The sequence below is a fragment of the Panthera tigris genome, chromosome B1 (genome assembly GCF_018350195.1).
Source record: "Panthera tigris isolate Pti1 chromosome B1, P.tigris_Pti1_mat1.1, whole genome shotgun sequence".
Taxonomy (NCBI): Eukaryota; Metazoa; Chordata; class Mammalia; order Carnivora; family Felidae; genus Panthera; species Panthera tigris.
This window is the reverse complement of record NC_056663.1, coordinates 153607700-153751878: the sequence shown is the minus strand read 5'-3', so window position 1 is coordinate 153751878 and position 144179 is coordinate 153607700. Positions and strand designations below refer to the sequence as shown.

The 144179-nt window shown below is 35.4% G+C and overlaps 2 long non-coding RNA genes across 7 annotated transcripts; one reads left to right on the top strand and one right to left on the bottom strand.

Moving 5' to 3' along the window:
• Nucleotides 1-34694: 34694 nt before the first annotated feature.
• LOC122238029 lies at nt 34695-38718 on the bottom strand. 3 transcript variants are annotated; one of them, XR_006216988.1, is made up of 5 exons: nt 38340-38718; nt 37784-38015; nt 36809-36961; nt 35882-35940; nt 34695-34883 (listed from the first exon to the last, which is right to left on the bottom strand). It is a non-coding gene; the product is annotated as an uncharacterized LOC122238029 (long non-coding RNA). The 3 variants fall into 3 exon arrangements; XR_006216986.1 differs by having other exon boundaries at nt 36809-36933; nt 38340-38703; XR_006216987.1 differs by lacking the exon at nt 35882-35940 and having other exon boundaries at nt 36777-36933; nt 38340-38699.
• Nucleotides 38719-39897: 1179 nt separating this feature from the next.
• LOC122238030 lies at nt 39898-113852 on the top strand. Of its 4 annotated transcripts, XR_006216991.1 has the most exons (6): nt 39984-40264; nt 74039-74156; nt 78939-79011; nt 80181-80234; nt 100371-100447; nt 113403-113852. It is a non-coding gene; the product is annotated as an uncharacterized LOC122238030 (long non-coding RNA). The 4 variants fall into 4 exon arrangements; XR_006216992.1 differs by lacking the exons at nt 39984-40264; nt 100371-100447 and adding an exon at nt 39898-39977; XR_006216989.1 differs by lacking the exon at nt 100371-100447.
• The last annotated feature ends 30327 nt before the right edge of the window (nt 113853-144179 follow it).

The window sequence follows — 144179 nt, the reverse complement described above, 5'->3', positions numbered from 1 at the left end:
TCTCGCTTTCCTTTCTGATAGTTTGATCTCATATATAGTTTTTTAAAGGAGTCTGCCAGTTTCACTGACATAAAATTAAATGCATATGATAATGACTATAAGAGCATCAATATATTCTTTCTTAAGCAGGGAATTTTCAGAAACAGAAAGCTTCTTTCCTAATTTCCACCTATGTTTTACTGGAGTATATATGAACATCAAATGGAAAATTACAAGCAGCTAAAGAATTTGGAATCTTATTGAATATAACCCCAAAATAAGATATATGCTCAAATCACTTAAACAGTTATTAACAACTGTAATCAAGGTTACCATTTATTGAGTACCTACTATGTGGTTGGCAATGTTCTAAGCACTTTATGTGTATTAAGTTGCTTAAATCCATTATATTACTGTTACTCCTATTTTATGGAAAAGAAAACTGGGGCACATAGAAGTTTATTAATTTGCTTAAGGGTACCCAGCTACTAAGTGGCAGATCTGAGATGTGACTGGAATATGATTGAGGAACTCAGCTATAGACGCCATGCTCTTAACTCTCACACATTACTTGGAGGAGGTCAGATTTACATTAGTAATCATTAGTGAGGGCTAATGTTCAGTTCTTAAATGCTTAGGGATTCTGACAAATAAAAAAATCAATAAGGCTTTGAATAAATTTTGGTGGTTCCTGGTAGGAAGAAAGATCTTCCTAGGAACCTGAATACAAGTTACGCTTTGGATGGGCAGTGCATAAAGGAGGGTGTGCCTTTGGGCAGGACAGAAAAGCATGAGTCAAGACACAAGTGCAGGAGTGAGCTGGTAACATATATGAGACATAAAGGACATGGAAAAAGTAGTCTCAGAAAAAATTATTTTTGTATCTGTCTGTTGTCTTTTCCTCCTTTGCTGTGTCCATATTTTTCTATTCCCTTCAGAGCCTCCTCTTACTTGCATGATGTGACAACCTCAGTAATGACTCCCGCTAAATCTCCACACCCTAATTCCCAGAACCGTTGAATAGGTTATGCTGCATGGTAAAAGGGACTTTGCAGGTGTAACTTGGAATATGAATGTCAAAACAGGCAGATCATCCTGGTTCATCTGGGTGGGCCCAGTCTTATCCCAGGAGCCCTTAGAAGCAGAAAACTTTCTCAGGTTGGAATCAGGAAGATGCAGCAACAGCAGAAGGGAAACCAGAGTTGATCCTAAGCCTGCAGGGGCCTCAGGATTCTGTTTCTGCTCTGAGATACGAAAGTCCTGCGTGAGGACTGGAGAGTGGCTTCTAGAATTTACGGTGTCCCTAGCTGACAGCAAGTAAAGGAGGGGAACTAATCCTATGACTTTATCAAACTGGATCTGCCAACAATGTGGAAGTGCTTGGACTGGATTCTTCCCCAGAGGCTGGGGTAAGGGGCACAGCCCTGCTGACAGCTTGGTTTTCATCCATTGAGATCTTCCTCAGGTTTCTTTCTTTTCTTTTTAAATATTTATTTATTTTTGCAGGAGAGAGAGACAGCGTGTGAGCAGGGGAGGGACAGAGGGAGAGGGAGACACAGAATCCGAAGCAGGCTGTCAGCACAGAGCCCGCTGCGCAGCTTGAACTCACGAACCGAACCGTGAGATCATGACCTGAGCCAAAGTAAGAGCGTTAACCCACTGAGCCACCCAGGGACCCCAAGACCTTCGTTAGGTTTCTGACCTCCAGAAACTGTCAGATAATTGTTGTGTACTGTTATAAGGCACCAAGCTTTGTTGTAATCTGTTGTAGCAGTAGTGGAAAATTAATACAGACAATGTACAAAAGACTATAAGGGTGGGGGGGGGCGGCACGTGAGCAAGTAATGTAAAATTTCTATCACTTTTCTTTACTCCCTACTTCAAATCCAGGTAATAATGGGGATATGTACGCATGTGTGTACCTACACGCATGCATACATATACTCCCCAAATCTTTTTCTCAGATTACTCAGCAGTCTGGTGTTAAAAATTATCCACTTCTACTCTTTTTCTGTCTAGATTTTTAACTAAAAGAGTCATTATTCCTCAAAGTGCTTTAAAAATGGTAAATTGAATACTCAGTTTTTCCCCTCTTCACAGCAGGAGTTTTCACTTCACTGGGATATTTTCATCTGAGTCAATACTTAAAGGAAAACAGTACATCGGGACTTTGTTATTGAGAGTTCTATGAGATGGGATTCTTTATGGGCTTTTATATGGAGGGAATAGAGAGAAAACTGTTTTTTCTGCTAGTATTTTGGAATATAACAAGAAAAATTTAGTCATGAGAAAGATGCTGGTAACTCAGGTTGGTTGTAGTTTCCAAAACATGAAGTGTATGCCTTTTGCCCAAGGGAAGGATTCCAGAATTGAATCTGTTTTTTCTCTTGGTGTATCTTTGCATTACTTTTCATATTCTAGGCTTTACCATGGTCTGCTGCCCTCATGTGGATCTATTTGTGAAGATTAAAAACAACTGTGTAATTAAAGTTAATAACTTCACCTTTTCTCTTTCAAACATTAATTTGTTCCATTTTGTGTTTATGAACATAATAACACTTAATTTTTGAATAATTATTTTTTAACATCAAAGATACAGAGAATATCTGAAAAGATTATTTTATCCCAGACAAATTGTCATCAAAAATATAGAAAAATAACCACCAAACCTCCTAAGCTTGGGGTAGAGGCTTTATTTTCTTTCACTGATTGAATTTAAATTGAATTTAAATACTTTATGTTGATTAGCTATTTTGTTGTTGTTATCCAAATAATTAAAGCTATGTTGAATAGAAATGTCTTTTTTGGGGGACCAAACTTCTAAAATGACTTGACACTAAGAGGAATGTAGAATCTGAAGTGCTACATGCTTAACCTTAAGTCAAAATAGAATTACAGAGATTGCTAGATTGGGCTGAATTCTAATGATTTAGGTTATATTTATTTAATCATTTTTGAGAATAGCTTTAAAAAGTGTGCTTTATTTCATGTTGATTCCAGAATTTAGACCATTGATTACCTCAGTGTTTAAAGAAAAAAAATAGCTTAAATAATTATTCTTTATAATTGTTCTATTATCAAGATAAGTTATTTAGAATCTCCCCATGTTAATTGGAGCTGGCACTTAACTTGTGACTCCATGGTTCAGGCCAGTAGAAACCAAGCCCTTTGCACCACACAGGTATAATAAATAGTTAGGGGTAAAATTTTTAGATTTTATAAAGTATTTCTTAATGTTTTAAGCTGGTTATAATACATCATCATTCTACGATGTTTGGGGAAATTTTATGAAGCAATTAAAATCGCCTATGACTATACCATCAAAATAGTGTTAGTATTAATATTAGTTTTAAGACTTTTTATGCATATGTAATGGGATAACATTTTGAGAGAAAATAAATATGATTTTTTATGCCTTTCTTATCACAAAATCTTCCTTTTATTTGACTCAAGGTATTTTATCTGGAGGAAATTGTTATATAAGATATATAAAAAAGAAAGAACGATAATAAATTTTTGACATTCGGAATAAGATTGTCTAGGAAGTCTTCAAAGCCAGTCTTCATAAAATAGAATGATTTTTCTAAATTTATTGTAGCACACATTTAACCTTCATAGGGCAGATTAGAGTTTTTAATAATTTAGAGAAAATATGCTGTCTTCCACTGACACTTAAGATGTTAGAATTGGGAAGAAGTTGGAAATGTGACCAAGGAAATGTGGGAACATAAGAAGGAAAAAAGAGGGGTACCTGGATGGCTCAGTTGGTTAAGCAGCCGACTTCGGACTACGGCTCAGGTCATATCGCAGTCCGTGAGCTTGAGGCCTGAGACATGCTCTGTGTTGACAGCTCAGAACCTGGAGCCTGCTTCGGATTCTGTCTCTCTCTCTCTCTCTCTCTCTCTCTCTCTCTCTGACCCTTCCCCGCTCATGCTCTGTCTCCCTGTGTCTCTCAAAAAATAAATCAACATTAAAAAATATTGAAGAAAAAGGAGATTGAGTCAGTCAAGATCTAGGGCTAATTGTGTCCTTTATTTTTCTATCTCCAATCCAAGGATCTTATCCAATTTAAACTTAAATTGGGTGAGATTGGGGATGGTAGTGAGGGCAGCAATTTAGAAATCAGGGTCAAGAAAGCCCTGAGGACAGAATGGAATTGAACTAAAATGAAGTGGTCATTCCAGGAGACAGAGCTGTGAGACTAGGCACAGTGAAGGAGAGAGTGTGCATGTAGTTTATAAGCAAGATTCATTTGTTTGCTATATGGTGCCATGTTGAAATGAGTGCCAGCATGCCAACAGGGCCAGGCCATTGGAGGGACATAGCGGACTCACGGCAGATGCTACAGATAGATCAGGAGGTGAATGGAAAATACAGTAAAGCTTCAAAAATGATTTTAACCAGTGAGAGTTATGTGGAAGTCACGTCAACAGGAAGCGCTACTGAGAAAGGGCTGAAGGGGAAAACAGAATGAGTTGTGTCATCTGTTGACATCAAGCTTAAATGTTAACACAGGAGTCAGGCAGACAAGAGGTATTGCCACTGAGCCCACAGTAGCCAATGAGCAGCTTGCTGATGCAGTGATCTGCTTCTATTCAGCAAAGTCACATGAGCTTTTTTGCCTTCATTCATCTGGACATCATCTTGAAAAGGAGCAGGAATTTGATGAGCAACAAAATTAAAAGGAAGCTCAATCACTATCGGAAAAGACTAATTATATTTTTAAAATGGTTTGACTAAAGATTAAGTCAGCGTTAAGTAAATACAGGTTCCCCTGCTACCCAAAGGTGGGGGGATTTGAGAGGAGGACCACATTAGTTTTTAAAGATCATCTAATTTTAGTGTAAGTGAATTTTAAAAACCTTACATCGCAAAGATTAAAATATGTACATAAATATTTATGCATCTATGGAAATATTATTATGTAAGTATATGGTTGACCTTTGAACAACACAGGTTTGAACTGCATGGGTCCACTTATACATGGATTTTTTTCTCAATACAATCCTATAAATACATTTTTATGTTTGTTATAGTTTTCTTAATATTTTCTTTGCTCTAGCTTACTTTATTGTAAGAATATAGTATATAATGCATATGACATACAAAATATGTGTTAATTGTTTATGTTATTGGAAAGGCTTATGGTCAACATAGAAAATTAGTAACTAAGTTTTTGGGAAGTCAAGTCATACGTGGATTTTCAATGGTGAGGGGGCAGGGGAGGGTGTTGGGGCACATAACCCCTTGTTGTCTAAGGGTCAGTTGTGTATGTGAACACAGGCACACATGCACACACATACTAAGGAAATCCTGCCATTCTATCTGATATTATATAACATAATTATTTTCTCCTTTCAAAAATTAAGTTTGAAGTCATATGTTTAAAACCATTGTTATTCTGCACAGTGAAGGTAACCATCAACAAAACTTAAAGGCAGCCTACAGAATGGAAGAAGATATTTGCAAATGACATATCTGATAAAGGGTTAGTATTCAATATTTATAATAAACTTATCAAACTCAACACCTGAAATACAAATAACTCAGTTAAGAAATGGGTAGAAGAGATGAATAGACACTTTTCCAAAGAAGAGAACCAGATGGCTAACAGACACATGAGAAGATGCTCAACTTCATTTGTCAGGGAAGTACAAGTCAAAACCATGATGAGTACCACCTCACACCTGTCAGAATGGCTAAAATTAACAACACAAGAAACAACAGGTATTGATGAAGATGCAGACAAAGGGAACCCTCTTGCACTGTTGGCAGGAATGCAAACTGGTGTAACTACTCTGGAGAACAGTATAGAGGTTCCTCAAGAAACTAGAGATAAACTACCTTACGATCCAGCACTACTAGGTATTTACCCAAAGGATATAAAAATACATATTTGAATGGGTACATACAGTCTGATGTTTATGGCTGCATTATCAACAATAGCCATATGGAGAGAGCGGAAATGTCCATTGACTGATGAATGGATAAAGATGTGGTATATAGACAATGGAATGTTAATCAGCCATCAGAAGGAATGAAATCTTGCCATTTTCTGTGGCATGGAGGGAGCTAGAATGGATTATGCTAAGTGAAATGAGTCAGAGAAAGGCAGATACCATATGATTTCACTCATAAGTGGAATTTAAGAAATTCCCATAAGATGAACATATGGGAAAGGGGGGAAAAAGAGAAGAGAGAAACCACAAAAGACTTAAATGATAGAGAACAAACTATGGGTTGATGGAGGGACATGGGTGGGAGAAGGGCTAGATGGGTGATGGGTATTAAGGAAGGCACTTATTGTGATGAGCACTGGGTGTTGTACGTAAGTGACGAATCATGGTATTCTCCTGAAACCAATATTGTACTATATATTTAAAAATTATTTTATTAACTTTTTTTAAAATTTTTGAGAGACAGGCAGGCATGAGCAGGGGAGGGGGAGAAAGAGAGGGAGACATAGAATCTGAAGCAGGCTCCAGGTTCTTTTCAACGTTTTTTATTTATTTATTTATTTATTTATTTATTTATTTATTTATTTATTTATTTATTTATTTTTGGGACAGAGAGAGACAGAGCATGAACGGGGGAGGGGCAGAGAGAGAGGGAGACACAGAATCGGAAACAGGCTCCAGGCTCCGAGCCATCAGCCCAGTGCAGGCTCCAGGTTCTGAGCCGTTTGTTAGCACAGCGCCTGACGGGTGGCTTGAACTCACGAACTGTGAGACCATGACCTGAGCTAAGCTGGATGCTCAACATACTGAACCACCTAGGCACCCCTGCACGGCATATTAACTAAAATTTAAATTAAAAAAAATAAAAACGTTATTTATATTGTGAAATATAATTTATAAATAATTATAAAACATACATTTATGGAATAAATTTACACATCAGAATCTTACTATATATTCCTTCTTAGTCATAATCATTTCCCTACTCCAAGAAGTATTCACTAACATGCCTTTATAAAAGTTCTCTTATTTTTATGTAGACTTTATCACCTATACATATTTCTCTAAATAATGTTGTATATTTTGCTTTTCTTCTTTATTTAATGAAATTATATTGTGTATAATTATGAATGAAATTGCAGGTACATAGTATTACATCATATGACTAGGTAACACATTTTTATTTATCCTATTATAAAAACATGAATTTTCACTACTTTGCTATAACAAACCCACTGCTCTGATCATTATTTTTTATAAAGAATATATTTTTTAAGCTTTTTAAATGTTTTTATTTTTGAGAGAGAGACAGAGTGTGAGCAGGGGAAGGGCAGAGAGAGAGAGAGACACAGAATCCGAAGAAGGCTCCAGGCTCCAGAGCTGACAGCAAAGAGCCCAACGTGGGGCTTGAAGTCACAAACCATGAGATCATGACCTGAGCTGAAGTCGATGCTTAACCAACTGAGACACCCAGGCGCCCCTAAAATATATTTTTTAATATTTTTTTTTTTGAGAGATAGAGATAGACCATGAGTGTGGGAGGAGCAGAGAGAGAGGGAGACCCAGAATCTGAACTAGGCTCCAGGCTCTGAGCTGTCAGCACAGAGCCCAACTTGGGACTCATACCCACCAACCGCGAGATCTTGACCTGAGCCAAAGTCGGAAGCTTAACAGACCGAGCTACCTAAGCGCCCCTGCTCTGAACATTCTTGTACATGTATATCCTATGGAAAACAGTATGAATGTCTCTAGGGTATATAATACGGGCAAAATTGCTGTAGCACAGGGTATATATATTTTCCACTTTATTTGGAATGCCAAGCTATTTTTCAAATAGACTAGACCAACTACATCATGCTAAGTAGTCCTTGAAACATTTTTACTTGAATAGTAAAATGTTTACTTGGTTGTTGGAATATAGGTTGTTTTCCTTTATTTATGATTATATATTATGCTACAATCAATATCTTTGTGCAATTTATACATTGGGTCAAAGTTCCTATTTTTCAGTCATCAATTTTCAGATTTTAAAATTATTTTGATTAAGAGCTTCATCAGTTTTGTGGTTCTGTTCCCCTCCCACGTGTTTCTGTTTTTATGGCAAGAGGTAAGCAAAACAATAAAGGTAAAATGTGTTTACATAAATAATCACATTTCTAGGAGAGATTTTAGGGCTGCCAGTATTGAAGTATACCTGGGGAAAAAAGTTAAAGTTTAAATAATTCTTAAAAAGGTCCTCCAGTATATATCAAATCTGTAATTGTTTTATATTAACTTAAAATGGCATTGGCTATTCATAAACATATTTTTAAAGTTTTTTTATAGCCATATATTTTCTATGAAATTCCCTGAGATTTTATTTCAAAATGTATTTCCTTTTGGATACACAGTCATTTTTAAAGGGTTAACCTTGCAGAAAAGTAAGTTGTGAATCGAGAATGGCCATTCTGGGTATTAACCTCTAAGGGAAAGGTAAATCTACTGAGACTGTAGAAGAAGGAACTGAACTGATGCCAGTCCATTTTATTTGGATTGAATTGCCTACAACTAGAGGTGAGTTAACCAGAGCCCTCAATTTCTTTCTTTCTTTCTTTTTTTTTTTTTTTTTCTTTTCCCTTTAGTAGTGGCCTGACTGATTTGATTTCAAGTCGCCTGGGGTTTTAAGAAACAAAATCCTCCTCCATTAAAACTGTATAGTGTTTATGACCACCACAGGGATGGTTTAAAAAACAATGAAAAAAGTTGACTTATGAAAAATAAAGCTGGCTAATTACAGCAAATGGGCTTAATTTAAAAACCACAGGTGCCTCTTTTATAAGCTTTTCTTGAGCTCTTGCCCATAGCTTGTTTATATGACATGGATCAAGCTGAAATCTTTGCTGTGGCCAGCTTTAAATGGGAAACATTTGGTTCACCTCTATTTACAGTTCAGACCACATATGATGTCATAGAAATGATAAAACCTATAAAAGCTTATTTCTGCCTTGAAGAATATTGCATCTGCTTCATTATTTATGGAATTTAAGTAAAATGGTATCAGTTAATGCGCTGAGAAGTCATTTGCTATGTATTTTAAGTAAAAATAAAGAGTTAACTCTATAGTTCATATTATTTTACATTTAGAAATCTGCAGTTCGAGAGTATTAAGATATATTTAGTGAAAGCTAAAATAACTTTGGTCACAGTGGATATCCATATGCTTATAAGTAAGATGTATGTGATTTTATATTCTAGGGTCTAAAATGTTTCCTCAGATATATGTATATATATTTCACACTTAATGTTTTATTTGCAAGTTTATTTCAATTAATTTGGTTATTTAGTGATATTAAACTCTTACAAATGAAATGTATTCTATGCAGAAGACTCTACAACCACAGAAGGAATGAGAATATCTGTTTTTTTCTTTGCCTAACTCCTGACACATATATTTTCTTGATATATTTTTTTCATGGATGTGATAAGTTTCCAAATCTCCTTACTCTAGGTGCTTAGAGTTCAGGTTAGTTCCTTGGGGTCCTTGTATTTCTAAATCAAGCAGGCATCTAATCTTCCTGCCCTTGAGTAGTTAGAACTTCTGGGCTATAATCAGAGATTTAGAACAGAATCACAAAAGAGAACCAAGGAGGAAGCCAATGAGTCTCACAGATTACGCTATTGAAATTAACCTAGAAAAGTATAGAGCACAGCAAAACATACCCATTAAATGTTGCCAATTACTTTTCAATACAAACACTCTGTCATAAACAAATCACCTAAAATCCACTAAATAACATCATTTCAGGTACCATATTGAATCTGTGCATAGATTAAAATGAGCTATGAAATCCCATATATAATTAGGTGTACATCTATTCACTTTTCATATTTATCAGGGAAAAATCCATGCAAGCTATTTTGGTTTGATTATCTTCTATATTAGTTTTACCATTATGTTTGGACAGCATGTGTTATATTGCAGAATGAGACCCTCAGGTTCTTCATCTGTTTAAATCAAGCTGACACGTCCTCTCTTGTAAAGTTCTTGGTGGAATTGCAGGGACCCAGTAAATGGTACAATTATGTTGTTGTTATTGCATTAATCCATAAATTTATAGCATTTCTTGTCTGAAAAAAATCACTGTTTTGCAAAAATATTTTTTTCTCAAGAATTACTAATTACATGAGGTTTGGCACTCGAGCAAGTCAAATATGTGTATATATCAATAGCAACTGTATACAAAGATTTTACTACATATTCAGGAAAACTTCATGTAACATGATTTCTATCAAAAGATAATTCCATCTTCATGATTTTATGTTTCCAAAAAGGAAATAATCCCGATTACTGAGGAAAGATAAATAGGAGATTTTCCCATGGCCATGATTACTCACTATCTGAATAATAGCAGACAGAGTTTAGTACCCACTGCATTGCAAGTACTGTGCTATTGCATAATAAACACATTATTTCTAACCCTTACAACACAAGTATTATCCTCATTTTTGATATGATAAAAATGAGAGGTGAGGAAGTTATATAACTTGTCCAAAGTGATCAAAATGTGAACTGAATGCAAGTTTGTCTGACTTCTGCTTTCCCAAGTTTTCTAGAAATGCTGTCATCATCTTTCATTGAGGTTGGCTCAACTAGCCAACTGATGCGTATAGACTTCTAAGCCTAGAGCTACTTTACCTGCATTTGGAAAGTTTAGGAATACCTTAATATTGTTTAATCTGTTCTGTGTTACCTTTGCTATAAGAATATTCAGTTGACTCATTTTTTCTTTTCTTAGGATATTGCTGACAACAGTAGAGCTTAAATGCTTTGCTCAGCAACAACAAATTTTTCCAGCCATAGCTATATAAGATACATTGCTATTGCAGTGTTCTCCTTTAAAGAGTGAGTCTGTAGAAAATTGAACCTCACAAACTCTGCAGCATAGCTAAGACTTTAAATATATATAATGGGAATGACATTTGATATTTCATTTGCTACTGAATTATAGAACTTTAGAAGTTGAACGGTCATCATAAACTGGTTCAAACTCAAGACAGACGCAGAGGATTTTCAAAGAACTGGAACTAGAATATAGGTTTTAGACACATAAGTGGCATCTGCCTAGAAGATTGAGATAAATGTCTTAATGCATTAAAATTTGGGCTGAATGTAAGTTTCATGCGTTCTCTCAGCAATCACTAAATGCCTCCTGTGTCTCAGATACTCTTCTTTCAGGCCTTGGAAACCCAGTGGTTAAGGAAATAGATAAGGTTCCTTAGTCTGTAGTGAAAGAAAAAATAATTTCACAAGCCAGAGAACAAATAAATGAAAATGCATTTCAGATTTTGACAAATGTAATAATGAACAACGTACTTTGAGGTTGAGGTGTGTGTGTGTGTGTGTGTGTGTGTGTGTGTGTGTGTATGAAGGTGTGTATGGAATACTTTAGGGATAACCCACCTGGAGGATATGACTTTTAAGCTGAGACCTCTTTGGAAAGGTAATATTTGAGACCTAAATTATAAGAACAAGCAGACTGTGTGCAAACCTGGCATCAGAGTGTTTCAGAAAATGTAAAGGCCCTGAGGTCTATAAATCAAGGTTTGGAAAATTTAAGTCAATAGAATTAAGGCCAATATGGTTAAGAGATAGGGCATAGGAAGCTTAAATTTTCTACATTGAAAGGGCCTGAGGAATAAATCTGGAAGTAGAGTTAGGGGATTATCTTGACACTTATAAACACACTATTTTTAGTTTGACTGCAGATTCATTTGGGACAACTATGGGAAGGCAGACAAAATTTACAGGGATCTTAAAGGCCTTCCTTTGGCAATCAGAAGCTACCCCATGCCATGTGTTGGGTGAGTTATGGGTAGAGGTCAGATCGTGTATGTCTGACTAAATCATGTAGTCCATGTTAGGCGGGTTGCATTAAGTGTGATGTTAAGTAATATTACATATTTTATAATTTTCAAGGATCGGTATGACTGCCATATAAAGAATGGGAGGAGAAATCTTTCTGTTAAGAGATTAATGCTTTCTGATTTGTTCAATCATATATTTAATCATCTATTTTTACAGCAGTCATGTATTTAATATTAAGTTCCTACCGTCAGCTAAGCACTGAGGAAATAGCAGAAACGAGGGCAGAAATATAAAAATAAATAACACAAATATCAGATGGTGATAAGTGCTTCATTCCAAACATAAAACAGGATAATAGGATAGAAAGTGAAGTGGTTCTAGTGTGTCTTGCTAATTTATGCAAGTGTTTGGGGAAGACATCTCTGTTTATGACATTTGAGCACAAACCAGAAGCCGATAAAATAGTAAATAAGGTAGATATTTATCAGAAGGACATTCTACTGTCAGTACAGAGGCATTGGGAATAATTTTTTAAAATATTTTTTCCTTCATTTTTCCAAAAAAATGCAAAAGAAGATTCAGAATTGTGTCCTTCTATACCTGGCATATCTGTTGATTAAATATATAAATATAAATATAATTATAAATTCAATATATATTGCAACATCTTTAGTCACTATGTATTACAGCATCTAGTAGCCTTCAAAAAGGATATTACCATGTAGAAAGGGAAACAATGAGAGACCTACAGTAATAATTCCCCAATCCTGCTGGGTAAATATTGTCTTGTACCTCTCTGACCTTGAGATAGGAAATATTCCTTGTTTAGGACACAGTCCTGCCTCTACTCTAGCTCTTCAGACCCTTGTTTTTCATGGTTCTTGGCTTCTTTTTCTAAAAATTCCTTCCTTTTCTCTTATGCCCATGGCTTTATCTAAGGAATTTAATGAAGAAATATGCTCTCTTTTATTTATTTTTTTTTAGAAATTTTTAATGTTTGTTTATTTTGGAGAAAGTGGGGAGAGAGAGAGAGAGGGAGAGAGAGATTGAGAGCAGGGGAGGGGCAGAGAGAGAGGGAGACACAAAATCCGAAGCAGGCTTCAGGCTCTGAGCTGTCAGCACAGAGCTGGACATGGGGCTCGAACTCACGAACTGTGAGATCATGACCTGAGCTGAAGTCAGACACTTAACCAATTGAGCCAGCAGGAACCCTAGATTATGTTCTCTTTTAAGGGCTGAATAATATCCTACCCATAAATACTGGGAATCTGGAAATCCCTCTTTGAAGATTGAATATTTGTCAATAATTTAGTTTTACCATACTGGATCTTAACATTCTGGTTTTTATTAGTCATGTATTGATCTGTGATTAATTGGATATTTCTATTTTTATTATAGATGAAAATATTTTTTTCTTCATAAATATTTAAGATTAAACTACTAGGCATAGTGAACCCAAAGAATCAGACACATTCCATGTCCTCCCAAAATTCCACTAAGGGCATTGGTAAGAATATCAAAAGTTGGGGTGCCAGGGTGGCTCATTCGGTTAAGTGTCAGACTCTTGATTTCGGCTCAGGTCATTTCTCATGGTTGGTGAGATTGAACCCAGTGCTGATCTCTCTACTGAGAGTGTGGAGCCTGCTCTCAGAGGGAGAGAGGGTGAGATACTCTCTCCCTCTCTCCTGCCCCTCCCTTGCTCTAAACAAACAAACAAACAAACAAACAAACATTAAAAACAATGTCAAAAGTCTTAATCTTGTTTCAAGTGCTGACTGTATAATAATGGTTGTGTTTATTATGCTCTCGCAGCAGGGAAGATTACCAATCTAGCACTGTAGATAAGAGATGGATTTCTACATATGCTGTTTTTTTCCCCCTGAGCTCAAATACTAGGGAGTCATTAGCCAAAGGAAGAATGGTGTTCCAAAAGAGAATGTGTCAAAGCAGAGAGCTCCAAGCAATTGACATTCATCTGGGAAAAGGCAAATGACCTTTCATGGCTGGGATACAGCCTGTCTACTGGTAATTGAGAGGGGAGTTCAGTTGACATAGTTATGTTAAGCAATTTGGATTTTATCTTGAGGATAAGAGGGGAAACAATGATGTGTTAAAAATAGGGATCAAGTTTAGGAATCAGTAAAGGATTTGCAGGTACTAAAGAAAGGAAGGACTAGTGTGATATTGGAAGCTGAAAGAAAAGACAAAAATCTAGAAATGTTAATGGGCTGAATTTAAGTGCTGACAGTAGGGCTGATGGAAAGAGATTGAGAAGGTTGAGCTGAGAGAACCATTTGACAGGGCTAGGGAAGGAGGCCTGGAGAACAGTTCTTAGTTCTGTCTTCCTTCCTTCCTTCCTTCCTTCCTTCCTTCCTTCCTTCCTTCCTTCCTTCCTTCCTTTTTCTTTCTTTCTTTCTTTCTTTCTTTCTTTCTTTCTTTCTTTCTTTCTCTTTTTCTCTTTCTCTCTCTCTTTCTCTCTCTCTCTCTCTCTCTCTCTCTCTTCCTTTCTTTTTCTTTTTCTTTTTCTTTTTCTTTTTCTTTTTCTTTTTCTTTTTCTTTTTCTTTTTCTTTTTCTTTTTCTTTTTCTCTTTCTCTTTCTCTTTCTCTTTTTTAGCAGGAGCCAGCGAGAGGGGCAGAGGGACAGATTCATGGGGAGAGAGAGAATCTCGGAGCAGAGCCTGACATGGGCCTTGATCCCACAACCCTGGGATCATGACCTGAGCTGAAATCATGAATCAGATGCTCAACTGACTGAGTCACCCAGGTGCCCCTGTTCTTATTTTACAAAGGATATTTGCAGAGGAGGAAGGGATTTTGTATATGTGATAAGATTATCTATGCTGAGCCAGTGGTCTGTTTTATTCAAATGGATAGTTAAGTGTAAACATGGATATGTTTGGGGCTCAAAAGAAAGAAAACAACCTATATATAGGTGATGTGAACCCAGGGGTATAGTTAGTGAAAAAGGACCAGGTAGAGAAGGAGGAAGTGGTAAAGAGTGAAAGTAGGAAAAGCTTTTTCATGGACGTGAAGAGAAGAGGTATTATCAATGGAGAAGGTTGTGAACAGTCGTGAGTTTCAAGGAAAAGTCAACCAATGAAAAGGATGTAGTGACCTTGGTCACGAGGAAAGAATTGATGATCTTAGGGGGAACCATTGCATCATAATGCATTGATACAGATTTCTGAGGATTGAGATGCAAATGTAAGACAAGAAAGTAAAAGTAATGAACTTGGGTCTAATATTTATTAAAGTTGATAATGAAAGAAAAAGGGCGTTAGGGCAATGCTGAGATTGTTTATTTTCTTAATGTCCAGAGAGACTCTAGCATTCTGTTTGGCAAGTGTTGAGAGGTGGCGGGGTGGTGGACGGAAAGATGATAAATTGAGAAGTGATACTCGTCTGAGCAAAGTCCCTAAAGGGGTGCCATGGATTGAACAAGGGAGAAATTGGAATCAAGTGAAGAAGCAAAACTGATTCATCTTTTAAAAAGGAAGTAGAGATATTTATGAAAATACACTTAGGGGTTATTTCTAAGTTTTTAGGTGGTAAAATTAAAGTTTTGTAGCTGTTTATCTAAACATTTTGCTTTTTGTTGGGTATGCAAAGATTTGCACTGAAGAGCTAAACAGTGATCTGAATTCTCTGAAGAAACCCACAATCAGAAATAGCAGAAACAAATAAGTATTGGTTGGATGTATTAAATCAATTATCCTGTCTCAGAAAAGGACTAGAAAATAATTACTTTGAGGAGTTCCACTCTGACCTCCTAGAGCACAATGTGATTGCCACATTTAGCCTGTATTTTATGTATTGTCAGGCTGATCTCCTTGAGGTTATAACTTTTCAGTTGTGATTTATGAAGAATAATAATTTGATCTGTTTTAATAACTTATCTCTAGGAAGTACAAAGTGACAGTTCAGCACAAATTAGAAATTTTACTTGTTGCTCTGTATCAAAATATACATCCAGCAAATAAGGTGCAATTTAATTTTTAAAATGATTATTCTTAGAAGCAGCATTGCTTAGTAGATTACACGCAATAATGGCGCTATTAATAAAGACCAGGTATCTGTGTATGCTACTTCCAAATTGATTCACTCTAATGCTCATAGCCAGATCGAAATAAATGGAAAAGACAGACATCAATCGTATATTATAAACGGTAACATTTAAAAAAATATTATCATATGAACCAAAGAGCTTAATCGACAAATACAGATTTCTTGGTACCTAAAGATGCATGGGTGGGTTAAGGGGAAGAGAGAGGAAGGCTGGAGGGAAGGCACAGGAGCCCCAGCCGTGCAGTTTAGTCTCTGGGTGCAGGAGGGAAAGGGTTCGACTACCCTTGAAGGCTTCTGAGATTAGGACTCTAGATAATGTATGTGCGTCACTCCTCAGGGTAGGCCTTTTGTATGGCTATAAACAGGAGTCTTATTCTAAAATGACTAACTGCACAAGTTGCATGGGCTAGTCTTCTCTCTGAAATATGTCCTCTTTCTTTATGATGTCAAAAATTCCTTTAGCAGAAGAAAAGTTAAGTCTTTTGTGGTAGATGAGAATTAACAGACTTAATGTGCAATTATGCCCAGGAAAGACAGCATTTCGAATATGACGTAATTTTATTAGAGACAATAGCCACAAGTACTAATTGGTATTAGCTTTGTTTTCTTTAGAAGCTTAAAAGAAATGGGTGCGAAGGGCAGACATATGTTTATTGGATCCATGAAATGAGGGATAACTGCATAAAGGAAGAGTTTAGGCTTATAAAAGACACCACTCACACTCAATTGCACCTGGCTTGCTGTACAAATTCAACAGGTGGAGAAAAAGCCAAATTTGAAAATATTTTTTCCTTGTAGGAGCACAAATACATTAAAAATAATCTTCATCAGATGTAAATTTTTTTGCCTGTTTTTTAACTAGTCTCACTTCATGTAAAGACATTTTGATACTAGTGATTTGTCAGTGTATGAAAGAATTTGTTGTAAAAAAACCTCATTTAAAACCAGGTTTCATTTTGCATATCTAATGAAATGAAAGTAAGTCATAAATACATTGGAACTTTAGTCTCTCTCAGCATTGATAGGCCTTTTCATAGTTTCTGATCCTTCACACATTGACTATTAATAGTTATTTGCAAGTGATAAACATACTATTTCAAACGACCACAATTTGAAATGCAAATATATTTCCCTAAAGTATAATCACAGACATTTTAGTTTTAGGGCCATCTCTGACTTCTGTTTTCTTGTTTCGCTAGTTGTGAGACCTCGATTTCTAAGCCTCAGTAAGTAACTAAGTAAGATCAGGTCTTTGCCATAAAACTATTTTTTTTTTTTCACAGTGTTGTATTTTCTAATAAGTAGTGATAGATTGTTGGAAAGAGTTCACAGACCCAGGCTTCTGAAACTTAGTAAAGTTGGTGACAAAGGCCCTTGAGAGTATGAATTAGATGGTATTTGGATTGGGCGGACAGGGATTTGGGGAGTAAATGTGCCTGACATCCTCTGTGTCTAGGGTTGGGCAGCTCTCAGCCCTGATTTGTATCCAGTAAACTGATAATACGACTTTGTAGATAGAGGAAGTGAAAAGATTTCAAGAGATTATCGGTTCCCACTTTCATAGGATCTATCCACTCGGACATAAAAACCAGACCAATATTATCTCAGAGAAATGAAAACATATTGTTTTGCAATACCTTTAGAAAATGAATAAAAAAAAACACTGTTGCAAGAAAAAGTCTTCTTATATAATCAGTGTACTTCATAATCAGATATTTATGATTTATTATCTACTATGCATTCTTATACCATGATTTCACTAGATACTTTACAGTATCCATGTGAGAGCAAATTTCTTACTCTTATTTTAGTGATAAAGACTTTGAGGTTCATCCAGTTTAACAGTTTTGGCGAAGGATGAACCACAGGTAGATGTCAGTGCAGTTACACTGCTAATGAGTTACCAAGATCTTATGTTCTTGTTCTGTTTTCAGTGACAATAGGTAATTGGTTGTATGAAACCATCAATTAGTCTTCTTAGATGTACTATGTTCCCAGCCATTCCCCCCCCCCCCCAATAAAGGAAAAGGTTACAATACAAATAAGTATGTGTGTGTACTTGTTTTTTAATAAGAAAGTTTCTATGGACTCCTTCTCAGTTGGGACGTTCAGTTTGAGATTTATTTCCTAATATTGGTAATGTATATTGATGAGTCACTTCACTGCTCAGGACCAGAAGTACAGCAGTTTATCATAGTGGGACTCTGGAATTGAACAGACTTGAAATCAAGTATTAGTCGTGTGACCTCCTAAGTAAATTACTAGGTAAATTTTGCTAAGTTCCCTAATCTGTATAAACCATACTTTTCTCACATGTAAGAGAAGTAAAATAATACTTGGGTTATTAGTAAAGGATATACTGTATGCAAAGCAATTGAATAAATGATACCATTAGTGTTATTTTTAAAATTTTCAAAAGTGTTGGTTTAGTCAAAGGCCAAACCACATCTGCTTTTTTCTTATACATCTCATTTTCTTACAATAAAATAAAATACATCACATTTTTCCAAACTCACCACCTCTTTCTTTCCAGACTGTCCCAATGCTCAGATCTAACAGCTGGTGTATTATGGTATTTGTCTAATTCAGAGATCAGCAGACTTTTTCTGTAAGGTCCAGAGGTAAATATTTTAGGCTTTCTTGGCCATGTGGTCTGTTGCAACTACTCAGCTCTGTCACAGTAGCAAAAAAGTAGCTATAGACAATATATAAACAAACAGTGTAACTATGTTCCAATGAAACTTTACTTTGAGAAACAGACTGTGACTGTGGATACATTTGGCCTGTGGGTGATAGTTGGGTATCCTTGATATAAATTACTGGTAAATAATCATTGACTACTGTTACTCAGTGCTCATACACACAAACACAAATAATCACAGTATTTATGCACAATTAAACATTTAAAATAGTACACATAGTATTTATTTAAAGAGAATTACCGTTTTACCAATTGGCATTGTTGCATATATTAGTGTCTCTCCCTCTTTTACTGTTAATTCTGAAATTGAAATAAAATAAGGAGACCATCTGCAAAATTTAGGAAAAACATAATTATCTCGGTAAGGTAGATTTCAAAATTTGTCACTGGACCCACAGTAAGAAATGCCTTTACAGCATGACCCAGTATTCTTTTACACACACACACGCACATTCACACTTGCCAGTGTTTTACCCTGATTAATTCTACACTATGCTATTCTGTTTTATTCTATTTTATTCTGTTTCAAGAAAAAAAATGTAAAACTAGACTCATTAAAATGATCTAATAATGATCTACCGATCATTCATAATCTATTAATGAATTATAAACTGTTTAGAGAATGCTGGCATAGGTGTCTAGAAACTCAGGGACTGACTTCTAACAGATTCCTCTTCCACAAACATCTCTCATAATATCTAAGTAATACCATCTATCATAAAATTAGAAATGAACTCAGATCAAAACCACTCACTAAAAATCAAAGTAATATATTCACCTGGAAGAAATATTAAAAAATAAAATTTTAGTATGAAAAATTTTCCTCTTATTCTCTCGTTCTCATATCCATGTTTCCACTTTGTGGAGGCAATCACTTTAAACTGTTTTTGCTTTTGGTTATTGTTTCCATATCTCTAGGTTTATACTGCTATTTATTTTTTTTTAATTGAGGCATAATTGACATATAACATCGTATTACTTTTACAGTGTACAACTTAATGATTCAATATTTGCACTGAAAAATGATTACCATAATAAAGCTGGTTCACATCTGTCATCATATTCATCATCATGCATAGTTACCAAATTTATTTTCTTGTGATGAGAACTTTTAAGTTTTATTCTCTTAGCAACTTTCAAATATACAATACAGCATTATTAACTATAGACACTATGCCATATATTATCCTCAGAACTTAGGTATTTTATAACCAGAACTTTGTGGCTTTTGACCTCTTAGCCCATTTTTCCCATTTCCATCCCCTGCCTCTCTCTTTGGCAACAACCAGTCTCTCCTTTGTACCTATGAGTACAGTGTTTTTGTTTGTTTGTTTTAGATTCTACATATAAGTGAGATCATATGGTATTTGTCTTTCTCTGTGTAACTTGTTTCATTTAGCATAATGCCCTGAAGGGGTTCATTCCTGTTGTGACGATGGCCAGATTTCCCTCTTTATTCCATTGAATGTATGTACCACATTTTCTTTATTCATTCATCCACAGGTGGACACTTAGCTTGTTCCCATGTTCTGATTCTTATAAATAATGCTGCAGTGAATCTGGAGGTACATATGTTATTTCGAGTTAGTGTTTTCATTTTCTTTGGATAAATATCCAGAAATGAAATTGCTGGATCGTATGGTAGTTCTGTTTTTAAAAATTTTTTGAGGAATCTCCATACTGTTTTCTATGCCAATTGGACCAGTTTACATCCCCACCAGTGGTACACAAGAGTTCTCTTTTGTTCATATCCTCATCAGCATTTCTGGATTTTGTGTATTTTTTGATAGTGGCCGTTCTAATATTCTATGGATAACTGATATCTCTGTTTTGCTATTTCCTGATGCTATTTTTGATTGGTATTTTTTGATAATGCTGATCCTAACCTCTCTAGAGTAGTGATATCTCCATATTGCTAATTCTTGATATGTTAAGTTTAGACATTATCTAACTATTTCTTGTATGGAAATCACCATTACTATCTTCCCTGACTCCTTCTTTTCTACAGCGTTAATATGGATGAAGGTAAGAATGGATATTGGGAAACAGATAGGGTTTTATATTCTCCTGAGATTTGCAATTTTTTTTTTCTTTTCTTATTTTCTAATAATCTTTACTTCTGGGTGTGTTTGTTAGTGTGTGTTTGCTTGTGTGTGTAAGCATATATTTGTTAGTCTTAAGCATATTGTATCAAATATTTGAAGGGTTTTTTTTCCCTAAAGTCCTAACTGGAATGTCCATCCTCTGAGTCATCTGCATGTACTTTAAGCAGTTTCTTTGATTGTTCTTGAGTTCCTGTCCATTCTCTCCTGAGAAACAAATACTGTTTTCTTTTTTTTTTTTTTTTCAACGTTTACTTTTGAGAGAGCATGCACAAGCGGGGGAGGGTCAGAGAAAGGGTAACAGAGGATCTGAAGCTGGCTCTGCACTGAGAGCAGTGAGCCTGATGTGGGGCTCAAACTCAATGACTGCAAGATCATGACCTGAGCCGAAGTTGGCTACTCAACAACTGAGCCACCCAGGTCCTCCAACAAATACTGTTTTGATTGCACATCCTTCCTTTCTTTCATACTTTCTCATTTGCTGCAACACAGAGTAGGTGAGAGATACTTGCATATTGAAAAGGATTCATTCCATCCTTACTTCTTGTTTAAAACTTTTGAAACATGTTATAAAACAATGATAAGCTTACCCAAAAAGTAAGTATGGTATAAACAGGTACAGTACAAATAACTTTATACTTCTAACAAGGAAGAAGTGTAAATATTTTTTTTCCTCTCTCCCTCTCTGTCTTCTTCCTCCTTTTACTCTCCATTTCCTCCCTCCCTTCCTTCCTTCCCTGACTTTCTACCTCTGTCCCTTCCTCTCTTTCCCCAGATAACTTTCCTGAAAACCTTCATTGTAACCTGCTAACATTGCTACTTTACTCCTAAATACTTAATGTGCACTTTCTACAAACCAGTTCATTCTCCTAATAGCCAGGTGGATTTATGATGATCAGGAAATTACAATCACGTAATCTTTAGATCTCAAGTTGCCTCAGACAAGTTTCAGAGACTCTTTCAAAATTTACTTTGTAGCAAAAAGATCTAGTCCAGAATTTTGTGTTGCTGTTAGCTACAATGTCTTATACTCCTGTCTGAAGGATTCCTCAGTCTCTTCTTGCCTTTGATGGACTTGAACCTTTGAAGTACCGTAACCAGGAATACAGGCTAGTTATTTTTTAGAATTCCCTGGGTTTATCTGATGTTTTCTCATGTTTACATTTAATTGTACATCTTTGGCAGCAAAATCACACATGCAATGTTGTGTTCTCAGTGTGTTGTTCTGGGTGACACACACTTTTGATTTATGCTATTTGTTGTGACGTTCACTTTGGTAACTTGATTGACGTGGTGTCTGCCAACCTCCTGTTGTAAGTTAGTCGTTTCCCCCTTTGTAATTAATAAATATTCTGTTGGGAAATATTTTCATGCCTGTTTCATTCAGTGGGTTATAATTTATTACTGCCGCTAGTTAATTAAATACTTCTTTGTCCTATATTTGGCCTGTAGAAGCCCCTTCAATTTGAAATTCTTTTCGATGTCTTTGTAATTCCTTGAGCAATTACTTACCCTATGGCCTAAGATATTACAAGATCATCTTGGGTTTTTTCCCCTAATCTATAGGGGAATCAATAATTTATTCAAGAATCTCCGCATCATTTTAGTGGAGAATTCCACTTAGAAATAAAAATCTGGATGTTAAGTTTGCTCATTGATAGTGGGGTGTTACTACTTGCTGGCCATCTCAGTTATCAGAGTTAAGGAACTTAGAAGAGTGTGTGTGTGTGTGTGTGTGTGTGTGTGTGTGTGTATGTATACACATATTGAGGGCTGAGACTATTGCATCAACATGATTTACTTGTTAAAACAATTTTTTTTCTAGAAAAGATAATTTTTTTAAATTATGAAATAACTTTGTTTTGAGAAATTCCATCATTTGAGGAAATTTCTAAAAATTAATCTGAGAATATACCTGAGCAAAGACCTAACTAATGAATCAACAGTTCAGTTAATAGGACTTGCTTTAAGACTCTTGCCTTGTTTTGCCACAATCCTAAGTGATTTAAACTAAACTACTAAATTTCATTAAATTATTAAAAACTATTTTAAACTAAAATTTGAAATTTCCCCCATTCAATCAAATCCCTCCCTTGAAAGCCATTCTTTAAAGCACCTGAGTGCAGATCACAAAACCCAAATAAATAGCTTACTTCCTCTAAGAACCTGTCAAGGTGATGTTCTCCTAAATTTCATAAATTAAAATAAACTTAATTTTAATTTATTAACAAATTGCTGATATTTTGTCATGCACACACACCATACCCATATTTACATCTGCATTAATGTATCTATTTCTGTTTAATTATCTATATCCTTATATATCTGCATAGCTATATATTTACATCTATATCTAAATCTCTATGTGTATACATATATACACGTATATATATGTAAAGGTGTGCTATGCATGTGCGCAAGTGTGTATAATCATAATAACACATGAGAGTTCCTCAGGAGGTAGAAATAGAAGTATTCTAACCAAATTGCTGGGATCGAAGTAACTCCTGTGTGAGACTTCTATATCTTCATTAAGTACTGGGACAGTGAGGCACAGATGACATATTCCTGCAAGTTCATCCCATACCAATACACCAGAAACACTTTGTCAAGCAAAATAGATCAAGATAATAACATACATCCCATTGTTTTCAGTTTTCACGTTGAATTATTAAATGGGAATTTCAAAGAACATATGAAGTGTATATAACTACACACTCATTTAAAAATGGTATATACATTATATAAAATACATAAAATTACATAATTATTCATTTATTCAATGTGTACTAGTATATTCATTTATTCTTCCTACTTGGCTCTTCTTAGGACAAATCATGTCTCTATTCTACAGATAAGAAATCTAGGCTCTTGAATGCTAATTGACTCATACCTAGGAAGTGATGTAATTGGTAAATTATCCGGATCAAATGAGTTCTTTTTAGTCAAGCTGTACTTTTCTATAACACTGGGTTGCATAATTTGATTATGCTTTTATGATTGGGCACTCAAAATTTATACTGTTTGGTTTGTTTTTGTTTGTTTAGATTCTAAGAATTATAAATGCCTAATCAAAATTTAGGAGCATTTAAATTTTAATAAATTTTACTGATGTATTTATACAACACTTATTTTAAATGTTTTCTCATAACCTAAGTCATCAATATGCAGAAAATGATGACACCTCCAAGTTCTTCAAAATGCTCACTGCATATTTTACACTTGTGTTATTGTGTTATGGGGGTATAAAACAATAAAATTCAAGAACTCAGTTCTCTAGAAAATTGCCTGTGAAATAAAGATGTAATATTTGCAAACATACATTTAATTCATATTACAACTCTACAAATAATGAGTAAAAATGTAGGATAACAGTGAATTTCAAGAAGGCGACTCGGCCAAGAGTTTTTGAAGGAGATGAGTTTTCAGCTGCTTTTAGCAGAAGAGGATAAAGTAGTGTTGGAAATCAGTCATATGAAGATATTTTCTTGTTATCTGCCAACTAAGGGTACAAAATCCCACCAACTCTTAAGCATACCTTCCGTATACACATTTTCTCAACACATATGAAAATTTAATTTTCAAAAGTTATTATTTATTACCATGGATCATTTCCTGCATGATTTTTGAGCAATGCTTTCATGGATAAATTTAATCATAGTTACAGTAGTTCTTTGTCCTAGGCTATATTTGGAGCTTCCACTCATTTGAAGAACATAATTTTTTATAAAAGATTGCAGCTATGAAATAGCCTCCTGTTATAAGCAAATCATAATGATGAAAAATATCACCTCTATTTTGGTACCTGTATGAAATTACCAGCAGTATTTCATGTAGATGAAAAAGTATACATTGACATTTAAATCTATTACATATTATGCCTCTTTCTGTATTTTTGATTTAGTGATGTAAATCTTCATATAACTTTGTTTTTTACTCTCCATATTATAATTATAGAGAATAAATTTTGTAGAATAAATTGAATGCTTAGGGAAATTTTATTACTGGAAACATCTTCTTCTGGGGGAGAATAAAGATTATATATTCTCATAACCACATAGAAAGATTCAAATTTTCAGTTGCTCTCAGTTTTTTTATAGACAAGCCTCTCCAAAAAATAAAGAATAATACATGCCCTTTAGGCCAAACTAGCTATACTCTCAGAGGCTGTGGTTAAATTCAGGCTCTGAATGTCATCTGTAGTTAACAATCCCAGCAAGGCTTGGACTGCTGTTCTGTAAAGTGTCCAGGTGAAAGAACTTACTGGTTCTCTACAGTTCTCATGGTAAAGAGGTCAACTTCACCTTTAGGTCTAACCTTCTGTTAGGCAGTACGTGTTATGTAGGCTTTGGGAATAGATTGGTTTCTCTGTAGGATATTTGGGGTCTTCCATTGAACAAAAGAAACAAATATGATCTTCAATAGAAGCTGTGCTTGTGTGTAGAATAAGATAGGAGTTGGCCTTCTTTGTGGTTTATTTCTTCAAGGCTTGTTTTAAAAAACCTGAATCCCTTTCTGCTTTTTGAGGTAGCCCTGTGAAAGTTTAATAAGCCGTTTGTGGAATCCTTAAGGAATGTGAGCCTTTTTGTGTGCTGCTGTTGAATTATAGAACTGATTCTCACTTGATGTCAGAAGTGCTACCTCTATTAATAAGTTGACAACTGTTCCAACTACATCTTTGAACATTTTTGAATTGGAGAAATAGACCAGAAATAGATACATAAACAAAACAAAAAGTAGGACATTAGCCATTTTTTATTTTTCTACTTTTTGCCTGGTGGCAATATGACACTAGGCAGCATTTTTTTTTTTAAATAGCCTTCTCCAAATTCTTACTTTCTTTTTTTTTTCATAAAGTTTATTTCTCAGGGAAGTTTTGGATTTACAGAAAAAATTAATAGTAAGTACAGAGTTTTCATACATACCCTCCTCTCTCCTGCCTATTGCCTCTCCTTAACCGTTTTTTTTTCTTTTATTAACATCTTACATTGATGTGATACATTTACAATTGATGAACTGATATGATGCATTGTATTTTGCTAAAGTTGTAGTTTACATTAGGGTTCACACTTTGTGTTGTAATTTTCAGTAAGTTTTTGACAAAAATGTAATGGCCCGTATTCACAGTAAAATATTGTACAGAGTCATTTGTCCCAAACATGATATGTGCTTCACTTATACATTCTTTCTTCTCTTTCCTTCCCAACTCCTGGCAACTACTAATTTGTTTTTACTGTCTCTATAGTTTTTCCCTTTCCAATATGTCATATAGTTGGCATCATATTGAATGAAGCTTTTTCAGACTGGCTTCCTTCACTGAGCAATATACATTTAAGTTTACTCCATGTCTTTTCGTGGCTTGATAGGTCATTTGCTTTTATCACAGAATAATATTTCATTGTATGGATGTACCACAGTTTATCCATTCACTTATTGAAAGACATCTTCGTTGCATATAATTTTGCATAAAATTTGCATAAAATTTGTGGATACAACCATTTATGTACAGTTCTTTATGTAGATGTAAGTTTTCAACTTGGGCAAGTATTTATGAATGTGATTGCTGGAATATATGGTAAAACCACGTTTAGCTTTGTAAAACGAACAAAGAAACCAACACACCTCCAAACAGTCTTCCAAGGCAGCAGTACCATTTTGTATTACCACCAGCAATGAATGAGACTTCCTGCTGGTCCATGTCCTTGTCGTCATTTGGTGTTGTCAGGGATTGGGGTTTTAGCCATTCTAATAGGTATGTGCTGCCATCTTCTTTTAATTTGCAATTCCCTGTTGATATATATGAGGTTGCACATCTTTTTACATGCTCATTTGCCACCTATATCTTCTTTAGTGAATTATTTGTTCAGATTTTCTGCCTACCTTGTTTTTTTATACTGGGTTCTTTGAAAACTCTTATTATTGAGTTCCAGGAGTTCTTGAATGTTTGGGGGATACAGGTTCTTTACAGCTGTTTTGCAAATATTTTTGTTTCTAATCTGTGATTTGTCTTTTCATGTTCCTATCAGTGTTCTTTGCAGAGTAGGTTTAAATTTTAATGAAATATACCTTATTAAATTTTTCCTTCATATATCATGCTTTTGGTGGTGGTATCTAAAAGTTGCTAAACTTAATACCACTTTGATTTTTTCTTCTACAGGTTTTTTTGTGTTTTCTACATAAATAATGATGTCACCTGTGAACAAAGACAGTATTTTTTCTCCAATATGTATGTTTTTTAATGTTTTTATTTATTTTTGAAGGGGGGGGGAGAGAGAGAGAGAGAGCAAGTGCATGAGTGGGGGAGGGGCAGAGAGAGAGGGAGACACGGAAGCTGAAGCAGGTTCCAGGCTCTAAGCTGGCAGCACAGAGCCCGATGCAGGGCTCAAACTCACTAACTGTGAGATCATGACCTGAGCTGAAATTGGACGCTCAACCGACTGAGCCACCCAGATGCCCCCTTAATATGTATGTTTTAAAATTTCCTTTTCTTGTCTTATTGCATTAGCTAAGGCGTCCAGTATGTAAACAGAAGATATAAAAATATGTAAGAAATATGTTTGCTTTATTCCTGATCTTAGGGGAAAACATCTAATTTCTCACCATTAAGTGGCTATAGGGTATGTATGTATGTATCTGTATGTATGGATGCTCTTTATCAAGTTGAAGAAGTTCCCTTCTATGCCTTCTGCAAATGGGGATATATTTCCTTGCTTTTTGCAGCTTCTAGAGGCCTTTTGCATTTCTTGGATTTCCTCCATGTTTAAATTCTATCACTCAAAACCTCTACATTCATTGTTGCATCTACTTTTTCTGAATCTGACCTTGCCTCTCTCTTAATAAGGTCCTTGTGGTTACATTGGGGCCATGTAGATAACCTAGGTTAATCTACCTATCTCAAGATTCTTTAACTTAGTCACACCTACCAACCCCCTTTTGCCATGGAAGGTAACATGTTTACTACTTTGGAAGATTAGAGCCTAAACATCTTTGGAGACCTTTATTCTGTCTACCATAGTAACATTCCTTGATTTTATCTTTGCTGTTTAAACATTTCACATTCCTTTAAATTCAACTGGAATATCACTTCCATGTTGAATTTTTTCTTTAACTATTTTTGGGATTTATTTGCTTTTTATTTTCTTTACATATAGAGTGTATTACCCCCCTCCACCCTGGACTTATTTATGATTTATGTTTGCTTGGAATCACTAAAAAGTCTCTTAACTGTTTTTGTTGTCTTTAGTATCACTTCTTGTTAATCAGATTTCTTCTTTATCATTACTATAAGACTTTGAAAATACTTATTCATTCAACAAATATTTATTGTGCCCTTATTAAATGTCAAGTACTGTGATAGACATTAGAAATAATGTAAGCAAAGGAAACACTTTTCTTAATAAGTTTACACATCACAAAAGTATTTAATTATAATATGGGATAGATTTAATGGAAATAAGATTATATAGTGGAACTGAGCTGGTCTGGTGGAGGCAGGAGTACTGGTGGTGATATTGATAGTGGAGGTTAAGGAGAATTTAGACTTTTGCCAGGATATTAAGTGATATGTGAAGTTTGGGGGATATTCCAAGCAGAGAGAAGAGCAGATGCAGAGACTTTGGGACAGAACAAATACTGAAGGAACTGAAAGAAAATTGGAGTGACCAGCTATGGAGAAAGAGAGAATGACATGGAATGGGGCTTTATATGTGGGCAAGGGCTGGATCTCAAAGGGCTTTCTGAGCCACGTTACCAGTTCTCACTAGTAACTGTGGGTTTTAAGCAGTGAATCCCCACGATTATATCTGAGTTCTAAAGGGATTTCTGTGATAATTACATTTATTTTTAAAAAAATATTTGATAGTTTCTTAGAGTCTGATTATATCTTAAAATAATTTTTCATACTACCTTCTATGCATACCTACTGGTTAAGTAGATTCTGTCAAGATTTTCTTCTTACAGTTTTTATTTTAGGGAAAATAGCGTATGTATAATAAATATACTTTCTCGTGCTTTGACGAGCTCCTAAATCAGGAATATGACCATAAACTTCCCTTCTCTTGTTCTACACGTGTACAGAGAGCCTCAATTTCTCTCTCTCACACACGCACGTCCACACACAATTGAGAGTCATTAGACTATGTACTAAAGTCTGAACTCATTAGGATTCCATATCTGTAGACTTTGCTTTATCGCTACTCACTTCACTGCACTATTTGCCATTTTCTTATACATCATAAACCTCAGAATAAGTATTCATGAGTTTTCAACCACATTATGCTATCAGCCTACATTAAAGGTTAAATAACCTTACTAAATTCACTATTGTAAAAATACCTCTTTCCTTTGCATTGTCTTTATACTGAGAGTATATAAGAAACATTTGTCTCATGATCTTCTGCTAAATAACTAGTTGTCTTTATCTCAGAGACTTTGTATATATCATTACAGACTGTTCTTTCCTTTTTAACTTTGTCCTTATGAAGCTTTTACCTGTATAGTTCAAGGGGACCTCAGTGGCTTAGTTGGTTGAGTGTCCAACTTCAGCTCAGGTCATGATCTTGCGGTTCATGAGTTTGAGCCCCACATCAGGTGCGCTGCTATCAGCCTGTCAGCACAGAGCCTGCTTGAGATCCTCTGTCCCCCTCTCTCCGCCCTTCTCCCGCTTGTGCTTTCTCACAAATAAATTTAAAAAATTTTAAAAATAAAATAAAACCCAGTTCAACTACACTGATCCATCCACTAGGGAATATTATGTGAGCTCTACTTACCACTGAAATTATTTTCATATCCATTTTTTATTTTTCTAGGATTACATGAGCCTTTATTTTAATCATCTTATACTTCATACATATTTATGTTAATTTTTATTGTGAAGTGTATTATAATGAGGAGTACACAAAACAGCCATATCAACAAATTATTAAATGAACACCAATATAACGACCTTATGAGAACAAAAATTACATTATTAGACCACCAGCATCCCTTTGCATGACATTTCTTAGTGACAACTGTTCCTTTCCACCTGAAGATAAACCAGTATTCTCATATTTAAGCATTATTCTCATTTGATGGTAATCATTCCATTACTTTTATTTATATTGGATCAAAAGTATATTTTGTGATTTATCCATATTATTTAATATTTCTATAGTTTCTATAACAGTTTTCATTGCTAGTGTGTTTTCTATAACTTTCAATTTTATTGCAAAAGATTCTTATATGTTCTTATATTTTAAATTTCTTTAGGATATATATTCATATTAACTTTCCTAATACTGATCTGATCTGTTCCTAATACTGATTTTATATTTTACTTTCTTCTTTAGATAATCATTGTGCTAGAAATTTATCAATTTCATTTTTTCAAGGAAGTTGTAGGCCTTTCTGTTGAATGTTTACATTCCACTACAACAATTTTCATTCATATTTTTTATTTCTTCTTTCTGTTTTATAGTTCCTTTTTTAGTAATTTTAGATTAATCCTTAGCTTATTATTTTTCTGCCATTTCAGTTTTCTCAATTGTTGCATTTAGGCTATAAAGTTTCATATAAGCACTGTTCAATTTCTACTGTAATTTCTTCTTCACCACATGGATTACTGAGGAGTGTTTTTTAAATTTCCAAGTATGTGAAGTTTGTTAACTTCTAGCTTTATTGTCCAGTAAAATACATTCATTGGCTGCATTATTTCAGTTTTATAAAACTTTTTTTTGACATTTGCACCAGTATATTATCAAATTTGCCAATAATTCTTATACAATAGAAAACAGTGTAAATTCTGCAACACTGGCAATATCCTATGCAAGCGCATTTGGTTAAGTTTGTTCAGTGTTTTGCAAAATCTCCTAAATCATTATTTATTTTCTGTGAATATTGTATTAAAGTTCTCTCATTGTAACTAATCATTTGTCTGTTTCTCCTCATAGCTCTGCCAATTCTTGCTTTTTGTATTTTGAGGACATGATTAGGTGAAAATTTATTTATCAAATGTTTTGAGAATTTTAAACCTTCAACTCCATGGTAAAGATTCTCAAAATGTCTTGGAATGCTTCTGGACTTGAAATTTATTTTCTCTACTACTTTATTATATTTTTATGCATTTCTTTTAGTAGTTGCATGGTATATCTTCCTCCACATTCTACCTTCAACTTTTCTGTATCATTAGTCTTTCAAAGTATGTTTTATAAACAGCACACTTTTGTTTTATTCAGCAAAACAATCTTGTCTTTTAATTGAGCATTTGTTCCATTTAATGTAATTAATTATATGTTGAGTTTAAATCTACCACCTTAATATTTTCCTCCATTATCTTTCCATTCTTGCCTTATTTATGAATAATTATTTGTTATTATTTTAATTCTGTCGAATGGAATTATATTAAGAAGTGGGATTTCTGGATCATATTGTAGTTCTATTTTACTTCTGAATAAACTTCATACTATTTCTCCATAGTAGCTGTACCAGTTTACATTCCCGTACATCAGTGGTATACAAAGGTTTCCTTTTCTGCACATCTTTTGTCTTTCTGATAATAGCTATACTAACAATATGTAAAGTGACATCTCATTGTGCCTTTGATTTGCTTTTCTCTGTTGATTTGTGAGGTGGAGTGTCTTTTCATATACCTGTTGGCCATTTGTGTGTCTTCTTTGGAAAAAATGTCTATTCAGTTCTTTTGCCCATTGTCTATCTATCTGTCTGTTTATTTTTGCTATTGGCTTATCTGAGTTACGTAATTTTATGTTAATATAATTTTGGATATTAGCCCCTTATCAGATATGTAGTTTTCAAAGATTTTTTCCCATTCTGTAGGTTGCCTTTTCATTATGTTAATAGTTTCCTTTCATGCAGAAGCTTTTTGTTTATTATGGTCCCACTTGTTTACATTGCTTTTGGTACCCTTGCTTTAATATCAAACCAAAAAAATAATTGCCGACAGTGATGTCCAGGAGCCTAGTCTCCATGTTTTCTTCTAGGCATTTTATGGTTTCAAATCCTAGGTTCAAGTTTCTAATCCATTTTGAGTAGATTTTGTGTATGGTATAAGACAGAGGTCCAGTTTCGCTTTTGTATGTGGATATCTGGTTTTCTCAACACCATTTACTGAAGAAACTATCCTTTTCCCATTGTATATTCTTGAGTCCTTTGTCAAGAATTAATTGGTCATATGTACATGGATTTAGTTCTGGGCTCTCTGTTTTGTTCTGTTGACCTGTGTCTGTTTTTTGCTAATGCCATAGTGTTTTGTTTACTATAGCTTCATAGTATAGTTTGAAATTAGGAAGTGTGATGTGTCTACCTTTGTGCTTCTTTCTCAAGATTACTTTGACTATTTAGGACCTTTTGCAGTTTTATATAAATTTTAAGATTGTCCTATTTCTGTGAGAAATGACACTGGAATTGTAATAGAAACTGCATGGAATCTATAGGTAATTTTGAGTAATACAGGCATTTTAACAATATTAATTGTAATCTATGAACACAGAATTTATTTCCGTTTTTTCATCTGTATCTTATAGGACTATGGAACCAAGAAGCTCAGGCTCAGATCCTGTTTTTATCATTCACAGATGGTGTGACATTGGGCATATTATTTGAATTTGGGGTACTTCCTAATCTATAAAATAGGGATGGTAATAAATAAATCAATTTCATAGAACATTATGAATTACACTTATAGAGAACTTAGTGCCTAGCACAGTAGATGAAAAATATATGTAATATGTCAAAATGTTTGCTAAAAATCTTGAAGTTAGTGATAGTTAATTTTTATGTGTCTACTTAGTTGGGCCATGTTGCTCAGATATTTGTTCAAACATTATTACTCAAACATTACTCAAACATTATTCTGAGTGTTTCTGTGAGGGTGTCTGGATAGGATTTACTAACACGTTATTAAAATAAGATTACAAAAAAATCAGTGGACTTTGAGTAAAGCAGATAGCTCTCATAATGTGAATGGGCCTTATCCAATTCATTGAAGATCTGAATAGAGCAAAAGCTGACCACCTCCAAGCAAGAATGGATTCTGATGTGACACTGCCTTAAAACTTCAACTGAAACCTCTGCTCTTCCCTTGGTCTTTAGTCTGCAGGACCAGCCTATGGATTTTGAATTTGCAGGCCCCAATAATCTTGTAATCCAATTCTTTAATGCTTTCTTTTCTTTTTAAAAAAATGTTTATTTATTTATTAGAGAGAGAGAGAGAGAGAGAGAGAGAGCGCGCAAACTGGAGGGGAAGAGAGAGAGGGAGAGAATCCCAAGCAGACTCCACTGTCAGTGCACAGCCTGATATGGGGCTCAATATCATGAGCTGTGAGATCATGACCTGAGCTGAAATCAAGAGTTGGATGCTTAGCTGACTGAGCTACCCAGGGGCCCATGTGATCCAGCTCTTAAAAATTAATTCCTCTCTCTCTGTATGTGCACATGTGTCTGTGTATGCATTCGGACACATCCTATTACAATAGACCCTTGAATAACACAGATTTGAAATGTGCAAATATACATGGATATTTTTTGATAAATGTAGTATTGTAAATGTACTTCAGTTTTCCTTATGACTTTTTAAATATTTTCTCTAGCTTTATTGTAAGAAGATAGTATATAGTACATAATATACAAAATACACGTTAGTCAACTACTTATGTTATTGGTAAGGCCTCTGGTAAAAAGTAGGCTATTAGTAGTTAAGTTTTGGGAGAGCCAAAAGTTATACATAGAATTTCGACTGTGGGGAGGGGTCAGTACTCTTAATCCCCACATTGTTCAAGGGTCAACTGTAGTTCTGTATCTCTGGAGAACTGTAATAGAGATGTCTAATATTTCCATGTATTTTGTCATTTTTCTAACAAAAATGACATAGCTGAGGGTATAAAATTTAGCACTACGAAATACAGTACAGCATCTTAATTTTTATTAGTTTAGACAGTGGCCCCCAATTATTTTGATAGGGCTCATCTCATATATTTTCTATTGATAATAACTGTAGCATAATAAACTCTTTAGGTGGACCTATGATTGCTCTTGTGTAAATATACTCTCTGAATGTGAGTGACGCCTATGACATTAACTTGTAACCAACTGGATAGAGAAAAGGTGATAGGATGTATGTGTTTATGTGCATGTGGTTATGTTACCTAGGTTGAAGTGCCCGCCTCCTGTACTCTTTCCTTTCCTTGCTGGCTATGAGGAAGGGAAAGGCCATGTTGGGGAATCCCACCTGGCAAAGAACTAAGTGTAGGCGGCTTCTAGGAGGTGAGAGCTGCCCTTGTCAATAGCCTGCAAGAACGGAAACTCTCAGTCCTACAACTGCGTGGAACTGACTGCTGCTAACAGCCACACAAAGGGGCAAGCACAGATTTTTCCCACTCCGCACAACGGATGAGCATCAGTTCTGGCTGACAATTTGCAGCATGGTGGAGCAGCCCACTAAAGCATGTCTGGACTCCAAACCCACAGAAACTGTGACAATTAATGTGTTGTCTTAAGCTCCTACGTTAGTGAGGATCCTTTTATACAGCAATAAGTGATTAATAAAGTAACATTTTTATCACAAGGTCTCTAAGAAAGATTATGCAAGATTGGAATTAGGACATGTTTACTTTGTTTTACATAATTCTAGTTCTCTGTGTTTCTCTGTGTTCTCCAGTTACATTCTCGGGAGCTTTAAATCCTGGATTCCTTCTTTGCCCTCTTTCTCTAATATATTTCCCTCACTACTTGCGAAAAATAATGGAATGAGAAGAAGGAGAAAAAGAAGAGAAGTAGGAGGGGAAACAGGAGAAGAGCAGGAGAAGAGGGGAGGGAGAGGAAGGAGGAGGGGAAGAATGGTGTTAGATGCCTAGCTTCTTGTGCAAACCTCTGTTACACACTAGTTGCTTTGTGTTGAGTTTATTAGTTCTTTAGTTTTCCCAAATAGTCTGCAGGGAGGTCAGAAAGGTACTTTAGTTATGTTTGTATACCATGCCAGGAACATGATAGATATTCAATACATGTAAATTCAATGGAAATATTTAATTTAAAATGTTACATGAAGAATATTTGCTTACATCTAATGCAGAGAACTGTAAAATTTTACCCAGAGAGATGGAATTTTACCAAAAAATATGTGGACATTGGTTCTCTTTTTTATTGCCATAGTAACGATGCACTATTCAGTGTGTCCTTATAATATTCATCAGCTTTCCACTTTGCTGTCTTTAAATATAGGAAGAAAGCACACTATCCATCTGGAAAGAAAAGAAAATAATAAATACATAATTAAATATATAAAATAACATGTGCAATTATTTATACTGGGGGTCACCATGTCCAGAAATAGGAAAAGATGTATTTTATGGTATAATACCCTTAGTCTGAACAGTCATGGGAAAATTTGTGACCTCTCACATGTATTAACCACTCAACATGATGATTTTGAGGTTTAATGGCTCTATTTTTATAAGAAACAGAGGGACTTAGATACTGAACTTTGTTTTTACAATCTCACAAACTACAGGTTATCTGTAGATTTTCAGTATCCGTTTTGTAATGTTCTCCCTCACTAGTTTTATCAGACCAATACAGCTATTCTCTTCAAGACACCTTCACCAAAATTTATATCACTTAATGTTAATATGTTTGTTGCATCTAATTTGTATATTTCTGATTTGCAAGACTACTTCTTATTTTAGTAACCTAAAATCAAAGACAGTTTTAGTTTATATAAGACTTATTTGGCAGTATATTTCACAAAGAGAAAAAAATGCAAGTGTCCATGGGGATAGTGAATGAAAGGAATGAAAATTTGTCAAGTGTGTGTAAATATGTGTGTGCATGCATACATGTATATGTTTATACATACATGTATATGTTGTGCTACGTCTACCTATATATATACACACAAACTAATAAGCATTGATATTAATAGTATGAGACTAATTAATAGTATGAGACTTGTGAGTAATAATCCACATAAATAATTCTCTATATTGCCCTAGAGCAAATGTTGTCCTATTTCAGCAAAGGCAAAAAAAAAAAAAAAATACTGTAGGTTAATTTATACTCTAATGAAGAGTATCTCCTTTCAATGACTTTATCTCAGATTCATTGACTAAGTTCAAGAAGAGAGAGGTATCAGCATATGTTAGAAAGCCCCCAAGATAAGGGAGCCAGACATAGTACATTTGACCTTGTGCAGATTTCATAATAGTTTCATATATCAAGTGTGAATTATGATGGTTACTACCTTGTAGCCTTATTTCTTAGGATCATCTGGGAAAATATTTATATAGTGATCAGAAGATGCTGTGAGATTAAGGAACAAAGAGATTAAGTGATTTGAGAAAAAATAATCTCCAATATTGCTGTATCTTTAATGCCATTTTAATATAGACATAAAAGGGAGTTGCCTATAAAACATCATTTGAAAGATGCCAAAAATGTTTGTCCATGCTTTACAAGATGTTATCCCACAAAAGAGGTGATAATGTGAAATTTTCATACATACCATTTAATTTCTTGGTTTCAAGGCCTCGAAGGCCCAAGTAAATTGATAATTCCTTACATTTGTGTCATGTCTTAAAATTTGCAAGACGTTTCTGCTTATTATCTATTTTAATCTTCCCTCTGCCCTGTGATTTAGGCACTTTAAAAATAATCATTTCACAGGGTGCCTGGCTGGTTCAGTCAGTAGAGCATGTGACTCTTAATCTCAGGGTTGTGAGTTCAAGCCTCACGTTGGGCGTGGAGCCTACTTAAAATTAAAAAAATAATAACAATTATTATTTCACAGTTGTAGGCCTGATTCACATCAGGCCTAAGAGATGAACTCAGTGCTTTTGACTCCACTGAGTGTTGGCAGTGGTCTCTTCACATTGCCATAGTTGACTGAAAATGGTATCTGGAAAGGTTTCCTCCCATGCAAAATTTAAGGCAAGTTAAATTAGTTCCTATCAGCAAAAATAAATCCCCAGGTAAATGGACATAGGGAGATTATGATGGGAAATTCTATCAAGACAGTTCCACATTATAAGAACGAGGTCTAGAGGACGAGTGTGATAGGAGTCGGATACTGAGAAGGAGCCCCGTGTTATCACTAGGTATCCCAGAGCTGGGAGGGCCTAAGTGAAAAGAAGTCGTACAAACAGGGTCACGAAGGAACACTTAAGGATACTGTGTGATCCGGTTCCACTCCAAACTCCTGTTGCTCTGTTCCTTGACTTGCATTTTATAATTTAATCATCCATTCAACCAACAGTTATCTGGTATCAGGTGCTGTTCTAGATCCTGGGAACGGGACTGTGAACAAAAAAGATGAAAAGTTCTCCTGTGAAGTGAAGATTAAATTGTAGTCAGAAATATTAAAATGCTTAATGATCTGGCATAACCATTTTTTTCACATACACACCCTCTATCTGCAATGCTCTTTCCATCCCTTCTTGAATCTTCAATATTCTGCTTGGTTTTCACATGTTTCAGGAAGATTTTCTGAATTTTACAATAGGGACAATATTCCTTTATCTTATGTGCCTTTAATATTACACATGACACATATTTTTCACTGTTATCAGTATTTTTTTAACTTAAAGTCAGAGCCCCGGTCGTCTTTGTATGTGTATCACCCTTGCAAAACCCAACACCTTACACAGCTGCACTAAACAGATTTGTTCAGTGGAAGAATAACCTTCTTTTGCAGATACGTCCAAAAATGATCCTTGCTTTTTTTCTGTTTTGCTGACTGCATTTTGACAAATGTTTAGCTGCATTTTCCAGGATAGTGTTCTTCATTGATCAAATGATTAGATATCTGCTAAATTTTGACACCAACCTGGACCCATGTAGACACGTTTTCCCCTGTCCTTAAAGATCCTTGAAATAAATAATGAAATATATAAAATATACTAACAGAACCCGAAGAAAGCATGCCATTCACAGTTAATATAACTGTTCTGTCTATACCTTTAAGTCCCCTGTGTAGTAATAGCAAGGTGATAGTTTGTGAATTAAGTACACCTTCCACCCTCCTCTCCCCCTACTCAGAGCTAATGACTGACATTCTTCCTAGAATTTTCAAAGGTTTTGAGCAGCACATTAGCCCAAAGATAATAAAAAAAGAACAAATTCCAAACCCATTAGGGAGAAAAATTACCTATGGAGCTGGAGTTGATCTGATATATCCAGCAAAATTGGGGATAGCAACTTGAATAATGATCCGGAAGACTGACAGAGTGATGGATAGACTTCTGTAAACCCATGGGGCTCGTAGAGGATTTCTCCGTTCTCTGTCTGCGGTAGCAGCAACTGGCATGGTTCCTTTAATCTGCAGCTGAAGTGTATTAGAATATATGATGAATTAACATGGACTTTTCTTCCTTTTCTCGCTGTCAGTTTTATAAAAAGAGAAAAAATATACTGTTATATATATACACTAAAGACATGCCGTATTTAATAATTATCCCTTTCCTATGATTTGTTCACTTCGATTATATTTTATATTATATCATATTATATATTATATTATATCATATCATATTTATTATATATTATATTATATTATATTATATTATATTATATTATATTATATGTATTATATATGATCCCTCATCGGCTTAATGAGATGCTCATAGCGTCTATTAGCCTGCTCTTCACCTTTCCCTTCCTAACCCTGGCTTAAATATCAATAGTCCCTTTCTCTCACTAACAACCTTGGTGCTTCAGAAGTCCTGTGTAGAGTGGCTAGGTGAGGACACCTGCACTCACTCTGCTGCTCTGTGACTTAACAGTTGGGCGGCCTTAGCCACGTTACTTACCTTTTCAGGGTTTTCTCACTTGTGAAATAACTCATCACAGTATTGTAATGAAGTTGAGATGATACTGCAGACAAATCAGCTAGAACCCTGTACACACCCAGAAGTGCTAATTGCTTCCCTGTCTATGAGTAAAGCTTTTTTGTGGCTGTGATTTTATATTGTTTATTTTATTACAACAAGCAGAGAAGAGGCAAAGCATATATATTAACCATAGTTTAACTCATTAATAAGCATAGTTACTAGCGCAAGTTCACTTCAGAAGAAAGACCTAGAGACAATAATCTTTAAATTATAACCTGGGTAATCTGGCTTCTACAATTCATAGAATTTTAAGGTAATAAAGGAATAGGAGGAAATAATATATTTTGGTGTCTACTATGTGCCAAGTTCTGTGCCAAGTGCTTATTTCCATTGTTTATAATTCCCACAACAATCCTGATGGTACTTATTCCGAGAGTAAATTTAGACTCGTGAAGGTTAATTCATTTGCCACTGCTCACGCAACCAATATGTGATGAATTTTAGATTAAAATCCAGGCAATAATGACCCTAAAATCTGTACCCTTTCTATCTTATCATGATTCCTTCCTTATTCAGAGAGATTTTAGACATAATTTATGCCAACTTTTTTTTTTTTTTTTGATGAGTTTGGTCTAAGGAAATTGACTTGTTAAAGGCAAGTCAAACCTTGTCTTCTCAAACTTTGTCTCATATGTGTTCATTAAGTTATTTAAAACCTTTATTTGACCTATTGCTTTCTTATAACTGCATTTACATATCTCAATAGCTTTTCTTTGTCCCTGAAATCTTTCATTATTGAGACTATGTGTCATCAGATTTTATAAGAAAAAGAAAAACCCTGGGTTTCTCACCCTCCTCATCTGACCTCCCATGTGATATTTGGTAACAAACAAGTAAGTCTGTGTCTTTATCTCTTTGTTGTACATGCTTATATGGTGATGACTGTAAAGCATTCTGCTAAGTATTAAGTGGCAAAAGTGGTCATAACTGTATATATCTAATAAGACCCTTGACAGAATCACTTAAAGCAGAGTCTATATTTCTCAGTCTATATTTTTTCGTAGTTGCCCCTAAAAAGCACACCCCCTTTTTTCCTTCTATGTTTTTTAGTTTTCTTCTTCTTCTTCTTCTTCTTCTTCTTCTTCTTCTTCTTCTTCTCCTTCTCCTCCTCCTCCTCCTCCTCCTCCTCCTCCTCCTCCTCCTCCTTCTCCTTCTTCTTCTTCTTCTTCGTCTTCTTCTTTTTTTTTAGTTCCCAAAGTGTCCACCTTTTCAGATCATGTACCCATTAGGCTGACTGCCTTAGGAATCCTCTAGTTCTTGAAAATAAGAGCTAAGAAGTTTTCATATCCCCCTCTTCTCAGATTTGTGAAATATATTTGTCATAATGGCTGACTTTTGACACAGATGACATCATTTTACCATCATAATAGAATTTAGAATTCTGTCAATATAGAAGAGATGCTAGAAGTTTCATTATTTATAAGAGGCTCCAAATGGATAAAACCAAACACGGTAAAACCTTACAAAAGATCTTAGAAAGTATTGACACAATGACATTTTTGGCAATTTCTTTATGATGATACCTTGTAGAAATATATCTAGCCATGAGTACCAAGAAAGTTTTGCTTAGGAATCGTCCGCCATTGAGGTTGGAAGCTATCAGCACTAATCCTTTATATGTAGCAACCCAATACTTGCCGCGCTGACCCTGCTGTAAAGACATCTTTGGCTGCATTCTTACTCCTTCCTCCTATTCATTTCTGAGCCAAATGATCCTGCCATAAATGCCACCAGATAAAGTAAGGTATCTCACTCAATATAACTTTTGAAATTAATGCTATAACATAAATTGAAATGCTGACAACTCAGTACATGCTGTTCTTTTCTCTGCCTTCTATAAATTTCAGTGCAATGAATTTTTTAGGAACATGTAGCGATGCCCGAGCACACAGTGAGGGTCTCTACCTTGACTAATGCTCAAGGTATGAGTTCAGTACATGCTGACTGAATCAATCCGTGTATAGTTATACCACTTTATTCATACATATGCAGCTATATAAAGATTTAGGTATGATTACATGTTCATTATACTTAAAGTCCTTGTCTATACACTCTTTAACACATATGTAAACTTATTCAAATAAATAAATTATGGATTAGTTAGGATAATCACTTTTATTTTCAACTATGATATTTTATTTGAACAGAGGTCTGTGTCAAAATTTTATACTTAACTGCTTTCAGGTTTCGAATTTCACAAACATTTTTTCATTTGATCTTTACATCTTCAGAAAGGAAAAGTAGATATTAGTATTCCTAGTTTACAAAAGAAGATTGAAGTTAATTTGAATCAACCAGTTTATTGATGTTGAAGTGGTGAATAGTTATTTTTGCAACAAAATTAACTTGCCAAATATTGATGTTTAGAAAAATCATCAAAGCATTTTTATAGGTAAACCCCTATGCTTATTCGACATAACATTGGGTATGTGTCATGAGAGGTGAATTTTGGATCTTTCCAGAAGGTTCTTCTCTAAATGGATGTGCAATATCATTATTGTTGTAATCAGCAATAATTTTCCTGTCCTGTGGTATCAGTCTCCTTCCTTCAGATTATTTGTGCTGTTGAGATAACACGGCACCCCTCTTGAGTAAGGATGCAGTGATTGCATATTCTATGGAGAAGATGTAAGCCATGGACAAATGAAAATCACTGCTGTGTTTTATCTGGCTTCTTAGAGATAAGCACTCTCAGGTCAAGATAAATTTTTATGCTCCTGTGCTCTTTATTAATTGCTTTAAATTATAATAAGAGGTCAAAACACAGGGGTCCTTCTAATTTATTTCCTAATTATTATGTATGTGTGTCTCTGTGTATATTTGTGTATGTGGATACACAAATAATGTCTCCAAGGAAAAAGGGGAAAAAGTAATGTCTAATGGATTTAGAGACAAGAGATATGAAAGGAGACATGATACTATGACAGCCAGAAAAACATGTATTAAAATATGGTTTGTAGCCATGTTGGAGAAGGTGTCGGTTTAAAGAACAAAAATCCAAAATCCATGAAACTATTTTGTTCACAGCCTTAAACAAACCTGAAATGTAAGATTAATTTTTATTTGCATAGAAATCCCATTGCTCATACAGTTAATGCTAATTATGTCCTCTAAGGTTATACATGTCCTTTTAAGGACCACATTGGTTTGTTTGTCTGCAAATAACTAGCTAATAGGATACAGTTTGTCTCACCTAATATATTTTCATGCCATTTTCATGCTACTGTTAACATTATTAAATTTGTAATTTTGTTTTTTATGCTTGTGCTGCATTATATCTTCAGTTCTCAAAAAATGGACCCATGACTAAAATGTGGTTTACTGAAGCATAAAAAGTGATGAAAAGAGTAACAAATAGTACAGCCCAAAATAACATCATAAACAGAGTGAAGTGGTCTCTAGTGGTGAATATGGAATGCAAATCTGTATATGCTGGGACACATAAATCTTCGAGTGTCATGATTTCACATATGCGACAGGAAAAGAAAAGTGCAAATAGGAAGTACATTTATGAATATCTTAAAAAATTGAATTATATTTGACTGGAGATTAATTTGCCACAATTCCCCAGTTCATTTTCCATTATAAAGCCTTGTCAAACAGGGGCATAAATGTCTGGCAAGGCTATTTCTTGAAGGATTAATTGATGTGTTCCCTCTGCTTCCTTGTGAAGTTTCCAGCTTGTACCCTGAGAAATATTCCACTTTCCTGGACCACGTGAGTTAGGGAAATCACCCATTTAAAGAAAAAAAAAGCCTAAATCATAACGGAAGAGAAGAAAAGAGAAAATAAGGAAGAGAAGAAATCAAGAGGGGGCATAAGAGAAAGAAAAGGAGAAGACAGAGAAAAGAGGAAGGCCTTAAAAGCCCCCAATCTTGTTTGAAGAGTAGGCAGAAAATATACCTTCACTTAACCAGCAGAAATGCATGGATTCTGGCTAACTGTGTAGCTGTTGTTTTTGTTTTCCATGGAGATGTCCACCAACAGATAAATTGCAGCCCTTTGATTTGAACATCCAGTTGCAGTGAAACTGTCCTATAACCTAAGGACTCTAACTTAGTTTTACCCACTTTTAAATGTCTCATTATCTGTGACTGATCCGCCACTCTATAGTTTGGGGCACATTCTGCATTCCCTCAGTGAGGGCAACTTAGACACCAACCGTATGATGGAGTGGTAGTGGTGATGGCGATACTCCTGTTGCAAGGTGGGAGTTGGGGGAGCTGGAAAGAAGAAGCTAGAATACTTGACCAGTGGAATCTATTCAAAGCCATTGATTTTTCTATTTTTGATTCAGTAAGCTGAGGGAGATTTTTAAATATAACATGCATAAAATAATTTTCATGCAATAACACTGATTTTGTTGTTAGACTTACAGAAGAGACCAAAAGTTGGGAAGCATTTATGGCTCTACTCTTTATAGCAGAAGCAACTTAGAAACAATAGCCAACTGCAATGTTAATGACAAATTTTACACTCAAAGAGAAAGCATAAGAAGTTATTGTTGAAAAATCTTTGTCAAATGATATTTTAGGATGATGCATAATGTTAATTATGTATTAAAGGAAGGAGAATAATTATGTGGTAACTGCCTGCAGATATTTTGCTAAACAATAGAATGAAACAATTTGTGCAGACTGAATAATAACTTGGCTTACACACTGTACAGATATTAGAGAATTATACTTGATGGCTCTTTATCAATGAAAACCTCATGCCGTAGGATAAGAGATTTTTTATTTGATTACCACTTATTTTATGAACTTGGCATTTCTGACTGTGGCCTTGCAAGGAGAGTTGGGAATAAGAAGAGGGGTTATCAGGGTACCTGGGTGGTTCAGCCTGGTGGTTAAGCATCCTACTTCAGCTCAGGTCATGATCTTATGGTCTGTGGGTTCAAGCCCCGTGTTGGGCTCTGTACCAAGAGCTTGGAGCTTAGAACCTGCTTCGGATTCTGTGTCTCCCTCTCTCTCTGCCCCCCCCACCCCGCCTCATGCTCTCTCTCTCTCTGTCTCTCTTTCTCAAAAATAAACATTGCAATTTTTTTTTAAAGAGGAGGGGTGATATTGTGAGCCAGTTTGGGTGTACTTTAATACTAATGCACATATGATTTCATTCAAGGTGAGTGGTGAATAGCGATATGCTTCCTGACTTTATGTATCAAAAAGTACTAGAAATAGCAAAAATAGTAAGAATGAAATAGCAAGATAAAACCTCAGGAAAAAAAATTATGAAATGGAGATAAGTAGTTTACTTGACACACAATTCAAATTAATGGTCAAAAGGCTGGTCACCGAACTGGGGAGGAGTGAGAACTTCAACAAGGAGATGGAAAAATAAAAAAGTACCAAATAAATGTCACAGAGTAGAAGTATAATGATTGAACTGAAAAATATACTAAAGGAATTTAATAGCCAAGTAGATGAGACAGAAGAAAAGTTCAGTCAACTTGAAGACAAGGCAGTGGAACTCACCCAGTCAGAGCAGCAGAAAGAAAAAAAGAATGAAAAAAAGCGAAAATAGTTTAAGGGAGTTACAGGACAATATCAAAAGAACTAACATTCGTATTATAGGATTCACATTATGGAGAGAGAGGAACAGATAATTTAGTTAAGGAAATAATCAATGAAAGCTCCCCTAACCTAGGAAAGGAACAGACATGTAGACCCAGGAATCCCAGAGAGTTCCAAATACAGTGAACCAAAAGACATTATAGTTAAAGGAAGCCAAAATCATTATAATTAAAAAGTCAGAATTTAAGTCACAGAAGGAATCTTAAAAGCCACAAGAGAATAACAACTTGTTAGGAACAGGGGAACAAGACTATCAGCAGATTTTTCAGCAGAAACTTTGTATGCCAGAGGGAGTGTCGTGATATATTCAAGTGCTGAAAGAAAAACCCTTCCAACCATGAATAGCCTACATGTCCAAATTTTTCAGAATTGAAGGACAGATAAAGAGTTTTCAGGACAAATAAAAGCTAAAGTAGTTCATCACCATTCAGATTGGAAAGAAAGAGGTAAAATTGTCACTATTTGCAGATGACGTGATAATACACACAAAATTCTAAAGACTCCATTGAAAAACTGTTAGAACTAATAAATTTCATAAAATTGCAGGATACATAATCACTATGCAAAAATCTGCATTTCTATACACTAATAATTAACTATTAGAGAAATTAAGAAAACTATCCATTTATAATTGCATCAAAAAGAGCAAAATACCTAAGAATAAATAACCCCAGAGATAAAAGACATGTACACTGGAAACTGTAAGACATTAATGAAAGAAAGTAAGGAAGACACAAATAAAAGGAAAAATATTCTGTATTCCTGGATTGAAAGGCCAGTAGGACTGGCCTGTAATGTATTTGTTACTGGTACGTGAACAGAGAAATACTAAAATTGAGAAGAAGAGGTTAGAATCCTTTTTAGTAAATTTATGCTTATTTGACAACATACTGTGTATGAGCATGAGATCATTTCATTGAGCAGGTTTGTACCAGTTTTGGTGAAGTTCATCTTGTGAATTAAGTTGATGTAGACTGAAATGCTTATGTGTACTAGGATCACGATACATGTGGTACTTCAGAGTTAGTCTGTAAAGTAAGACTCAAAATGATACATAAATCAGGGACAACATATCATTTTTTAAATGACTTACTATTTTGAGGTCATTTTATTTTGTGTTTTAATTAACATTGGCTTTAAACTTACAGTTGAGCAGTATTGGATAAAATGCAGAAGTGACATTTACATTATTTTCACTCCTAATGAAGTGATGATGAAACATTCTTTACCAAACTACTTTTGAAGACAATACAAAACTTTTTCTAAATGTCACAGAATGGTAGTGTAAAAACAAATCTGAGCTGAGGTAAAGAGCTTTATTCAAAAGGACAATTGCAATAGAAAGAAGGGTGCTGTTGCAATAGGGCGAGGGAGACTTTGACCATAAGATCTACAAGTTGCTAACATCAGGAAGAAAGGAATTTTCCCACAAGGCTAGAAAGAACTAAGTGAGGAGGAGGGGAATGAATAGGTGGTGGGATGAAACAGTTTGATCAGAAAACATCTTCCCTTGAGGTCAACTTGGTCCTCCAGAATTCTGTATGGAAACATTGGTTCACATTCTGATGATGGCTCAGGCTGGGCATGATTAAAAGTTTGGTTCAGTATGTTCTGAAGAGGGGAGAGAAATTTAAGTGTACCCACAAGTTAAGTTAGCAGATGTGTGGTCCAGGTTGGTCAGTGAATACAAATGGTTCAGCTAATCATGGATGAGACAAAGAATGGGAGTGTGGTCTGTGTCTATCCTTGTCATAGGTAAACAAATCAGGGGGCCTCCTTGACTCTTATCTGAGTCATATGAGGAAGAATGGTGCTGTGCAGTAAGTTGTTTTATAGAACACAAAAGAATCAGCGGTAATTTCTTAACCATCATTGATTTTTCCAGGAGCACGGGGCTCAAGTAGGGTTTAACATTGTCAGTCCCTCCATTTGCTTAAGCCAAATGAATATCATTCATCTCTGAACAATTCAGAGGTGAGCAAAAAACCAGAGCAGAGCAAAGCAGGTTCTAAGAAATCAGCTCCTGACGACTCTTGCTGGCATTGTTTGTAAAATCAGCTAAACCATTCTTTGAGAGGTAGTGGCAAAGGCCAGTTGTGTTAAGTTTACGTGTCTTTAAATAGGGATGTCTAAAATAAAAAAGATTAATGTAAAACATTGATTAAAATAAAGAGGCAAAGTTGAACACTGAAAGGTAACCAGTCCAGTGAGTTCCAAGAATGTGATGGATACAAATCTTTCTGCGAGGCAGTCCTGCTTGTTGAATTTCTCAAGGCCAGGAAGATGCTGATAGTCCTGGAGATGTACATTATCTCTCCTCTAAGAGCCTGCATGACCTACACATTTTATCAGACTTCCTTGATGACCTAGACAGCAGACTGTACAGGGAGAAATCTTTCCTCTGTTTTGTCTACTACAGTGATGAGCCCTTCAAGTGTACCAAGTCTTCAGAATTTAGCTCCCAGTACTTCTTCAGATGTTGAGAGTAAACTCCGCTATAAGACAACCTGGGGTTCAAATAAGAATCTGGTTAGGCAAGTTTTAGCTCTTGGTGATAGCAAGTTAGGAAGGGGAGCAGCTGAAAACGTTAGTTGGGGATATGCCCAGACACTGAAGGAAACTGGAAGAGTCAAAAATATTGTAAGGTTGAACAATGCATACCAGATGAAAGAATTTAGTCCAATTTACGTGTAGGTAATAAAATTGGAAACCCATCATATCCAACAGTTACTTAGAATTTGTAAAGAGGTGCAAAATAGCACAAAGACTGTTAACAGGGCCAGATAATGATAACCTGCATGGATGTACTGTGGTTTCTCACTGAAACACAGAATTTCTCTCTGTAGTCCTTCTTTTGATCAAAGATGTCAAATACAGATTATAGATCACAAATTAAAGCTCCTCTCATTAGACTTGGCTTTATTAATTGCATGCTTGTAGTAAGAATGGTGATTTACCTTACAGGGAGGAATTTTAAAATATTTACTTTGCTGAAAATTTTTGTAAGGAATCTTAGATCAACGTTTTAAAATTCTCTTATGGCTAGAAGCCAAGCCAAAGACTCTCCATCATATTTCACCTGTAATATCTATAGGTTTGGGCGAATTTCCATCTTGTAGAGGTCTCCCAAATATTCTAAGTTTTCCTTGCCTGCAAAGAAAGTCTCTTTCTTACTCACCTATAGGGTTGGGATCTCCATATGCTAGTCATTACCTCACCAGTTTTCCTAGTAGGCTTGTGAACATTGGCTCCATAAAGTTAACTTTAACCCCTTAAATAAAAGTGTCTAGTCATGGGGCTCCTGGGTGACTCATGATCAGGTCATGATCTCAATGTTCATGGGCCCAAGCCCCATGTTGGGCTCTATGCTGGCAATGCAGTGCCTGCTTGGGATTCTCTCCCTCCCTCTCTCTCTCCCTCTCCCCCCACTCACTCTCTCAAAATAAATAACCTTAAAACTTGTTTTTAAAAAAATTTCCTAGTCATATATGACTGAAAAGCATCATTTTCCAATATGACATTTCAGTCAAAGCTTTGGTTTATTACCAATGTTTCCAATTATGTCCTGTTAACAAAGGAAGACAGATTCTTATCAAACAAGCAAAAATTATATTGCCATGAAATAATATTTAATCAATAAGTGTTTCAAAAATCTGGAGGGATGAGGTAGACAGAGGTTTCATTTCTGTTTATGAAAGTACAGCCTACTAAATTTTTAGGAGTTACAAAGAGCAAAAGAGAAAAGAGAAAGGGGTTCATTGTATCTAGAAAACAGGGTTATTATCAGCAGTATTCCAAGGAAAACCCATAGTCATCCTTCATCAGTTCATTCAGTCCTATATAGTTAATTTTGTTCTCATCAATTTAGGGTTAACAGTCTTATGAACCCATCTGCTTCTACACTACCATTTAAGAAATCCTGACTCAACCTAATAGTATAATTTCAAAGTTATTTAGGACTTGAGCATCTTAAACCTATGCTAGAGAGTACCTGGCATAATCATTTTCTAAGGGTCTCAGAGAGTCTTTTTTTGGAGAAAAATCTTTCTGGCCTGTAGTTGATTTGCAAGTGCTTTTAGGGAAGGACAAGAGATAAAACTATGTGTAAAGGATGCAAGACTTCAAAATAGTTGTGATTAACCTACTTTTCATAATTTTCTAAAGTGGAAATCTGATAAAAGCACATTTGAAAATAATGCAACTGACAAGGAAATTTGTTTTGTGGCATGCAAAACAAAGTTGATTGAAAATCAAAGTGAGAGGCACCTGGGTGGCTCAGTCAGTTAAGAATCAGACTTCAGCTCAGGTCATGCACTCACAGCTCGTGGGTTCGAGCCCCACATCAGGCTCTGTGCTGACAGCTCAGAGCCTGGAGCCTGCTTTGGATTCTTTGTGTCCCTCTCTCTCTGCCTCTTCCCTGCTTGCACTCTGTCTCTCTCACTCTCATGAAATGAATAAACATTTAAAAAAATTAAAAAAAAATCAAAGTGAAAAAATTTTAAAAGTATACATAAAATGTAACATGATTGAATCTTAGTACAAAAGTGAGAAAACTTATTTTCTTAAGTAATTAAGACCATGATAAAGTCAAAAGAAAACACAAACAATTCTTTTTTTAGATTATTTAATGTTTATTTACTTTTGAGAGAGAGAGAGAGAGAGAGAGAGAGAGAGAGAGCGCGCGCGCGCATGCTAGAGCGAGACTCAGCGTGGGGAGGGGCAGAGAGTGAGGGAGACACAGAATCTGAAGCAGGCTCCAGGCTTTGGGCTGTCAGCACAGAGCCCGACATGGGACTCAGACTCATGAATCATGAGATTATGACCGGAGCCAAAGTTGGCCACTTAACTGACTGAGCCACTCAGGAGCCCCAAGAAACAATTCTGATATGACACAGAACTTTTGGCTTCTAGGCAGACTATACAGAAGGTAAAGATACACCTTTTCTAACCTCTTCTTAAGAGCAGACCAATAATTCAAGAATTTTGTTATTTTAACAGAGAAAACCAGATTCTAGTTTTGCATCAATATACAGTTGACCCTGATCACTGACCTACAATGCAATCCACAATCCATGTAAAACTTTCAACTCCCCCAAAACTTAACCACTCATACTCTGCTGTTGACTAGAAGCCCTACTGATAACATATTTTGTATGTTCTGAGTATTATGTACTCTACTCTTACAATGAGGTAAGCTAGAGAAAAGAAAATGTAAGAAAATCATAAGGAAGAGAAAATACATTTATGGTACTCCACTGTATTTACTGAAAAAATTTGCATATAAGTGGATCCCTGCAGTTCAAACTCATGTTGTTCAAGGGTCAACTGCAACATTTTATACAAAAATCCTTTACAAAAATTTCTTATAAATAAACCCATCAGAGCTTTGATAGCTTTGAGTACAAAAAGTAAAATTATTTTTCTGTGGAACTTTATAATTTTCTATACTCATGCAAGTTTTGTCCTACACTCTCCCCTTTCTCATATGGAATAATGAATTATTTTACATTGGACAAAACAACTCCCTCTTCCTTTAACAAAAACACTTCCTGCATACCTTGTATGGAAAACTGTTTTTCTGTGCCACTGTTTCTCCTGGTAGAACCTCATTAGCATTTAGTGATTATAAATTTTAAATACATTAACTTCTATTTCACAGAGAAATGTATAAAGAATATAATTGCGAATGTCTTCCATCAGGGTTTTGCTGTAGAGCTTAGGAATATACCTTTTATCACTTTTATAACCATATATGTCCTTGTAATACAATTTGTCAGTGTGGCCACAAATGAATACATTTTTTTTAAGTGAATATGTTTTTGTTTTAAGTTTATTTACTATGAGAGGGAGAGAGAGTGCAAATTAGCATGAGTGGGGGAGGGGTGGAGAGGGAGAGGGAGAGAGAGAATCCCAAGCAGGCTCCACACTGTCAGCACAGGGGCAACATGGGGCTCAAATTCACGACACATGAGATCATGACCTGAACTGAAATCACGAGTTGGACACTTAACCGACTGAGCCACTCAGGCACCCCTGAATACATTCATTAACAGACCCAAATACATACAGCCTTAAGGTTAGGTTTAGTAATTTACATTTCAGTATTTTATTTTAGAAATGTGTTAGGTATTTAAAGAATAGTCATTAATTAACCTAATGTTGTATCTAAGATTTTAAGTTACCAAAAGAACTTGGAGATTATATCTTCATATGGACATATGAAAAAAAACAGAATTATTGTTGAAATAAAGTTTGTTAGAATTATTCAATTTGATTAATCACAAATTTACATTTTCATCATCTTAAATGTCTAGTAGATATAATGCAAATTTATTTAGTAACATAAGTTTCGGAAGAATATACAAATAGGAAAAAAAAGATTGTATTATCCTCAATTTCTGACTATTTTAAGAATATTCCATTTATATAAGTACTATTGATCTCTGAGCCAATTAGAATAAAGCTCCTTGAAGGCATTTTATAACTTAATTTGGTAATCATCTAGAGGTAGGGAAATAGTACACATATATAACTCATAAATACTACCATGTCAGTCAGCTTGGGCAGGCAGAACAAAGTATTCTTTGTGGCTCTTTGTAGTGGCCCTGACCAATGGCTCTCTGTAGGGGCCCCTCTCCTGTAGCTCTTTAGAAGGGCAGCCTGGCCTGCTGTAACCAAAGGGGCAATTCCACCCTCTGAAATCAACGAGGAGTCAGCCTTACCCTCTGGGTCTGTGGTGGGAGTGGCAGCCCTGATGATCTCTGAATTGCCTTTTGAGTCATTTCCCCCTATTCTTGAAGAAGGACACATGCCTCTTCACCACTGGATACATTTATGGTCCTATGCTCTAGAACCCCAGAAATCTGATAGCATTCTCTGTCCCTTTTAGTTCTAGCTAACATTGTTTCTGCTTATGTGATCCCATTTCTATCCCTGGTTTCTGCTGAGATGGCTGAAACCAGTTAAATCCATGAACTGGATCCATGATTTCTTTACCAAATGGTTGTACAGCCGCACTCTTAGTGTTCTTGTCAGAACATGTTTCCTTGTTTTTTATAATATGGTTAGGCTGAGAATTTCCCAAATCTTCAAGTTCTGGTTCATTTCTGCTTAACAATTCCTTCAAACTGTCTTTTCTCTTGTAATGTATGTAAAAAGTAAGGAAAAACCAAACTTCTCCTTCAGTACTTTGCAAAGAAATTTCCTTAGCCAAATATCCAAATGTATTCCTCTCCAGTTCTACCTTCTACCAAACCCTACAACACAATTCCACAAAACACTTGAACAGTGCCAGGTTCTTTGCCACTTTATAACAAGGATAACCTTTCCTCCAGTTGCCAATAAGCTACACCTCATTTCCATCTGAAACCTCACAAACTTACCTTTAACATCCATGTTTCTATCAACAGTTTCTTCAAGAGGATCTAGGCTATTTCTAGGATGCACCTCAAAACTCTTCTGGCCTCTGCATCACTCAGTTCTGCAGCTGTTTCCACCTATATAGGTATTCATTATAGCAGTGCCTCACTTCACAGAACCAAAATTTGTATACTGGTCTGAAAGGGGTAGCATAACAAAATACCACAGACTGATTGGCTTAAAGAACAAATATGTTTTTTCACAGTTCTGCATGCTAGAAGTTTAAGATCAAGGTGCCAGCATGTTCAGGTTCTGGTGAAAACTCTCTTTCTGGCTTGCAAATTACTGCTTTGCACATGGCCTCTCTTCTGTGTGTGTAGGGGGGTAGTGGTAGAGAGAGGGAAATCATTTCAGTGTCTCTTTCTCTTCTTAGAAGGATGCCAGCCTTATGAGACTCCCCCTGCCTTATGACTTCATTTAATCATAATTACCTCTCTAAAGGCCCTGTCTTCAAATACAGTCACACTGGGGACCAGAACTTTAATACTTTAATATATGAATTGGTGGGGGTGAGTGGGTAAGGGGGGGGCACAATTATATATATATATATATACACACACACACACACAAACATATATATATATATATACACACACATGTGTGATAATATATATATTACAAACACACCCAAATACAGAGAGTATGGGTTCAATTCTAAAATTTCAGCTATGAGTCAGACATAAACACAGAAATACAAAACTCACAGGTTTATAGGAAAGGACTGGCTCTCATCTTTGCTCCTCTTGTATATCATCAGAACTGTGCTTCAGGCTTATGGGACAATTTGAAGTCACTTGCTCAATATAAGATTTAAAGAATACCCACAAACATTTGTGAGAGAGACTTTTAATTTTTTAGAGTAATCTCTAAGTCCAATGTGGGGCTCTAACTCACAGCCCGCAAATCCAGAGTTACATGCTCTGCTGACTGAACCATCCAGGTGCCCCCTTTTATTTATTTTTTTAATCTGGTGAATGATTTTATTTAGTCTGCAGGTTAAATTTTGGACAAGGGACCAAGGAGAGAGCAAGTGGCCATTGTGCTTCCAAAGCTCTGTTATGAGTGACATTATATCCAGCCTGCTTCTAATTAGCTTTTTCAGTCTTAAGTAGTTGCTTTTGGGGTTTCTGACCCTCTCCAGAGTCCCCAGTAAAGGGGAGGGTCACCTAAAACTGGAGTGTGGAGTGGCTATAGGAAGTTGAAGGGCCAGAGTGGGAAGGGAAAGGTCTGGCAGAAGTGGATAGAGGACTGGAGAAGTTGGAGATGTTGAGCTTAAAGGAAGATCAAAGTCAGTAAAAAAGAAAAAAGAGAAGGGGTGGGTCATGGGAATGGGAAATTATAAGCAGTTTGAGACAGTCCCAAATTTCCAAAACATGTAGAATGTTGAAGTTTTATTTTTTTTTAAATTTTTTTTAGTGTCTTTATTTATTTTTGCGACAGAGAGAGACAGAGCATGAGCAGGGGAGGGGCAGAGAGAGAGGGAGACACAGAATCGGAAGCAGGCTCCAGGCTCTGAGCTGTCAGCACAGAGCCCGATGCGGGGCTCGAACCCACAGACCGTGAGATCATGACCTGAGCTGAAGTCGGACGCTTAACTGACTGAGCCACCCAGGCGCCCCTAGAATGTTGAAGTTTTAAATGGTTCTATAGTGATATTTTGCTTTTTCTCAAGATATTGAACTGAATTAGTGCCTGTATGAATTAAATGTTTGTGTATCTCCCGAATTCATATGTTGAAGCCATAACTTCCAAGGCAATGGTATTTGAAGATAGGGCTTTAGGATGGAGTGAAGGTGCCCTATAGGAAAATATACCAGAGAGCTTTTCTCTCTGAGAAAAGCCATGTGAATACATAGCCAGAAGACAGCCATCTGCAAGCAAGGAAGAGAATTCTCACTAGAACCTGACCTTGTTGATACCATGATTTCAGACTTCCAGCTTCCAGAACTGTGATAAAGTAAATTTCTGTTGTTTAAGCCCCCTGATGTGTGGTATTTTGTTATAGCAGCCAGAGCAGACTACATCAGTGACATAATGGGAAAACACATAGTCAATGGAAGTAGAGGAGGCAGGGATCCTAACAGAGTGAGAATTACCCATAGGAATAGATAATTAAATCAAAGATACAACCTTAAATGAGCTGGGAAAGAGGTCCACTTGATGATTTTCTTCACACAATCCTCAAAGAACCAAGGGAATTCTTCCAAGCATGACCCAGTCAAGGAGCTAAGGAAATTCCCTCACATAATCCCTCACTCCACAGAAGGTCAAAAACATTCCTTATGCATGAAATAATCAAAGTAACTCCTTACCATGTTACAACAGACAAATGTCCAGAACAAGAGATGAGGAGTCAAGACTCACCACTGTGGTGAGTTCCCCAGCTGGGAAAGGACACAAAGGACCAGAGAAGTTGGAATGAATTCAGATGAAGATAGCAGGTTCTTGTAGTCGTCAGCACTCCATCTGAGTCTCAGTACCCCAAAGCTTTCAAATAAAAACAAATTAGGACCTAGACAAGGAAGGATTTTATTTGAAAAGACTATTGCAATATGAAGGGGTAGACTGTTGTGTTAGGAAGAGCTTTTCAACAATAAGATCTGCAAATGTCTCAAAGTTCAGGCAAAAAGGAATTTTGTTTTGTAGGGAAAGGTAAACAAGGCTAGATAGAATTGGGTATGGGGATATGGGTTGAACAGGTGGTATGATCAGACATTTGATCAGAGAACTAATTTTCCTATGTTCCACTGATAATTCGGAGGGTCTTTTGTGGTGGTGGTTTCACATTTTGCAGATGGCCCAGTCTAAAAGTGGGTAAATTTCAGGGTCCTGGAAGTAGGAGAGAAATCTAACTAAAGTTTGTCATGTTGGCCGGTATTTTGTCCAGATTGGTCACTGGTTACAAACAGTTCTAACACACTGACCAATCTGGACAAAGAATGAAAATTTGGAGGCTCTGTGTCTGGCCTTGAGATAGGTAAACCAGGGCATTCTTGAGCCTTTTCTGAGTCCTATGATAATAGGTCGTTCTTTGCAGTAAGCAACGTGTGTGAGTGTGTGTGTGTGTATGTGTGTGTGTACACGTACGTGTGTGTGTTGAGGGCCAGTTCTTAGCTGTTGCTGTTTCCAGGAGCACTGGGCCTATGTAAGGATCCACTTTGTCAGTCATAAACCAAATTATGGCAATGACACTAACTCTGAAGAAATCCTAAAAGTTACCACCTACTAATTTTACTGAGAAATATGATATCTTGTGTACCAAGTTTGAGCTTATAGCCATAATTGATGGAGAATGCTAAAATGAGTATCTTACTGATAGGGTCAGGATGTGACTAAGGAAGCAATAAAACCATCGAAATCTTAGAAGTAATTATGAACAAATCATAAATAAATAATTTCAAAACTCCCAAAAATTATTTGAAGGAAAATGTAAGTGTATTGAATTCAAAGCAGATAGATGTTTCATAGTTTACCTATGAACATTACTGCTAAGCATTCTAATAAAGTAGCAATTAACGAAGGCTAAAAATATACAATTACCATGTTGTTATATTTGGTGAGAAATACTAGGTGAATTTGTAGTAGAGAAGGCAATGAAAATACCACTTTACACCAATATACAATGACGTATTGTGGAACAGGCTGATCATAGGAGGGCATCTTAGAGCACCAACTAACTATTAAAGTATCTTTCATTGCAACTTGGCAAATTTCCAGATATGGCTAACATGACAATTAAAAAAAGAATACACACACACACACACACACACACACACATATATACACACACACACATAGTTTTGAACATAGTAGTGATGGGAAGGAAGAATATGTTTTTTTCAGCTTAATTTCTGGAAACACAACTAACTTTTGAAAGAGCTCATAAAAGTATAAAATGTTACATTGTTTCAAAATTAAGTTTCTACAGGAATGGGTTCTGGAGAAACAGTTGTGATATCAGAAAAACCTTCTGAAGTAGTTATATAGATGAAAGAGTGAGCTTATGCCAGATTGAAAATTGATACCCTGCTTCCTTCATGGAGAAAGATTTGCTGTGGAACAAAAAGTGTCTCAAAACTTAGTAATATTTATTAGTTACAACAAAAGGCTAAAATATTAAAGTTGAGATTATTAAGTGATAATATGGAAGCTAATCATAAATAGCAATTTGCATATTAGAAATCAAACGTTCTTTTCAAAATGTTTGAATTACTGAACATTTAGTATTTCTACAAAAGTCAGTTTTGTCCCAAACTTTTAAAGTTAGAAATTGGACATTTAGTTTTCATATTGCATATATTCAGCATTTGTAATCTTTTGATTTTCTGCATACAAAGGATGAATACAATATAGTTTTCAAAGGCAGAGAAGACCAAAGAGCAGAAATGAAAGGTAGAAGTCTAGAAGAACCATTTCCACAGATTCTGTAACGTGTTTCTTAATTTAAGGATTCTCGAAGGATGTTGATTTTGCATATCTGATAAAAGTTATCATTGCAAAACTTAAGAATTATACAGAAAATTTTCATTTGAATTTTCCAACAGAAAATCCTAGTCACAAATAGGATGTCTATGAATCTGGAATTCTTTTCTTTAATTATAGAATAATTTAATGTTTATTTATTTTGAGAGAAAGAGAGAGAATGAGTGGGCAGGGACAGAGAGAGGGGGAGAGAGAGATTTCCAAGCAGGCTCCGTGCTGTCAGGGTAGAGCCTTATGCATAGGTCAATCACACAACCATGAGATCTTGACCTGAGCTAAGATCAAGGGGCAGACACTTAACCGACTGAGCCACCCAGGTGCCCCAATCATAGAGTGATTTAAATTTAATCATAATTTGATAGAATAAATTGTTGGAATTGCTACTTATATTTAATTGAAGAGGAATTTTGAAAATCATCATAACTTTCTTGATTTGGATAAAAGTTAAAAATAAACATACAGAGACTGACTAAAATGATTTATATTTCATCTTGCATTCAATTCAAAACACCTTTGGAGAATTTCTACCCATGTTATTAAAACGAAATATAAATACCATGTAAATATACATTATCCCAAGCAAGCACCACTGCCATCAATCTCACCTAGATTAGATAAGCTAACAAGCAAGAAGCAAACTCATTCATCCTATTAAATGTATTGATACACATGTAATTCATCAAAGTTTTTGTAAAAAGGTTTAACACAAAAACCAGCCAGTTTGCTCATAACTTTTCGCTAAGGTACTGTTTGAAATGATAGGTACGAATTTGTCATTTTCTACACTAGCACTTTTGAACAGTCAGTGGACAACGTGTGTGTGTGTTTTTCTTTTTCCTTATATGTATAGAATTTGGTCTTTCATCCTTATATTTTTATTTTATTTTTCCTAGTAATTTATTGTTGTATTTTACAAAGCTCTCTAAACATGACTGATTATTAATTTAAGCTAATGAAAGTAGTCCTTCGCTAAATATAGCTTACAAGTCACTGTTCTGAAGCATTCTCTGATACTCTATTCCAATTCTGGATCCTGCTCCCCCTTTACCACTGCTCCCATCAACTTTTATTAATTAACAGCTAATGTCTCATGTTGCAACTCAGCTTGCTTTAGCCTCTTTTAGTGAACTAAAAACCACTATTCCCAACTTAAATTCACTTCTGATAACTTGCCCGTCCCCTTCATTATATTTAGATATGACATGGCTTTACCTACTTTTTTTTTCCTCAGAGATGAGCTTCAAAAGGTAGGCAGAAGTCTAAAAGTTTGAAAGTGACAAGGAACACAAGTTTCATAAAATATACCTTAAAATGTTTATTTTTGCCATTTGGAAATATTTTCAAGCTTCAAAATATAGAAATCATAGTAGTCAAAAAATATCCACTTTCTATTATATGCCAGGCATGTATGTTTTCTTCAATGCACTCACAGAGAATATGGCCAACATGGACAGTAAATATTAAACAAATTATAATAAATGATTTTGATTATGCAAAGAATTAAAAGATGTTTTTGGATTTAAAAATAATTACAGGGTATCTTGTGGAGCATATAATGGGAGGCAATGATAGGATGAATAATGGCCTCCCAAAGATGTCTACATCCTAACTCCCAGAATCTATGAGTATTACATTTTTTTTTGGTAAGCTTGACTTTGTAGATGTGATTAATTTAAGAATCTTGAATTGGCTCCCTATTCATTATCCTGGATTATCCTAGTAGGTTCTAAGGGTTCTAAGAGCCCTTAGAAGAGCAGATCAGAGTTACTCATAGGAGACTTGACTATGGAAATAAGAGACTGAAATGAAGGAAGAAAGAAACCATTAACCAGGGAATTCAGAAGGCCTATAGAATCCAGAACAAAACAAAACAAAACAAAAAAAACAAGAAAATAAGATCCTTCTCTAAAGTCTCCAGCAGGAATCAGCCCTGCCAGTGCCTTGATTTTAGCCTTTTCAAAATGATTTTGGACTTCTGATTTCCAGAACTGTAAGGTCATGAGTGTGTGTTGTTTTAAGCCACTAAGTGAATGATAAGTAGGAAACTGATTCAGGGACCTAATATTATAGGAGAGAGGCAGAGAAGTTTTCTATATGAAATGATATTTAGTCTGATGCATAAGAAAAAGCAAAAATTAGCTGGGTAAAGAGGAGCAAAAATACCCAGGTAAGGTGCATATAGTGCAGGTAAAGTTTTGAGGTAAGAAAGAAAGTGAAGAGTTACCTGTTGTATCTGTCACAGATTTCACATAGTCAGTGACTTAAGACAACACAAATTTATTATATAACAGTTCTGAAGGTCGGAAGTGCAAAATCAGTCTCACTAGGCTAAAATCAAGGTGTTGACAAGACTGTGTTCCTTCTGGAGAATTAAGAGGAAAATCTGTTTCAGTGCCTTTTTGGCTTCTAGGTGTTGCCTGTATTATTTCTTGGCTTGTGACCCCCTCCTAACCAGTGATAATATTGTCTCAAAGTCTTCTCTGCCTCCCCTGCCTCCCCTGTTTTACTTATAAGGACCCTTGTGCTTACATTGGGTCCACTGGGATAATGCAGGATTGCCCCCCCCCCCAATCTCAAAATCCTTAACTTAGTCACATTTTTAAAGTCCTTTTTATCATGTAGGATAATACATTCACAGGTTTCAGGGTTTAGAAAGTGGACACTTTAGGTGTGTGTGTGTGTGTGTGTGTGTGTGTGTGTGTGTGTGTGTGTGTGTGTGGTGAAGGGGTTATTCTGCCTACCACAGTGCGATTAAGAAATGGAAATAATAGTAATGTCTAGAGAACAAGTGTTAAGAAGAAAGAATGGTATAATTCTTCTTAAAAGACTCTTAAAAGATAGACAGCAATGAAGAGCATCTTACACTATGTTTAAGGTTTCAAATTTTACCCAAATGAAGTCATTGTAATCTACCCTAGAGCACTTAGAAGACTTCCTAGAAATTTATTTTCCCTTCCCTTTCTCTCTCTCTCTCTCTCTCTCTCTCTCTCTCTCTCTCTCTCTCTCTCTCTCAAGCATAAGGGTAATGGTGGCCTCCATGTGAGGAACTGACAGGGAGTAAGTGAATAGGACATCAGTGCAGAGCCTAGGAGAAATGGTGGGCTCAAGGTGGTAGAATAAAGATGAAAATGAATGGATAGGTTTAAGAAAACTTTTGGAGGGAAAAAGGAATATTGCTGGTGAATGACTGGAATGATAGATGACCAAGCTTGGGTATCATGATTCCTCGAAAGCCATGTAAACCATAAACTGAGAGGACAAATTGGATAAGGGACAAATTAGGAGTGGGGAAATCATGTATTTAATTTTACAAATACTGTGTTTTGTATCACAGATACTTTCAGGTGAAGATCACTGTTTTCACAGTTTAAGAGCACAGATAGGAGTACTAGACTGGGGATGATATATTTGTGATTCCTAGACATCGACACATTGTAATTCAAACCAATGGAGTGGAGGACATTGCTCAATGTAGACCGGGCAAAGAATTGAACAATTCTGATACTTAATGCAGTAGGAGAAGGTAGTACAAAGGTGATAAAACATTGTCTTAGGGAAAGGTAGCAAGAAGCCTGAAGAGTGACATGTCATGGAAACCAAGAGATGAAAGGATTTTAAAAATGATGTTTTCAGCTGAGATGAAAGTTGATAAGAGTTTAATGAGTAAAGACCCAAAATATCCACTGGATTTTTTAATGGCAAATTTCTTGGCAAATTTAAAAATTGTGACTTCTGTGGAGTTATTTAGGGCAAAAGTTGTCAGATTTTTCTGGATTGAGGAAGTGAAATCCCCAACTGTTGACAAGTCTGTTCTGAAGTGTGACTGCGAAGAGGGGTAGAGAGATGGTGGAGAACATTGGAATTTGGTGTGTAGTCTGGAGACTTTTTTTCTTTTTTAATGGTAGAAGAAACTAAATCATATTTCAATGCAGATACAAAGTGCAGGATGGAGATACAGAAGTGTGGAAAGGCACCTTAGTTTAATATTCCTGAGACCTCGCTCACAAAGTGCTGCCCAACTTCAAGGAAAGACTTTTGACTGATGATAGTACAGGATTTAACCACAATTTATTTTGAAATTTTTTCATTTTAGAGTTCTATTTCTTGCCTAACCTCCAACCAAGACATTTATTTTCTTTTGAAAATAATTTCTGCAATTTCTTTTCTTTTCTTTTCTTTTTATTTTTAAAAGGTATCCTTTTTCTTTTAGTTTCATGTTGTTAGGCTTCGATCACATGATTACATTTGTGCCTTGATTGTATTTTATATTTATAAATTCCCATTTATTTAATCTATCTTAACCGTCAACTCTTTTACTTTTACAAAGTTACCTTGTGCTTCCCATCTTTATTTTTTCCTAGATTTTTAGTTTGCTGTTGTTGTTGTTTTACTTCTACCTTGTGTCTACCTTTGTTGGAATTTTAATTTTCTTTCAATTTTTACTGTATTCTTTTTTTTCAATATAATTTTTTTCTTATTCTTAGTTTCAGTATATCACCCCTTTTTGTTCTTTTCATCTTAATCTTAAAGCAAAATTAAACATTCTGAATTACAGTTTTTAAGTAATCCACTTCTCTATTTCAGTTTTTAATGTATTTTTTTTGGTATTTTTTAATGATTATTAATAAATACGAAAGAGCTCCTTTTCTATAGTCTCCAAATGAGACTTTGTTGGGTTTTTTTTCCCATTGCTTACACTGCTGCAAACCACATCTATTTTTTCCAGTGGATCTCTTCATCTAATAATGACTCTTATTAACAGTAAAAAACAAAACCTATAATTAAGATTAATGGATTCATTCCTATCTAAAAATTCTTTATTGGCAGGTTAGATATTTGATATACTGAAATGATTTTTCCCAGATATTCACACTATGTAGCAGTTAAAATAGAGATACGTGTTTTAAAACGCATCGTCTCTGACATATTAAAGCACTGGATTTAAAGCAAACTGACATAGCACATCGTAAGAGCACTGATCATTGTGATAGATACTTGCACAAATAGGTATCGTAAAACTCAATGCTACTACATAAATAATATTCCTTTCCGGTGCTTTAAACTTCTGTATTATGATGTTCTTAAAAAAGGATTAGGCTCATACCCCATAGCCCCAAAGGCTATTTTGCCTTTGTCTTGCTTTTTTCATTTAATATTGTTCTGTGAGCATTTTGGCATTTAAAATATTTTTAAATGAATGATATTACATCGTGGGTGATGTGTGGTTTAAACATTTCTGTATTATAGGACTGTTACATTGCTTCAAAATCTTGCATATAATCAAGTTTTCCTGATTACTATCTTCAGATACATACCAAACAGTGACGTTATCGGATGAAATGATGTGACCATTTTTAAAGCTCTTGCTCCTTATTGTCAAAATGCATTACCACACCAAGCAATAAACACAGGGCTGTTTTGTTTCAACTATATCACTATCAATTAGTTCTGGTTCTGGTCCTTTATTGGCTTCCTAGTCCATTGTGCAAGAAAAGGACTGCAGGGTGGAGGCAGATTTACCTTATATATAAGGCTCCCATGTATTCTACATAGTTACTCCAGCTCACGGGTGATGTGTCACCCTTTAAAATTAGGTTTATCTTACTACCTGGTAACCTCAACTCCTTGATGAGTTAAATAAAATATGATGTTACAGATGAATTGGACTTTTCTCATTTTTCAGTTTTGAATGGCATTCTGCTGCAGATTTACACATCGTAAGTGTTAGGAGAACTCGATCTAATGATGCCTTGAGTTATTCTTCCATCCAATATTTCTGGTACATTCTTCAGAAATACCTATACTTTTTATATCAGATTTCCATTTTCTGTCTTTCATAGTTCTTATATTTTCAAGTTCTTTTCCTTATTTATTTCCTCTGTGTTATCTATACTAGATCCCTCATGATGATTTCCTATCAAATTTTCTTACTTCCTTAATGGGTATTTTAAAATTTAATTATAATCCTCCCTCAAGACAGTTAGCTAGGTTTTTAGTCCAGAGAATCTCACATGCTTTTTTATTATATGTGTGTGTGTGTGTGTGTGTGTGCGCGCGTGTACACACACATTACATATATATGTATATATACACATATATATACACATATATATTGTATTTCATATTATATATGTATATATTGTGTCTTACTCTACTTACTGCTCTTCTTTCATAAAAGTCAGATCTTGTAACCTGTTGGGAGACAATGAAGAAGGTTTTCTAACGTTTTTTTAAGGTTACGCTATATTTTCCTAATATAAATATTTTTGATTTGAGTTTCAGGATGTTGTTCTTTTTATTTTGTTATATAAAGAACTTTTTTTCAGTGTCCTCAAATTTTGTTTATTTTCAGAATATTCTTTGTTTAGAACTAACGTTTGCACCCAGGAAGCATGTATATGGTCTAGAGTGTTGCTAAGCATTCTTTGCAATCATGGTAGATTTGTAATCTCCTTGATGTGACTAGAAGGCACAATGCATAATATAAATCCCTTCATAATTTCTAGCAAGATCCTGATAGTAGTTAGGAAATGGGTGTGAAGTATTCTATCCAATACCAAAAAATCAGCCACTTTGAGGAGTACAAGTCTGTTGCCTTCTGATCAAGAAATTGATCGTGAACTGGAGCCACTTTCTACCTACTTCCAAGAACAGCGAGTTTGCTTTGTTTCACTGATGCAAACATGGTTTCATTAATTGGTTTTCCAGTATAACTCCATGGCCTTTGTTACTTAAAGTTCCTCTTTATTTTCAGCAGTAAGTTGAGTGCCTCATAAATTTTTTAAGTTTTTAAAATTTATTTTTAGAGAGGAATAGTGAGTGACAGAGGCAGAGAGAGAGGGAGACAGAATCCTAAGGAGGCTCCACGATGTCAGAACATAGCCTGATGCAGGGCTTGAACTCATGAACCATGAGGTCATGACCTGAACTGAAATCAAGAGTCAGACACTTAACCGCCTGAGCCACCCAGGCACCCCGAGTCACTTGGTTTAAACATTATTATATAAACCGATATTCTCCTCTCCACTTATGGGTATCTAGGGGAAAGCTGAAAAGGTTGAAAAGGAGACTACCAGTCAGAACATTTTTAAACTAAAACCTAACATAAAGTTCTCAGACAATGACACATACCCTATGGTCATCATTTTAATGCTAAAGTTGGTAATTTTTGATAAAGCACATAAACAGCTGTTTGTTACTGATATGGCATAAGGGATATGTGGTGCTTAATCATTAAACTGCATCTGTGGCTTAATCAATTGTTGTCATATTTATTGAGGGCCTAGCAGGCAGTCTGAGCTATCAAAGCTCCACAATGGCATCACTCTATGAATATCAGAGCTTTGAAAGTTGGCGGAGCATTGTTAGAGCAGCCCTGTTTAAATTTATTTCAGGCTATTACCTAGTTAGATAAAATATAACTTTTGTCAATTTTAATCTATATGAGGAAAGAACATCTAAATTAAAATCAAACAAAAATGGTATGTTCATATCCCTTTGGGTTTTTCTCCCAATTTAACAGATACTTTACCCTCTAAGTCTGGGAGATACATAGCATAGTTCTGTGCTGTGATACGTAAGTTCTCTGTTCCTCATTTCTAGGGACAGTCCAATTGAATCTGAATTCTTTGATTTCTGGTTGGAATTTGCTGGAGATAGCAATGGGGTACTGAAATCCTGGTAAAAAGAAGTGCTGGAAAAATGATGAACAATTTAGGCTCTTAATCATAAACTAGAGCAGCTTCATAGATATGGGGGCTCCCAGAATGAACCAGACCTCTCATGTGAAAAACTTCATCCATTTTAGAGTTTGAGGCAAGTGAAGTGGGATTGGTAGCTAAGAGCTATTAAGCAAATGCCTTGTCCTAAATTTATAAGGTATTAGTACCTGTACATCTCCTCTCCCCATTTTCCACCCTTTCAAGTATGATGAATCTGGGATTTGGAGATTTTTAATAACTTGCATTACTGTGTAACTCGTATAGCTGTCAGAGATGGTAGACTTGTATTTTGCACTTAGGTCTTTATGAGTACAAATCATGCAAGCTCTCTCCTCTGATAGTCTGCCTATAATATGTAGGATACCATTTAGGTTTTGGAGTTACCAATGACAAGTTTGACTCTTTAAGTTTTAATGTCTAGCTAGGGGATTCAGATTTGTCAGTTTAAGCAGGAGATTTGTTTAAAAGAGCCTTGTGAAAGGAATCATTTCAATAAGGGTGAAAACATCACAGGACAGAATATTCATGTCTGGGGCAGTTGGATATATCTTTGTGATTTTGCAGAAAACAGTTAAGGTATGTAGTATCAGGCCATCCTGAGAATCACAAGAGTCGGTTCAAACACTAAGAAACAAGAACAAAAAGATATGTAATTATTGTTATCATCGAAAACAGAAGCAAATAATATCATCGTAACTTATTAGGACTGAGGGAAAGTGAACATTTTGTATCTTCTGTCTTATTTCTGTTTTCACTTGAGATGCATAGTCATGTGATTACTTTTTAAACATACAGGTGACATGCTCAACATAGTTATGACAATGGTGACCATCTGGAGCAGCCCTAAAGCACTGTGTGTGGGAGTTACTTAAACTATAATAAAAGGTCACTCAGCATCTGTGGCTTATAGGATTTCAGGAGTGACCAGCAAGGGGTACCACCTCCACTTGGCATTTATATGGACATCAGCAGTCTAATCCTTCTACAAGGCCACAAAATACCTTTGATGTTGTGCATAAGAAGCAACTATCTAGAAATATTTTAATACTTTCAGGTATTTATTGCTTGCGAGAGGACAAGAAAGAAAGGAGATGAGTACCGAGCTATAGAGTAAGCAAGGAGATCGGTAACAAATGCTTTTGGGGAAACAAATCCATCAGTGTGCTAGAATGAATAGGTTCATTGTTAGGTGCATTTAAGGTATGACAGGAAAGGCAAGTAGTAGCCAGGTTGTGAACGATCAGGTTAAAACGTTTGGATTTTTCATTAGGTGATTGGGAACAATAAAACATTTAAGCAGTAGACAGGAGAGTTCCAGTTGTATTATAGGAGGGTAACACTGGCAGAGGTACATTCTATCAAACAGAGAAAAGAGTGCCTAAAGGCAGAGTATTAGTAATTGTTATACAGCAAAGAGGCTGAAAATATCAGTGACTCACACCAATAAACGTTTGTAGCTTCTTTTTCATAGTTTTGCAGGTCAGCCGATGCACTTGGGCTTCGGGCTGCAAATTGTCTAGGTTTGCTACAGACTGCAGGTTGGGTTCAGGTGTACCCCATAAATGTCTCAACCTGGTTTTAGGGTCGATCAGGGACACTTCTTTTCTCTTCACAATAACACAGGCACGAGCAGAAACACCTTCTGACTCTTAAAGCCTCAGCTCAGAACTAGTTACCATCAGTTCCTTACTCGTTCCATCGATCAAAGTGAGTAAATGGCCATGCTTATCCTCAATGGGCAGGAAAATATAGTTTGCCAATTCTAGTAGTACCACATTGTCACATGGCAAAGGGTGTGGCATTGTAATTGTGATTCAGGGAATTGAAGAACTTGGTCCAAGGACCGCGTCTCTACGTACAGAGACTGGTTGGGGAACCTAGTACAGTAAACTAGACTTATTTTGACAAGAACCCTGATTGGTAACAGAAGAAACTTATAATTATAGAAAGGAAATAATTCAAGAGACATTCCTAATGAAAAAGGAAGAGCATTTACTGACTGACCTGATGTCAGGAATCCTGGGAAAAGATTCAAGTGCAGGGGATTGAGTGGATGACACAGAATAAGTAATCTGGCTTAAAGACAAGAAATTTGAAAGTTGTGATGACTCTGAAAATCAGGTGTGGCCAACTTGAAATTTTTTTTTTTTTTATCTCAACCACCATGCTGTATTGTTATCAGTCATATTATTTCCAGAAATAAAGCCCCATATAACTGGATCCATTGGTTCCATCCCTCCCTATACCTGTTGGGATCTAAACAGGTCAATATAAATTTTTATGAGTCAAATTCACACATTCTTTTCAGAAATGACTGGAGTCAGAGATGCTGCAAAATGACTAGAGGTTATGAGAACTTCCCCAAGAAAATTTTAGCTTGCTCTATTTTGGCTCATTTCAATGGATTCATTTAGAATTGGACAGTTTAACTCATTTATCAGTGGTGTGGATTGTTCTTTTTTTATGGTTCTTTTATTTTTTTTAATTTATGTTTTTAATATTTATTTATTTTTGAGACAGAGACAGAGCATGAACGAGGGAGGGTCAGAGAGAGAGGGAGACACAGAATCCGAAGCAGGCTCCAGTCTCTGAGCTGTCAGCACAGAGCCCGATGTGGGGCTTGAACTCACGGACTGTGAGATCTTGACCTGAGCCGAAGTCGGCCGCTCAACCAACTGAGCCACCCAGGCGACCCTTTATGGTTCTTTTAAATTGTGACTTCTACTTGTATCATTTTTTTCATGATTCCAAGCTAATTTCTTGATGTGTATACATGGGGAAAAATTAAGGAAGGTGACCATACATGGTTTGAAAACTTGTGGAAAGGATTAATGCAAACATGAGAATAATTATCTTTTATTTAAAATGATCTTAGACTATGACCATGATGTATATATGAAATAATCTCTATAAATTAAAATAAATGTTAGATGTATCTTTAGTCTTTGTAATGTTTGATAAATTTTTAAAGAAAAATGAAATAGATTTGATTGAACTTTCATTATGTTTAGACATAATTATTAATGGTTAAGTAAACTTATAACAGTTCTTTATAACATAAAAGCTACTATGCCTATGAACCAGAAACCAGATAATTTAGTGGAAAAAAATCCATCAATATCATGATTTGACATCATGTGGAGAGATCAATAGGTTTCTTCAATGTGTTTGTCAATACTTATTTTGGTTTTGTATTCCTATAGTTTAGCAATTTAGCAAAAACTTTTTCTGTATTTCTTTCAGGCTAGCAAACATCCATTGATCTATTTTCCAATTATTAAAATATAATAAAATAGAAAAGGGAGAACATCGTAGCATTTTCCCAGAGTATCATATCTGTGACCTCTTTATATTTTACCTTTTATATTTCACATAAGGGAAGACTGTATATGTGATAAGCATGAATAAACCATCAAAAAAGGTAAAATCATATATTAGAATAAAGGAGTAGTTAAAAATACTTTGCTTAGACAATATAATTAAATACATTTACCACTATTTCTATTATTGTTATTATGTCAAAATGTAGAAGAATGAAACACAATGAAATTATAACTGGAAATCTAAATATTTTCCCACCATGGAGATCTTAATATATCTTAGAGATATTAATTTATGTCTACTCAAACATAAATACTAGGAGGGGGGGAGCAGTACTTGTGGCCTTACTAGCCACCCATATCTGTGCTGTTGTCCAAGTCATGGCTGCCCTGAGTTTCAAAGAGTTTGTCCCACCTGACATCAGCGGGCTCTGCCTTAGCTTTCACCCACACTCCCACACCAACTGACACATTCATTTCAGAAACTGCACTTCTGGACTTTTTGGACTTTTGATCCTTCGGCCTTTTGACTGCTCCATAGGTTTGGTTGACAAAGTATGGTGTCTTCTCCTCCCCGAGGGACCCAGATAACGCGCTCTGGTCAGTTCTCTCAGTGTGAGCATTTTGATCCTCGAGGAGGCAACAGGGTAGCCCAAGCTGCCCTCATAGCACAGGACCTAGGGGCAGCTAGTAGGGGAGAGACCTTGCTGTATCAGCCTGCCTTCACCTCTGCACCCACCTTCCTCAGAAGGCTTTAAGCCAAACCAACAGACTCTGTGTGAATCATCTTCACAGATGGAAAAGGGCCTCCTCTGCCTTTGCTAGCAATAACTGACCTTCACTTTACCCTTCTGAAGGAGCAGGGACTTGGCCCAGAATTCACTTTAAACGGGACTGAGGGAGCATCTCTCCTCTGTGTGAAAAGAAATTTGTTTTATTCTCCTTCCGACTTTTAACTGTTTGGCTGACTTACAGTTAATTGGAATGAAAGTAATAATTTTCTACGTAGAGTCAAGGAGGGCAGGACGTCAGTTTTCATTGGCAAGATGCCTGTTCTGCCTGTCCTCTGATTGGACATCATTACAATGAAGTTTCTTCTGGGCTTCATGGAAACTCTCTTGTTATGTTCAATAATACCCAGACTTCAGAAGCCAACGTGACCATGCAGCAAAATCTCCTTTAAGTTTTATGCTTAAGGGCAGTGGGTTGATCATTAAGGTTGTATTCCTTCACACTAAATTAAATTGGGAAAAAATGTTATTCAGAAACTGTAAACTAGGAAAAGGTTGAGAAGAAAAAAAAATCATTTTCCCTTTTCATTGTATATAGTTCAAATCTTCCTTTGTCACATTTAAACTATATCTGTGTACATCAGCCTGTTTAAATTTTTAACCCTTCAGAGCTGTTGAAGAGCAATGAGAGTTGCTAAGTGGCTTAGATTTAAATTCACAAGTCAAATTCAGGTTTGAACCCTTCGTATTGAAGGTGAATTAATAGCTTAACCTTTGATCTTCACTTATAAGGAGGGTTGAATGCAAAAGGGTTGAAGCAGAAGAGGAGAAATTGTCATCAAAATGTCAGTAAGCATTATGTTTATACAACATACAAATAGGCCTATATGTTCTTAAAACTCACCATGGATCAAAATATGAAGTTGGGTGTTAGGAAAAAAGAAATAAAAAGGAATACTGCATTTTAAAAACAGCTATATATTGGGACGCCTGGGTGGCTCAGCTGGTTAACTGCCCAACACTTGGTTTCAGCTCAGGTTATGATCTCATGGTTCATGAGTTCGAGCCCCACATTTGGTCACATATTGGGCTTTATGCTGATGGTGCAGATCCTGCTTGGGCTCGCTCTCTCTCTCTCTCTCTCTCTCTCTCCCCCCTTCTCTCTCTGCCCTTCCCCTGCTTATGTGCTCTCTCTTTCTCTCTCAAAAGTAAATACATAAATTAAAAAATATAAAAACAGATATATATATTTTTTATTCCCTGGCAACTCCAGTGGTCACCAATGGAAAGAACAATAGATATACTCTCAGAACCTGCAAAGCCACTGTACTTTAAGGTGGTCAGACACTGAATTCTTTAAAAGAATGTGAAAACTGTAGATGTTTTGTTTTACATAGTTTTTATTTATTCATTTAAATTCCTCCTATTCATATAAACGAATACAACAGAAACTAACCCAGCTTGGTGTAGTGGTTGAGTATCAAACATGTCACTTTTGTGCCAACCATAAATTGCTTGTCCTATTTCACAGCACTGTATTTCTCTTCATATTTTATAATTTCTACCATTGTTAAATGCTCCGGTTTACCAGATATAATGGTATATTTTATGCTTGAAGCAATTAAAGAGAAATGCAATATAATGTCAGAGAAAAATAATAGTGTTTTTATTATTTGTTGTCTGTAAACTGCCTATATATTCTTTTCAAACTTCCCAAAATGTATTGTTTCAAAATTAAAAGCAAAACAGTAAGGAGAGTCAAATTCCAGAATGATGAATCAATTGTGAGAAAATGAAAATTCAGCAGTCTTTGAGCAGTCTATAGGGTAAAAAATATTTTAAAATATCTTTTCAACGTTTTGTTATATTAACATCCAATATATGAAATTTATGGAGTAAAAAACCAATGTACTGAAAGAGGTAATAGGAAAACCATTTTTGATAGGAACATATGAAAACTTTCATGAGTAAAGACCATCATAATTTAGCTGGAGTCACATGGAATTAAGCCAAAACTGAGTGAGTTTTTTGCCAGTCACTGCTTACATGGCTATGCGTTGGTTATAATCCTCTCTTAGACTTAATTTCCACATCTCTTAAGTGAGGGAGCTTAAAAACAAAGAAACTTCAGTTTTAGATGATAATTATGACTGCGTTGATAAATATAATGCAATAGAAAGGTTGCTGATGCAATTAGATCACACATATATTGTAATGAGGCAGTATAGCATAAGTACTTGACACGTAAACTAAATGACTTCTGTTCTTATTATTGTTATATTATTCTCGTGGCAGAAATATGTTGAGTACCAGTGCCTGATAACTTGAGTCCTGATAATTTGAGGACCATAACGTTGATGATTTACAACAATTTTTCTGTGTAACTTTTTTGGCTGCTTTTAAAAAGTCAACTTATCTACACTATGTCTATGTGATTTTATTTATAATCTATGCTAATGCTTTTATATTGATATTTGAACTAAAGGTTTCCCTTAATTTCCTAACTTACAGCCTACTTCATATGTGACATACCAACTTGCACATCTATCAGGTACATGATCAAAATTGATCAGATGCATCGATTGCCTTCCCCCCAAAGTGCATGCGCGCGCACTCACACACACACACACACACACACACACACACACACACACACACACACACACACAATGGTAACAAAAACATTAACCAACCAAATGTTCAATTTACTATGGATGCATAACAACTCCAAAACTCGATGGATTGAAGCACGATGACATTTATTTTGCTCACAAGTCTGCCATTTGGACTGGGTTTGGTAGTGATATGTTGTGTGTGCTGCACTTTGTGTCAGCTGGGATCACTCCGAAGGCTGGGATCTGGAATCATCTGAAGTCCCGTTCACTCTATCGCAGGTGGTTGATGCTGGCTTTTAGCTGAGACCTTAACTAAGGCTATTGATTTGTGCACTTCCACAGTCCTTCCATGTAACCTTAGCTTCCTTACAACCTGATGGCTCAGTGACCTTTCCATTGCATTCTATTTATCAATGTAGTCATAATGATCCAACCAGGTACAAAAGAGGGAAAAAGTATCTGCCTCTAGCTGGGGAGTTGCAAGTCTCTAGGCATGTGGGATCAAAAATGTTGCTATGGCCAGTTTTAGAGAATACAATCTGCCACACCAACCAAGAAAACAAAATCCAATTCCTTATAATCTCTAATAAATGTCACCATCATTTTCCTGTTTGCTCAGATCAAAATCTAGGAATCAGCCTTAATTTTTTCTTTGTGTTAATTCCTCACATTAGTAAATCCAGCTGGTATTATCACTGATATTACATATCTTGAATCCTTTCCCAGAATATTGTCATCTTAGTGTTCTTATACAGAAGTATTATAAGGGTATATGAAACATACTAGTGGTGAGAGTTGTGTAGAATGGAAAACCATAACAAAATTATCAAGCACCTTTGGTTTAAAGATCAGCAGAGTTGCATTCAGTTTTTGCCTTGAAATGATATTAAAAATGAAAACATTAGATGTGATTTTTTAAACACCCAGAATGTCATGTTTTATTGTGATTTCTCAAAATGTCTATTATTTTCTTCTATAAGTAAGTGTAAAGGTCTTAAACATCTTTTTCTGCTCTAACCACACACACACACACACATATATATATATATATATATATATATATACACACACATATATATACACACATATATATATGTATGTATATATATATATATGCTACCTAATATGTGTTTATATATATATTAGACAACAAACTTTATATTTTATTTTCTATATATATAGTTACAAATATTTTTATGTAATGCACTTTATACACATTTTTATTTTTTGTTTAATTTTCTCAGTATAGGAGGGTTCCAGGATATCATGAATGTTATGTTTTTGCAGTTGTAAAGGAAGAGAATCCCTAAAATTTGGAGAATGGTTGCAGAAATACGAAGAGTGTAGTATCTACAATCAATTAAAGCTACTTTCTTGTTTGGCATCGTAATTTGGTAGTAAATATAAACTTGGATATGTTTGTTGAACTAAAAATAAACTTTCAACAAAGTCTCTTAAAAATAAATGTAACCCATTAGTTTAAGTAGTTGGAAGATGACATAAGACATTGAATAATTTGAGTTAGAGATTAGAGCTGAAAGGAAATGTGAATTACGGTACTATTTCAGAAATAGTCAAAAACACACTCCACTTATGAACTAGGGAAAGGCAATCTATTCTAAGAAGATGAAGATAAATGATCTCACTGAGCAGTTTTACTTTGCAGATAGGCATGTATGAACTATTATATAGTTGTAATGGTAGCTAGTTCTAGAAAATAAAGGGTAAATAAATACCAGCCAGGAATCATTTCACATCACTACCATTCCTAGAATTGAGTATGCCTTACAACTTTCAATTTTAATTAACACAATTTATGTAAAAATATTCTGAAACACTTCTAATGTACATGAAATAAAAACCTGGAACTAAGAACTAAATAATAATACTATACTGAAAAATACATGGCCACCATATATATATTTTGGTAGACAAGCTCAGACCACTTCCTTATTAGACAGCAAACTTTATATTTTGTTTTCAAACTGCCAGGTATTTTTTAAGCATTTTATTTTATTTTATTTTAGATTATATTTTTAATCTCTACACCCAACGTGGGGCCTGAACTCACAACCCCAAGATCAAGTCATATGCTCTACCAACTGAGCCAGCCAATCGTCACCTAAGCATTTCAAATATATTATCTTGGTATAATACAGTAACCTACAAATTCTAACTACATTGTGGATTGGGTCCTAGAGCTGTACTTTTTTCTCTATTAAATGTTTCCAGCATATAATTGAATAAGGCAGACGGCCATCTTGAAAAGACACAGACTGTTTATATATTATTTACTTTTGCTTTTGCGCTGCTTCATGTTCATATAAAATACATTTATTTTTATGTCAACTGAGAAAAAGTTATAAGACTTTAGGTAAATCAAAAACATTTCTCAATATCCTCTGTATTTTATCTGCTTTCCATGCTTGATTTTCCTTATGCTGAATACTACATTTACACAATAAAAAATGATCTCTTCAAATATAATCTCTAATCTGTAATCTATAATACATAATATATAACATATTTATAAATACGTATTTATCCACACAGTCCTTCGGCAAGAATTTTAAATTGTTACATTTACTTTTCTTTAGCCATTCCATATTTTATGTAATGTAACTCACATAAGAAGCTTGAAAACTGTGTCTAATTTATATTTTATAAAGGCATATTTTTCTTTTATTTTTTCCTTTGCTAGTGGCAGTCTTCATAGTGACAGTTTTTATTTTTCTTTCAAACTGTGAAATAGCATGTATTGTGTATGCCTGGGGCATGCATGTTTGCCTCTAAGCAATGTGTGGACTGCTCTGGCTTCATCAAAAACTGGACAGATGTGCTAAATTTACTAGTAGGATTTTACTATTTCAATTCATAATCTTCTAATGATTCTTTAGCTACTTTATGAATTTGTGTATTATTTTCATTTAATAGAGGGCATTTTACATTTAAGTTATTGACATGCTAATCAAGTTTTGGGGGAGTATTCTTATTTCAATAAATTTGTGATATATTACAAAAATTTTGAGTTAAAAAATGAGATGTGTTTCATCCAATGATTTTCTTTAAAAAAAACTTTTTTAAATTAAGTATATTTTTGAGAGAGAGAGAGAGAGAGAGAGATGGAATGTGAGCAGGGGAGGGGCAGAGAGAGAGAGGGAGACACAGAATCTGAAGCAGTCTCCAGGCTCTGAACTGTCAGCACAGAGCCTGACGAAGGGCTTGAGCTCACGATCCACGAGGTCATGACCTGAGGTGAAGTCAAACACTTAACCAACTGAGCCACCCAAGTGCCCCTATCTAGTGTTTTCCAATTTTTTTTTTCTAATGACCTCAACCTTAAAACATTACTTTTCAAATGTGTTTGCATTTACAGATAATCTTAGCAAAACTTTACATTTCATAGAAACATTGTTTTAAGTGACAAAAAAATTCTTCTAAGAGGTAACTTTCATAATTTGTTAGAAAAAAATGGTAATCCACAGTACAACGTTCAAATTATATAATGACCTGTGTGAGAAAACTTTCACTAATGCAGTCATTCAACATCTCTACCGTAGATTTTGCAGTCATTATATTATCTATTGCTTAGTAACAAACTACCACAGTCTTTTCAAACACATTGATTTATTTCACTGTTTCTGTGTATCAGGAATCTAGTCACGGTTTGGCTGGGTCCTGACTTTCAGGATCTCTCACAAGGCTGAAATCAAGATGTTCTGGAGGGCCAGAAGTCTCCTCTAAAGGATTGAGCTAAGGTCCACTTCTAAGTGAGTTTTGACCAAATTCAATTTCTTGAGGTTTGTTGGGTTTCAGTTCCCTGCTGGCTTTTGCCTAGAGAATTCCTCTGTTGCTTGCTTCATCCAAGTGTGCAAACTGAGAATGCAACAGAGAATACCAGCAAGATGGACATTATAATCTTACGTAACTGTTGGGTTTTTAATAGCATCTTTATTGATTTCATCCTAAACGCACACATGAAATGTTCCAAATTGGAGACAGATTTTTTGAATTAATTATTTCACAGTAAATGATAGTACATCATACATGTATCCCAGTTCTTATCCCTAGCACTACAAAGAGGAAGCAACTCAATTGTTTCAAGGGAAAAAGAGCTTGACATTTCCTCTCTCCCCATACTGAGGGATGAGGGGGAAATGTTGTTCTATGTTGACAAAGGTCAGAGAAGCACTTGCCCTTCCTTTCTTTTTTTTCCCTCCTGAAAGGATTTCTTCCTCACTCCAGACCTTTGTTATATAAATAAAATCTTCCCTTGAAGACAGATGACCCTGTATTTGTTCTACAAACTAGAGAAGTCTCTGTTACTGAGCCTCATTCCTCCTTGAAATGTAAATCTTTAGGAAGATACCCTTTGCAGTCTTTTAGGCACCTTGTAGGTGGATTAAGCCTTGTAGGCTTAATCCAAAGGCTGTAGACATACACACCATTTAATCTTCTAAAGAGGAAAAAAAAGTTTCATTACACTTTTGAATTTGAGCAATTAATTAGACAAAATGACTACATATCGAATTGTTCTAGGAGGTTAGGGCTTTTCCCTGAGCATTGAAAAATCCAGGAACATTTAATTTTCCCCCATTAACCGAATCGTGGCAGTATCTCATCACTTTTGTCATAGTCTTCTAGTTAGAAATAAGTCACAGGTCCCACCCACACTCAATTACACAGGGCATGGACACGGGAAAGTAGAAGGTGGCAATATATTTGGGGGTCATCTTAAAGCCTACCACCACAGCTACCATTGATGACATCAGATATTTTGAAAATCAATATTGCTAAAAATAATCATATCAGCTTATATTTGTAACAAACTTTAAAAATCTAGTTTCACATTAACATTGTGTGAAACAAATTTTGGCCCAATCTATATATAAAAAAATCTTAGATTGCTGAGAATTCATTAAACCAACAATGAATCCACATGAAAATATTCTATATTTGGGCTACCTCAAATTTAGTTTTAACTGGTTTGCTTTAAAAAGGCTTATTGTCATCTTTCTAAAGTCAATAGAAAGTTTTAAATAATTACTGGTAAGCCATAGCTTACCTAATCATAAAGCTTATAAGATGTTTATTCTCCTCATAACAATGTGAATAAGATAAGGATTTTTAAATACAGTTTGCCTTCAAGAAAACGAAATTTAAGGAGGTTTTTCTAATTTACTCAAGGTTATCCAGATACCAAGGTAGAGCCAAGTCCATTAACCTGGGTTTCCAAGTCATATGATCAAGGTTACTTCATGTATATCTAATAGCTTTATCTTTTTTTGTTTAGTTTTGTTTTACCTTAAAAAGATCAATAAGGAATGGGCACTGAAAAGTATTTTCTGAGAAATATTTTTTTTCACACTGGTATTCTTTCGTCCTATCTTCTTTCCTATCTCAATAAAATAATCTCTCTAAATCTATGAAAATTAACCTCTGTGGAAACTGTGTTACTTCTTGCCCTTAATATTGATAGGCTTATTTGTTAGTCTCTTTTTCTTAAAACTTCCAAGTGCATGCTAGAAAATGAGAATTTTATTGAGGACTCCCTAAAATACTAAAGTGAAAAATAATGCATAGCCATGATGACATGTTTTACCAGGCCAGGTATGTGCTTTTCCATAAAGTATGTCCCTTGGTTATCGAGAATCTACCTAAGAACTCTTCAAAATGTAGATGCAAATCTGGGTGACAGTGGTGAGAACAGATAAGTAGAGCACAGAGGCAGATCTTATTTAAAAGTGAAGCACACTTTATTGAAATGCTACAGTACATAGAATGTCATCGGGTTTCACCACTAGCATTCTGGTGGTCAATGAATGAAAGTCAGAGGGGAGTATTCCTGCCTAGTCAACTAGTAAATTCCAGGTCATCAACTGGCCATGAAATTTTGCTGAAATGTGGAAGAATGTGTGGTTTTTTTTTTTTTTTTTTGGTCCAATAGACAAATAGATAACTGCTCCCTGTGGTAGGCCAACCTTGAAAGCAGCATTTTAAGAATTGTTTTTCATGGTGTGTTGTTATTTTTCATGTTTGTAGAGCAGCAGAAGAATAATTTCTGGCTAACATTATTATTAATATTTACTAAATTCAGAGCATGTTGCTTTACTATTTTTGTTCAATATCCTGAACTGATAAAGGGCTATCCTTTTGGTGTCTTAAGTTCCTTGTCTCTAAAATACTTCTTCAAAATGTCTAAAAACTTTTTAGTTCAAATTTTTATTGGCTTTTCATTGTTTACTTTTTGAAAGCAGTATTTGGTAAATTCACATTATCTTCATTTTCTTTCCCTCTGTGATTACTGAAATACTGAAAATGGTGTTTTTCAAGGACAGTTACATGGCAATGTAAAATGAAAAACAGGCTGACTTTTTAAAATACATTAGGCATAAAAGTTTAGAAAAAGTAAACCAGGCAGAGTCTAATTTCAATTGATTTATTAAGTAAGGTATTCAATACCTTGACATCTTTTATATACGCAAAGGTGCATAATTCATTTTTGCCTATAAGTCAGAGATGTTATATTGCTCCCTCTCTTCATAGAAAACTACAGCGAGTTTTATTGGCTCCAACTGCATCTGTCCTATGCTCTTGCTGAAGTTAAGGAATTCCTCCACATTGTCAAATACATGGCCATTTCTCATTCTTAGTCTTACTTCTTAGCAATGTTTGATTTACTTGTGTTAAAAATAGTCTTTAATTAAATTTCATAATATCATAGTCTTTGGCTCTGTCTTTCCTGTCTTCGTTATGTTTTCTTCTATTTCTTCTTTGCTTGTGATTCCTCTATAATACAACCTAAGGTCTTTCTTTTGAGCTTTTATCACCTTCATGCTATGTGCAATTATATAGCTCACATAGTCTAGCTCATGTGTTCTCATGCCATTAGAAACCATTTATATGCTGACCTTTCCCAAAAATTCATCACTAGTCCTAGTTTCACTTTTGAGTTTTGGGATACAAAGCCAACACTATATATCTGCATTTATATCTACATTGATGTCTCAAGCATTCAGTCCTAACATGACCAAAGTATATTCTGTCTTAATCTGGGGTAGGGGAGGAAAAATATTTTCTATACATTTCTAAATTCTTTTGGCTAGCCTATTAAGTTGACATAAGACAGATAAATATGAGAAAAATAAATGTAATTACTTATGCAAGAGGCACAAAGACTGGCAGTTGAGCCTCATATGCCATTCTGATCTAAAAAGAAGGGGGTAGGTATGTGGGACTACAGAGGGGAGGAAGATAATTCACAGAAAGACGGAAAGATCAAATGTTCGGTAAACAAATATTTTCCATGCCATGCAGAGACGAGGGGACACAGACAGGAATTTGAACAGGCCCAGCTGAGGTCCCACCAGCTTACCACATGTGGTCCTTATCCTTTGTAGTTATCTCTGGGGAGAGCTCTTGCTGGACCAGATACTGTATTTAAATTCTTTCAGGCAGTTAAGAGGGAGGCAACAAGCTCCTCCTGAATCCTTTGGGTTCAGATTGTCTTCAGCTCAAAACAATCCATACATCCAACTGGCACATTCTGTGCTGGCCTGCCCTGGGCCCCATCAGCTGCAAACAAACCTACTCCTCTTGCAGTCTTCAATAAATAGCAGTAAATAACTTTCTCAGTAAATAACACCATCCTCCCCAGTTACCCACAGAAGAAAGTAGGACAACCGTCACATATAGTTGAATACCAACCAATCCTGCCAATTTTGTCTCAAAAATATTATCTCAAATTTAACAATCTATTTTCATCTTCACCCCACCATCTTTTCTCAGTCATTTTGCCTTACCTTCTAGAATAATTCTTTTCTACTCTTGCTCCTAATCAGTCTAATATGCTAATAGCCAAAATAATTATAAAATATAAATCATATAATGTCATTTTTCTAATTAAACTTTTTCAGTGGCTTTGTATTCACGATAAAATTAAAAATCTTTGACCTTTCCTGCATGATGTCCTTCTAGCTTTATCTTCACTCTTGTTATCACCCACCCACTCTTTCCCATCCAGCCACCTTGGCTTTCAGTCAGGGTCTGGACAATTCTTTTAGGCCTTTATAATTTCATCTCTCTTTGCTGGAAGCATACCTCTTCATTGCTCGATACCCTCTACCCTGTGCTCCAAATTCTTTTGTCTAGCTCTCTAATTTATACTCATTAATGAAGATTTGGCTTAAAAATCAATTTCTCAAAAACAGAAATGAAAGCAAAAACAAAAAACCTTTCCATGATTCTCTAATCTAAATAACTCCTTTTTCCTCCTTTTTTAAAATTAATAATCTCAGAGAATCAGTGTCCTTTACTTCATAGACAGTATTAGTTTCTAAGCATGACTATTTCTGTGACTTTTTGCTTTCTCTTCTCACTGGACAATAAATAGTGAGCTTTCCTTCTTTTTTGGCCCACAATTTATCACTAAGGTTTAGTATGGTAAATAGTACATAATAGATGATAGTTTTGATGTAACATTCTAAATTTATTTTTTCTCTAGAACCCCAAATAATGTGTCTGTTTATTTACATAGTGTTTATTCTTTTCAGGATCATCTTTTTTGTACCTCTGGTTTTCCACAATTCAGATCATCTCACTGAAGGTGCTATTTATGTCTTCAAGGTACTTCAAATCAATTTGGTGGCCCTTTTGTTGTGGAGATATGCAATGCCTGTGAAATATCATTGTCAAGCTTCATGACTTTATAATGTATTTTTCTATTTTAATTTTCCCTACCTTTATCTGTAATAAATTCAAACATAAATCCTCAAATCTTTTCTAAAATTTCTTCCTAGATTTTTTATAAACTTGATTCCCACGGTTTTCTAATTTAGTAATTATTTCCTATTTCTAAATATTTTTTATTTAATAAGTTTAATAATGGCCATAATAGTAGAATAATAAAAATTCCATGATAGTTTTACATTTCAACGACTTCTTTAATTGTACAGAAAGAGAATGCTTTTCATAAAACTACAGGAGGTCCAAACTCAGCTTTTGTGTATCCTGTGCGGGAGAAAAATAAGTTTCCCTCACTCCTTATAGGTTCTTGGTTGAGACATCACCTTGTAACAAAAGATTAACAGGAGAAAAACAAACAGAAGATTAATAACATCTATACTTTTTATATACATTGGAGATAACCGGGAAAACAGTAGTTTCCTGAAATGGCCTAAACAAGTGCCTAAAATAACGTCTTCCGCTAAAGACAAAACATGTTTGGGGGAAGGAAAAGGATGGTTACAGTGGGTTACTGGGGAAAGGCACAGCAAATAAGGGTAAGGTTGTTAGCAGATATAAGTCTTCGCCTTCTCCATTGATAAAGAGTTTTGAGCGATTTAGAGTCATCTTTCTCATCTTGGTGCAGAGGACACCCTTACAAATGGCGATTTCCCTGATACATATGAATGTCTCTTATAAAAGGATAACCTCTACTTGTTTTCAGAGCTTCTCCCATGTTTGCTACTTCTCAAAAATAATCAGCCTAAAAAATCCTTATGCCAAAGAGGCATATTTTGGGTAGCAAATTCTGCCCCCCTAGTCTTTTTGTCAGGAAAGTAGAGCAAAAGTTATTAAAAGATGTTAACTTCACTTTGCCTGAGTGGAGGCTTATTGCAAACGAGGATTTCTATAAGAAGTTGATTATCAGAGATAAACACGAGGCTTGATTTTCTTTCCTTCAGTAAGGGAAAAAAAACTTATTTGGGAGAAGAAAAGAGCATTTAATTAGCCTCATTAAATGCTAGATAGGCATCAGGTCTTTTTCTTGATACAATATTATTTCCTTTCAGGAAGGCATCAGGAACACTGATTACTAAGCCATCATGTATTATGGGCAGAGAACTGTAAGTGAATCACTTGCTTTATATCACATAACACAATTTATTTGGTCAGTTTGTATTTGGTGACTTTGCCAATAGTTACTTAAAAGTAGCTAATTCACAACCATAGAAGGCAGATTTCTTAAACTTTTTCTCCTTTTCACAGACAGTTTTGTGTAATGTGGTGTCACTAGTAAGATCAATTTGGAGAGACTAAGTAGGAAGAAAGAAAAAGAATACCATTACTTTGGGGGAGGCAGAGACAGAAATAATTAGGCTTGAGTATAATTACACATTTTTGTTATCAGTATCTGTACACATTTCCTCTTTTACTTATTATTTGCACAGTGGTTTTTTGTTTTTTGTTTTTTTTAAGAAAATCAATCATATTCTTTAAACAGGCACTGTAAGGGAGCCGAACAGACATGAATCTTGTGGTGACAGGATTTTGTTAGTGATGCCACTTACTTCCTTTTTCACTTGACTTAAAAACTCATAATAAATTTCACCTCGTTGTCCACATAGAGGGTTCCCAGCTTAGGATGTTTCCGCTTATGGTTTTTTGGTTTTATAATGGTATGAAAGCAATCCACATTAAATAGGCACTATGCTATGAATTTGAAATTTTGGTCTTTTCCTGGACTAGCAATATGTGGTACAATACTCTCTTATGATGCTGTGCAGGGGCAGCAAGCTGCAACTCCCAGCCAGCCACATGATCGTGGGGGTGAACAACCAATATACTTAACAACCATTCTTGTAACTGAACCAAACGAGAGTTTGTCCCCCTGATGCATCGCAAGCCAGTAAAAACTGGCAACGAAATTTTGCAATGAAGAAAGACAGGCTATGTTTTGGTGTGTGGCACCACCCATGGGGATGGGGAACTAATGCCCTAAAGTCCTAAATTCCCTGATGGCTTGCAAGTGAATGTTTCTATGGACAGAATTGGGGGCAGGTATGTCCCTAGAAGGTAGATGCTATTGAATGGAGGCCCAGGAGGTCATGTTAGCAGAGGTTTCCTGAGAAGGTGAGCACTGTTGATTGGAGGCCCAGGAGGTCATGCCAGCAGGTGCTCTGGTGCTGTTTTGTCTGGTTCCCTGGAATTCTTTTCCATCTTAAGAGACTTGGAATCTGAAAGTCCATTGACTTTCCATTATTCTTTATGTTAGATATTTCAAGAGGTACATGTGGTGATTATATGCACTTTAGGGTAGTGCTGATTAAGTACTTACAAGCTAGTGAACGGTTGCATTCCTGTAGGTTCCTTGGTTGGTCCAGCCATGCCCGGGGGCAATATAACGTATAGTATTCATTCTCTCATCTGAACTGACAAGATTGATGCTAGCTTCGTTATTTGTCCATTCAACAATTCTGTTTATCACTTTCAGTACAGTATTTAATATGTTCATGAGATATTCAACATATGATAAATAGGCTTTGTATTAGATGATTTTGCCCAACTATTCACTAATAATGTAAGTGTTTTGAGCATTTTTTAAAGTTTATTTAAGAGACAGAGAGAGCATGAGGAGGGGAGGGGCAGAGAGAGAAAGGGAGAGAGAGATTCCCAACCAGGCTCTATATGCTGACAGCATGGAGCTCGATCCCACGAACCATGAGATCATGACCTAGGCCAAAATCAAGAGTAGACACTTAACCAACTGAGCCACCCAGGCACTCCCTGAGCACATTTAAGTTAGGCTAAGCTGAGCTATCACATTTGGTAGTTTAGTTGTATTAAAAGCATTTTCAACTTAATATAGTTTCAAATTATGATTTGAATTTGGGATTTATAGAATGTAACCCTGTGGTAAGTCAAAAATCTCTATACTGAATATTTGTAATGCTCATAGAAACATTATCTACAATAGCCAAATTAAGGAAACAGGCCAAGTGTCCATTGACCGATGAATGGATAAAGAAGATGGTGTGTGTGTGTGTGTGTGTGTGTGTGTATACTCAGCCATAAAAAAAGAATGAAGTCTTGCCACTTGCAATGATGTGGATTGAACTAGAGTATTATGCTAAGCAAAATGTTCAGTCATTTAAAATCTATTTATTTTGAGAGAGAGAGAGTGCAAGTGGGGGAGAGGCAGAGAGAGAAGGAGAGAGAGAGAGAATCTCAAGCAGACGCCAGTCTGTTAGCAAAGAGCCTGATGTGGGGCTCAAACCCATGAAACTGTGAGATCATGACTTGAGCCAAAATCAAGTCAGACGCTTAACGGACTGAGCCACCCAATCACCCCAATCAACTTACAATTTTTCATAAATGTAGGAAAATAAATGTTATTCTGGTTTAGTCAAGACTTTCCATGTTTTTGCTGAATATCTTTCAGTTATGACCAGTCATTCTAAATTGATGTGGTCAGTTGCTTCCTGTAGGCAATGATCTAACTCTTGATGCACTTCCACATGGTTCTTTCTAGTAGGGCTCTTGTGTCTACCCTGTCCAATATGCTATGTAAAGCTGCGTGCCTGATTCAGTTTGGGGAGTGTCAATTTTGCCAAATATGTTACTCTGTGGGAGTGTCGCTGCCATTCTAAGGACTAAGGACAGGCTACCCAAAGATAGGCCACTTAGCCATAGTGACGATTTTGAGTTAAAAAGCATAAAAATCCAGCATACTCAGAAAAAGCTCTTTTACTCCCCCTCAACTCCCTAAAAAATGATTTAGATAGAGGAACTGCTCTAGGAAGAGAGCTTCCATCATAGATAACTACATTATCCTATAAAACAGACATGGTACACAGGGAGGAACCAACAAGGCCTATTTGATCAAAGTCCTCTACATCTCATTGTTTCTGAGTGGCCCAGCAAATATTTATTTGCTAAAAACTTAATTTTTTTATCTTCCTGAGTATTGTATTCTTTCCCTTCTAAGTCCCAAACCACCCTCCCTCCTTAGTTTAGGATGGCATATATACCTCATTTTGCCCGTCTTTGTAGTTTTCATGTCTGTATGGATAGCCCATATGTACACCATTAAATTTTATTTCCTTCTCTTAATCTCAAGCCAGTTTGATTCTTAGTCCAGGTAGAAGGACTTTGAAGGGGACATGAAGTTCTTACTCTGTGACAGCATCAAATAGTTTAGATTTTTGATCCTATATTCTTAGTTATCTTTGTTTTTCTATGCCCGTCTCTTCTTTCTGGTCATAGTAAAAGTCTTCTTTTTGGAACCAAGGGCAAAACACCTGAAATACCCTTGAATATGAAGCATTAACTTGCTACTTGTATTTTAGGCTGAATATGAATCACTCATACTACTGAATCATTATTATTTTGTTTATATCTTCCTACTGGAAGCAAAGCCCAAGCATTAACTATTCTGTCATCTTTTATCCAGTAAAATGAAGGCAACAGATATGTATCTTGTCTAAGTTTTCTTTTAATTTATAAAAATCTTTGCTGCACAAACATGACAAAGCCTTTAGCAATTTTTAATTAGTAGGAAAGAAATAACATCTTATTTCTAGTTTAATGTATTTTGGTTATATTTTCTATGAAATGACATGTTTTTGTGAGATGCATATCCATGTATGTGTATGATATATAGTTAATTAAACCCTATAGAGAATTGAGCACTTCAATGTCATAGAACAATCAAATAATTTTACTATATTAAAAGTAAAGTCACAGTGGTTGCAAATATCATTTACATTAAGTATTTCTAAAGAAATAGATTATTAGAAGTTAATTCTAATAGATAACTGTTGTCTTACCAGAGTAACTTTTTTTTATATCCCATGCCAAAAAAAGTCAATGTAGTGGTTTATCCTCAAACAGCAAAAAATCTTAAAATGGATAAATAGACCAAAGTCCACTTTTATCCAATTTTAGTAAGCCAAGGAGCATGTGAATTGTGGTGAAAATTCAATGAATAATTGATATATTACATATCCTACTTTTGAAAAAGGAAATTATCTTAGGAGGAAGTAGAGTTTCAATATTAGTGTGAGCACAGGTTATTATTTTTTAATGTTTATGTCTTTGTTAACCCTAATTTTATTAGGAAATGCATGCTCAATATTGGCATTACAGGTTCATCATGTGGGACTTAGGACACTTGGGAACATATGATACATGAATGAATCTACGAATGAATATAATTCATCTCTTAAGATTATAGCTAAGTTTTATAATATAAAATAAACTTATTTGCTATACCAAGTATATAACTTATCATAATATTAATAATATACTTTGCATTACCTTTGAATTCCTATAATATACCTGATTATTGAATTCTAATATTAAAACATAAAAAGTATAATGCAAGGCATTGAGATACATGTCACAGTTTGGGGAGAAAATAATTAAGAAGAGTATATTTTGATATAGTTTTATAAAGTAAATACATTTTACCAATGCTGGCAAAGGGAAAAAAGAGTTAAATAGAACAAAAGTATGTGGATGCAATAGTTAATTTTATGTGTCAACCTGATTGGAACACAGGATGTCCAGATTATACATTATTTCGGGTGTGTCTGTGAGGCCATTTCTGGATGAGATTAGCATTCAAATCAGTAGATTGAGTAAAATAGGTTGCCTTCCCCAATGTGGGTCGGCATCATCCAACCCATTGAGGGCATGAATAGAACAACAACAACAATAACAAAAAGCAGAGGAAATGAGAATTTGCTCTTTGCTTGACCATTGGATTGGAACATCAGTCTTTTCCTGTCCTTGGACTGGGACTTTTATCATCAGCTTTCTTGCATCTCAGTTCTTCAGTCCTGGACTAGAATTTTCACTTTTGGTTCTCCTGGTTCTCAGGCCTTCTGACTTGGACTAGAACTATACCACCAGCTTCCCTGCATCTCCAGCTTGCCAATAACAGATTGTGGGACTTAGCTCCACAATTGTGGGAACCAATTTGTTATAATCTCTTAAGATAGATGGATGGATAGATAGAGATAAAAAGGTATATATGTTATTGGTTCTATTTCTCTGGTGAATCTCTGACTAATAGAGTGGGTAAAATTAAGTATAACTATTAGTATTCATGCATATTGTACTTACACATAAAGAGCCATTTACTTAAAGAACTTTATAGAAAATATAAATAGTATTTTCACACAATGTCATTAATACAGTGAAATAATATGTGATGCAATTATTTGTGGCTTCTCTGAAGATTTTTGTCAGGAAAGAAGGCAGGCAGGAAGGCAGAGGGAGAGAGAGATAAAGAGAAAGAGAGAGAGAGAAGGAAGGAAGGAAGGAGGGAAAGAAAGAAAGAAAGAAAGAAAGAAAGAAAGAAAGAAAGAAAGAAAGAAAAAGAGAGAGTAGAAATAGAGAAGGAAGGAAAAGGAAAATAGATGCCCATAAACTGTAATTCCATTTGGAAAAAAATATATAGTTCTTATGTTCTTACAGAAGGAATTGTTTTTTTCAAGTATCTAAATACCTAAAATATATAACAAAGAACTCATGATAAAATAAATCACAAAAATGAAAACTATTAAAATGTCACATTAGTAAGAAAAGAACTCTGTATGGTTCAAGGCAAACCATGATGATGTGAACCACAGTGTTGCCTTTAAAAGGATCATGATGTCATAGTGGCCACATTAAGAAAATGGACAGAGTTGTAGATCATAATGGTTCATGGTGATTTAGGAATTGAACATTATTACCTTTTTAGAATTTGGCAGGCAACTGTTTTAGAATGCTGAATTGGGAAATGCAAATATATTTTACATATCTCCTTCCTTTATATAACAGAAGGAAAAAATAAGGTAATGTTAATAATACGTTAAAGGTAAATCAAGAAACAGAAAGATAAAAGTCTCTGTTTCGGATGTCTAATTTCCAGACATGTTAATCTGGGGAAAAATTTTTCAGCATAAGAAGAAGTTTCAAATGTAGACCATTGGAAAATTCTATATAATGAAAGTATTTTTAAAGAATATATTTTTTTCACACAAAAATATAATTTTAACTGTAAAAAACTGAGGTCACTGTTATTTGCTTAAATGGCAGAAAGTTAGAACAACATTATTATATGAACATTTTCTAGCAGCATTATTTTTCCCGTGGTTAGGAGTGAAGTACACAATATCAATAAAGTGATTTAAAATTGATTTTAGGCAGTATTTTCCTTTAGTAATATATTATCATATTTGTAGTATCAGCCAAGACAGTTAAGTTAAAATCACAGTTTGGTATGTTCCCTCTTTAGGCCTAATGCATTTTTTAAATGTGTAATTTATTAGAAGCAACTTATAATGAATATTTTGATCATATTGTTGCAAGATCTGATAATCTTCCTTCAGCTGTGCATCAATGAAACCTATTTAAAAAATCAACCTTATAATATTGAACTTGCTTTGATCCTTTCCCTGATTTCAATAATAGTCTACACCCTAGGAGAGTGTTCCAGACACTGCTTTAAACTGTGCGTGCACTATCTACAACTAAGAACTAGTCTGTGTAGACTTTAATAAAAGATGATTACTTTCATATTGAAAATGACTTTACTGACAATTTATAGGATGGTAATTCTTCTCTGTGTCCTTACTAGTGGTGAATGTATTAACCATTGTATAGAAATCAGTTAATAAATCAATGAGACTGAAATCTGCAGGAAATCCTGTACTGCTCTCTTTCATAAACAGGCTTTACAAAATGCTATGGGGACGAATGCAAAGCAGTTCGAAATACCAGGTTCTGCCATAGCAATAGAAGGAGACAGCTACCTCTGTACTTGACAGCCCTTGCTGGTTTCCCATGCCAAGGGAATTGTTAAGTCTGTAAAAGTTCTTAGTAAAATCTTTGGATTTTACAAAAGCTAGCCTAATAATCCAAATATTATCCTTTTATGGAAGCACAAGTCTGAGAAGCAAGATAAAGGCACATTCCAAATTATTTGTTTCCAAGCTTCTTGCAGAGGAAATAATATCCTTATTCCTTCACTGGGAAGTTAAAAGCCATTCTCAGAGTCCTGTCCTTTTATTTCTCTATGTCCTTTATCATTATGATCATGTTTATATTTTCTCCATTTTATCAGTGATTTGTATATTACGACTGACCCCCAAGCTATTATTGTTTCACTGCTGATAGACGTTATTGTTAACACTGCCAATTGACATTTTTGAAATCCAGGTTACTGGAAGCAAAGGGAAAAAGAGACATAGATATTTTCTGCTGGTTTTTCCTAAGGGCCCACTAAGGACTTTATGAATTAGCAGGTAACCCAGCTGCCAGTGCCTGGCACTTTTCACTTGGATCTGGGACCAAGACATGGGCCCCTAATTTCAGAGTGAGGGGATAGTAATGAGGAGTAAGGGGTCAAGGAGGTACTGTTTACTAATGGACAAAATTGGGCAAAGTTATTGAATTACAGAAGGGATGTGAAAATGGTAACCAAAGAATTGTAGTCATTGCTGTGTTTCTCAAAGTTTTTGCAGAAGTATTTCTAATGACATGGATAATAAACCAGGGACATCTAGTGGACTGTTTGGTGTCCCATTGCCCCCCTTCTAAAATTTCATGAAAATTTCACATCCAACTCTATAAAATGTCAGTATTTTATCATAGGAAATGATACTTTGTATTACATACCATGTGAGATTCTTTCATTTCTCTTTTCCTAAATGGCCAAAGTAAATACTTATTAAAAATCTAGTTTGAATGAAGAAACATTCCTTGTCTGGGCAATTTCCTTTCATGAAAAAAAATTTTAGATATATAAACATATAGATATAAATGTGAACCAAAATTCTCCAGCTTAATGAGCCATGGCATAGGAATTCTAGAAAAGTTCTGGGATGATGTTTATAAAGAGAGGGTGCCATCCAATGTTAAAATTTTCAATAAATGAATCCCATTACTAGGAAACTTAGTTAATTGTGTCTTATGTCAGTGAAAGGTTCACTGACTCACTCTTTTTTCACCAGACTAGACACGTTTGGTGAAGAAAGATAACTCATACAGTTTTTTTAACCACTAATACTACAGTTTTTGTTATATGCAATGAAAGGTAAAAAAAAAAACAAAACTACTTATAATGTTACCAATGATCGATTCTCTTTTTCAGATTTTTAAACTTAATTTCTATTATATGGATATTGTCAAGCACATTATAACAATTCACAATTAGCTTACAGTTGTTGAATGTAAATGCTTAGCCTTGAAAGATATTTCCTAAATAATCTGAATTTGTGGGCAACCTGTCAGGTAAACAATGAATCCTTTTACCTTATTCTCATGTTTACCCTTTACTAGAACATCATTATTTTTCTCTTTGAAGAAAAGCAGCAAATAAAATTTGGCTATTGCATTCTACGTGCCAAGTAAGGATTTATGTCCATCACTTCAAATTCCATTATAAATATGCCTAAAAAAGTAGTTAAATTATTATTTTAATTTATCACTTTACTACCCAATAGAAGATATTGAGAAAACAAGAATGAAATCATTTTAATCTGAGGAATCTCATTCAGTTAATGATGTCTTGTTGCTGAGTGTAGGATACAGAATGGGCACAGTGTGAACTCCTATTCTTGCATTTTATCTGTTAGAGTTTTGAGCCCATATAAATATATATCTCTGTTTTTCCCAGTTGAAAATATATAAATATTTTAAAAATTCTTTACAATAAAATCTGTCTTTATAGATTTTTTATATGTGGGGAAACAAAACAACAAAATCACCAAAATGTTACATATTCATTCATACAAGTCCAAGGTAATATTTTGGTTGATTTCAGCCTTTCAACCAACTAATGAAAATAAGGATGTATTTTTTTCTATCTGGGCTTTCTCTTTTTTGCCCCAAAATAGATCATTGATATTTTCAATGCACTACTTCACAAAATGTCCTATTATAATAAGAGCTTATTCCTCTGACATGAGTTTAAAACTCATCTTGTAAGAACCTTTAGTTATTTTTATTTGCTCGTCACAGGTGGAAACTTCATTCATATGTATAATAAATAGACATTTATGTTTCTAAGACTATATTTTGTATTTTGAGCCCTATTTCATTAGAGTGTCAAAATTTGTAATCCAAATTATTTCACATTTTCCCCTTTCCTTTTCTAGGTACTAGAAAGTTTCCATGGGTCTGACGTAGTCCCAAAACATTGAGGGTATGATGGACAACTAGTTCTAACTGCTCTGTTCCCACTGACTTCTGTGGAGTCCCTCATTGTCTTGCTGAGTTCTCAGAGGTCATTCTATACTAATTCTTACTACATTATTCCTGTTCTCATCATGTCCATTAAGTTCAGCAAATCTCTTCTTCAATAGCCACGCTGAGACCAAGAGAAATAATTTTGTTGTTGCTCCCACAGTGTCGTGTTTGGGGAACTTTTTGAGTCTAATTAAGCCCCAATCTGCCTGGAAATTCCATGAAATGGTTTTTATTTTTTGCTCCATTTTCTGTTGCATGCATATTATTCTGCTGTAGCTGTGCACTCTGGGACTGAAAGAGCTCTGTTACACCTTCTAAAGCTCTATCTGCATAAACACACAATTATGTCATCTTTCCCTGGAGACTCACTGCCTTGCTAACCTGTTAGTGGGAGATAGATGCAATTACACTCTGGTCTCAGTTGCCTCAAACATGTACAGAATGAATGGATTATGTAAAAATAACAAAATGTAATACAAAATAAACTAGACAGACTATTTACCTGCTTCTATATTCCTGTTTTCTTTCTTTTCCTCTTTTAATAAGGAGATGTTTTTCCTTCTTCCGGTTGCAGTCTTCTCTTTTCTGGGCTTTGAAATCCATCTTTTACTTTCTGAGGCACTTGTTTCTGCACGTGACCAATTCCCATTTACCGACTCATGCTGGTGATAATGATGATGATGCCATGTATCAGGGTAAAGTCAATAAATAATAAAGGCAGCTTCTTAGATGGTATCAAGATACAAGAAGATGGCACAGGAAGATGACACCTGCTTTAGATAGCATTAATTCCTTCAGAAGAAGGTGAGGGATTAAATACCTGACTGTGGCATAAAGGAGGAAGGAGGATATCTATGTCACCTCTTGGTGGTGAGGTTTATGGACTGAGAAATAAAAAAATAAAAAAAAAACAACTTTCTCTTAAGAATAATTCAGTGGAAGGACTTCCACAAGAGGGAGCCAGGTTTTAATGAATGGACAGCCAGTTATGAGAACATTCAGAGAAAACATGGCAGCTATAGGGGAATTTGCAGATTACATACTAGATGGCTGAAATGGGCAAAGGACAAAGGCAGACAATGTGGTAGGTAAAAGTCTGTAGACAACAGTATGGAAACTGGTATTTACTGGCACAAATAGACACATGGGGTAACATGGCCTCAGATCCATAAGGACTCAGATCTCAGAGTCCAAAATGAGGGTGAAGCCAAATATCTGTTTTCCTGGGTCTTTGTGCTTTCCTAGTAATTTACAAAAGGGGAGCTCCTTGAAGTTTCCAATGTTTCTAATGGTTAATAAAGGAGGTCTATTGTAATTGCCTGTTTAACTTTACTAAAATTCCTGATGGTTTTCTCCCCAGTAGATTATAAGCTTTATGAGGTCAAGGCCCCTTTGATATTGCTAACAATTGTATTCCTAGGAACTAACATAGTACCTGGCTTTGTATACCTGGAGCTTCTAGTGCAAAAGTTTGCAGGGGCCAGGATGATAATATAAACCATTGAAGCAGACAGGGTTGTGTCTTTTCTGTTACAGAGATTGTTTGCATATTTAATTGTGAAAATAACCTTGTTTCTACAAGTAAATATGTTTTCCCTTTGTCTTAAAATGTGATACTTTATTGGTCTGGCTTTTGCTTTTCAATTTTTATAGAGGCACTGATATAAAGACATATATCTGTACAGATAAAAATGACAGCAGGGCTCTGATAAAAGATAATTGAGAGAGGTAGGGGTTCTTTGGGGAATGGTCAAAACTGTATGAAGATTACATACCCTATCTAAAGGAGGCAGCCCTTTCTATGTTCCAGCTGATTGTCTGGCCTGCATAAATGCAAGTCCCAGTTTCTCAAGTCAAGAAGACAGAGATCTAGATTTGTATATGAAATGTACTGATTTTTAAATATTGGTTCAACTTTTAAAAACACAATGCAGGGGCGCCTGGGTGGCTCAGTCGGTTGAGCTTCCGACTTTGGCTCAGGTCACGATCTCACCGTCTGTAAGTTCGAGCCCTGTGTCAGGCTCTGTGCTGACATCTCAGAGCCTGGAGCCTGCTTTGGATTCTGTGTCTCCCTCTCTCTCTAACCCTCCCCTGCTCATGCTCTGTCTCTCTCTGTCTGAAAAAATAAATAAATAAATAAATAAATAAATAAATAAATAAATAAATAAAATAAAAACACAATGCAGGAAGAAGTTTCCAGAATGCCATATTTGAACTCATATCCTCGGTGTAGATTTCCATGTATTTAATCGTGTTTGGTTAAAAAAAAGTGAATGACTGAATGAAGGATATAATTTTCTTTAATTTATGTAAAGCATTTGGTTATTTTTAAAGGAAAGTCATCTTTAAATGAAGGAATTTAATGCTGTAAAACTTTTATTTTATAATTTTCTTATTCAGAAGTTTCTTTTCCCCCCTGCCCAAGTTCTTAAGGGTAATATGCTCCCTCATTCTAAAACTCTGTTTACCCAGAGTAATTCGTGTGTGAGATTGCATAATCACTCCTTTTTTGTGAAATTATATTTGTACATACTTTATGATTGGTTGTGACCTCTTCTTAAAGATAGCAATAATTTATTCCTCTAACAAAATTGCCTTTGAAGACCTTGTAGAGTTAATAAATTATTCTATATATCAGATTTAATTATTTTCGGTAAAACAATTTCACAGGGAGACTGCTCTTCTCTCAGGGCTATAATCAATGAATGAGAAACACTGATAGTAGGCTATCATACTTTTGTTAGCCATGGTGGTCTATAAAGAATTTCCATCTGGGCTTTTAAAAATGTCCTTAAAATATCTCCAACTGAAAGTAACAAAATTGAGATTCCTCCCGCAAAAAACTTACAAGAAAACTTAACTCAATACACACATTTGTATATTTTGTATAGAAGTCTATATACAAATGTTTTCAAAAATGTAATGTATGAGGGGTCCTTTATTTATGTCAGAAAGGGAGAGACTGAAAATGCAAAAGGAAATCGATCAGACTGTATATCAAAATAAAATTCTAATCTACAAACTTTGTAGCAGCCAGTCCAGAAAGCCAACCCACGATCTCTTTATCAGTCAGCCTCAAATGATCATGACTGATTGATAAGTGACAGTTTTGCTGATTTTGCCCCAACTTCCAACTTAGACCAACTAGGAAACCCAACTATTCTCCACTTCTGTTAGCCCACCACCAACTTATTCCTGCCAACAACCTCTAATCAGAGCCTTCCTTTTTCTTCCCACTATGAAGCTCTTTATTCTCTTGTCTGCTTTGGAGTCTCTGCCAGATGCAAGTGATGGTGGCTGACACCCATGCTTTATACTAAGCTCTGAATAAATAGCCTTTCTAGTTCTCATTTGGGAGGCCTTTATTTCCATAGAAGTTTTATGAATTTTGGTTTCTTGTTTGTTTCAAATGAAAACAAGGAAGCATATAGACAATGAATATTTCTTCTGTGCCAGAAGAACCAGAAAATAAAATATGATAATATTTTATAAATGATAATATGTTAGTATTCTTTTAGATGCTAAAAGAAGAATCTTGGTCTCTTCCTAGACCAATAGAGAAGGAATACTTTCCAGATGGGTAAATCCTTTGACGTAATAGAAATTTTAAGGCTTACTGAAGGGCTTAGATTTCAGGGAGAGAAAAAAAAAGTTTCCACTGGCAGTACAGGAAGAATAGGAAGAAAATGTTATTATTTGACAAGAAAAAAAATACTAACAGTTGCTTGTTTAAAATTCACACATGATTATGTCACATTTGACCTTCCATTTGCTGGAGTTTAAGGAGAAACTTAACCTACAGGTACAATATTAACTATGCTGGAGTGTGAACTCCAGGAAGACTTATATTTATAATAATAATGATGGTAATATTAAAAACAATTAAAATAATAGCTGTATTATCTACAGAATGCCTACTATGTATTAGCCTGTGAAGAAGTGCTGGACGAGATGCCCAAAAATATAGAACTTTGGCATAAACATTATTTTGAGTTAAAACTAATTAAAACACAGCAGATACGGGAAAAGCTCTCTGCTTCCCCCCACAACTTCCTAAATTTACCTTGGAAAGGAGAACCTGGACCAGGAAGAGAGCTATGAACAGACTCCCCTTTGCCTAGGCAACTTTTCTGCATAAGAGGGCAACCTTGTTTTTCCAAACATCTCTTATCACCTTGTTGCTAATGAGCTTTCTCCCCTATGTATCCTCAGACGCTGTCCTTCTCCTTAGCTCATATAAGCTTTATGTTGCCTCATTGTCTTGGGAATTTCATATCTGTGTGAATTCCTTGTATATATACCTATTACATTTGATTTTCTCCTGTTAATCTGTCTCATCAATTTGATTCTTAATCCATCTAGCAGGACTATAGGGCAGAGGAAGATCTTCCTCTCTGACACCTGCTTTTAAATTCATCTTTTCATTTGAATCTTGCAAAAGTCCTGTGAGGTAGAATTTACCTTTGTTTTAAAGATGGGGAAATGGAAGCTTAGAATATAATGATTTCCAAACTTCACATGAATAGTGGCAAAACTGATTTCCAAACAAAACTCTAAATGGCTTCAAACATACAACATTTACTTAGCAGTTCTAAGATTTTTCAGGTCCTATTTTTTTATCTTTTTATTTTGAGAGAGAGAGAGAGAGAGAGAGAGAGAGAGAGAACGAGCACTCACATGAATAGGGGAAGGGCAGAGAAAGAGGGAGAGACAGAATCTTAAGCAGGCTCTGTGCTGTCAGTGAAGAGCCTGATGCAGGGTCTTGATCCTACAAACCATGAAATCATGACCCCAGCTGAAATCAGGAGTGAGAGGCTTAACCGATTGAGCCATCCAGGCATCCAGGGCCCTTTCGGAATAACTATCTCAACAAATACTTTTAGAACAACAAGTTGGAAATGAGTCCTCTTACATATACTTCTTTTTGATATTACCATTAGTTGTTTGTTGTTGTTTTTAGTTTTGCTTTAAGGCAGTAACAGTAGGAATTTTGATATTTGTGTTACTCCATTCAGTGCGTATTGGGCATCTATTTTCAGTGAGCCACTCTCCTAGACATAGGACATAAAGGGTGAAAAATCCCTCACATGCCAGTTGCTTACAGCCCAGCAGAAGATAAATCCACAAACAAAACAATAGAGCTAGGCAAGCCTGATATAGAATGGGGATGGTGTATGGAAGCTTTCAGAGAAAAGATAGCAATCCTTCCTTCTTATTTTCTTTCCTTAAACAAGTGTTTGCTAAACACTATTTATCAAGAATTATTCTAAATGCTGGAGATTTAAAGGTGAATAATGCGTAGTTTTTGGATTTAAATTGCTTACACCCAAATGAGAAAACCAATGTACATGTAAATAATGGCAGTGTTAAAGATGCCAGGGCTTTGCAAAAAAAAAAAATTAATAATAATAATAATAATAATAATAATAATAATAAAGGCTTTTACTCTGCTCAGAGTGTCAAGGAAAACTGAGATATAAAAAAGAGTATTAGTTCATCAGGTGATTAAATGGGGGAAGGTAAGACATGTGCATAGGAGAAACACATTCTGGATATTTTTAAGTGTCTGTTGCACTTGTCCATGTATTATCAAAATTGGAGAGAGAAATATTAATAGACACCCTACCTGATCACTTGGTGCTTGGGGTTTCATTGGCTTCCTTATGAACAGCATTCTTACTTCCTTTTGATGATCCAGATCAATAAATCCTGCCAGATTGGTGCTTCTTTTCTTTGGTATCAGGGGGCAAGAGGCATTAAATGGCATCTATAGCTTAAATTTTATTGAGACTATGGATAGGTTGCCTCTTGGAAGCATTCCTGCTGTGGGAACTAAAAACTAGGATCTAAGGTTGTATAATGGGTCACTGGGATAGATGATGAGGAAGGTCAATTCTAGCTTCTCTCTTTGCTTCCAGATCTATATTTTCTATCAGTTATGTTCATTGTATCATTTAATGGTTCTTGAATGAGGGTAGAAACCACATCCTGAAGTTTGGTCCCATCCTTGCAAGATAACATCTCCAAGCTAGCACTTTAACTGTATATTCAAAACGCTGGGGTGCCTGGGTGGCTCAGTCAGTTAAGTGTCCAACTTCAGCTCACATCATGATCTTATGGTTCCTGAGTTTGAGCCCCGCATAAGGCTCTCTGCTGTCAGCATGGAGCCTGTTTTGGATCTTTGGTCCCCATCTCTCTCTGCCCCTCCCCCACTGGTTCTCTTTCTCTCAAAATAAATAAATAATCTTTAAAAAAGTGCTGTACCAATGCTCCATTATACTGGCAACCACTGGAGTTATAATATGTGATTGGTAACTGAGTTCATGTGCCCATTGTCACATGTCCTTTGCTACAGAGTGGCTGTCTTGCTTTGAGATGATATTATATTCACTGGTGTCCTATTAGAGTAAACATTTTGCAACTTTGTTGAGGCTTTGTGGGTAGGAAAGGAAAACTTGTACCTAAAATTTGGGGCAATTCCAGTCAAGATAAATTACAGTCCTTTCCAGGATCAAAGTGGGTACAATGTGGTCAACTTTTACCAATTGGCTTTTTCACCTCCTTGATGGATGGTTTGTCTGGAATTGTCCCAGGTTTAGCACTAAATGTCCTGTGTCACCCCTCAGTCTTTGGCAGACTGAGGGTATTGGCCCCTTTAGATGGTACTTTATCAGGGGCTCTGTTTCTGTCTCTGGACATTGGGCAGCAGCAGTAGCTAGATCAGCTTTGGTAATTAGGAGCCATGCTGCTGGGCCCATGCCTAATGTCTATTTTTGCCCTAATGGCTTGTCTATTCAAAGCCGGTGTGCCACTGTTGGAGTAGCTGATATCAGAAACTGGCTGAAGTAAACGGAGTAAGTCATTATGTATATTTGTTTGCTTAGGCTTCTTACATGTTGGATGATGTCATGGGTGTCAACATGCAATATAAAGACTGTACTTTACATCCCTGATCATGCCTTATGCTTACACCCATAAGTCTTTTCATATGCCTTTACCCTAACATTTTTTTTTATCACTGATCTTTTTCTTCCCCCAGGTCCTAACCAAAAAGCTGAGGCATTTGCCAGTGCCCCCATGATCCTAAGCGTACTCATTTCCAGATGCTCATACCTAAAGTTCTCTTCCCTTTAACATTATTTCTTTTTCTTTGTCAATTATTTATTTCTGTATACCAGATATGAGTTGATGGGTTTGAGGTTGAGTTTGGTTGGTTAGGTCAGCTGCTGAGGAGACTGGTTGAATACAGGGCAGGAGGGTCTGAGGACAAGTTGGGACCCACTATTTCCCTCACTTATTTATTCAAAAGACTGTAAAACAGTCTACCAGTTATTTCTTTTCTACATTGTCTCTACACATTGGCACATTTTTTTTTAGATTTACCATTAACTCACTTTTCATTTGCTCACTAAACATAATGTCATTTTCCTTTTCAGTCTAACACACTCTTCTCCATCTTTCCTTTGTTTCCTTTTCTCAGTATTTTCATTCTTGCATCTTGGACCCTATATCCTGAGCTTTTTGGACAGCTCCCTTTCCTGAATTTTGTCCTTATTTTCTTTCAAATAAATCCTTACCTAATATGTAGCCAATTCTATTAGGTCCCTGTTCTCTATAAATTAGATGCTAATCAGTGAATAAATTGAATCTGCCATCAATTGAGTAGCTTTATGGAGATCCCATGTCATTTAACATAGGATTAATTGTAATTGGGAAGCATTGACCCTACTGACTATCAGAAAAAAAAATGTTTTCATGCAAGAAGGACACTAGTTTCTTAAGTAACATGATACATAACCACTGGCTTCATAAGTGGATAAATCTTCTGAGAAAACTACAGGTTGTAACTTTAAAAAATTAATAAGCTGTTATGTCAGGGGCTGACATCCCAGGGAATAATTCCTTGGAGGGGAATGATGCATCTTGTACTGCATGTACAGCTTCAAAGACTTGTGAAGTCATGGATGAGGCAGGGTGTTAAAGGTATCATGTCAGAAAAGGAGCGGAATATAAAGGAGTTCTCTGCTTTGATATACCTCTTTTGAATTGTCAGAAGTCCGTATTCTATGATGCAAGACACAGAATGATGCATTTGTGACATACGTATTTCACAATGTGAATATATAATGTGAATTAATATAATGTACTAATCTGCTACCAAGCTTAATGTGTTTATTAATGGTGGCTATATATGTTATTATGTTTCAACAAAACATTCACATTTATGTAGTATTTTATACTCATGTAGTATTTGAATATATGTGACTATTAAGTGATTAAGCTACAAAATTTGTTTTACATTAATAAATTATATTCAGAGTATGCATTTGAAAGTATAAATAGTAAAGGACCCGGAGGTATCAGTTACATCCCAAAGAGTAGAATGGTGCCAAAACAAATAAAAATTTCCCCACGACAAGTAATTTTATCCCTGTGTTTTAAAATTAAATCACTTTGCTAAACTTGAATGCATGTAGTCTTTGGACTCAAATCCTTTACTTTTCTCGTTTCACACTTTCACCTTTGTGTTTTCTGAATGGACATAGATCTCTTAAAAACCTGCAAAGAATATGTTGCTCATTCGGGGAATATATTTTTAAATGCTCTCATTTTAGGGGCAGCAGAAAATTTTGTCAAAAGTCAGAAACTCAGTTGTTCTTCAATCATTCTTTGTTCCAAACGGCACAAAAAACTTTGCAGTAAATTTTATAGTTTGTTTTTTAGTGAACTTAATTCATGCAGAAAACTACTGAAAAAATATTAAAAGATCTTATTCGAACAATAGAACACTGCTTTTGTTAGATTTTGCAGCATAGGAGTGGCAGAAGAGCTAATTGTTGAATAATTTTTATGTGGAAAAGCAAATGAGAGGCATCATACAGCAAATATATATTTTTTTTAATTCTTAATTATATGATACAAATTATGTTGAGTCAGTCACTGTGATTTTATAAAGGCAAGTCTACTTTTTAAATAGGACTGAAAAAACCCAAGGGTCATAAGTCTATTGTATTGAATATTTTTTGCAATACTAGCCAGTAATTATTATAACATCCTTTAAAAAAAAGCACGTGTCAATTTTGTTGCCAGAAGTATTTTAGAAAAAATTCAAACAAACTCTAAAAAGTTTAGACAAAACAAGTGTTCTTTCTTTTCTGTGATACCTGTTTCACCATCTATAAATGTATATACATATATGATGCAGAAAATACTATAAAACTTTAGTATAATTCTAATTATCAATAATATCAAAAGTGTCTGACAAGAGAAGCAGATTGTTATTAACTTGCACAGCATCAAAATATTGGCCACAGTTCAGACAAACCAATTTATCATCATCTTTTCAGTATATTTCTGTAACCAATTTATTGTATTAAAAACTACCATGTTATCCCTTCCCTTATTGTCCCTTATTTTACTTTTCTTTTCCTTCCTTTCCAGCAAAAGAAAGCCACTGTTCTGTTTATTATCCCTTCCCTTATTGTCCCTTATTTTACTTTTCTTTCCTTTCCAGCAAAAGAGAGCCACTGTTTATTTTGTGATTTTGTCTATTATATTGGTCTTTCACTATATCTGGTTCCGTCAGCACCACGAGAGTTTACATGAAGTTGCATTGCTTTTGTAGCAAAGATTTTTGATAGCCCTAGAGAGACATCTTCAAAATGGATTTTTTTTAACTGTATTTATTTATTTTTAGAGAGAGAAAGAGAGCATGTGAGCTCAAGCAGGGGAGAGGCAGAGAGAGAGGGAGAGAGAGAATCCCAAGCAGGCTCCGCACTGTTAGTGTAGAGCCCAATGTGGGGCTCAATCCCATCAACCGTGAGATCATGACCTGAGCTGAAATCAAGAGTCTGATGCTTAGCTGACCAAGCCATCCAGGTGCCCTAAGACTGCTTTTTAAACTTTAAACATTATATATATTTTTCTTATTGTGAAGGTTCTATTAGTATACACTACGTCTTCCAGTTGTCCTATAATATGCCATTTTCAGTCTATATTTGTACATCAGGCAATCCACAGATACTCACATTTTGTTTTTGTTTTGTTGGTTTACAGTTGAAATGACCATGTACAGGGTTAGCTGAGCTTATTTATTTTCTCAGTATGTCCTGTGTAGCTCACAAAACTAAATTAATATTAATGATGATGAAATACTACCAGACCAAGTTGTGTATAAGAATTAGTGGTAAAATCTCAGAAAAAAAAACCCTTCTTTTTCATGTTGCTTACGCAGAAAACACTTAATTTTTCATTCCAGCCTTTGCTAAACCTCAATGATTTCATAATAGCTCCCATTCCCCAAGGAAAATAAATTATAGCATTCCAGAAGGATTTCTTTCATAAGCATGAGTATTATCTAGTTTACACAAAGAAAAAGAGAGAAAAGATGAATTTCAAGAGGTAAAAGGTAAATGTAAATATAGGAAAAAGGAGAAGAAAACATATCATATGGGAAAAATCATCACACAACAATGCAAAGATGGAAATGGCTCAACTCTAAGCCACTTTGTCATTTCAATCCGTGCTATATTTGAATTGTACACTTTTATACCATGAACCTACAAATGCCCTAAATCTTGTGTCTAAGTTAGGATTATGCTTTTCACATCAGAGGCACAAACTTTCACAGCACCCTCTGGGAGGTGCCAGTGTATTGTGACTCTGAAAAACAATGACTACACAGGTTGTTGGTCATTAATTTGACCAGCTTATTTGGTGATATTTTTAAATAGTTTTTTAAAATTTTTTTAATGTTTATTTTTGAGAGAGAGAGTATGAGTGGGGAGGGGCAGAGAGAGAGAGGGAGACACACAATCTGAAGTAGGCTCCAAGCTCCCAGCTATCAACACAGAGCCTCATGTGGGGCTCAAATCCATGAACCCTGAGATCACGACCTGAGCCAAAGTCAGCAGCTTAACCAACTGAGTCATCCAGGCACCCCTTAAACAGTTTTGATTATAATTAAATATCTCTAGTAAGGTGATTTTGCTACTTACCAACTGCCTGATCTTTCTACATAGGCTTAGAAGAAAGAGGAAACTACTCTCTGATAAGCATTCTGAAACCTTGTCAGCCAGAGGGTTCAGCCTGAGGCAAGGTATCTCAAAACATTTATTGTTAAAAATAAAGATTTTGTGTTTCCTGCATATCACTAAATTTGGCAAAAGATTAATGGTTGATGATCTGTTTTAACATATTTTATTCTTTGAATTACGTTGTACTTTCCTATGCTTTATTAAATTGCAAAGAAAAGTTGCGAAGTGTAAATATTGACTTTTTACCTAAAATTACAACAAAAAAATCCTGATTTTCAAATAATCGATACCATATTTTTTTAATATTGGAAAGGTAGGAAAATGAATACTTGAATGTAGCTATTATGTATAACTTTTGGTACCCTTTTCCTCTTGGGCTCTAGGCCAACTAAACCTGTTTGAGTGATAGCATAGTGTAGAAAAATCAATCCAAAAAATCAGCTGCTACATTGTCTATAATAATGAGCCAAAATACACAGAAAGGTAGCTTTTGTTCTTCAGTCCCAAATTCCATTCCATACATGAGTAATGCCCGTAATTCAAACAGGTCATGCAACATAGATATGCAACTATTAGATTTATTCACACTGTTTGCAACTTGAACAATAAGAGATACTACGTGTGTGGTCCAGAAACTCAAGTGCACGTAGGCCTAATTTAACCCCTTTATTCTAAACATAAATTCTTTTCCCACGGATAACAACCAGTGTCTGAAGATGAGCCAGGTTGTACCCGCCTGCGGGGAAGGGGTTACTGGTGCCCAGGAGATGTTGATCTCAGTCCACAAAGAAGTTGTGCAGAGCCTGGGGAGGCTGTGAGTCTGCGCTAATTGTCCACCTTGTCCATTTACCCCAATGTGCATATAAATATTATTTTCTATATATGCCATGACATTAAAAAAGAAAGCCTCAAAGTCATTTTCTCTTAAACAGACTTTCTTTTAAAGGAAACTAACCAGGCACATCTTTCACAGGAGTAATATTCACTTAATTTGCATGTCATCTTTTTCATTATAATTCCCATAAGATGTGGGGAGGAGAAGAGTTTGTTCACCAAGAAGCCATGGTTGCACTGTTTAGTGTTATGGAAACCTTAATTCTTCTTTATACCAGAGCTGTGCTCTTGAGTCCCCCTTCCTTCTGCATTCTACAGAATGTAAAATATAATGCAGTTGTTTCTTTTCCTATTTTCCTTGCTTCTACACAAAGGCCACATTGATATGCACATTCTTTTAAATTAACTAGCCTAACCAACTTTTATCTACTCACTAGAGTTGATGTCTTTCTCTTTTCCGATACAATACATTATTTTCTTGCTGACACTGCTCACTCAATACTATACTATTTGTTTTTATCCATAGATCAATAGAGATGGCTTTTTTCTTCTTATCTCTGGCTAATGCAAGAGGCTTTTAAATAATAGAACGACACTTTGGAATTTTTTGTCCTGATATTTAGAGGAAAATAAATGCTGTAATTTGTTGGGTGCTTGTAATATTACAGGTATTTTTGGAATTATCTGTTTTAGCTGTGAAAATTGACCACTTTTTGCTATTTAAAAAAACCTCATATCAGCAACAATAAAGTCCAGCTAATAGACAAAAGTACAAGCCTGGCTTTATTTCAATTTGAATTTCTCTACCCAAATAGCTCTTATTGCATATAGCCCTAAGTATAGTTTTCATAAAAATGAAAATGGGCCTGCATCGATTGATTGTTTATAGTCACGTTACCTACCTGTAAGCTTTATGTAAGCTTCCATACTAAAAGCCTTGAAATTTTTCTTGGCCAGCCATAAATACTTGGAATATCCCTTTTTCTCTTTGAAAAATGAGAACCACCCAGAAAAGTTTCTATCGGAATCATTACTCAAACATCATTTTTGGCAGAAAACACTGAACTTTGTTTAATACTAGTGGAATACTTCCAAACATTGGCTGAACATGACAAAGAGAGCAAAAGATTTGTTCAGTGTGATCAAAAAACACTTCACAGATTGCGAAATGTCCCCAGAAATTTCAAATCTCCAGACTGGCCACATTCAGGTGAAGGTAGGAAGAAAACTAATGATATGTGCTGCTTGCATACCTGCTGAGGTGTTAATAGTTCACAGTTAAACCGTAATAGAACGACTGAGGTCAGAAAACAGAGCATACCTACAAAGTGTTATATTCTCAATATAAATACCTCTATAGCATATATTTTTCAAAGCAGTGTGATTCTATAGTGCTACAAGAGGTGTTATATTTTACCCAAGGGAATTACCGTGAAGAAAAATATATATTGCTAAATACTCTCCATATATAAGTTTTGAATTCTTCAGGATCTGTATTACTCTGACCATGAATCTTGGTCTTTGATTAACAGTTCCAGATTATTATAGAAAAGTAAAAGGAGGCCACAGGTAAAAATGTTCACATGAAGGTGAATATACAGCTTATAAACTATGGTTCTTCAGTAGGCCATATGGAATCAGAAGTAAATCATAAAGAACAATGACATGTTGGGTCTTGAGAATTACCAGTAGATATAGAAATTTCTACCAAGGAGGTTGTGAGTGTACAGAATCATATTTGTTTTTATTGATTTATTGTTTGTGTTTTTATGCTTCTGCCTTTAATTTATGTTTGGCAATGAACCTACTCTGTGCAATGAACTAAGGTCCAGACTAGGATAATTTTGACCCAGTCCTGCCCTTTCGGGAAGCTAACCCTGGTGGGAAGGATAGTGATACGCGTTAAGGAAAAAAGCCAGAAAGACGTGATTACCTTTGCTGAGGGTCAAATGATATTTGCAGACTATCAGAGCTTTAGGAGTTCAGAGATGTCAGCAAAAGCCATTGTAGTTGGGGAAGTCTTCTAGGAAATGACAAGACTTGACTGGATCTTTAAAGAATGGGGGAAAAAGTCTGAAACAGAGGAGGTGGAGGGAGTATTGCAGGAGGTGGGCAACTTTCCAGGAACAACAGAGAGCAAGAGATTTGTGGTGAATAACTGAGTTTGGCTTGAGCAACTGATTTCCAATGGCAAACATGTGGTGAGAAGATGTGACAGGCAGGCTGGAGCCAGAAGGGAAAGTGTGGGCCTTCCCCCAGGCACTTGTTAGAAGAACCCTTTCCTTGCTGTCTTTCTCTTCCGCACTGCAGGCCAAGGGAGAAGGTGGCAACAGGCAGGGCTGTGTTAGAATGTATTATTGTTAGTGTTGTTTTGTTTTTTTAAATTCCTTTGGTGTGGCTTAAGGTCTGTGGAGGAGGTTTATCTGTAATTTTTTTTCTTTTTTTTTTAAATTATATTGTTTTAATTTTTGCATAAGGCCTTTTTTTTCCAAGAAAATCTTCCCCCAACTACATGAAATATGCCATACACACATCCTCTAGCATAGACCCAGAAAAAATTGAAGTCCTATCCAATTTTTTATTGTCCTTCTGTGTGTAGGAAAACAGTTCTTAAGCCTTCTTCAAAAGCAGGGATGGCTCTGTCCGTTCCTGAGAAACTAAAGTGTTTCCATGGTAACCAGCCTCTCAACCTCCCAGGACCATCTCAGTGGCTCCAGAGGTCTCAGAGGCACCACTCTGTGTGGGCATGCATTTTCTAACAACAACAAATCGCTTTGGTCTGTGGCCATTAGGATTAAATTGCTACAAAGTTTATTGATAAATGCACTGAGATTGACTAGGACTTCCAACTTCAGAACCACTGATTATTTGCCAAACATCCTGTAGACCCTTTGGCTAGACAGAATATAGTCTGAAAACATCATCACAGCATTCTCAAGTTTGTCCTGGAGGCAATGTAAAATCAGATGATATGACACTTTGTTACCAGTTGCTAGTGTATGTTAGAAAGGGTGAACTTTGGGATGCCTCAGTTTAAAGGATCAAACAAGTTGAATTTACTGAGCCATAGGAGTAGAGGTGACACAGGAAACTCAGAAGAAAGTTAAAGAGCAGAAGAATGAGGAGAGGGTAGTGTCACAGAGAACAAGAAGTGGAGAGATTTTAAGAAGGAAATGACTGATGACACAAGAAAAAAAGATAAGTCTCACACACAAAAAAATCTATTGCATTCAACAATAAGGACATTATAGGTAACTTTTTTCCAAAACAGTATTAATAAAGTCTTAGGGGACCAAAGACAATTACCTGGGGGAGAAATGAATGTGATGGGCATGGGGGAAAGACCCAATAGTCTTTCAAGGGACTTGGTAGTGAAAAAAAAGGTTATTTTATGGTAACTAGTTAACAGAATTTTCTTTCGTTCTATTTTTCAGGGTGGGATAGTCTTGAGTATGTTTAAAAGCTGAAAATAAGAGCAAGTAGAGTGAGAGAGACTGAATATGAGAGTTAAAAGAGGGTAACTGATAAAATAATGTATTTGAAGAAATAGGAAGAAAGGTGGAGGATTTGTCATTGAACAGAAACAGGGTATCCAGTGGTGCTTGGGTAGCTCAGTTGGTTAAGTGTCCAACTCTTGATTTCTGTTCACATCATGATCTCATGGTCTTGAGATTGAGCCCTAAGTGGGGTTCTGCACTGGGAAAGGACCCTACTTAAGATTCTCTCTCTCTCTCTCTCTCTCTCTCTCTCTCTCTCTCTGCCCCTCCTCTGCTCTCTCTCTCTCTCAAAAAAAAGAAAAAAGAAAAACAAACAGGGTATCCAAAAAGGTATCTACCTTCCTCCAAAAGTTGAGGTAAAATGATAAAAGTACTTTCAAGAATAAAGAAGGTAGGTCAAAGGAAAGCAGAGAAGTATACTGAAAGGGGAATTAGAGGTTGACATTTGTTTTTAGTTTATTTTAATATTAAAAATGATAATATATGCTTTGTTCTAATCATTTTCCAGGTGAGAATGTGTTTGGTGTATCAGTAGAATCGTGCTTATTGGTCATGCTCATTGTACAAAATGCTTGATATTATTTTTCCTGATGCAGTAGATTAAACCTTCTGCTTAGGAGTGAGGAAAATCTTTCATTTAAATGAAACAAGACATAGTTCCTTACATTACTGGATTAATCTGAGTCCTGCAAGATGGTAGGGATCTCAATTATATAGGCAGTGTAGTCCATTTAAGTCCATGACTTAAAACCTTACTTTGTTTAAGGTAGAAACCATTGAATGAGCTATAGAATTGCACCTTATATCTTCAAATTGTCCCTCTGTATGTGATAAAGAACAGCCTATATAGGGTTAAGAATGGAAGGTGAGAAAACAAATCTACTGTGATAATTCAGCGATGTGGTTGGACTAGACTAGGAGTATAATAGTTCAAGAGATGTAAGAAGTGATTCAATTAAATGCATAAAGTTAAGATAGATGAGGGGCACTGGGTGGCTCAGTTGGTTAACAGTGTGACCCCTAGTTTCAGCTCAGGTCATGGTCTCATGGTTCGTTAGATTGAGTCCCATGTCATGCTCTGTGATGTCAGCACAGAACCTGCTTAGTATTCTCTCTCTGCCCCTCCCCTAGTCATTCTCTCTTTCTTTCTCTCTCTCTCCCTCTCAAAATTAATAAATAAACTTAAAAAACAAAGGTAAGATAGATTATATATTGATGTAAGTGGGATGTGGAAAAACAGAGGCATTAAAGTTGACTCAGATTTTTTCCTCCAGTTATTAGAAATCATTCACAAAAGGGTTTGGGGAATATGGAATTTGGTTTGGGACACAGTGAATTTAAAGTCTTTAATAGGCATCTAAATGGAGATGTCAAACAGCAACTATGAACCTGAGTTTATCAGGAAAACCTAGTTTGAATATATAAATGTGGGGCTAGTGATCAGGTTGTTATTTAGGATTATGCAGTTGGATGAGATAACCAAGGAAGTGAGTAGAGATGAAGGAAAAACGGAGTCTGAGATGATGTTTCATGTCGTGATAATGTTTAGAACTAAGAAGAATAAGAGAAACCAGCAAAGGGAGAGTAGGAAAAATTTAACACTGAGGAAGCAAGTACAACCTAAATATACACGTATCATAGAAGTCAAGGGAAGAAAAAAAAAATCAGGTCTGAGTGAATGAGCAAAAGGGGCAAATGTTACAGCTAATAGATTAAAAAGAAGATTGTGGATTTCCTATTGTTTTTGGCAGTCTGGAGGTCATTAGTGATATTGAAGATAGCAATTAATGTTAATGTGAATTAGCCAGGATAAAAGTATGATTGGATTGGGTACAAGAGAAAAGAAGAGACAAACTGAGAATGATAGGAATCTGGAAGGGGGTATGAAGTCAAATTTTTAAAAATGTTTATTTTTTGATATAAGAAATAATAACATGTTTTTGACTTATAGCTATGTTCTTAGGTAATAAGAAAGACTTCGTGTTGCAAGAGAGAAGGGAAAAGCGGGAAATCATTCATGGGATTTCAGTCAGTGCAAAAGTACAGGGTTTGGCCTTGGGATAGGATTTTGAATAGTTTATCCAGGCAATAGGAGGGAACTCATAGGATATATGTATATGTGTATATGTATATATGGAGCCAGGCCAGCTGGTAGATACAGTGGTGATAATTGGGGAGTTTATAAACTTTCTCTTCCCAGAGAAATGTGCATAACATTAATCACCAGAAGATGAGAATTACAGAGGAGGTATGGGATGCTCCCAGGAAAAGCAAGATCTACTATTTTATATAACATATGAGTATAGATACTATTTCATATAATATATTTTTCATAATATAATAGTATATATATATATATGAATATATATTATTTCATATAATATATATTTTTTCAAACTCAACAAGATCTCTAGTCCACTGGTTCTGTCATTTTCTCATCATCCATTAGCCCCTTCCATTCTTTACTTCCATTCTTACCCCATAGCATGATGTTCAAATCATTTACTGGAAAGTACTCTCAACTCTCCAGGCCCCTTATGCTTTGCTCACATGTGCCTGGTAGGAAATACACATTGGTTCAACACGAGGGTCTCTTTTATTTTTTATTGTACTCATGCTTCTGAATGCTATAAGAGAACATCATTGGGTAATGTTACACAGCTTTATTTTAAGTATATGGACATAAACTCAATTGGTAATTTGATACTTACTAGATACACAACTATTTTTTACCTAGAAAATTTGCTTGTTCATCTTCTGACTGTAATTTTTCCTCTTCTTAATTTATTCACATCTCCCTCTTTCTTCTTCCTTCCAAAATAATGATTTCACTTCACACTTCACTAAGAAAATTGAAGTCATCGAAGGGGACTCAGCATCTTTCCATCACCAAATTTATAAACCAACCTGTAAATGCAAACATATTTTCTTCATTTTTACTAAAAGGGTGAAAGTGTCTCACTTCCTCAAAGCCCAATTCTTCCACATGTGTAATCAATCCTATTCTTTCTTATTTCTGTAAAGACATATCCCATCTATCTGCTAGATCATAACTATTCATTCCCATCACACACTGCCTTCTTTTTGTAAAATAAAACTTTCAATACTTCTTGCATTTAAACTTGGCACACAATGTATCAAACCAAAATTTAATATGCTAGGTACTGTTAAAAGTTTCAAAGTTGTGTGACACTTGCAATATTATCTCAATGATTCCAAACTTATCATTATGTCTACGCATAGTTCCAACTTAAATTATCAATATCATGCATTCATTTAATTCTTTTTTATTTTCTTACTTGTACTGCAACTGCATTTACTAATCAAGGAAAGTTTCACTCACATAACCCATGAAATTAAGAGTAGCTATTCTGTTTGTAGAAGCTTGGTTCTTGTCCAGAAACTGGTTGTGTCCCTAAGGTGATTGAAACTCAACCTGACATTAGTTGGATTGTATCCCTTCTTATTTTAAGTTTTGCCAATCATTTCAATGGCACCTTCCAGATTCTGCCTATTAGCAACAACTTCCTATGTCAGTAAAACCTAAATTTCAGTTTTGAAACTCAGGATCTCTGAAGTCAGCAGAATTTAATTAAAAATTTTTTTCCTCTCTCAGTGTAGAGCCATCCTTTGTATTCTTAAAATTTTTTTTTCTGTACCTTGGTTGACTCTCCTGAACAAATGTGAATTAGTGTATCTAGGAAGGAATAACAAAATCTTTAGTTTTTTATACTTTTACCTCCTGTTCCAAAGTGTTACCTATCCGAATCCCTATCATAATAGTATTACAAATACGCTCCAGTCGATCTTCTTTTAACCGTGCCTTCTAATAATTTCAAATATGCCTCATTTCTTCATTTCTCTTCCTTTCATAAACTCTTGGTAGTACGCTTAAATAACTAGTATCTGCTTCCTCTCCTAATTTAAGGAAGAACAAAATCCCTACTTCATACTTAGAGGACAACTATATTGTAAGGATAAGTTTTATTATACTTCTGGTCCTTCTCAATCTGCTACATAAGATGAATGATCTGTGTGAATTGTGATGTCGGGGAAAAGAATGAAACTTGCATGGATACTTACTGAATTAGGGTATGAGTTAAGTTTCTGTAAAAAAACAACAACAACAACAAAACAAAGAAATAAAAAAGGATGCAAAGTTTCATTGGATCTGCCAGAAGTTTATTTCTCTGTCATTTTTGGGCCCAGAGGTTGAGAGAAGTTTTAAGGCTATTAGGCATGCTGGATGAGCAGGCAGTTATTATCTTCAACACCTGACTTCTATCTCTTGATTTAAAGTGGCTGTTCTAATTGTCACCATTTCTCAACAAGCATAAGCAAGGAAAGAGGAAATGAAATAGAGGGCAATAAGTTTTCTTTTTCAAAATGTACTTGGGTGTTGCATAGATCTCTTTTCTTCTCAATTTAATTGAGGCTGTGACCACTTAGTGACAAGGGAAACTGAGAAATGTGCTTTATATTTGTGCTGTCATGGTTCAGAATCAAAGGCAGAAGAAGGTCGTTAACAAATGGATGAATGGATGCTAAGGAGTGATGAGCAGTTTCTTCTTCTCTGGCCACTCAAGTATTATTGCATATCATTTCTCTCACACATCTTTCCAAAAAGGTAACATGAGGTTCTATTCTGTGCAAAGTCCACCATCTCTGGGTGATATGCATGCTCTCCATAGAGTCAGGATGTTACTATTCAAAGTCCAGTGGCATATGTATTAATAGATGAATTAATCTCTATCACTCCATCACTCTCTAGTCCTACCATATACACACATACATGTACATGTGCACGCACACACACACACACACACACACACAACACACACACAGATCCCTAATACACAGTGTAATGTGAATAGCGTATTGACAATAAAAGCACTCTTTGGCCATCTGGAATTGGGAAGAACATATAGCAAATGGTCATTAGTATATAATAATGATGAATTCCAGCCAGCCAGAAATCATAAAGACTTCCTCAGCTAGTGGTGGAAAAACTTCCTTAGTTAGACCTTGGTTCTTGTCTGATTTGTTCATTGTCCTTCTTGACTTTTGGTTTGCCTTCTAGAAGATTTTCATGTTCATTGTGTACTCATTTGTTTTTATTCATTAACACTTTTATTTATTTACATTGTTAAGTCCATTCTTCCTTTCTCAGATTAACTGAGGTTACATGAGGCTATATAATAGAAAAAAAAAAAAGTCTTGACTGGGAAAGAAACACCATATATCTAGCTGAGAAATCTTGGTGAGATGGATTATAAAATAGATATGGAAAACAATTTTATCTCCTTTGAGTAAAGTTATATAGAAAAAAAAACTAGCATTTCTAATATTGTTAGGTACCCAGACACTAAACTTACAGTCGATTCAAATTGCAAGCCACAGGACAAAAAAACAAAACAAAACACAAAAACCCCAAAAAAACTCCTTTGGGAGAAATGTGTTCCATTCCATCTCTGCTCCCAATCTGGCTAATTCTACCCTGTCTGCATTTATCTCAATTCAGGATCTTGCTAAAAGCAACAAGGTGAAGTCATACAAAGTGCAGCGCACTTACTCTTTCAGAACCACATAAAGCATTGGAAAGATTGCGGTCTGCCTTCCATACTACTGAAGCTGATAGACCAAATATTTCATCATGATGTAATAACTGTTGCTAGCTTTCAAAACTAAGGTTTTTATGTGCTTGAGGCTCATAGCTCACCGAAGAAGCCAGTGCTTCATTTGAGATTTTTGTTATGACAGCATGACATTACTAAGTTCTAAATTATATATTAATTATAGTGTAACAAAAGTTACTGTAACAGTATACATAGTTTCCATCTTTGACATGCTATTTGTTTCCATTTCTCAGAACCCAGATTCAGAGAAAATGAAAATGGATGATAAAATATTTTCTTTTTAAAGATGTGAGCTGGAATTTGTTCTATTACTTTATCTGTCACTTAATCTGCACCATAGCAAGAGCAAGAAAGGCTGGGCAATTTGGTTTCTAGCTAGGAATCCATTTGCCTTGATAAAATTGAGTGGCAAGGAGGTACAGTCCTGAAGTTATGAAGGGAAATGCGATAGTGAGAGACAATGAATAGTCTCTGCCACATATACCTGGATGGTGATGGCATGCTTCTAATGTTCATTCTCTCTCTGTAGAAAATCTGGGATTGAGGCCCAGCATCTTTTAAAAACTCCTGAAAGCCAATTTCTGTATATACTGACCTGAAGGCTTTGAAGTGCCTGAGGCAGCCATTTTTTTTTCCCCTTGCCCATGGATGGATAAATGGAGTCTGTTCTGCAGACCCAATCTTCCCTGTGGACATATCCCAAGCTTTGTAAGAAAAGAGAAATACAAGAAATACAAGGAACCATACATTGGCCATAAGTACAGTTGTAATGTCCAGTTCAACTTTACTAGTTATAGATTTGTTGCTATGATCTCAATATCTCTTACTCCTGTGTGTATTTGTAATTTTATTCTGAATTTGGTAGGGAAGAGAAGGGTGTAATTTATCAGTCTCTCAAACTTCAAAATCTTGTATCCATTTTCTTAAGTAGCTTTCTGACCTGGCCATGGCTCCTCTGCTCTACTGAAATTTTTCGTGTCTAGCTCACCAATGGTCTTCATGTTGCCTCAATTCATGGACATCTTTCAGGCTTCATCTTTAGTCAACTTTAGTAGTTCTTGACAGAGCTAGCTGTTTGTCTTTTAAAAAATATTTTATTTTATTTTATTTTGTTTTATTTTATTTTATTTTATATTTTATTTTATATTTTGTTTTATTCTATTTTATGTTATTTTATTTTATTTTTATTTTATTTTAATTTAATTTTATTTTATTCTGAGAGAGAGCAAGCATGAGCAGAGGAGAAAGAGAATCTTAAGCAGGCTCTACAGTCAGTGTGGAGCCTGACATAGGGATTGATCCCCAACCCTGGGATCATGACCAAAGCTGAAATCAAGACTAGGTCGCTCAACTGACTAAGCCATTCAGGTGCCCTCTAGCTCTTTGTCTTTTGACAATTCTAATTGTTTGCATGATTTCATACTTCCCTGATACTCCTGTTATTTCACTAAGCTTATTCTTTCTCTTTTTTAACTCCTCATTTATTTAAACTCTAAATATTATAGTCTATTATAGCCCCTGGGGACTTGGTCCTAAGATTTGTTTTTATGTTCCTTCTATAAGTTGTAGTATTGTTCAATATTCATTCTTCCTTCTCCTTTACTAACTCCCAATGGATGATTATAACTTTTCATCTATTGGCCAAGTGACTTACGTGGCTAACTTTATGTGAGCCTATCTGTCATGTGCCATAGCTGAGCAGGAGCTGAAATAAAATGACATACTTTGACTTAGGTTCTCTTGATTTTCCCCTGTGCTATGAGAAAGGTCATGTCCTAGCTTGCTGCTGTTCCTTCACTATGGCATATAGAATTAAAGGACAAATGTAGAAGATACAAATCTGCCCCACAGATAATAGTGGAGGCACAGCCATCCCACACAATCCATATAAATGGAGTGAGAAGTAAACTTATGCTAATGTTGGGCACTGAGATTTTGGGGTGGTTTGTTATACAACATAGACTATCAGAAGCTGACTAATACAAAAATGTGCACCTATGTTCCTTAGGTAAAAGCTAACTCATTTGCACTGAGGAAAAAATAATAAAACTATCAACTGTGATAATTGGGAAAGCAAGACAGTGTGTCTAATGAAACTGTGGTTTTGGGGCGCCTGGGTGGCTCAGTTGGTTAAGCGTCCGACTTCGGCTCAGGTCATGATCTCGCAGTCTGTGAGTTCAAGCCCCGCGTCGGGCTCTGTGCTGACCGCTCAGAGCCTGGAGCCTGTTTCAGATTCTGTGTCTCCCTCTCTCTCTGACCCTCCCCCGTTCATGCTGTCTCTCTCTCTCAAAAATAAATAAACGTTAAAAAAAATTAAAAAAAAAACTTCAAAAAAAAAAAGAAGAAACTGTGGTTTTGACATATAAGGTTTGGAAAATAAATGTTAATGTGAGGATTAGGTTGCATTGGATAAAATGCTACAATGCATTGAGTAAAAGCAAGAGATGAGCTCAGAAAAAAAAATCAAACAAATCAAAACACCCTGCGTCTTTTCAATAAAGGATAAAAAGGAAATTAGATTTTGAATATCTGACACTTATAGGGCTAGGAAATATAATGGGTTATCTTTTCTAAACAGTAAACATAAACCTAAGAAATGTTTTGATACCCAGAGCCTCATTAAAATGCATCCTTAGGTCAAAGACCAAATCATGGGCATAGCCAGTAAGGCACATTCCCATGAAAAATCATAAGCATGGTTTAATCCTTTATTAAACTCTCTGAATAGATTATTTCGTGTAATTTCTTTGTTATTATACGGTATCTGACAAATCTTTTTAGTTGAATAAAATAGTTCAGGATAAAGCTAAGAGTATGAGCCAATGAAAGGCAGATATACTGAAAATACCTACAATTAACCTAAACAGAAAAAAAGTCTCAAAAATAATTGTTTGGTTATTAGAATATTGAGCATCAACTAGGTTAAAAAAAAATCCAACCCTATTTTTAAGAGATTTGTGCTTTTGGAATCACTGCTAGACTGTATTAAAAGAGTTTGTGGCTATTCAATATGTAAAGTGAACTTTTGGTTTCCCCTTTCTATTGGAAAGAAAAAGACAGAAGATTCTCGTCACATGTTGCCAAGGAGGCTAATCAAAAGAAAACTCTTCCTGGAAGGCAAGGCTTAGACCCGTGGAGAACAATGAATCCAGAATCCCTCCCAGTGGACGGAACCAGAGACTAATCAAGGAACATGATCTACTACCAACAAGAGGGATCCGAAGTGTTCACCTAGCTGGATTTCAGATATCTATGGACCAGAGATTGATTGTGGCCTGTCTCTCATTATTCTCTTTTCAAACACTAGTGCTTTTTTTGGTGGATATTCCACCATTCTATGATGGATGTGTGAGTCTGAGGAGTGCCATCATTTAAAGTAGAGATTATTACAAAATGATGGATTTACAGTCTGATGCCATGATTGGATAAGATATTTAGGATGTCATTCTTGGGGTGTATTTTTGTGCACAAGGAAGGGAAATAAATGCTTGTGACTAAGAGGTCAGAGTGTGTTAATAGATTACTATTCACAAATATTTACCCTTCCTCCCTTCCTCTCCTCACCCCTGCCATTGGAGAAGTATATTTCCTCATTCCACTTTTGTTTTCAACTTGTCATGAGACTTATTTGGTCAAATGAGTATGAGTAGCCATGCTATCTGGCAGACTGAAGTGTTAATGTGATTTCATGGAATAGCTTGCCTCTTGAATGTGCCTCTCCCGCAAGAAAGGCATGACTGGTATAGTGGTTGTTCCTTCAATCTGGGTGCCAGAATGAGAAGACACGTGGAATAAAGACTCAGAGAACTCACAGTCTCTATATATGTAATGCGAGCAAGAAATGAACTTTCATTACAAGTTTCTGAGATTTTAGGGTTTTATGTTTCACAGCATAAGCACCGTGGCACTTCACTGCCAAGCACATTTCTTATGTTTGGAAAATTGCTCACTAGTTGACTTCCTCTAGTCCAAGGTAGAAGCCAGGTATTCACTTTCATACACTGCTTTGCAACAGAGGCACACATTGTAAACTAGCATGTGCCAAGCTAACTAAGTGCGTCTACAGCGAACTTTAATTCGAAAGAGATCATCATGAAGAAACAGGTGTTGCACAGAGTTCATGTTCAGTTTAGGATGGCAGTGCAGGCTTTTAGGGCCAGTGATGAGAGAGAATCAGGCACCCAGTGCCCAGGATCACTGATGCCAAAAGAGGTTTCTGATCCCAGAAGCAGAAGCAGTGACAGAAGTTCTTCACTGACATAATCCTGCAGTGTAGTTTGGGCTTAGCACCTTTTTGTGTGGTGTGCTTTCTGTAGTGCTATTGCTTTAATTTGCTGGAGTGTGTTTTAAGTTGCTTTTTTTCTCTTTCCTTCTCTTTTGCCCTTGCCCTGTCCCTCCCTCCTTCCTCCCCACTTCCTTCCTTCCTTCCTTCCTTCCTTCCTTCCTTCCTTCCTTCCTTCCTTCCTTCCTTCCTTTTGCCTGATCTATGAATCATTTGCATTACTTCCTATGTCATGATTAAACTCTATACATGAGTTTTTCCAAGATCTGGATACACTGAATTTCCGACAGATTCTAAAAAACTGTATTTTTACAAACTCAAAGGTTTTGCCCATAATGTGCTATTTGTCTGGACATCTTCTCATAGCCCTTCTTGAGTCTTCTCTTCATAGTCTTACCTTTGAAATTCTAATGCAAATAAGTCTTCCGTAAGCTTCTACTCTAACCTATCTTCACCACCCAAATTTTAATTCTCAGAGTATCCTTTCTATTTATGTCTTCCATAAACCAAAAACTATAATTATTTTGTTTATTGGCTTATTCTCTCATTTCCTGACTAAAATACAACTTTCTTGACAACAGAGATCATTCCTATTTTGGGCACTGTTTTACCTCCAAGTCCTATCAAATGTGTATTTCATGCTGGGAACTTGATGTAGACTTTTGAATGAGTGAGTGAATAAATGGATGAGTGGGTATGAGTTAGGGATTGAGAATTGTGATGAAGATTTGAAAGAGTTACTTCAAGGAGAGGCAGAGGAAAATGGACGAGGATTTCCGAGCAGTGCTTAAAGTCCAGCTCTGACTGGAGAATATTAATGTGTAAAACATCGGTATGTTTATGCTGTTTTCTTTTCTGTAGCATAGCTTGGCAACAAAGGTGTAAGAGCCAAAAAGGAGCTTTGGTCTTTATCCAGCATTAGAGCTTTCTTTGTAATGCAGATGAGGTAAAAGGAAGGGAATTGAGGGTATTTATGAGCAAGTAGTTTAGATAATTTACAAAACAATCTGGGCTGGGTAGAAAAATGAGTGTTGCAGGAGTCTGTTGGAGAAAATGGTGGAATCAAAAGAGATGAAGTCCAAATGTAGTACAATTAGGCAAGTCAAAATAGCAGAAGATTACAGTTATAATCAAAAGTACTATGTATTATATTTTAAGTTTTCTGAGGCTGAAAAATGACAAGTGATGATAATTCCCAGAATGTAGCCATGTATATGAGGACTGAAATGAAATAGATGTAAAATTAACCAGAGATCAAAGAAGGAAGAAGATGGGTTTTGGATGACTCTATTTTTTAAGACTGAAATCTGCCAAGATAACTCTTGCTAATTTATTTTTTAAAACTTAACTTTTGTGTATTGAATAATTTAATTCAATTTAGTTCAACCGAAATTTGTTAAGCATACAATCCAGACTATAGTTAGGCCTGTATTACCTCTATGTGAACTGCGGAAAAGTACCCCTTTTTTTAGGCAGAGAAGACCCTTAATCTGTGTACATAGTTTGGGAAATGGAGCATGGACTGTAGTTCCCAGTGTTTCCTTAGGCTACACAAATATACATTGTGGCCGCAAATAGACTCAATGAAGGAAACTGTTGGGCGAGGAAAGGAAAGTCAAGGAATGTGACTGAGTCCCTAACATGTACTAGCCATTGTGCTAAGTGTTTCAAATGTGTTATCTCTTTTGATTCTCACCACAACCACATATAGACAGAAGTTATTATCTCACTTTCAAGTAAGGTAATTGAGTTTCAAGGGGAAAAATAACCTGTCCAACTTGAAACACCTTTATTAAATGGTAAAACTATAATAGCCCTTTCGGTTAGATTTTTTTCTGTTCAGCAAATGAATGCCAAAGTACATGACTAAAAATAATACATCTTAATTTTTTCTCATAATTCTCTGTTTTGTCCATGCAGTTATTCCAGTATAGATCAGTTTGGTTAGGAACAGACTGAATAATCTAGGCCTCACTCTCATAGTTAGAACAGACAGAGTGCCTGGGAAGGAAGACTTGGGACCTTACACCATATATTTTTTTCATCATTTAGGAAGCTTTTCCTAGCTTGTTCAGATAGTGGAGGGTTTTCAATATAAGTGGTGGCAAACTTCAAGTACTCAAATACCTTTTAAGACTCTACATTACATTCTCTAATGTCCCATTGAGTAAAACAAGTCATATGGCCCAACCCAAATGAAGAACGTTTCTCCACCTCTTGAAAGGAGAAGACACATAGTCACATTGCAAAGGATTATGCGTATAGGGAAGAGAGGGAATTGTAGGCATTTTGAAATCAATCAAAAAGTCTATTTTCAAACTCATGCTGTTTCTATCATATCACATCATTCATTGACTGTTTATTTCTTTATTTTAATGTTTATTTATTTATTTTGAGAGCTAGAGCATGAGCAGGGGAAGGGAGGAGAGAGAGAATCCCAAATAGGCTCTGCACAGTTAGTGCAGAGCCCAACACAGGGCTCAGTCTCAAGAACTGTTAGATCACGACCTGAGCCGAAATTAAGAATTGGACACTCAACTGACGGAGCCACCCAGGTGCCCCACTGCCTGTTTTTAATTCTAAAGTGAGGACAGCATTGTCTAAGCCCTTGTGAAGCTGTGTAAATTAAGGAAAACATTTTTATTTAGAACCTACTACATTGTTAAAACCATCCTAGGAACTTGCCATTATGTCATAATCATATTAGGGATGAGTAATCTGGGGAATATTACCCCTCTTAGGCAGTCATTAAATAGTTTAAATAATGTTTTAAAAATTCAAATAAAGTCCATGTTCTTACACCATACACAAAAATAAACTCAAAATGGATGAAAGACCCAAACGTAAGACAGGAAGCCATCAAAATCCTTGAGGAGAAAGCAGGCAAAAACCTCTTTGACCTTGGCCACAGCAACTTCTTACTCAATACATTTTCAGAGGCAAGGGAAACAAAAGCAAAAATGAACTATTGGGACCTCATCAAAATAAAAAGGTTTTGCACAGCAAAGGAAACAATCAGCAAAACTAAAAGGCAACTGATGGAATGGGAGAAAATATTTGCAGATGACATATCAAATAAAGGGTTAATATCCAAAATCTACAGAGAACTTACCAAACTCACCACCCAAAAAACAAATAATCCAGTGAAGAAATGGGCAAAAGACATGAATGGACACTTCTCCAAAGAAGACATCCAGATGGCCAACAGACACATGAAAAAATGCTCAATATCACTCATCATCTGAGAAATACAAATCAAAACCACAATGAGATACCACCTTACACCTGTCAGAATGGCTAACGTTAACAACTCAGGCAACAACAGATGTTGTCAAGGATGCAGAGAAAGAGCATCTCTTTTGCACTGCTGGTGGGAATGTAAACTGGTGTAGCCACTCTGCAAAAGAGTATGGAGGTTCTTCAAAAAATTAAAAATAGAACTACCCTATGACCCAGCAATTGCACTACTAGGTATTTATCCAAGGGATACAGGTGTGCTGTTTCAAAGGGACACACACACCCCAATGTTCATAGCAGTGCTATCAACAATAGCCAAAGTACGGAAAGAACCCAAATGTCCATCAATGGATGAATGGATAAAGAAGTTATATTTATATATATACATATATATATATATATATATATATATATATATACACACACATACACACACACACACACACACACACACACACACACACAACGGAGTATTACTCAGCAATCAATCTTGCCATTCACAACTATGTGGATGGACCTAGAGGGTATTATGCTAAGCAAATACAGAGGGTTGCTGGAGGAGGAGGGGTTGTGAGCAGGGGGATGGATAAATGGGTAAGGGGCTTAAGGAATCTACTCCTGAAATCATTATTGCACCATGTGCTAACCAACTTGGATGTAAATTATAAAAAATAAATTATACAAAGTAAAAAAACAAAACAAAAAAGAAGTTCAAATAAAGTATCAAAGAATGAAGCTATATAAATGACTGTAGAGATGGCCACCATCATTTCTTTTTTTTCTTTTTGTTGTTGTTGTTACATAAGGTGATTTTATTAAAGGACAGGCACAGGACATGTGGGCAGGAAGAGCTGCCCCAGGACCATGAGGAGAAACTGATTTTATACTGGGAGTTGGGGGAGGTAAATTCAAGTGGAAGTTTCCAAAGGGATTTTCATTCCAACCACAAGATATTCTAAGAAAAAATATACACACATTCACATATAACACATAGTATTTGATACATAGCATTTCCTTAAACAGATTAGATATATATGAATGGACAGGTATTATAATAATATCAAAAATTATTTCCGGATGGCATTGATAAATATGATAAATGCAAAGAGTTTAACTTAATTATCATTGTCATTAGGTTGTTTATACCAAGTCAATTATTGAGTTAGATGCCTTCCACAGATTTTCTCATTTAACCCTCATAATAACATGAAGTGGGCAATGTTATTACTCTCACTTTATGTTGGGGAGATCTCTGAGGAACAGGAAATTTAAATAACTTGTGCACAGTTCCATAATTAGCTAAATGGTGCAGCTATGGTTTTAGTTCAGTAATCTTAATCTGGAGTTCGAACATTTAATTATCCTTCTTCAGTTCACACCAAATATTTTTATGATTAATTACTTAATAATTACATCAACCACATCGATATCTCGTAATCATTTAAGACAGCCCAAACTCTTTGCTGATGTGACATCATAAGCAAAAACAAAGATTACTAACTCAAAAAGATTACCTTTGCTCTTTTCACCCCATTCGTAGAGGAAACTTCAGAAATATATCATGGAGTATTCTTTACATTCTCTTAAATTCCATTCTGCTCTCCTTCTTTGCGGGGATGTTTAAAAGCTAATTGGTGCCTTTTATGGGATCTGAATGAGGTTCCATTAATAAGATGCATTTGTGTGAGTCCTGGAAGGTGACAGTGAAGCAGAAGCCTTCTTCCTGAGGTCCTTGGCTGTTTGAAACCAAGTTTGAAAGTGTGCAGATGTCTGACACAGGCATTCCTACATCCATTCCCCTGTGTCCAGACTGAAGCTTTGTTGTGACGGATGCTCATTCACATGTACAAACTCACCCACTGCAGCTTTGGTCGCCTATATGCCTCCCCACTGTGTCTGTGAGACAGGGGTATTGTCAGTGGGAGGCACAGCAACTTCCCGCTTCTTGACTGTTTTCAGCAGTTGTGTTATTAGTGCTTAGGGGCCTGTGGGTGGCTTAGTCGGTTGAGCATTGCCTTTGGCTCAAGTCATGATCTCACAGTTTGTGAGTTCAAGCCCCACATCGGGCTTGCTGCTGTAACCGCAGAGCCTGCTTCGGGTCCTCTATTCTCTTCTCTAGACACCTCCGCTGTTTGTGCTCTCTCTCTCTCTCTCAAAAATAAACACTAAAAAAAAAGTGACAACTTCTACAATAATAAAGTAACTACAGTAAATGTACATTGAAAGCAAAATTCCAAACTAGCTGTGTGGAGTGATCCCACGTGCAGGGAGAAAAATCCATAATATAAGCAAATATGTGAGGCTCCATTTTTTAGAATATGGAAACGTACAATCACTCAGAATGTTGCTGTGATAATTTTTTTTTTCTATTTGGTCATAGAGCATATTGTATACTATTTTATTTGTTTTTTTTTTTCAGCTGTGTCTGAAACATAATTTGAAGTATTATACAGTTATTGTGTGCATGTTGCATCACATTATAGAGTATGATCTGCTCTGTAATATGTAGTTTACTTCTCTATTTTCATAATATTTGTATCTGATTAGAATGGATCAGCTAATATTGCCATCAGGGATCTGTGTACTGTGGCTATTTTATCAGATTGTTTGTAGAAGATTAGTGTTGGAGAGACTGTCCAATCTAATTTTACAGGTGATTAAACTGAGGCTGAGAGTTTAAGGGCCTTTGCTCAGTAAACATATTTATTTAGTGTCAAATTGGGAACTAGGAACTCTGACCAGAACAGTCGACTTCAGTATTCTTTATACTATCCCACACTGCTAAAACCAAGGAGAAAATAACATAGGGAATAACTTATATATTATACAATTATTTATATAATATATAGATTATATAATAAATTATATATATATATATATGCATATATGTATATATACATATATATTTGAATCTCTGGAAGTAGAGACATCTAGGTGACACAGATACACCGAACCACTTAACAACAGCTGGGATAGAAATGGATACTGTGCAGTAAAGGTCAATATATGAAAATCACTCCTGAAATGCTCTGTGGAAACTGTATTCTTGGACTTCATCTTTATTACTGGACACAGCATGTAACACCACTGACCTGGTTCCTTCTTGAAGTCCTTCCCTTTCTTGGCTTCTCAGACTTTCTTCTCTCTCTCCTTCTGTTTCTTTTTTTAAAGTTTGTTTATTTATTGAGATAGAGAAAGAGAGAGAACACAAGGGGGGGCACAGAGAAAGGGAGAGAGAGAGAGAGAGAATTCTAAGCATGCTGTCCATGTGTGAAGCCTGAGTGGGGGGGGGGGGGGCTCAAACCCACCAACCGTGAGATCATGACCTGAGCAGAAACCAAGAATTGGATGCTTAACTAACTGAGCCACTATGCATCCTTCCCATTCTATTTCTTGCCTGCTCTGTTTGAGTCCCCTGTGTGGACTCTCTTTCCTCTAATTACCCTTTAAAAAGTGTTGGTATCCTTCTCCACAAGTAGAGCACTGGTCCTCAAGTGGGGACAACATGGCAATGTCTTGACACACTATTCATTGTCATGCCTTGGGATGCACTGCTAACATCTAGTGAGCAGAGACTGAGGACACCGCTAAATATCCCACAATGGGCAGCCCCACAACAAGGGATTATCTAGCTTAAAATGTCAATAGTGACAAAGTTAGGACACCTTGAATTAGAAGAATGTGATATCTGTGTGCTCAGGACTGTTTTTGCCTATGCAAAGTAACTAAGAAAGGCAAGCAACTTGTGTGTAAAGTGAACTTCAAATAGTTTTTTTTTTCTTTACTTTTATTAACTGTAAATGCTTTAGCCTCTGTGGAGCACATTTAAGGACAGGAATTGCTTCTCAGTCATCTTCATATCCATAGAACTTGGGAAAATAAATACTGAAAAAGTTTGTTCAACTTTTAAAATAGCCTGAAGACGTGGAAGTTGGGGGAGGTAATTTCCCCAAAATGATTATTTTTCCATTAATTGTGTTCATCAAAATGGTACCTAATGAAAGAAACTAATATCAACTTCACGTTTTTCAGAATTTCAATAGAGGCCAGTAAATTCACAGAAAAATCAGACTAAATATTTCTCAAACAGACTTATTGCAGGAATCAACAAACCACATCACATCTCCCAGAAATATAAGCCCTGATTCTGTGTGTCCTTTTCCAGGATCATGAGGAGAAGCCAAGTAGAAAATGCCCTTAGTAATAAACTGCTTTCAAGCATACTTCAGCCTTGGGCTTTTACTCCATGGAGGAAGAGAAAAGAATATATTCTTGTGAACCTGGTGTTAGATGATGGATGCATAGTGATTAAATTATGATTGACCTGAATTCAGTACTACTGTTTTTCAAGCTCTAGAGTAAGAGAACAGAGCTCTTTTAATTGGAATGGATTTTATTTCAATTTCATAATGCCTAACATAGAATGAGAGGGATGCCAGTGAGAAGAATTCCATTTCTCATTATCTCAGTGATTACCAGCTGCTAATGTTTGATTTTACCAAATTAGATACCTTATTAAATAGATAAGAAAAAACAAAGAAAAAGTAACATGATGAAGAAGTGTAGAATTACATACAATGCTTACTATTTTTGTAAAATGTGTTGATTTGAATGCTTGCAACATTCTAAAATCTAAAAGGCCTTATCTCAAGCTTAGCTAATTATTTTGACAGGGGTCTAAGTGATGTGTGCTTTTCCATGCAAATGAGTTTGTGGCAAACAAGATGACTGTCATCTATATAAACACTCCATAACTAATTCTTATCTCCACAGAGAGATTAAGTAGTGAAAGTTAGCAATTAGAACTTAGCGACAGTGTTTTCCTCTGCAATGGATTAGTGTACAGAATGTTCATCAGGTAGAAGGGCTATAAACAGTTCCACCAATCATTTCCCTTTTGGAACCCCAGACCACCTTGTTTTCTATGTGTGTGTAACTATATATTTTTTTTCCTTTAACATTTGCTCTTTTTGACACATTCTTCTCTTTAGATCTCCAGGTAAGATTTACAACTTGATCCTCTATTTCTTATGATTTTTTTTCTCCCTTCATTGTTTGCTGTTTGTTCTCCTCTATCCTTAAATGATAGTGTTGCCAAAGCCTCAGTCCCTGGTTCTCAGTGTCAGTTAGCAATACCATCATTCGCTCCCTGATCTATATTGTCTTAGAATCTTGATTTATCAATTTTGCTTAATTACGTATTCAAACATTTATTTTTAGTTTTACTTACTAATGTTTACTTTCTTTCTTATCCTTCCACAGCTACCCTGGTATATACATTCTTAAATTTGTGCCAAGAATTAGGAGTTTTCATTTATTTTCCTTTTTATCTCTACGCCTTTATTTTGAATCCATTTCATTCATCACTTCAAGGAAAGTTTTCAGAAACTCAACTACTTTCATCATATTACCTTTTGGCTCAGAATCATCAGTTGATACCATATTTTTTCTGGATAAAATCCTGCCTACTTGAGGAGTTTGATAATATTCATAACCCTGCTAATTGATCTCTCTTATTTGACCATTGGTAGTCTCCAGCAAATTCTTCAAAAGTTAACCAAATTTGTTCCTTTTCACATTACTCAGACTATTTCCTATGCTTTCTTTGTCTACTTAATTTAACTGATTATAGCCTATCTTTCAGGGTCTAATTCAGGTCACACTTTGTTTCCACTCAAGTCCTATGATGTATTCCACATGGATTGAGGAGGATCAGCTACTTCTGTGATACTTTCCAGATACTTTATAGATACTTCTGAAATAAACTTTTAGATTTATGTTTTTGCTTCACTATGTTGATGTCTGTTGGGTGTATGTGTGTGTGTGTGTGTGTGTGTGTGTGTGTGTATGTACAGTTTTTGTTTATGTGAAGATTTATTCTATTTACTTACAAAATGACTTATGGAGATTAATTTTGAGAAAGCTTATATGAATTAGGAAAGTGTCTGGGAGAGAGTATAATTATAGCAGGAACCTACTTCATTTTGTGACGGTTGCTTTTATGTATCAAGTTGACTGGGCCATAGACTACCCAGACATTTGGTCGAACATTATTCTGTGTGTTTCTATCAGGGTGTTTGTAGATGAGGTTAACATTTAAATCAGCCGACTGAGTAAAGCAGCTTGCCTTCCCTAATGTGGGTGGGCCTCACCCAATCAGTTGGAGTGCTGAATAGAACAAAAAGAATTATCTTTCCCCAAGAAAGAGAATTTCTCATGCCTGACTTTAAACTGGAACCTTGGCTTTTAGCCATCTTCAGACCCAAACTGAAACATAGGGTTCTTTCTGGATCTCAAGTCTGGTGACCTTTGGTCAGAAACTATATAATCAGCTCTCCTGGTTCTCATGCTTTGGACTCAGACTGAAACTAAACAATTGGGTCTCCAGGATGTCCAGCTTGCTGATCCACCTTCTAGGACTTGGGACTTGCCTGCATTTATAATCACAAGCCAATAATTCCCTATAATAATTTCTTCATATATATGTAACTTAGTGGTTCTGTTTTTCTGGAGAAAAGGTTTATCTTGCCTGATGGGGGTTTGGGGTGATGGTGGGGTGACCTGGAGGTGACAGCCAAGAAAGAATTCCTGAAGATGTCTTTGCTACAAAAAGGTTATTTTATTAAAGCATGGGAACAGGACTTGTGGGCAGAAAGAGATGCATTGGAGCTGTGACTCGTAAGGTAACTGATTATATACCCTCAGGTTGGGAGGGGTTTGGGACAGCATAAGTCTCTAAGGTACTTTGGAAGCAAGGTTTCCAGGACCTTGAGGAGCTGGCTGCTGTTAGGAAAATGCCATTTATTACCGGTTAGTAAAACCTCAGTCATGAGACCCTTCAGATGTATATCAGGGGGCCATAAACTTGGAGTATGATTGCCAGCATATATCTTGGGGAGTTGAGCTAAGGAAGTGTCCAAAGGAATTTTTATATGTTAAAGTAGACTCACAGGATCCTGAGAGCAGGGAGAGGTCAGGATAATGTTATGCCAAGGTTCCCTTTTGTCCCTAGCAAAGTGTCATCATCCTGGCAGCTGAGCATGTAGAGCGAGGTCACTCTGCCTGTTTCAAGGGCTGTAGGCAATAAGGGAATTTAATTTTTTATTTGCCTTAATTTCCCATATCAGCATGGCAAGCACTTAAACCCCTTTCCTTTGTTCTCGGGCAGCCAGGAGTGTTTGAGTAATATTACACATATCCCACCTTGTGGGATAGGAGAGGGGTTACACTTAGCCTGTACTTTGCCCTCAGCTTGGCCCAAGCCCCCTCATCATTGCCTACTGCCTTTGAATAGCTAGTTACTAACCTGTAAATGGGGAAAAATGAAAATGAAAAAACAAACCAAAAACAGGACACTGGGATAACCCACTGGGGCGAAATAGGCTCTGGGAAGACCAACCAATGTAGCAGCAAGTCCTAACCTTGTTTTGTCACTTACTGGCTGTATGACCATAAGTAAGTCACTCAAGATCATTGTTTGAGTTTTTTCATAGATAAAATGATAAATCTGCCTTTTGATTCCCCAGTTTTGTTTTGTACAAAGAAGATATTTCATATGTAAATACTTTGATGACTGCTAAATATTAACAAGTAATAAGTATTATTGCTAAAACTATTTTTAAGATATTTCGCTCCTGGCACTACATAAAAATTAGGTTTCTCAAATTCCCCAATTGTCAAACATATCAATGGCATATTAGAATTCTGACAAAAGCACAGACATACGTCATTCCTATTTACCATGGTTACCAGAGGGGAAGTTGGAAAGATAATTCAAAGCCAAACTTTCTTGCAGCTGGATGGATTAACATAGTATCTCAAATAGCATTAGGTAAGTTCAGAACTATGCTGGGATAGATTGCATACGAGGAGACAGATCAACCAACCAATGTATTTTAGGTTAAAATTCTCACTAGGACCATAATTTAAACTAAAGCTTGGTGCTTAGAGGAAAACAAAACAAAACAAAAACTGAAAAATAAAAAACACACAAGGCATAGTACTGTAACTGTCCTTTCCTCGCAACAAAATTGAAAAGTATTAATGCATGCTAGTTTTAGTGTAATAATTACATGCACCAGATATTTTAAAGTATTCACAAAGCAACATATGGCTTAGCTGTTCAGCTGCAGTGAAAATGTGAATTTTTAAGAATAAAAATTAGTTTGAAAAGCAGCAGGCAACAGTAATCTCGAATCCCCTATATACCCGTAAAGTGGAGAAACCATCTGTACTGTGTGCAAGCTGATGACCTTGGATTAATTCTAGCAATGTCATTACCCAATTAGTTGAGGAAGGAAAGATACTTGGGAATTACAATTAGAGATCCATTAAAATTGTGCAGTGCTTTTATTCTCAAATATTTATTAAACTACATCTGTCTGATAATCATTATATGATAATTTTTTTCCATCTAAAAGAGATTCAAGTTTGCTAGGTAAAACAGTGAACGAGTCCTAGCTAATATAATTATACTACTTGAGCGTACTTCAAGTATGTCTGTTCTTAGAAAATAAAATAAGGATATCCCCTTTTCATCTCATGACTCTGAGATGGTAATACCTCCATTTGTTAGAATAATCTCTCAGTTATAGTGAACTATTTCTAGCCAAGAAAAATATAAATATGCATGCCAAATGCATGTAGTAATGTCATATTTTTTTCTGTTTTACTTGTTCTTAGAGAGACCCTGCTGTGACCTTAGGGATCAGGTTAAATAAATTAATAATTCTTGGACACTAAGCACAGTTTTATTTTCATTTGTTGTTATTATTTTTAAATAGAAGATTTAATTTTTTAAGTGATCTTAAGACAAAGTTTCTATCCTCATCATTTAATTTGAGAAGCTATTGGCAAACATGTGATTCACTCAGAAAATCTTATATGTGGAGGTAAATATATATTTGTAATATCTATGGACACAATGTAGATGAATACATTAAAATTAACACTTACAAATGCTAAGCAATGTTGATACTCTGATTAGAAAGACAATACTAAAATTAAAGTGTTAGAAATATTTTGATTTAACATACAAAAAATTGTATGACATTTAGGATTTTTATAGGAACATTTCACATTATGTTGTTAGAAGAGACAAATAATTGGCATTCATTATTTAATGCTCATATTTGGATCTACTTTATGATTACTTTTGGCTGAAAAGAAGGAGTGCCTTTAAGACAGAAGTATTCATGTATGCATTCATTCAAAAAGTATTTACTGAGTACCTACGTCACACAGATATAGCTGAGCACAACACAGAAGAGAAGAAACAAGGGAGGAGAACTGTGAAAGACTGGTCTTCCAGACAAATGAGGAAATATTTTAAAAGGAATGAGTGATGAACTTACCAAGTGGTGTTAAGAGGCCTGGTAAAATGAACACTGAGGTTCTACTGTGGGACTTAATATGGAGAAGGTTATTGGTCACCTTGACAACCCCAATGTTCTGGGAACAAGTAGTGGCAAGTAATGACTGGAGAGAGTTCAAGAGAGAATTGAAGAACAGGAAGTAGAAACAATGAGTATTAAAAACTCTTTTGAAGATTTTATTTGGAAAGACTAGATTTCAGCATATGAATTTTGGGGTACAGGAGGCACAGACATTCAGTTCATAACAGTGACATGAGAAAGAAAGGACAGTGTCTGTAGAAAGATATGAGATCAAGGGAGAGTATCGGTTTTAAAATGGAAGATGCAGGAGCACCTGGGTGGCTCAGTCAGTTGAGTGTATGACTCTTGGTTTCAGCTTAGGTCATGATCTCATGGTTTGTGAGGTCAACGCTGCCCCCCTTCCCCCCCCCGCCCCAGCTCTCTGCTGTCAGTGCAGAGCCTGCTTAAAATCCTCTGTCCCCATCTCTCTCTGCCCCTCCCCCACTCACTCTCACTATCTCTCTCTCTCTCTCTCTCAAAAATAAACATTTAAAAAATACTTTAAAAAACTAAATAAAATGAGTGATGTAAAGCATGATTTATCTTCAAGCTATGATCCAGATGTGAAGGCAAAGCAATGATAAAGTAGGAATCTCAAAATTTTAGGAGCAGTGTCCTTGAACTTGCTCTTAGGATCCCAGTCATACCTGGGGGTGGTTGCTCATTGCATTTGGAGTACAGATAGAATATATGGGCACTTACTGGCTCATGACTGATTTGGTGTTTGGCCTGAAGAGGGAGATCTCCAATTTTTATGTTTGTTACAAATAAAAATAATGGCATCATCTGAGAGTAAATGAGTAAGTGATTGAATGAATACTAAATTAGGGATAGAGGTAAAAAATAATGTAACAAATTCAGAAAATATAAATTAAAACACTATAAGGTAAGCTAAATACAAAGTGATAATAAATGCAAAGCAAGAATAATATCAGTTGAATTCAAATGTAGGGCTTCTATAAACATAATAAACTTTCTTTGTATAGAATTCAAACCAATTTAAAGGTCAAATGACTAGTTTATTAGTCTATGATAGACAATGATAATCACAATGTTCACAATGCTGATTGACCCTGACACACTAGAAGATTCTCAAGAACTTCCTGAGTCAATAAGGATAGTTCTGTATAATTTAACTGCTGTGTATTTTATTACATTTTTTAAATTTGCTAAATCCAGGACTACCAATGCTTACTATTCAAGGCTGTAGAAAGTTCCCTCTGGGAGTGTTAGTATTCAGAAATAAGGCTTAATCATACCAATTAATTTTTAGTTGACTCCCAGGAAAAAGGTGAATCTCAAACAAGGCAAGAATTTCAATTCACTCAGTTTACATTATAATTATAAATCACATTTAAAAATATATTGTCCTTTGAAAAAAGGAATTTTTGTCACTTAAAACAAAAAGAAATACAGAAAAAAGGAAGAAAAAAATACCCTGAGCCTTCACAAGAGGACAATTTTGTCAACATATTGGTGTAAAAGTAATGTTGGAATGTATTGCCTGTGTAAGGCTTATCTTGCTCCTATGATTAATTTCTGTTAAATTAGCATGATATTTGGTAGGACTTGTTAGTAATTCTTGAAATGTTCTGCATACCAGTGACCACTCACTCTCTTAAATTTTCTACGCCTCACAAAGAAAGATCCTCTTGGCTGTGACCTTGCTGAAGACTCAGACTTTTGAGCATGTAGCAACTGGGTGATTTACACCAAAATGATCACTAATGAAGAACAAAAAATAGAAAAGCATAACTCAAAATTAAACATCTATGATTTTATAAGAGACATTGTAATGCTTATGTTATGTAAGGTCTTTTAATTAGAGTATGGTACAGTGGAATGAATACCAAACTGCGTTTGAATATTGATTCTGCCACTAACTAATTCTGTGACCTTGAATGAATCATTTAATCTCTCTTAAAATAAGTTCCATCATATTAAAAAAATAATATCTACCTCATAATATGCATAGAGATAATAAATGAAATCTTGTCTCTTGTGTGCAACTGTGCCTGACATGCATTAGTTCCTTTGATTTTTTTTTCCACTGAGGTAAGATTTACATGTGGTGAAATAGATAAATCTTAAATATACAGTATAATACATTTTAATAATTTTATACAAACCTCCCAAATTAAATACAGAATACTCCCATTAGTGTAGAAATATTCCTGATGCATTTTCCAGTCAATACCCACCTACATGTGCAAACATTACTTTTATTTAATTTTTATCACCATAGATTATTTACATTTTCGCTTCATATATGTCAAATTTCTGTTACTAGATGAGACTTACTTAGCATAGTTTTGTTCTGTTAACTGACCCTTTATTCACATTAATGTCCTTCTTTTTCCCTAATAGTATTCCTCATTCTAAACTCCAAGCACTCTAGCTTTCATTTTCTTTTTGAAGTTTATTTATTTATTTTGAGAGAGAAACAGAGAGAGTATGTGATCAGGGGAGGGGCACAGAGAGAGGGAGAGGGAGAGAATCCCAAGCAGGCTCCAGAATACTAGTGCAGAGACCAACACAGGGCTTGAACCCATGAATGGAGAGATCATGACCTGAGCTGAAACCAAGAGCTGGAAGCTCTTAGAGACAATTGTTCCTTTTTTAATTCAGTCTGACAAACTGCCTTTTGTCCAATTCATTTAAATTTATTGTAATTATTTTTGTGGTTGCATTTAGCTCTACTAGTCTATACTTCTTTGTTATTTGTCCTGCTTTCTGTTCCTCACTTACTGCCTTTTATGTGGTAATCAAATATTATTTTTAGTCCATTTTATTCCCTCTATTGCCTTTTAATTCTGATTTTTGTAGTTAGTGGTAGTTTAGGGATTATAATACATATTCATAATTTATTACAGTTGATCAGAGCTAATGTATAATGACTGTAAAATACAAGACTCATGCAATATCTCCAACTTTTGTAATACCATTTACATACACACACACGCACACACACACACCAATATGGCAAACCCTATATTAGGATGTTAGAATTTTAAATTATTAGATACTTTTTTAAAGTAAAGGGAATAAAATTAAGATAGTCTTTTATATACTTTATATATTTGTCCACGTATTTTCTATTTCTTAAGTTTTTCATTCCTTCTTGTAGAGCTATGATTCCATTTTACATCATTTCCCTTAAGTCTAAGAACTTCATTTAGCATTTTTTGTAGTTTAGGCCTTCTGAGAATCTGATAATATCTCAGTTTTTATTTTTTTAGTGTTTTATTTACTTTTGAGAGAGAGAGAAAGAGAGAGATGGAGAGAGAGGGAGACACAGAATCTGAAGCAGGCTCTGAGCTGTCAGCACAGAGCCCAATGCAGGGCTTGAACTCACAGACTGTGGGATCATGATCTGACCTAAAATTGGGCATTCAACCAACTGAGCCACACAGGTGCCCCCATATGTCAATTTTTAAATCTGTATTTGAAAGATATTTAAACCAGATAGATACTTATAGGTTGATAGATATTTTTTCTTTTAAGAAATTAAAGATATCATACCATTCGTTATCTTCTTTCCTTCACATTCTATGATCAGAATTTAGCCAGCACTATTATCAATGCTCTTTTTATAAAATATATTTTATTGTTGTTGTTAGCATTTTTCAAGATTTTTCTCATATTTGGTTTTTCTGTACTTTGACTGTGATGGGACTAGATGTGGGATTTTTCATATTTATAAAGCTTAGAGTTCTCTGAGCTTCTTAGAACTATAAGTTATAAATTCTTTCAATATTTCTACAAAAATTATTTTTAATTTTTCTTCTCTCCCTTCTCCTTCTGGATACACTATTATATACGTATATATGCCATATATACATATATATACATATACATATTTGTATATGTATATATTGTATAATATGTATATATGTATAATATGTATATATTGTATATATGTATTTATATTGTATAATATGTATATTTATATTGTAATATATACATTATATTTATATTATATACATATATATGTTTTTTGAAATTTTTTCAATTTTCTCTCTGTTTTGTACATTAGATTAATTCCCTTCTATTATGTTTGGGTTCTCTGTCTCTGTCCTGTCTCTCTCTTTCTTTGCATACCTTAATATTCTCTGAAGACTGAATTTTTAAATTCACATATTATACTTCTGGCTCTGGGATTTCTATTTGTTTCTTTTATGGTTTCCATTTATCTGTGAAGTTTTCCATTAGTCTCATTATCATGACCAGATTTTCCTTTAATTCTTTGAACATTTTACTTTAGCTGCTTTGAAGTTCTTATTAATCTAATCTCTGTTTTATCTGAATTTATGTTTTTGTTTGCTGCTTCTCTTGACTACGGCCTCCATATTCCTGTTTATGTTTATTAATTTTACTGTAATCTGGATTATTTAATGTATCTATTTACTTTAAGTTTTATTTGTTTCAAGAGAGATAGAGAGCAAGTGGGGGAGGGGCAGAGAAAGGGAGACAAAATCCTAAGTAAGCTCTGCACTGAACAGGGCTTGAACTCAGGAACTGGGAGATCACCACCTGAACCAAAGTCAAGAATGGATGCTTGACTGACTGAGCCACCCAGGCACCCCTGGATGATTTATTTTACAGACATTAGTTCTTATTATTCCTTTGAATAATACCCTACCCTAGATGATAGGTAAGTACCTGGATGACTAATTTATAATCCTGAAGTCTTGGTTGTAAGCTTCCTTAGGTGATCTATATTTATTTTGCCTTTAGTCCCAGAATTAATTCCTTAGACCTGAGAAACAGGCATGGTCAGTCTTAGATTTCAATGGAAAACCCAGTGTGTTTATGGAACATTCAGAATGTACTGATTTCTCTCTCTCTTGTGCTGTTAGCAACATGTTGCTTCCTGTTGGGCTCCTCAAAATCTCTTTCATAAATGCAGTTTCTGGACATTTTACATATAAGGTTTGGGGTTTCCCTAGTGTTTCCTACTGTATGCCCTTCTTTTTCAGTTTTTTTTTTTTCATTTAAATCCCCACAATCTGGCAGCCCCCAACTTTGTCTTATGACACTGCAACCTAATAATGCTGTGGGCTTTTTTTCAGAAGTTTTAGCTACTCTCTAACCTTCAGATGTAGTGATCCCCCTCAGGAGAAAATCTGTATAAACATGGATTTAATCCAGTACAGTTTCTTTCAGTAGTTGAATTCTTTCCAGTTTCTGTCTGATTTTGGTCACTCTGAAGTGCCTTTTATTCTTTGTCCAGAGATTACACTTATTATCTGTATGAAACTAAGTCCAGTAAAAGCTATTCCACCAATACCAGTCTTTCTTTCTTTATTATGATAATAGTAGTATCTGTAATTGTCATTAGTATTTACTAGTACATGCTAAAGTTTGAAGATTGGATGTAGAAACTAGCATGTATTATATGGATAAATATTTTTTTAAATAAGGTGTTGCCTGATATGCATTGAGATATTTTAGATTATATTAAATATGATAGGTAGCCTAAGATAAACAATTATTTAGGTAATATTAGGTTTACTAATACGAATAAAGTTCCACAGTCAAGTATACCATTAGGAGAAACTAGTGATTTATAATTGGGTTGATTTTTCTTTCCAGTATTCATTTGTAAAAGCTAAAATAAATTTCCAACTATAACCATTTAAATAATATTATCAATTACAACATGAAGTAAGCTTTGAGAACTCATAAAATGTGAGATAGATATTGTCTCTGATTATGTAGGCTAAGCAAAATAAAGCTAGATGAAGGAAATGAAATATGTCACTAAAAGTACAAGGTGATAAACAACAGTCTTGAGACCTCAGAAACCTTCAAAAAAGGAGAATTTCAAAGTTAGAATTATGTAGAAATTTTGAAGTGGACTATATTTGTTAGCTTGAAGTATTCTTTATAGTCATTAGTGGAAGTAATTCAGATGATTTTTGAATTTTATTTTCCTACATTTTTTTAACCTAGACAACTTAGCCCTAGAGTTTTAGGCTAAATTTATTTTTATCTTCTGAAGATTCCAGGTTTTCCTTTCAGCACTTCCTGATATTTCTTTATTCCTGTACTCAAAGAAATTCTTCCATGTCTACCACTACTAGGCATAGGCTATTTTCAGATTGCATTTGCTGGCCTTCTGGAATACATCTTCTCTTCACTGTGAGCTAAGCAAATTGATCAAAGTTCCTAACCTCACTGGCAAGATCAACTATATAATCTTGGTTTTCTTATTTTAAAAAATAAAGTTGAAAGTCTCAGAACTGTACCTTCATAGTTTGTTGTTGAATGAGAATGTCGAATGAGTCGTTCTAATCTTGCACACCATGTCTATAGCATTGCACTATTATATCAATACTCACCGCCCGCCAACCTTGGAAATGTGAGAACCTCACAGCAAGCAATGTTTACCCTACACTGCTGTGAAGTCACTCTTTACCCAAAGCTTCTATTACGGCACACCAAGTTGTAAGTATAAAATACAACTCTTCCATCGTTTTGCCTCTATGTTGTGTCTACTTTGCCATTTTGACAGCCAAGAGCCCCACAAAAGATTTAAAAGGCAGAATTTCAAAAGATTTTTGAGGAAATATGTCTCCCTTTCCTTTCTCTAGGCAACTTTTATCATACGCCTGGGCTTTGGATATTTTTTTCTGTGAATCTTTGGCATACATTTTCTTCTGAGTTGTACTCTGCCACATGCTGTCATTTGACTCTTGTATACTAAGCTAAGAAGAGTTCCTGACTCCTTCTGGTCTAGTATTAACCTTTTATTACTTAAACACTCACATGTCTGAGTATAGCAGCCAAAGTTTATTGCTATTATATTTCCAGATCACACGTGTATTTAATTTTCCATCAAATAGCTGTAATTAGAGCATAAAAAAGAAGATACTGGAGATGTTTTCAGAGTTAGTGTTGGACTGGCAATGATTTCTTGGAAGAAAAGTAAACAGTTTGAACATTGGGTGCGTTTTTGTTTGTTTGTTTATTTTTTGTTTTTTTGCATCTTGAAGTTTATTGAAAAAAACCTACATGGAACTAAGTCTGGATTATTATTCAACAAACATACATTTCAGGTCCACAATGTGCCAGGCACTCTAGGAGATGTTGAATAAAAAAAAAAAAAAAACAGTTAGAAGAGAACATATCTGCAGCATACTTGCAAATAGGAATTTCTAATATAATTTAGAAGTTTGAGTCATAGGATGAAAAAAATCCTTTACTGTTATTCTGACTATACACATCCAATGCCTTTGTTCCTTAAGGATCTTTTCCCAGAGCACCACAGCTGAAGATGCCAAAGTATAAAACACCTACCAGCCACATTTAGCCTTTCAACTTGTCAAAGGATATGCTGCTTGCTCTTGGATTTTACATCTTGGAATGTCATATTTTTAAATTCACTTTATCCATTTTTCTTAAGTTAGTTTTTCCTAATGTCTTTTAAAGCTCTTTTGTCTTTCACCTTTACAGCAGAGGGAGTCATAAGGTGAGGGGTATAGTGAATAGAATAAGCCTGAAATTGGGGAACTTAAGTTATGTCATTTTTCTACAGCAAGTTATCTGGGAACAGTAAATTCCTCAATAAAATCCTTCAACTTTGAATCAGAACACAAAGAAACTGAGAATTAAAAAAAAAAAGAAAGAAAGAAAACAAAAAAGACAAGAAAACAAGCACTGCGTCCCCAAACGGCAAAACAAAACAGAAAACCAAACAGACTGAAAAATCACTGTGACCAAACTAGGGGAACAAAAACTAAGTTTAATCCTATGAAATTATCAGTACTATTTTTCTTAATGTATGTCAAAAACAATTTCTTTTCTTTCAGAACAAATACATTAGCTATGCAACCCATTACTTTAACAATTTGAAAGCAGCTCACAATAGATAAGGAGATGGAAATGGGAGGATAATCTCATCCAGAGAAGAAATCCACAGTGTAACTCGTCTAATTTCACATAATACTTCATGGAAAAGACACACCAGAAGAATCATAATCATATCACTGCCCCTTTACTTTGGCCTGTACTTTACATAAACCTTAACAAATTGATTTTTCTACCATCAGAGCAAGGCTTATAACAGATAATTTTATGGTGTAGGTTTTATTAATGTTCTTAAAATTAGAATTAAACAAGAGTTGACTAGAATTGGGTTTGTGCACAACAGTGTTCTTAGGAAATAAATGTTAATTTTTATCTCTCTATCTTCATCAATTAAAAGGAAAAAAAGAAAAAAAAAAAGAAAAAAAGAATCCAGAAGAGACAAAGTCTTTGGAGCAATGATACTCAAAACTTTTGCTTTAAGGACCGTTTTATAATCTTAACTTTGAGTACCTCAAAAAGCTTTTATTTACATGAGCTATGTCCACCATTATTTATTGTGTTGGAAATTAGAACCAAATTTTAAACTATGGATAATAGTAAGTCCATTATGATAGCATAAAATTATACTTTAAATAAAATAATTGCAATTTTCAAAATAAAAAATTACTGATAAAATCATTTAAAAATATTTCTGCAAATATGGAGTGCCTGGGTGGCTCAGTCAGTTGGGTGTCCAACTTCGGCTCAGGTCATGAGCTCGCAATTCGTGTGTTCAAGCCCCACATCAGACTCTGTGCTGACAGCTTGGAGCCTGGAGCCTGCTTCAGGTTCTGTGTCTCCCTTTCTCTCTGCTCCTCCCCTGCTCATGCTCTGTCTTCCTCTGTCTCTCAAAAATAAATAAATGTTTAAATTTTTAAAAATATTTTCTGCAAATCTCTTTAATGTCTGGTACACAAGATAAAAGAATTTTTCTGTCTCAATTCAACCTGCTGCAATATGTTATTTTGGTTGCAGAACATGAAGAAAATCTGGCCTTATACAGATATGTAGTTGGAAAGGGAAAACATATTTCAGTATGTTCTTTTCAGGTATTTTGGAATACTCTTCTTTGATTCTACCTCAAAAGTCAACATGTGGTAATTTCTTTAAGGTCAATTGCTATATAGAATGTTAAACAGCAATGCAAGACACCTGGGTGGTTCAGTTGGTTAAGCCTCTGACTCTTGGTTTCAGCTCAGGTCATGATTTCGGGGTTCGTGAGTTTAAGCCTCACATCGGACTCTCCACTCTTAGTGGGGAGCCTGCTTAGGATTCTCTCTCTCTCCCTCTTTCTGCCCCTCCCCCACTGGCACTGTCTCTGTGTCTCTCAAAATAAATAAATAAACTTAAAAAAGAGAAAGAATGTTAAAAAATATCAATGAACTTTTATACATTGTTACCTTAGAGTCCATTGTCTCTTTTGCATTTTTATTGCCTCATTTCCAAGTGGATTATTTGTGACATCATATTTTGGTCACTTGCAAAATATATAGTCACTGAATTAATGAAAATCTTCCAAATGTTGGCACATTTCATTGTATAAATCAAATATCAAAATGTCACTCTTAATATTCCATGAATACTACAATTAATATTACCTCTCTATTATTTAGGAAATTCTTTATCTACTGGGAACATTTAAGCTCATGGGAGTGGGTAGACATTTTCCAGATTCAACTTTTGCTTGAAGTCTTGGCAACATACCTATCAGTTCTTTTCCTTGACATGGCAGCTTCATTTTCCTCATTTTCAAGAAAATGTCTGCCAAAAACCCAAGCCTCAATAGACATAGTTTGTGTGTCAGTCATCCTTTCAAAAAACAATGTGTTTCATGAAAAAATGGCTTGCTTTTGGCTCAGACACATAAGCACACATATTTTCATACTAGTTTCCTGTGAGACAACCATTGTACTTTATCATATAGCAGCAAGTTTTGTGGATACTTCTCATATCATTGTACAGAAAGTTAAAAAATGTGTACTCAAGGGTTGAGATTTAATAAAATAAGTATATTTACTCCTTCTTCAAGGACATCCTTAGTTACAATTTGCATTATCTTTCATCACTAGTGCATGATATTGAAGAAGGTATGACTACTCATATTATTCATACAGTTTTGAGTCATTGCTTTGATTTGTGCTGAGATCCCACCAATTGTACCCACTTTTGCTTTTCCACTATCACTGTAATGTCAACATATTGAAATGTCAAATGTCTTAGTATAATTATGTATTGTTACTATTATTAGTTTTGATCTTATCCGCTCCCTGAAAAAGTCTCAGAAATTACTAAGAGTCCTGAACCACACTTTGGCATCTGCTGGACTAGAGCAGGAAAACAGAAAAATAGACAGTTAAATCATCTTTTTATTCTGAAAACCAGTGTTGAAAGCTCTGAGAATAATTGGGGCATGTAAGGTTAAAAGGCATGTGCTTTGGATTTGGTATCCTTCTACCCACTAAAGAAACCAGTTCTATAAATTCCTAGAATTAGAAGTGTCACCATGGCATGAACCTACTTCCTGAACAGCCTGAGCTCTTTCTGAAACATTTTTTTTTCATGAATCCTCCTCAGTAAGAATTACTCTAACAGTAAGTACAGACTCAGTTCACCTGTATCCATAAAGATAAAGATCTACTTTTCCTTCTGGGGAGTTCTCTCAGAGAACTTGGGAGTCCTCTGAAGTTACTCTTTCTGATTGCTAAATATCTAGGAAATTTAAAGGCAAATATCTTAACGAGGATTTATGTGAAAGACATTAAAGTGCTGTAATAGGCAATGACCAAAATTAAACTCTCTATGTGCCTTAGTGTTGTTTTATTATTAGAACAGTGATCATGCATGCCAGTATGCTTAGGAAATCTGGTTTATGTCTTCTTGTATCTCTTTTCATTCTCAGGGGTGTCCCAGAGTATATGAGACCCCTGAAAGTAGTTCATACATGGTCAAGGCTTTAGAATCTTCTTTTTCCCATCATGTGGGAAGTTAATTTCGGTAGAATTTATGATAGGCCAACTGTCATAACCACAAATAATATCAGAAGCATAGTTTCTGAAATAAATGGCAGAAAAAAGACATATTTCTTTTAATACTGTGTAGTTTTCCTAATAAATTAAACTTGGCATAATTTTCAAAAGGGAGAGCATGCAAAGTTGATCAGGAAAATTTTAGTGAAGAGAAAGTGATAAAGTGGGTATATATATTGAATCATCAGAACACAGCAGAAAATATTGGTCAGCTATTACTATAAAAATGTTGTGAAACAAACTATCCCAATATTCAGTGGCTAATGAAAACATGTACTTATTTCTGTTGCTCAGAGTTTTGTGGGTCAGCAGGGTTACCTCTGCTCTAATCCAGGGATCTAGTGAGTTTATTTACAGGTTAAAGATTGGATCAAGCAGTTCCACATGTTTCTTATTCTTCTTTGACCAGTGGTTACCTGGGACATGTTCTTCTCATGAGTTATGGCAGGAATCTAAGAACTAAGCCAAATCAAGCTAGTATAGTTTAGTCCTCCACTTGTAACACATCCACGAAAGTTTACTGGCCAAGTAAGTTATGTGAGCAAATCTTACTTCACTGGGCCAGAAAGGTATATGTAATCTACAATGAAATAGTCCTGCAAAATTACGTGGTAAAGACTGTGGATATATACTCTCAGTACAGGAAGTTGAAGAAACTAGAATCCCCCCATTAACCCAAAGTAAATGAGGAGAATTGAGGAGTATAGTTATTTGGTTGTCTCATAAGTATTGAGGTTTGTAAGCTCCAAAATGACATGGCACCAAGGGCTGAGGAAAAGTGTTCCTAGCCCTTTGGTATGGGTCAAATTGTTCCCTCCAGAAGATATATTGAAATCCTAATCCCAGTACCTGAGAATGTGATCTTACTGGGAAATTGGGTCTTTGTAAATGTTACTAAGTTAAGATGAAGTCATTGGGTTGGGCCCTAAACCAGTATGACTGGTGTCATTATTAGAAGTGGAAATTCCATGTGAAAACAGAGAAAAAGAGGGGAGAATGCCATTTGACGTAGGGGTAGATATTGAAATGCTGTAGGGGAAAAAGCCAATGAATGCTGAGTTGTTGCAAATCACCAGAAGCTAGGAAGAGGCAAGAAAGGATTCTTCCCCACAGGTTTCAGAGGGAGCATAACCTTGACAACACCTTGATTTTGGACTTCAAGCCTCCAGAAACATGAGACAACAAATTTCTGTTGTTTTAAGCCCCCATTTATTTCCTGGGAAATTAAAGTAACCAGTAAAAACCAGCTGCCCTGACATAGCCTGATGAGGAGATAAATATACTGTGCAGGCTTAGAGAGAGTCTCCCTATGATGCTGTCCAGGTAAAATAAAGAAAGAACAAATCTGGACCTCAAAGAACTTGGAGTGAGTCAGAGATAAGCAACAATGGATTAAGATGGCCTGGGATGGCAAAAGACTACTTGAACTGACAGGACTGGCTTAAATCAAAAAGATCTCCTTGACCTTGAATGCAGCAGGGTATTACTGGTAACTGAATTAACTAGAATTTGTGGCAGAGTAGCAAAAGTGATGAGTAGAATTTGTCTGAGATATAGGAAACTTACATCAAATTTCAATGGAGTTGGGTAACAATCATTGTTAAAAGTGCTGCAAGAGGTGTTAATAGAAATTATCCAAGTCCTGCTTTCTCCTTCTACCTCTCAGTAGTTGCCGGGTGGCCAGAGGAACTATGGATAGCTAGTGTCTCTTCATGCAGAACTTTTTAGAGTTAGTTTTTCTTTTTTGACAGATTTGATCTTCTCCACACTCTCTTGTTTGTATTTATCTTGATAATGGATACAAGGCATAACTTTTACATGTATATTATTCCTACCGGTTTGCATGAAGACTCATTAAAAATATGAGCTTCAGTTTTTTGGTTCAGAGTTTATTCTGTATTTCTGCTACTTTGTGAAAGGTGGGTCTGTGATGGTACCACTTACCAAATTTCTTTCAGAGAATGCTCTTCAAAAAATGATTTCCTGAAGAAGGAGACTTCTTCTAGAAATGATATTCTAAATTAAGGCAGGAAACTCTAAGCAAAATGTATCCATAAGGATAACAATATTTTCACACTGCCTCTTTGGTTCAGTATTGGAACATTTGTTGAGATTTCCAATCAAGATCCAGAGGTATTTCTTATTTAAATGTTCACATTTAAATTAATATAATTCTAAAGAAGAATAACCTAAACTATGTTACACTTTTTCATTTTTTCTATTATTTCTATTATTAGCATAGGTTAATAGTAGTCATAACTGGAATGTTAAAGTTCAATGGAAAGAAGAGTGACAAACGTATGATGTTTAGAAAAGGCACTAAAAAAAAACCCCAGATATCAATCAAGAATGACTGAAAGATGGTTCTCTACTATAGAGACTTTTTTCTGTTAAATTCAACCCACATATCCTCTAATTTTGGGGAAAATTACCTCAGATTGACAAAGACTTTCATTGCATTATCTCATTTGATCCTGCAAAAACCGTGAAGAGAGAGAAAGATAATATCCCTAATTTTGGAGAATAAATTAAGGTGCAAGGAGTCTAGGACACTTTGTGGGATAGGCAGCTAATGACAGAATTGGGATTAGAATTCATGTTTTTTTAAATGTTTATTTATTTTTGAGAGAGAGAGAGAGGAGCAGGCAGAGAGAGAGAGAGAGAGGGAGACACAGAATCTGAAGCAGGCTCCAGGCTCTGAGCTGTCAGCACAGAGCCTGATGCGGGTCTTGGACTGGTGAATTGGGAGATCATGACCTGAACTGAAATTGGACGCTTAACAGACTAAGTCACCCAGGTGTCCCAGAATTTGTGTTTTATTCACTTATTTTTTTATCCATTTATTCAATGGATACATTTAACATGGACTACCATGTTCCTACCCCATTTGTAATGTCTTCTACTTTAGATGGAGATAAATATTTTGTTTAGGAGTATGGACTGAGATATATGGAATTTCTTGAATGGGAAAATATTGCTTTTTATCAATAAATCTCCAGTTAAAGAGTGGGAATGAGACAGCAGAGAAGGATTTGGAGAGAGAGAGGTAGAGATAAGTTTAGAGATAGAGAGATGGAGATGGAAATGGAGATGGAGATGTGAGAGAGAAACAGAGGGAGGGAGACAGAGAGAGAGAAAGAGAGAGAGAAAATAAACCCAAAGAAGTTACATGAGGGACGCCTGGGTGACTCAGTCGGTTAAGCATCCAACTCTTGGTTTCAGCTCAGGTCATGATCTCATGGTTCATGGGTTCAAGCCCTAGGTCGGACTCTGTGCTGACAGCTCAGAGCCTGGAGCCTGCTTCAGATTCTGTGTCTCCCTCTCTTTTTCTGCTCCTCCCCCACTTGTACTCTGTCTCTCTCTCAAAAATAGATAAGCATTAAAAAAAAAAGTTACATGAGATCATTTGAGTCTTACTTGAGGAAAGAGAAACACTTCTACAGCAAGAACCAATAATCATTACCACATCATTGTTATCCAGTGAAAAAGATAGTTAAAAAAAAAAGACATAAAAAGGACAAGAAAAAAAATTGTAAGAAGTCTGTCCTATATCTCTCACCCTCTCTCTTTCTTCATCCATATTTGTTAATATTTTATTTTTATATGTCTTCCAGTTCCCTTATCCTTTTTCTATGTCTTATCTCATGTTGAAATAATCCATAGAGCTATTTATTGTGCTAAAAGTTATTTTATCTTTCAGCTCTTTATCATTTATGATTTCTAATTCCCTGTTGAAATTCTTTATTTTTTTTAAAGTTTACTTATTTTGAGAAAGAGAGAGAACACAAGCAGGTGAGGGTTAGAGAGAGAGGGAGAGAATATCCCAAGCAGGCCCTACACTGTTGGAGTGGAGCCTGATGTGGGGCTTGAACCCACAAACTGTGAGATCATGACCTAAGCCAAAACCAAGATTCAGACACTCAACTGACTGAGCCATCCAGGCACCCCTGATTTTCTGGTGAAATTCTTAATCATGTATTTTAATTCTATGACCACATTTAGCATATTTTTAGAATTCCATCTAGTAAATTCATTAGCTGAGTCATCTGTATACTGTTTGTATTATTTGTTTTATCATTTTCATGTCTATTTGGAAGTCTGATTGTTTTTAATTAAAAATAAGTCATTATATATAAAAATTGAAGAAATTTTTGAGGCCAAGGATAATAGTATACTCTTCTACTAAAGATTTGTGTTTGTTTCTGAGAAGTAAGTAGCTAAGGGAAACAGAATCACTATTTTCTAATTTCAATGTAGCTTTTCTCTTGTCTCTAGATTAGTCTCTAGAAGGAACTGTATCCATTTTATCCTATTCTTTTGTGTCTGACCCTAATGAGGATGTGTGTATGGTGGGTAATCAGAACCCCCCCCCCCCCCACATATCAGCAAGTCCCAGGGTCAAATTTACTTAGTATACCATCCAAATGGGTGCTCTTAACTCTTGAAGCTATCCCTTCTATAGTCCATTATGCCCTTAGGGGATAAGTAGTGAAAAATACTAGGTTCTCCTCTCTGCATTTCTTTATTTTTCTGGATCTTGACCCTATAATTTTTCACTTTTTAAAAAATGTTTATTTATTTTTGAGAGAGAGAGAGAGAGCGAGCAGGGGAGGGGCAGAGAGAAAGGGGGACAAAGGATCTGAAGCAGGTTTTGTGCTTATAGCAGACACCCCGATGCGGAGTTCAAATCCACAAACTGAGATCATGACCTGAGCTGAAGCCGATGCTTAAATGACTGAGCCACCCAGGCACCCTAATTTTTCACTTTAAAAAATCTTCCTAAAACCTTCAAGAAAATAAATCTTTTGCTTGTATATTCTAATTGTCTCAGTAAGAATATTGGTACAAATTGCCTAGTTTGCCTTATTATAGAAAATGGTCTTCCTGTTTTAAATCTCCCTTTATCAGTGACTCACTAAAAAGTCAAATATAAGGTTTTATGAGTACAATTCTAACCAAATGACAGTATTGCACAGATAAATATTCTTATTAAGTACCTACTTTTGGACAGTAATGCATTATAGCTTTTGGTTGCAGAAACAATGAAATTTGATGACAGATTGAGTGTTTTTGTGGGACTTTGGATAAAAGTGATAAAAATGTGTTATGTGACAGTGGGCATTTAACATGTACCATTGATTGACTATATTGTTTCCTATATCAAGAATAGTCTCCGATTTTTATGTCTTATGAACTTTAAGTTTTATCTCACCCAACACTTACATAAAAGAGTCCTCAAACATATTATGTAGAAATAGTATCTTCATTGTTTACTACACAGTTATTTGTTTTTAATTGTCTCTTAGTTACTTTGAAGCATTTATCCTACTCTATTATAATTAGATAAAAACTTGTCTTAAGACAAGGAAATATATCATATTCATATTTATGTTCACATTGCTTAGCAAAGCTCTAATCTTAAGTTTGTTAAATGAATAAATGAATGATGAATAGATATACACAAGAAGACTGAGATGGTGTGCTGATTGCTCTAATCTCATAATCAGACTTGTAAGATCAAAGTAATTCATACACTTCTGCTCTGATTTCTTTTTCTTTTTCTTCTCTTTTTTTTTTTTTTTTTTTTAAAGATACTGTCATCTTTTGTGGGAAATAAGGTTAGGAATTTCCTGAGCCTGCACTGATGGGTTAACAAGGCATAAAGAATTATAAAGCCATAGGATGCTCACAACCAAGTTTGGGTAAACAAGATTAGGTGAATAAGGGTACAGAAGGGGGCAAAGGCCCCCAGGATAGGGGGGAGCAAAGGCCCCCAGAATAGAGAGGGCGGGGCAAAGGCCCCAATACAAAGGTATATGAGGTAAGCAAGATTAGGTATTCAAGGTGGAAACACCCCCCACCTCCTTCAATTTAGTACTATAGCAGAAAGATGCTTTCACAGGAAGGAAGGACCAAATTAGGTAGGCAGGTAAATAGGGCTATAGACTGCTGCAGGGTGAAGTTGCCCAGAGTGAAGCTGATTAACAAAAGGAATGT